Below are 112,766 nucleotides of genomic sequence, written 5' to 3'. Positions count from 1 at the left end.
AAAGTGAAGGTACTGCTCTCTGGTGTGGACAAAGCGTAACTGCACTTGAAGAATTAAGTCCTTAGGTCAGCTGTATACAAATACTTGAGCTGTTTCAGCACTCTGCTGCAGGCATATGCTAAAACCAGGTGGTTTTAAGGCTGATGGAAGCTCCCTACCCCAGAGTCCATCCTGGAGCATTGAACGTTGCTGCTATGACGCGGGGCAGTGTAATGCACCCTGTGTTTACTGGTGTGACAAAATCTGTATTGGGAAGGCAGATTTCATCAACTGGTTATATGCTTAGCTAGATGGGGTATGCATACATGTAAAACTGAGCTGTTAAATACAGGTTTTTATTACCGAGTACTGCTGGGTGGCCTGCAAGAGGGACTTCCAGCCGAGAATTAAGATAACTACTTCTGGGGTGATCCCATTCAATTTCTTCTGCATGGTGATGGATGGTTTCCTTCTATGAGGGACGGGGATGTCTGCACCTTATTTATGGCTCCCATTATCCACTGATTACTGCAGTTGGTGGTCTTAGCAATTCGGAGAATCAAAATGAGCAGTTGCTGAGAAAAACCTGGGCAAAGTTAACCGTTGCTTGGGCCACTGTGATAACAGCAGTGTAAGCAAAGCTTTCATAGGGGTGATATTTCTGTTCATTGTATGTCGAAGATAAAAGCATGCAGTTAACTTTCCATCTTTTATTCTCTGTTGGATGTAGGAACAAAAAAACCTGTATGGCTTCAGCTATAAACTGTGTCTGGGAGACCACACTTGGAGCTGAAAATACTAATTTATAGAAACATCTCTCCTTTCAGATCGTGTTAGTATACGAAAGAGATGCAGCCGCCTCCCCCTCAAACTCCAACAATCCCAGATTCATGAGTTCACTAACTCTTTGAATAGTGTACTGACAGGCCTTGCAAGTCTTCCAGTGCTATAATGTGCCTGAAACATCTTTTGTGTTGATGACTTGTAGGCTAGAGATGTTAAAATGTATAGTGCTAATTTGCTCCTATAGAAAATGAAACTGCACTTGCTAAGCAATGAAGTTTTGTGATAGGCGTTATCTTTGCCTCACATTTCCCAGGCGTTAGCTAGGTGCTATGTGCAGATAGACGAGCAGAGAACTGCAGCCCTAGGGTAACAAAACATTAAACACTATCTGTCATTTTCAAGAAAAATACCCCACTGGGGTCATTAATAATGAAGAATTATGGAACTTCAGCGACTCAGAGGTGTACCTTGGGTATCTTTCATCTTTGCCAAGATGTAGGGTATTATTTTAATGGGTTACTTTTAAAAACAATGTCTGATTGTAATTTTAACTGTTTTACCATGCGTAGGCTCATTATGTGGCTGCTGCTTTGTGCAAAAGTCTGCAACTGCTAGCAATGAATATTCAACACATGCCGCCTCAATTTTTTAGTGTAGAAAAGGTGAAAAATTTGTCCATGTTTTTAATCTCCCTGAATCTGATGTATTACAGTCATGTCTGAAGGGAGGGAGTCTATGGCAGTCAGCTGTTTTGGGGGTTTGTGGTTTTGTTTGTTTTACAGAATTCCCTGTCTGTAAGGTCTGTACTTCCTTATGAGAAAAATCTCTGGACTGAGAAGCAAAGGGCTAGGACTCCCGAAATCCCATCTGACATAGGTGTTATATGTTAATTTGACTAAGAGCTGAACCTGTGGTTTAATTTCACCCATTTGTAAAATGGAAGTAATCATCCAAATTTTCTGCTGGTGGCAGTGTTGTAACTGCCACCAGCTTGGGTGGCTTTACTTAGCAGAACAGTCGACCCAATGAACCTTAAAACAAACATACGGTATTTTGTATGGTGAGTGTGCCTGGGCTCTCATACACCCCTTGGATGGAGTGTATTGATGATACACACATAAAAATTTAAATACATAAATTCAGACATTTCACATGGTTTAGTCTGTATTACTTATCTCTGTGTACCATAAGCCATGGACCGTTTCATGAAGATCAGTGAAACTTCTTAGTGACAGCATTTTTCTTGTGCTCTGCTTGTGCTCAGCAGGCCGTTACTTCTGGAGGACAGTCTGGATCTTAAGCAAGTGAAGTGGGAGATGCCTGTTTCACTGCTGAAAGGTTTTCAAAAAGTAGTCTCTGCCCGTCTTCTGTACACTTCTCATAAACAACCCGTAGAAATTAGTGAAGAAAACCAAGGCTCTTGTACAGCCTTGCCCCTCCGGTGAAACCTTTCTACAGATAGCTGAAAAAAATGAGGGACGCTGCTCAGAAAAGAGTTTTGGGTGGTGGTCCTAATTGGGCATTTTACCTGGGGTACCTAAAGTTAGATTAGATGAATCTTGGCCCAGCTGTATTCTTCTAAGAAGTGAAATTAAATATTCCACAACATTACTTTTCTGTTTAACTGCAGTACCAGCTCTACAGATGCTTGTGTGATACTATGCGGCTATAGTTATCCCGGTAGAGCTAGTAAGATGGCTTGTGGTAATAAGGATGGCTTCTGACACTCCCGACATTGACAGTTTCTGCTATCAAGACCAACATATAAAGATTGGGATAAAATTTTCCATGCTGGCTGGAACTGTCTACGGAAAGTTTTTGCAAAAATGCTTCCAAAACTACTTTCCAAAAAAATGAGGGCTTAAAAAAAAAGAAAAAGGTTTGCTATTTGGAAAAGAAAACTTTAAACAGTTAATACAGATATTTACTGCATTTATGTTTTGAATCGGAGACAATTTGGCCAGCATTGCTTTAGTGTCAGGTAAGGCTCTAAATGAAAGTCTTCTTCTTTGAGAGGCTGAAATTCAGTAGTTCGGGGCTTTTCTGTATGGGTACAGGCACTACAGTAACAGTATATGACCCCTACACATTTCTGTTTGGTCACTTGCAGTTGTGTGAGTGACTTTTCCAACTGTGGATGCTTGCAAGCCCTGGAGGGGCAGGGGTCTGTTGTTTACTCTGCAGTTTCCTCCTGTTCCATCTGTTGGAGTGAAAGAAAAGGGGGGAAAAAAAAAAAAAAAAAAAAAAAAAAAAGCGCGGAGACCTCTGTGCCTGGCGACGGGGCAGGTGAAGCGCGGGGAGCCCGGCGCTGAGCGCGCCTTCTGCTGCGCTGCCCAAGGGCCTTTGCCCCGAAGCCAAAGGGCTGGAGAAGGTGCCAGCAGCCCCGCCGGGCCTCTGCCCTTCGTACCGGTACCCCCGGCCCGGCGCAGCGGTGGCAGCGCTGTCCTGGCCGAGGGACCCAGGCAGGACCCCCCTTGAGCTCTTTCACCGGCGGTGCCCCTCTTTGACGGGGGGAGATCCCCGGAGCACAGCTGCCTGCAGCTGGAGGACTGCATCCCCCTAGCCCGCACCCCCGCCCCCCCCGGCTGCCCCGCACGCGGGGCTGCGGCCCGTGGGTGTCAGCCTGGACCACGGGTGACACCCTGTGGTCACCGCCCGGCAGCGCTCAGCTTCTGCCGGCGAGAGGAGGACACCGTCAAAACTCCGAAACAGGAGGGCGTGGGAGCTCCTGCGTCCGGAGAATGATGTCCTTCTGCCCCGGGGTTAGCAATCGGGTTAAGGTGCTCTTCAGTGAGGGGCAGGAACGGCCTCGCAGCTCCTATTCCTCCGCCACACAGCCCTCACCTCCAGGTGACGGGGGGTTTTCTTTCCTGACGCCGTGCGGCCCAGACAAACCCTTCCTTTTGGCAGGTAACGTCCCTCTCTGGATCCACCTGCCTTTGAGAGGTACCCAGCTGACACAAGAGTTTCCTCCACATTGGTTTTTTGGTGCGCAGATTGCTGACTGCTACAAAAAGCAATGTTTACCTGCTGTCTCCCTCCCTGCCCTCTAGCAGGTAGGGATAAGCAGCACATTGCGCCAAGTCCACGGGCTCCTTCGGTAGTTCCTGAGTCGGGGAGATTGAGCTGTTTAGGAAACGGTCCACAGCCTTGGCCTGCTTATTCGGTAAGGGTCCGTTCACTGAATCAGCTCTGCCCACCATGCGGGAGGATGTGAGGAACTTGGTATTCTGTGAATGGTCTCTCACACGCTGATGAAGGGAAGGTATCCCACAGTTCAGGCCATCTCTTATGAATGTAATAAATGAAGCACACAAATAAGTGGTTTATAGGATAAGGCCTAAGCCGCCTTAGACTTTATCCTTCGTTCTCGGTACTCGTAAACTTCCTTCCTTCTGCACTTCAGAATCTACACTTATGAGTGTTCTCTGGGGATTTGGTACCAAGATTTTCTGTACTGGTATAGCACATATCTGTATCTTTACTTTTGTAAAGATGTAATCTTCATTATAGTATACTGGAGAGTGGAGTACAGCTCTAGTACAGTCCTGTATGGCTTCAAAAACATATTGTAAGTCAGTTAGTTACCATTTTTGTTCCTCCTGGGTAAATCAAATCATTAGTTCAGGTAAACGCACACACTACTCTGAAGACAGCTGTGCAGCTAATGTGTCCCCAAGTACAAAGTATATGCCATACAGAGAAGATTCCTGCTGAGAACTGTGCTGTATCAATTCAGTCATATATGCTAAAAATAGCCTTTGTGTGGATTTGAACAGAAGTAATATATGCCGTACAACTGCAGTTAATGACTGACTGTGCTGAGGCACACTGAAATAAGAAATAGAGATGATATGTAGGTATACAGCTTTTCCAAAGGGACGAAATAACCCATTTGCTTGTTTTAAGTGATGACTATGCAATGAGCTATGGGGCATGCTTTATTGACTCATGGTAAAGAGGGTCTCATATGACCTGTTTCAAGATTTGGGCCTGAAGTTTCTCTGTGCTCCAGGATCACAGAGCTTCAGGATTGGGATCACATGCATAGCCCTGGCTAGAAACAGAGGTTGATGGTGTGGGTACAAGCAATTCCAGCCATCAGGTTGGTTGTAAGTTATAAGTTACTGATGTGTTTTGAATGACGAATTTGCAGACATGGACTAAACTTTGTAAGAACCGTTTCTGCTTAATCAGTGGTTGTCCAAGTACTATTTTATTCAATCCTGAATGTGGAATATCATCTCACTGAGATACATTGAGCCACACTGCAGTAAACAGTCTATGGCTAAGATAATTAAATCACATTGCTTTATAAGCACAGGTCAGACCTGAGCCAGCCACCTAGTCCCCCTTTACAGTGACTTTACAATTTACAGAGAGAAACAGGAACCCAGGGAGAGCAATTGATCTCGCTTGTCTTAGAGATGGTGGGCTCTCTGGAAGGGATGGTTTCATTCCATTGCCTATAAAGGGACTTTTCACTGACTAGTAAATGCAGTCAGTCAAAACAGATTCACCCCCCACCCAAGTGATCATTCAGCATGTGCATATTTTGCTCAACGTAGATGTGTATTTAGCAGATCACGTTATAGGCACATGGGATCGATATCAAAGGGATATAGAACTAACTGGAAATCACGCAGCTCACTGGGGAGTTGAAGTATTTTACCTTTGCAGATGCTGATAAACCCTGCAAGCAATTAAAAACATTTAGCAAAGAAAAACTGTATTTGTTTAAAAAAAACACTGCAAGCTTCTAGAAAGCTTATCAGATATGATGATTAACATACTTCCAAAGCATGGACTTTTAAATCATGGTTTACAGATGACTAGTGATATACTGCTGCTTATTTTGTGGTAACAAAAATATATTTCAGCAACTGAGAACAAGGAGAGAAGAAGAACAAGCAGCCTGTAAAATGAAAAGTGCTAGAGAACAAGAAATATGAAAAGAAAAAAAAAATTGTTTTATTATTTCTGAAGCACCTATCACTTTGGCTATCTGCCCTGACATAGACATGATATATTAACAATTATTAACATGACATTGCATCTCTTGGCATGATGCCATCATGCAAAACATTGTGACAGGTAATGGCAAAGAGCTGCAAATAGATAAGATGTTGGGACACTCCATTAGAAAATCATTTCCAGAAGAGTAGTACCTATGTGAAACAGTGCCAGAATCTACAGAGTTATACTAAATCACATAAACCTGTAAACCATTTTTTCATGCAACATGAGAGCATCATTAGTGGAGCCATTCAGCTAGCATGAATCAAACCAAACATTTGATGAAGGCCTGTTACCCTCTGGGTCAAAAATAATTCACCAACTGTTCATGCTAAAATACCGTGGTTAGTCTCTCTGAGCCAGATTATAGAGCCTTCCAACACAAAACACGCACAACATATTCACTCCAGTTCTCCCTTTGGCTTCAGTGGGACTATTTACATGAATAAAAGTTAACTCTGATGAGTACTGCTCTACCACTGCATGTACTATAGGTCTTGCTAGTGCATTCAGATGAGCATTTTTTAGTGTGATTTACCGTTTTCCTTCACTCCAACTATGCAACTTCTCTGGCAACAGAAAGGCCAGACGTACAATGACCATTGGTTTCCATGTCACCTTGATTGGAGCAGCCTGGTAAGAAAGACTGGTAAGAGAGCACGTGAGTTCCCATTGCCATTGCCCATCAGCTGAGGTGCCTTCTGTCCCTGCTGGAGGCTGCACAGTAAAGCTTACAGGGGCTAAGTTACCCAAGACCTGTTTTACTGCACAGCTGGGTTAGGCCACCAGTGCTGATGTCTTTTCACAGACCACTGAGCCAAAATAGCAGTTCATTTAACCAAACCAGGAGGGTCCCATAACCCCCCTCCTTTCTGTCCTACCCTGGGACTGGCACTCAATAAGGGTCCAGCACAGATGTGGAGATGGGAAGCTGTGAGGGGGAGCAGAAGCCCACCATTTTGGCAAAAGTGAGACTGTAATTTGGCTCAGCAGTTTCACGCACATATCAGAGCCACTGATGGTCACTCAGCTGGGCTATGGAAAATCGATCCCTTTGAGTCCTGTGATTGCAGCTGGAGGTTATAAGTGGTGACTCCAGGCTGCAGGTGGGTTGTTAGCTGTGGGCAACAGGACTTCGTTGTTGTTTTGCCTGTGTATAACCCCACGTATCAGGGCCCAGGGCTATGGACCACAACAGCGATGTTCCAGCATGCACTCTCCATGTTCATGAACTGTGCAACATTTTTAAAAGGTTCCTATGTTTCAACTATGGTGTTCACATGAAGGCTCTAAGAGAAGCAGTGTCATCTTCCAGATAAGCATAAACTGAACCCAGATAATCTTCCCTTAAGTATGTTCACGCACCTGGGTTTTTCTTCTTCCCATTACATAGTCAGGTGTGCAGTCACTTTGGAAATCCAGGAATGCTCAACTTAAGTGTCTGAACACAGTTGGTGCACTTTAACCTGATAAATTTGATAAACATAATTTTCTAAAATAATTTTGGAAAGATCACTGATTGTGAAGTAAGAAAAAAACGAGTGAGCTTGATTCTCACCTCTCTTTCTGTCAGTTTGATTCTGGCACAGCAAGGTTAACTCTACTGAAATTAGACTGAGCTTCTGCTGTGCAATTAAAAAAAAATAGTCCCACAACTGTTTTAAAATTACAAGCAGGTTCTTGTAGTGAGTGTAATTTTTGACAATATATCCTTACCTTTTTCTGCCGGGGACAGTTTTACATGACAGTTCTAAATGAGACAAATCCCAAATATCTACAAAGTGTGAGGAACTGCAAACAGGTTATTTGCATCTATCCTCTGGCATTTTATGGATGTGCATGAACCAAGCAGTGGATATTTTTCCCACGTGTAGCCAAGTATATGGTCTCTATTCAGTGCTTCCATTTCAGCTAAGCTTTTTCATCTGTTGCAGCAAATACACCTTTATATTATCATGTCATCTTGTAAGTCCTCTTCAAGTAAAAAAAATAAAAGCGCTGCATGGGTCCCAGAATTGCCTTTTTGAAGAGACCAATTAAAAGTAGAGATCAATACCCTTCCCTGGATGAGAATTCAAGAACTCAATTTTCAGTGCTCTTGTACTCCTGGCACAGTGCTCATCGCTGATGGATGGCACTTAGGTACACGGTATTAGTCATACAGGCACATGCAGTACCCAAACCCATTACACGTGGAGATAAAATAAACATTGCTTGTAGTTTAAAATCCAGCAGCTATCTATGTAACCACATATTAAAAATAGGATCTATTATACCTCTCTATTTATCCATCACTGAGTAGCAAATTGTAATTGCAATTTGATTTCACAAAGATGACAGCTGAAAACCCATCACCCCAGTTGCCCGTGACCCTCTCTATTTGTCTGCCTTTTGTCACACCCCTGTCTCTGTGTCAGACAAGAGTAGTTTCTCTGTGACCAGGAAATCTCACCTCTTCTCTTTTCCCACCATAGATGGTACCTTAGTTTCCTATATAAGGCACTGAAGTGCACCTTTGACAGCTTGCTTTCTGAGTCTTTTGATTCAGGTTCTGCCCTGATCATAGCATAGCAAACCCCAATAGTCCGTCCCATTTTTTTAAAAATTGTAGATATTTCTAACAATATGCTATCAGGTCTAAAAAGTAAGGCCTCATACTTCTCAGCTTTTCCTGCATCTATCGTCCACTTTTTATTTCCAGGAAAGCTTTTATCCTACCTGAGATTTTTAATTCATAGACTTAACAAGATACTTGTTGCGAAAGAATTAGGTTCCACATTAGTCCTGGAGGCTCTAAATCCAAAAAGGAATTTACTCCTATTTGAAAGACTGCAAACTTTGTTTCAGTCCTTTTTAAAATGGCCAGTTTTCAAAAAGGGTAAAATTTAAAATAATAATAAAAAAAATTGGGAAAAATCTTCTGTTATTCATGTCAACATAAATTACAGTAAGGCTAAAGAGTCATGTGCATTTTCATAGTTAAAACTGAAAGCAAAATCTGGCCAATCATGGTTATTACTACTAAAAAGGCGAGTCCTGCTAAAGAACTGAATAGCCTGACAGTAATCTGTTCCCATGATGCTATCCTTTTTCCTTTCTAGCTCTAAATACAACGCTTTCCATTACCCTTCCTAAATTTAGACTCTCTGGCTTTACAGGTTTAGATTCTCCTCTTATGTTTGCCATAAATCGGGAGTCTTTTGCAACAGCCCTAAATAAGGTGAGGTGCTAATGCCAAATTACTTGCTGGCTAAGGACAAAAATACACTGATTACACCATCAGGATATAAAAAGGATGTTAAGAAGCTTGTGAGTTCAAATGTGGTATTTCCAGGAAGCTTAGTTCTCTATAAATGGGCCTCTATTTATTTATTTATTTATTTATTTATTATTGAAATCTGCACTCTGAAAAGGCAGCTGGAAAAGCGCTGTCACTAAAATGAAGAGTCAATTCAGAAGCTAGCTGATTACATCAAATGCAAAACCTACTCCCCTTCCCTCCTTTGAATATAGTGTCAGCTTGCCAGTATATTCCAGAGCTAGGATTATAGATATTTCATTCTATAACTTCTTCATCAGAAAAGCATTTTAATTCCATTTGGTTTAAATATTCTGTCCTGATTTTCCCAAAATAAGCTAATTAATGACATCTCCTTAATGACTTGAATGACAAGTTAATTTACACTCTGAATATAACAAAAGAGAATTTGTAGACACACAAACCCAAACACTGATAGCAGGCACATCTTGAAATCAGCAGAAGCATACCCTGATATTTTCTTACTCTAAGTATACTACTTCTATCTTCAGCCTTTCTACCTCAACAGCATTGAGAGCACGATGGGATAGGTTTTCTGCCCTCCAGGTAAGTGATACAAGAAGCTTTTCCCATCTGGATTAATCCAAAACCACATGACAAAAGTACCAGTTTGCCATGTTTACCAATTTAAGAGGAGGCATGGTATTGCAGCTCAGAAGTAAGAAATCCTGTTTCCTAAACGGTAGCTCGAACCTGGCCCTGGGAGGATGTACACCCTGCAACCAGAGTGTGCCTGCATGAATGCACAGGCATCCTTGAACGAGATTTAAGGTACCTGTAGACTGCTCTCCCAAAGGACCCCATGTGAACATCCCCAGCCCTTTGTGGGGGGCTGCTAGCAGGGAGCTTGACTGGTCAAATACCTATTGTGCTTCTTAGCTGGTTTTGACAATCTGCACTCAATTCTGCTGCAGGAACATTGTTAGCTTGATCGATACTCATCGCAGTTAACTCTGACACCAACAGCAAGCAAGACACAACAGCTGGGCTTTCAGTCTAGGCTCAGCAGACCCACAGGGGACATAGAGTGCTCACTTCAGCAGTGAGCCTGTGCAGAAACCGCATGTGCAATGTTCTTCACTACCACTTGTATTCAAGCTCACCACATTAAGTTTCAACCAAGTGCATTTCCCTGTCCTGTCTTCACACCTTCTGGTGGCGACAGACTTCCCACCTTTCCTGATAGGCAAGAGAAAAGCGTCAGGTCGTGTGCCACAGGTCATGTCTTACCTGTCAGTTCCTGCGGTGGGAGGACAGCAGTGGCACTTGACTACGGCCACTGACTATCTCTTCTCCCAGACCTCTCTTCTTCCTCTCTTCTCCTTGGTGACCTAGAATTATTGTATTAAGAGGATGGTGAACGATCAGTCCCTGTTCCCCCCCTCCATGCCACGTGTGATTTATAAGATGGTGAACTAGAGGAGGGCAAAAGCAAATACCAAGGGGGTGAGCATCCACAATTTAGTGAAAGGCCGATTTTATTCTATCCCAGAGTCTTACTTAAGCTATGCACACTGGGTTTTGACCCTGAACAAGAAAGGGCAAAAGCGATGTTGGCAAGGACCAAGAGGAGAACTGGAGGAGCATCATCGTCTTCCTAAACTACACCGACTTCATTGCAGTGATAATGCTGCTGAGAGGCACTAGCTGCCATGGATTAAAGGCAACTGGTGCTTGTCAAGTGCCGTGAGGAGTAAAATTGCTCACATATACAGTGGTTTAGCTGTTCCTGCTAAATTCGTGGTGCATGGTGGGGCACTGGAAAGAGTCTGCTTCAGTTCCTGCTCCGGCCATCCCAAATGTGAGTGGCCCAGCTAAGCAGGTGGGGGTTTTGCAGTCTCTGATACCTCTAAACCACCACTTGCTGCCAAAAACTTTTGGAAGTTTTGCAGCCACCTTCTCTAGCTCTCTGCCATGCTCCCCTCACAGCTGGAGGGAGCTGCAAGGAGTGACATTTGTTGCATTTTGGCACTCAGATTGCCCAGTGACAATATAGCCAACACTTTTGGTGTCCTATCATGAATCGCTCACTGCCTGACACCTCCTGCACTCTCGCAGGCCAAAGTTGAACTGCTCCATAGCTGACAGGGACTGCAGTGGCTGCAAGTTTCATGCAAGTGAATGGCCCCTTGTCTCCTGACTTCCTTTGGTGGAGCACAGCCAAGGTGATGCCCATAAATAGGGTGAGGTTAGGAAGGTGGTTAGACCCTAAAGTGGGCAGAAGAACAAGGAGATAACTGGGTTAAGGCTTTGCAAAGAGTTGGGGGCAGAACATGGGAGAGGAAAACATCTGCAAATGTGCATATGAACTCATCAAATAGTTTACGTAAGCCATCACTCGTGGAGCTGCACAATGTTTGGCATCTGCATTTGCCATTTCTATCAGGTGATTCATGAGCAATGCAGGACTTTCTGGGAAGAGACTCTTTTTGTTTCCCGTTGCCTGGCCCCTGACCCAGTCTGTCAGCAAAGGTGAAGCTCCTGGTGGTGTGCTAGGCGCTGTGCACCATGGCTCCGGGCTATTGTGTGCCCTTATCTCCTGGAGCAGCAGGATGTGTGATGGTCCTACTCCCCTCTGGAAAGGCACACTGAGGCCTGCAATTGCATTATTCATGGAAAAATACAACCTTCCCGCAACTGAACCAATACACATAGCCCATGGCTCTGCTATACAACCTGATCCTTTTATAGGATGAGGTGTCAAGGGGATACCATGTTAAGACCTTGGGATAACGGGTTAAGTAAGGCTTCAACCTGACACAGAGAGAGATAACAGCATGGTGCAGCTCTCGGGGAAGAAAAGTGGGCTGCAACATTGCCAGGGGGAAACAAGAGGGGAGCTGTGGGAGGCCTCAGATTGCTGCAGGGGAAAAGCAGTTTCGGTGCTCTGTTTGGGATACTCCTGTCTCTAGATGTGTGACACATATGGGGCCGATCTAACAACTGCTGCTGCCACCCCTGGCTCTGATTATTTATATGTTGCATAGCATATCACAACAAATCTGCTATTAGCCAGCTGCAATAGCACTCGCAATCGAGATGTGACAACCACTTGCTGAGCACAGGCTCCAAGCCCCATGGAAGAGGCAGCGTAACTGACGGCATGGCACAGCAGCAACATGCCTGACTGAGCGTGTCCCTAACGAGTTAAGTTGTTGCTGCGATCACAGACCAGATCCACACATGGCTGCAGTGAGGAGGCAGCAGAAGTGCCACAGGCAGCGGTACCTGCCAGCATACTGCAAAGCATTACGGACTTCAGAGTAGCCACAGGGCTAGTCCAAAATCTAGGTTAATGTTATCTTGCCTCAAAACATCCTTTCAGGTCTTCATTTACTGATCTGGCCACAGGAAAGAAGGAGCACAAAATCTAATTTCAAATCCTTATTTTAATTTGCTCTCCTATTAGTGAATATTCCACTTTTTATTTGTAGCCTAACCACTTCAAAATAACTGCTCAGTGTACTTATTTTGGTATGATCTAACTTTTCTAAGGTATCCTTTACAGTGTGAACACTCTAGTCCAGAATTAAAGTGATTCCCCCCCCCCCCCCCCCCCCCCCGAAGAATGCTTAGGCCCCAAAGCAGAAATCTGTGTAAGAAGTTTCCCCAAACCAGTTTGGTACAAACAGTTATTCCAGAATGATTATCTGTCCAGATTCATCACATAGTTAAGTCCCAAGCAAACTTCTTGAACTGAAATTATCCTGCTCTTTCCTGTAGTGTTCTCTGTAAAAATATTGTGCTGGTGACCTCTAGTGGAATAAGGATAGACATATTTTACTCTTTTAAGATCTCTCAAAAAAATCCCTATTAAAAGCAGTGGATTTCCTCCCCCCCCCAAACTGTATTATGCAAACCCCATAAAACAGGAGCCTATTTTGCTTGTCTATGCTCAGGAAACCCAGATCAACAATATGAAACCTGCTTCTGTGAGCTCATAGTTCCCATGGATTTATGTTACGGCGAAGATTATGATAACATTATTAACATAAAGGTGGTGAGTGACATCAGTGCAGTGCATTTAACTGTGGAGTCTGAGCGAAGGGGAAGAGCCCATCATGGGTAAATTCCCTCCACACCTCTGCTGAATCCCACCATGGGTCTCCTGTTCACCCCTGTCACCAGAGGGTGGAGAACCTGAGGGCAGTTGGTCTCAAGGGTAGACCCTCAATGGACACCCAGTAAGCAGCCCCAGGTATTCATAAAGTTGCCCCCTGCTTTGTGCTAGGTACCTTGTTTTGGGGTGCCTGTTGTCTTACTCACTTTAACAGCTTTGGTTGAAGTTAAGGGGAAAAAAGTAAAAGAAAGGCTGTCCTAAGGTGAATGTCAATAGCTGCTGCAAGTTCCCACGCTATACCTGGCCACAGGCAGGGCTGCTGACGACTAAATACATACCAACCCAGTTAATATACTATACTGAAGAGTTAGGGACTGCTTTTTTCCTTCCATTCGTAAATGTATGAGGCAATGTCAGTAGTTGCCCATGGCTATAAAAAATGCTACATTTCTAACTGTACAGATGTGCGTTACTTTTTTGAGGCACTTTGAGCACTGACTAATTCCTGCCATCTTTTCTTCTAGCTGAGCATCCTGTCCTGGGCTCTCTGGTTGCCTGCTCAGGTCCTTTTCATGTTTCTTGGACAGAACGGCAGCCTGGTACAACGTCCGACTTTTCCAGTCCCTGACCTCGCTTTGCCCTGGCTTTGAAAACCTCGCTCCATCCACAGCCATTGTGATCAGCAGGTCCGCTGCATTTAAGATCCTCTTGCAGAAAAACTCAGTGCAAACAATGCTAGGAGAAAAATCTGCTTTTGCCAGAGCTCAAAAATATTACTGTTGTAATTACTCCCCCATTTTGCCTCATACCAATCACTTGAAATTTAACAAGGGTAACCTTTTGACAAGAATGTATTCTTTCCTCTTCCTGCAAAAACCTGTCTAGGTTTGGTTAAATCAGGAGTTAGGACATGTACAGACCTGCTAGAGCTTAAACGCTGAAGTATCTAAAGGTGCTATCCTCAATGACCCTGACCTTCCTTCCCAGCTCCTGGTGCCCAAGAGGCTGCATCTTGCTCTTCTTTCTCCTTAGGAGAGAGCAGCCCCTGGCCAGCCACCCCAGGCAGCTCTGGACTGAACGGGGGCCCAAGAAGTGCCCCGTCCTGGAGGCAGATGAAAGTTGAGCTCCAACCCCAGCCTGTGACACAGAGTTGTTACCTGATGCTGGGGAAGTCACTTACACCAGACTTTCCACAGTGGTTTGTTCATTTGCAGATGCCTTGTTTCTTAAATGCTTGGAAAATAATTATGGTGGGAACTCTACTTAAATAATTACTTACAAATCACTGTCAAAATGGAAGAAAATCCACTGTTGTTTCCAAAGTGGTCTGCCCTGCGTCTGCTTCTCTTTTGTGCTTTCTGCTCCATCACTGTCATGGTTTAACCCCAGCTGGCAATTAAGCACCACACAGCTGCTCACTCACTCTCCCCCCTGCACTGGGATGGGGGAGAGAATCAGGGAAAAAAAAGTAAAACCCATGGGTTGAGATAAAGACAGAATAGGACAGAAAAGGAAGGGAAAATAGTAATAGTAATAATAACAACAACAAGAAGAATAGAATAGAATAGAATAGAATAGAATAGAATAGAATAGAATAGAATAGAATAGAATAGAATAGAATAGAACAGAATAGCATAGAATAGAATAGAATAGAATAGACTAGAATAGAAAAGTGATGCACAATACAATTGCTCACCACCTGCTGACTGATGCCCAGCTAATCCCTGAGCCACAGTGCCCCACGGCCAGCTCCCCCCAGTTTATATACTGGGCATGAGATGTTATGGCATGGAATATCCCTCTGGCTCGTGCGGGTCAGCTGTCCTGCCTGTGTTCCCTCCCAGCTTCTTGTGCACTCCCAGCCCCCACTAGCAGGGCAGTAGGAGAAGCTGAAAAGTCCTTGATTAAGTATAAACGCAGCTTAGCAACAGCTACAACATCAGTGTGTTATCAACATTATTCTGATCCTAAATCCAAAACCTAGCACCATACCAGATACTAAGAAGAAAATTAACTTTATGCCAACTGAAACCAGGACAATCACTCATGTCATTAGTGGCCATGAGTATTATTAAATATTTGTGGGAGACCACAAACAATGCCCATCTGGAAGGGCAGCTACAGGCACACAGAAGGGCAGAAGGCTAATAAATTAGTGCAGTGAGTTGAAAAAATGTGGGAAATAACTCAGTAAGGAAGACCGCAAAGGTCTACATTTAAATAAGAGTAATTGATTACAAAATTACAAAATTGGACCTAGCAGGATGAATAATAGTTCTGCAGAAAAGGAACGGGAGTTGCAGCATACCCCAAGTTATCCACGAGCAATAAACATTGACACTGTTGTGAAGAAATGCGAGGAACACGTTGGGGACATAGAAGCAGAAAAGTAACACATAAGAGGCACAGAGAAATTTTTCTGCCTTACTTAGCACCCCTGAGGCCTCCACTGGTGTTCCGTGTCCCATTATGGGTAGCGTTCCCCAAAGAGAGGTGTGAGGCAGTGAGGACTCCAAGGACCAGCAGCAGACACTCAACATTTTCAAAGAGCAGAGGAATATACAATTCTTCATGTCCCCTGTGGACACAGCAAGGAAAGATGGACTAGTTGTAGTACAGAGGGTTTAGTCTAAACACTGATGTAACAATGAGCATAATTAGGCACTGGAAGAGAGCTGCCTCAGAAGACAGTGAAATCTCTGGGTTTAGGAGTTTTTTAGGAACATGTTTGTCAGGAACAAGTCAGCAATAGGGATACCCAGGGAACACTGATACAGCTGACCTTTTCCTAGGGCACGAAGATGGACTAGGCAGCCTACAGAGGATGCTTTCAGATTTATCTTTTCTCTTTGTATGATCTGAGATCCTGAAGCTTTATTTTCAGCTGTGTTCAAGACTCCCAAGTGCGAACAAAGTCAATGGCAACTGCCTTTATATGTATTAAGACTTGTTTAATACTAAGTGACAAGGACAGATCCTAGGTTTCGCAGGCTGGGAATCTGAATTTAAGGGATATTTTCAGAGTTAAAATGATACATCCCAGTTTCTCAGTCCTAACGCAGAGATAATGCTATCCCCTCGTCTTATTGGCATGTTGTGAAGGTAGATTAACTCAGGCTTATGAAATTTTTATATATTACAGTACCATCTAGCATTTTATAGGGAAACTGTTAACCATATCTCCATGATGGATTATCTCCATTTCCAAGTTTCGGACCATAGGCTGGAATGAACCAAACAAAATCAAAATACTGACTAGCACTATAGGTTAGTAGCAATGTAGCAATGGCTGTGGTTTTGCAGTCTGAGCTCTGATGTAACACAGACTTCCAAATGATTATTAACTAAACATTATCTGCTCTGTGTACTGAACCAGGTGAGGGTGTGCAAAAGAAACTGTATGCAATAAAGATATTAAACCATGTATTGTGCATATGCACAAAAGAGCTGAGTTACAGAGGCACGACTACTCTATTTCTGGGATTTCCTAACTTCTGCATAACTGCCTTTTGTAATAGTGTTCCTAGGTGCCCTTGTGCATGAAATAAACGTATGCGGTACTCAGACATGAAGAACACATATATGTAAGAGTCATCAAGACAAACCTGTCTTGTCATCGGGAGACTCAGCTTAAACAGAAGCTCTTTGCTTCCTTTCCCTGTTCAGTTTAGGAGGCCGAAGTGGGGAGGTACAACACAAGCTGTTGCTGAGACAGCCGTGAGTTGTTCCCCACCCTCCTCTTTCCCAGAGCGGTGCAGCCCAGCCAGCAACGATGTCCACGGGGACTCAGGGTGGCCCCTGGCCCAGTGGGCTGCCCTGAGGTCTCTCTTCTCTGAACTCACAGCAACCCACAGCAATCAAACCTCAATTTGCTCCACCAGTCGCTTGGTAACGAAGCTGGAGGGATGGAATGACGCAGGAGGTCTCTGAAAGCAGCCTTGCCAAATCTGAGAGTAAACCACTGCTGTACTGCTGCAATTGCAGCCTGTGTGGCTCCCGCAGGCTGCAGAGCCCATGCGTTGGGTGCAAGCCCTTGCATTGCACCCAGCCAGCTGCAGTTGTGCTGGCCAGCTACACGCAGTGCAGTGTAGCTCCTCTACTTTTTTCTCCAAGAAGCTCCCTCCATATCCCACTTGCTCCATGCCACCCGTTATCTGGGAGGATGCAGGATCTGACAAAGAAGAGGTTGAGACTTTGATGAGGAAGGCGACTCTGCTCTTGCCCTGAGCTCCCCATGTCTCCAAACAGACACAGGCAGGAGATCAGCTTAGGGGAATACCGTTGCAGCTGTGTCCCCCAGCTCTCACTGCTCTACCTTGCCACTGGCACCGGTGTCACTTGGCAGAGAGGATTTCAGGTGAATGAAGTGGTTTCAGGCTGTACTCAGGCCCTCTCTTCTCACTGGCAAATTGAAAACCTGACTTTCAGGGGTGTGTTGCAAAGGCGCTGCACATCTGAGCACTGTCCCTGGGGTATGTGCCCACCCCTGCCCCATCCGTGTCAGTGGTGCAAGGGCTGGACTGTTCCAACTATCCTGCAGTCATAATCCTGCAGGATTACATCTCTTCCATCCATAAAATTGCTTCTCCTCCTCAATTTTAATGTTTTGTATGTTCAAGCTGAAGGTGAAATGTGAAACGCTTCATATGCCTTTCAGAAAATCAAAATCAAAAGAGTGGCTTAGAAAACATGGCTTTTAAAAATAAAAAATGCTGAGTTATCTACATTCATATTCTCATTCCTGAGTTTCTATGAAGCTCAACTAACTCAGGCTTTCAAGTTTTTACAGCTAAGAGGGTGGATTGTGCAGACTTGATAATCATAATACTCCAGGAATTAGGTGCTTTAATGTGTTGCCTCTGATGTCAGTGGCACATGTCCAATAGTGTGAGAGCTGGCCCAAGTGTATTTGCTTTTAGAACTGACAAGGGAGCCAAACCCTACAATGATAAATACAGATATGTATGTCTAAACATGTTGTTAGTCACAAAAATCTCTAAATCAGAGGCAGAGCCATTTCAAAGTCAGATGTCTTGCAGCAAACTAGGACTTTTTTCAGAAACGAACAGAAGGGCTGAGTTTCCCTCATTGCTGCTGTAAGTGCTGTGTCCCCTTAGGTGGGCTGAGGGAGAGGAGAAGACACAGTCAGAGAGCCAGGAGTGAGAAAGCATGAGTGTGCCTGTGGTGGGGGGTGTGAAGGCACATTCACTGAGTACAACTGAAATTTCAGAGCTGTCTATCAGGAGAGTACAGACACCCGCTTCAGAAAGCCAAGGTGCAATTCAGGGGAGTCACAGACAGGGAAGAAGGAGACATTTCCTTGGGTGGTGGAGTGCGTATTGGTCACTACATAGGAAAAGGTAAGATTTGGAGAAAAAGGTGGATCATGAGGGAAACGTTTGCCAGTTCCCTGTCTGGAGGGGCAGACGTTGAAGGTAGTGCCAAAACTCCTCACCAGCTTCCCTGAAAGTCAGTGAGATTGGTGTGATCTCTCTGTGATGAGGTTAGAGAAGAAAATGGGACCTTCACTTTCCCAGAGAAGCCAGGAAGAGACTAGCAAGTTCCCTTGCTCTCATAAAAGTAGCTGCAACAAAGCAGCTGCCCTAGTGCGGCTCTGGAGTTTCTGATTACTTTTTGCGGTATGAAAATAGCCTTCAGCTGAGTCAGTAACTCCTGCCTATTGATCCCACATGCGCAAAAAGCTTTCTTGTACACTATGTCCATGGTAGAAAAGTCCTTACCAAGTTCTAAACTTTATGACAGCTAACTACAAAACTGTGCTTTGTCCATGCTTCTTTGTCAAGACTTGCTGAAGTTAGAAGCTGTATTGGAAGGCTAAAACATTTTGTGCACCCTGTTTGCTGTGAACCCAATCTCAGACATCCCTTCCTCAGGGACATTCCTGCTCAGAGACAGTGTGGTGGCTCTTCAGGGCATCATGCATTTCCCACACAGCGTATGCTGTACCACTGACAGCCCCTTGGCCTTTGCCAATGCTTATTTCATCAGTGTGAATTTAAATAACTAATGCTTCAGTGATTAGTCTGAAACAGAGAGATTTAAGCCAAACTGAGCAGCACAGAGTCTGAATCTGAATGAGAGGGGAGGGAGGAGGGTGTCTGCTGGATGGAGTTGCTCATAGGCTGGCAGCCCACGCCGTGGAGAAGCCGAATGAGTGCACCAGGACTTCTGTAATCTTCAGAGAGGCCCAAGTCCTGATGCTAAGGTCTCTGGTTTCACAGGAGTAACTCAGCCAAGCAGCCACACTGGAGTGGCAGGGATCTTGGGGACAGGCAGCAGCTGCCCTCTTCGCAAGGCTGTGCCCGCCTGTGCCAGCGGCGGGGAGGGAGGTGGCATCAGCCCCCAGGCTGCAGTCCTCAGTGGCTCGGGGAGGTCCTTTGTAAAAATCACGCTGGTAAACTAAACAGAAAATTACAGGAGAGGGTTTGCTTCTACCCTGGAGATCACTAAACCACCTTTGCCAGAGGTGATATATACCTTGGGCTTTCAGAAAAGCAAATAAAAATGCAAACGACTGAAGAGCAAATGCCAGCTCCTGAACTGCAGCAGGCTGTAACCAGCACCAAGTGCTTTCAAGGGTGTATGGCGGGGATCCGCTCTGATGCAGCAGCCCCACAAGCGTTTCCTCCTGAGGAGGTCCCTGGGGTCCCATGGGCACACACCCAAGCGATCCGTGTGGGATAACAAAGTGGCGACTACCCCCACAGGCACAACCTGCCTTCGGGAGCTACATCAGACGGTGCGAGGAACCGGAGAGCTGGTAGCCAAATGCCCTTCGCTCCCACTTCATAGTGATCAGGAGAAACCATCTTTTTTTTTTTTTTTTTTTTTTTCTGAAAGTGGGAAGTAAACAGTTTCCTCCCCAGCCTCTCTGCCAGCAAAGTGCATACCTGGCCCGTGGGGCTGACACAGTGGGGGAAGTCACTGGCACGTCCCCATCAAAGCACTGCCAGCGTAGTATTTCCCCCACCTGTACTCCAAAAGATGGGATTTTGGTGAGTACAGAGGCAGCAGGGAAGGATTCTGGGGCCCTCTGTTTTTTCCAAACAGCCTCTCCTATGTTGTCCTGGGTGATATCAGACTTGTCACTCCACCTGCTGAACTTCCAGTGTCTCCTGCTGTGAAGGGGAATGATGGTCTCAAACCAAATTTCCCCATGACATCTCTGGATGTATACTGTCCATTGAAGGTGGTCTTTGCTACTTATTAATGAAATCATTGACTGAACGGATGAGTTAAAGCTTCCATCACATCGCAGGATTGTATGCTGCTTATATCTTTGCGCCTACCGGGTGAACGTGAAATGAGCTGTGCATTTGAGGCTGGTTTTGTTACCTGCTTGCCTGCAACGACTTGAAAATTTTGATGGACTTTGGAAAGCTTTAACCAGACATTTGGTATTGATGAATGCATGTAAAACTCCTTTCAGGTTGCCAACTGTGGTCAAAAAACAGCAAGAAGTCAAAGCACAGCATTAATGACATTTAGCTGTTTATTTTTGCAACAACAAGATTTTCAGGAGAAAACAAAACACTTTCTCAGTGGAAATAATTAAAACCATGAAAATGACTGCATTTCCTGTGTGACTGACATATTCCATGCAGGAGAAAATGTTTCCCAGCAACAAAAAAAAATACACTTTAGCAGCTCACATTTTTCTTAGCACTGTACATCCCTTTCCTTAATTGGAACAGGCAAGGGGAATTTCAGCATACACATTTTCAACAATTCCTCACATGAGGAAACAGCAAACCCCTTTTTCCACTGCACAGTGATCTAAAGGGCTTCCAATTTTTGGCACCTTGTTTGGAAATTCCTAAAAAATGCCTGATTTCAGGCAGTGGGTAACATTACGAACTGGCTGCTCCCAGCCCAGCCCTTGCCACGGGACGGCGCACCGGCAGGCGCTGCACCACGTAGGTGACAGCTTGGTTATGGTGGAAGCAAAGCAAGTAATCAGGGCCATGTGCTCGCGGTTCCCCCCTCTCCATCTCTCTGAGATCCTTCCTCCAAGTTCAGGCTTGAGTTCAGCCCCTGCCAGTGAAGTAGGTGGTTGAAATTACTCCAATCACACAAAGCAGTGTACTGGAAACTAATAAAGACATTTGAAATGTAGCTCTGGTACACCTCTTATTGTTTCATACTGGATTTTCTCCACTGATTCCAGAAAGTTATATCTAAAGCAGGTAAGAAAGAAATCAAGCCCATAAAAATTTCAGCCTGAGTAGAAAAACTGGTTTGCCACTTCCCACAAGATAATTAAATGGATAAAAACCTAAACTTTCCGACATTCACTTTTTGCTCCCTCCCAATTTTATTTCAGATGGACCACTTTCTTTCAAATGTATGGGGCCGCTGTTTCTATGGTTTGTTAAAAAAAGGTATGTGTGAAATATTTGAAGCAAACAGGAAAGAACAGTGTGCGATGGCAAACCACAGACATGTTATTCAGTAACTGTCACAAGTGGCCCTTCAGGTTACCCAGAAGCTAGACCTTTCCTTTCATTGGATGGAAAGGTGACACTACCATGAAAGCAAAAATCTGAAGTAAAATTCAGTTTTTATTGTGTTTTCTGAGCTCAATTCCTTTTGTCTTGTGCTTCCCAACCCCCCATTCTTAACTTCAGTTTGATTTTAAGTTTTTGCCAAAACATAACTCTTAAAGTTGCTGACCCTGGCCACATTGTGTTTTTAAAGAGTACTTTTAAAGAAGATGCTAACAGAAAAGCAGCAGGAATAAATAGTTGTGCAGTGAGTCAGCAGGTGTTTTTCAGACCCTGGAGGGAGTTGTGAAGTGTGATGAGCTCTGGACTGTATCTATGATTTGTTCTATCAAAAGAGGTCAAGAACTTTTAGAAAAGACTTTAAAGAAGTCAGATAGAAATACATTGGTATAAAACATTGCCTCTCAAAGAGTAAGAACAAAACACAAACAGAATGACTTAGTAAGAAGCCACAGGACTCAGAATGAAGAAACTTGTGTTCTCAGTTCTGTCATGAATTTGCTATATGATAGCAGACTATATTATTTATTTACTTACTTAGTATTATCCATTTATAGATGTATTTAGAGTTTACTCATTTGCAAAGTGACACAAGTGGCATAACCTAAATATGGCATTTATGAAATTTATCTTACATTTATAAAAAGCATCTTTGCAAAGCTGACTCCTATATTACAATTCATTTGCTGCACAACAGTAATAACAATTATCTTCTCTATATTCTCAGTTCCTCAAGGATGGATCATTTAATTTTCTTGAGATGGTTCTCTCTGTCTTTTTCATCTAGTTTTCATTGCTCTGTGACTGGAATTTTGGCACATTTTCCCCCTTGTGTGTGGGTGTCAATGCGTCAACACTAATGGGAAAGGCTACTCGTACTTTTTTAGATTGGTGCTTTTTTCCTGGAATATATGGTACATTTTTCTTGGGGTTTTTGCTCAGTTTCTTTCTTTTCTCTCCATCTCTCTTTCCTTCTCTCATCCTCCCAGCTTCCCTCAAGTCCCATGCTGGCTATCTTATGAACCTCTTCTGCAAATGGTGAACTAGTTCTGAGAGCAAAGCTCAGCGATCACAGATACAGGCAACATAACTTCGGCTGATACATCAAGAAAATCCTCTCCATAGTTTTGCTGAAAAGCTTTATTTCCATATTTTAGAATAAATTAATCAGAAGAGTTCCACTATCTCTTTTCTGAGAGTCGTAAAATCTACAGGGAAATAAGATGAGCTTCTTTACTCCAACTCTGATAAAAATGGCCTACAAAAAAATGATTCAGAAAGTCCTTCACCTCTTGATTCATTCTCATTGGCTTAACACCAATTTTCCTGTCTCTCCACACTCCCAAATTTGAGTTATTAGATCACTGGAAACGCAGTCAAATACAAATCATGACCAGAGATTTTAGAAGAAATGCCTACCTCAGCCTCGCAGATTTTCCAGGCAGATTATTCAGCAATTTAATGTGAATATCTTATCTTTTTTTTTTTCCTAGCCTAATCTAGCCGCTACGTATAAACTGTTTGGTCAGTTTTGAAAGGAGGGAATTGAGAAAATATCAGAAAAGATGATTTCTTGCCAACTGCACGTCGACAAAACCAACAGGGGAACCTCACGACAGCATTACACTCATACCCCTGCCTTGTCTCCCGACCCTCTCCTGCTTTTGGCTTTTTTTTTTTTTTTCACTCTTCTTTCTCCTGAAGCGCGTGACCTTCTGCCCAGCCTCAAGTGACACAGTCTTGGAGCTGGGGCTTGCACCTGTCAGAGCATCATTAAGTTGTCTGCCTATGCTGGCGTTTGGCATTTTTTTGCCTTCTGGAAACTTCCTTGCCACCCCCCCGCGTTCAGCAGGACTCCCTTCCCAGGCAGCAGTAAGAGGGGCAGAGCGGGTGCAATCCTTTCCTACCTTGCAAACCCTCTGGCAGCCCCCCCGCTCCTGCTCTGACTGACACCTCTCGCTCTGGGGCACACAGCACGAGCCAAGCCGAGTTGTTTTAACCGCATACGCAGGCAAGGCAGTAACGGGAAAAGAACAGAGAATTGAAAAGTAGCGAAGCACACTCCCTTTTCTTCTTCCTTATCCCGTTTGTGCCTCTTCTACTTCTCTGGAGTTTTGCTTGTTTGCTTCCCTGTTTATTTCTCCTGGGAATCGGCGGGGGTACAGGGCTGCGGGACCAGGACTCTGGGCACCAGCAAGGGTTTTGGAGTCGCTGTGTCTCATGAGATCCCTTTACAATCACCTTGGCTGTGGAACCAGCACAGGCTGTTTGCTTTCCCTCCCTCTGTTTGCTTTCATTGGCTGGAACCGGCTTTTTTCCAGTTCCTTCCTTTTCTGGGATGCCAGTTAACACCAGTTAACACCAATAACATTGATGCCTCAGCTTTTTGGCCACAATTGTGAAAACAGATTCTCACACCTGCTGAGCTGTGGCTTTTCACTATCAGCTGGCTGCTGCTGCTGCTGCCGCAAAACATCCCTCATACCAATGCCATGCCAAGCAGCAGATCTCAGGATGAAGTATTTCACATTTACACTTACTGGGAACATTTTTCCCTAAGATGTTGTCACCCTGATACAGTGGTTTTGGCATGGAGTTTAACTTAGGGAGCAGGTTGAAGCCTAGGAAGCTCCCTGGTACCTCTGCAGCACTGGCAGCTCGGCATGGCAAGGGTGCGCTGCCCTCTGGGCTGCCCAAACACAAGTCCCCCAAATAACGATGTCTTCTTTCATTTTTTGTCTGGCTGTTATGGTTTGTGCTGTGTACTGGCTGCTTTACCATCCATGAAAGCTAGGTACCTCCTAAGGTTACCACAGGGGGCAAAGTTAAGCCATTGCTGTGTTGCAGCTGGCATAGATACCGTGAAATAAAGGCAGAACTATGGGAGGAAAAATGGGTTATTTGGCCTTTATTTTCAGAAGAAGATTAGTCTGCTGGATTTCTGAATAAACAAGTAGGTAAACATTTAAAAATCAGTCTAGACTCTGGCTTCTGAGGGGAATGTAGGTAGCACTGAACTCCAGGTTTAAACACAGTTAAAAAAATCCCACTGTGTAAGATATCTTTTTTTTTCTCCTATTAAAAAAAAAAAGAATGAAATTCACTGTTGTATTTGCTTAACATTCATCACTTAAAATCTGTTCATCACAAGATTTGGGAACTCGATGAAAAGCAGCCTTTTCTTTGTATTACTTACTCCTGGGGGTAGTATGCCTCTTGTTGAGGGGAAGGTACAGTTCCTGATGAGCTTTTAAGGTCTTCCAAAGTATATGGGTGCCAGCAGCCATACATAATCAGTATATTTAGTTGGAGGACTACATTTAGTGTAGAGGGTTTTTGAACAGAAAGGGCTGCAGTAGAGGGTTTTTGAACAGAAAGGGCTGCAGTTGCATTACATCTCTTACTTCCACCAAAATTAGTAATACCCTATAGCTGATGAGTCCGATTCAGCTCACAGCTGAAGAAGGACGCTCTACATGTGTGACGGGAGTGGAGATGCCTGCCCAGGGTGCCTTCATAGACATCTGCAGATTCAGTTTTGGATGAAACTGGGGGAATGAGGGGACAAAGAAAGGCTGCAAAAGTTCTTCACAAATGCAAGAAGGAGAGATGGATATTTCCAGTCTTACCAATGCTGTGCTGCAAGCTTGTGTCAATAATTTCACTCAGCAGTCCTTATTTCAGAAAAGCAGCCTCCTGTCACCTGGATGGCAAAAGCTAATAGTAAAATTAAGTGGTCAGTTCTTGCATATCTGGTTACCTAAGGATGGAACAGATTTTCTACGTGGAACCTTCTGTAACTCCACATGTACAAACTTAACGGTTGAGAATATCTGAATAACCCCAGTGAAAAGAGAGCATGGGATGGGGGAAGTCCATCATCAGTTCAGGCTGTTAAGGATGCCTCACTTCCCACCAGGCATCCCCCCTTAAAAACATCCACCCTTTCTGCCAGACCTTGCCAAGAACCCGGAGAGCCTCTCACCAATTCTGTGTGAAGCTGAACCTGCCAGTCAGCTGAAGCCTGAACTGAACTCTCTTTTTCTCTCAGCTCCTCAGCAGGCAGTGGGGTCACTGCCTCGGGGTCAGCCATCCCCAGGCAGCAGCTCTGGGCAGGAGGAGTGAAGCTCGGAGCATCCTCCAGGGCCACACGTCTGGGAGCACGGCTTTGCTCCCCGGTGAGCTGCCACAGGTGTCTTGGCAGCTCTCTGACTTCTCCAGGACCATTACATACAAAGGCATTTGGGAGGTGGGAACAGCTGTATAGCTGTACTAGTTTTGGCTGGGATAGAGTTAATTTTCTTCCTAGTAGCTGGTATAGTGCTATGTTTTGGGTTCAGTATGAGAAGAATGTTGATAACACACCGATGTTTTCAGTTGTTGCTAAGTAGTGGTTAGACTAAGTCAAGGATTTTTCAGCTTCTCATGCCCAGCCAGCAAGAAGGCTGGAGGGGCACAAGAAGTTGGGAGGGGACACAGCCAGGACAGCTGACCCAAACTGGCCAAAGGGGTATTCCACACTATGTGACGTCATGTCCAGTATATAAACTGGGGGGAGTTGGGCGGGGAGGGATCACTGCTTGGAACTAACTGGGCATCGGTCGGCAAGTGGTAAGCAATTGCATTGTGCATCGCTTGTTCTGTATATTCCAATTCTTTTGTTATTATTATTGTTATTATTATTATTATTATTTTCTTCCTTGTTCTATTAAGCTGTTCTTATCTCAACCCATGAGTTTTACTTTTTTTTCCCCCAATAGTCTCCCCCATCCCACCGGGTGGGGAAGAAGTGAGCGAGCAGCTGTGTGGTGCTTAGTTGCTGGCTGGGGTTAAACCATGACAGTAGCTATGGAGTTAGCTGAGTTTCCAGAGAGCAGGTGCTTGAGCAGAGCTGTGGGTTATACAAGGTGTGGGCTGTTAGAGGAGGTCAGTTACACACCACATTATAACAGAGGAATCTTGTCACAGCTAAGTTTAATCTTTGAAAAGATTCCTCTCCTTCCCCAGCCTGAACAGCCTCTCATTTTTTTCCAAAACATGAGAATAATTTCTTTAAAAGTTGGCATTACTTTTTGCACATACCCCATGAGGAAAAAACACCTCTCTGGATGTGGCAAGAAATTGTTAACAGCCCTGATAGCATCCTGTACCACCTGACAGGTGGACATTATACATGGAAAATATGTTACACATGAAAGCAGAGCTAGACTGACTCATTTAACTCCCCGGCAAAGGCACTGCCAAAAACAAACTCCCCACTGGAACTGGTGCCCCTGTGGCGTCCCTGGCGCTCCAGCTTCTGAAGCTGACAGTGAGACGGCTGTCAGACAGGGCAGTTACAATGTCTTTTGTCAAATATTCTTGTTAAGAAAACACCTATAAAGGGTTTATCATGCCTGCTCTACTTTAGGAAAAAAATGTTTAGGAATTCTCCTTCCTGGAAACTTTGCAAAAGCTACCAACTTTCCACCTCTGCCTTCTCTCCCACGCTATCTGCAGGCATTAGTGTATTAAAACAAAAACAACCAAGACAAAACAGCAAGTAATGAAAGAGAAAAAGAGCACAAACAAGAAGCCTGCAGCACTGCCAAATTATACAACAGCGATTCCCACTGGGGGTAGCTTGGACAACTTGCCTCACTGAGGCCAGCGGGTCTGCTGACAGCACTTGGAGGGTCCTGCAACCAGGGCCAGCACCAGGACCAGCACCAGGACCAGGACCAGCACCAGGACCAGGACCAAGACCAGGACTGGGCAGGCAGCCCCTGTAGGCAGCTCACCTGCACCCGCTGTAGCTTTCTCCGCCACCATGCTCCAGCATCTGGCCACTGCTTCCACTGAAGCTAGTAGGGATGGAGCGATTCCTAGCAGGTCTCAAAATCAAGCCTTTGACTCAATATAGCAGAGACAGCTTCAGTTTTCCCACAAATAATTGTCATGGGAGAGAGGGTAGCTTGCCTTTCATTTGCTTGTAAAATAGCACCTGCACCTATACCCTGAAAAATCCTGATTCCTACCGTCGCAGACTGCAAAGGGCTGCCATGGGTTTTTTTCCTCTCCGCTATTTCTCACCACAGCTTGCTCACGATTTCCAAGAACGGAGCGATGCTGCGTGTGCATGCTCCGTGCCCTAACTTTGGCTGACATAGCAAACACTTGAAATCACCCCCTTTGGCGCGCCTTCTCTGTTAAAAACCCGTGCCTGTGAACATGGGAGAGAGAAGGAAAAGAGACACGGGGAGGAGAGAGACCCTTTAAGCTAACGGTAAGGAATGTGCATCGAGCTGCGTGTGGACGTCTGATGTCTCCAACTATTTGTTAAAAGGCAAAAGCAATACTTCCGACAGACGGCCCTCCCCTCGCCTGCAATAGGCTCCCAAGAATAGCAACAGCCTGTGTCACTGCAAAGGGCAAAGCCTTCTGAAATAGCAACAAAGTTGTTCACAAACCACTTTGTGGTTTGCATTTGGTTTCAGGCAGCTTCAGCAACTTGTTGCCATGAGGAAAATAACCCGCGCTCTCCTCGCGGGCTGGGGAAGGACCGCTGCCCCGTGAAGTGCTCCTGCCCCAAGGTGCAAAAGGGGGTGGCAATGGTACCTGGGCAGAGCACGGAGGACCTCGGCCAGCAGAACCCGACGATGAGAGCCGGGGAGGAGGAGGAGAGCAGCCGGGGCAGCCGCCGCCGCCGCCACCTCCGCAAGCTCCCGGCTGCAGCAGGTAAAGCGGCAGGAGCCGAATGCCAGCTGTTGGCCAGCAGCAGCTTGCCCGCGGAGCTAATGCTCGGGGCTGGGGAAAAAAGCCCCGCAAAGCCAAGGGACTCTCCGGGCACACTCTCTCAATTGCTAAAAGTGCGAGAGGGGGAAAACGTGAGTAAGGAAGGGGGATGCTGGCTTCAGTTTCGAATGAAGTTTACGTGATACTTTTCCCGAAAGGCCTCGGTCCTGCTGTTCGTGCATGTGCTGTCTGTTGCGTAAATCCCTTTCCTTTACGAAGATCAGTCGCCTGAAAAATCGGAGAACCCGCTGCCGTCTAAGACAACAACGGTGCTCCGGTCCTTGCGTGCTCGGGGCAATTCAGCCCTTTTCACTCAAGTGGAGGGAGGCCAGGCAAGCGCTGCACCTGCTCCTGCAGGGGAACAGTCCGGGGGGGACGGGGACTTCCCCCTGCCTTTTGTCCCCTAGCATTTCAGGAAGAAACAGGGTTTCTGTGCTGACGCCCTGAAAAATCAACTGTAGATTTTCTTCTACAAAAGATTTTTGAGTGCTGAAGCTGAATTCCCTGGCTCTTCACCCTTGCTGTCCATCCCAGCCAGTTTTTCTAAGTTACAGCATGGTTTTGCGTCTCTTTCATTGATGATAAGATCAAGGGGAAAATGACCCACAATCATGACATTTCTCACCCACAAGTCAGCTGTACCCAAACAGGAAAGCAGGGTAGTAAGCCAGAAATGACTGTGTCCCAAGCAGGTTTTGTTTACTTAAAAATGAATGAACTGACTAACCCGTGAATGTTCAGATACCACAGGCACAAATGCTTTGTTGGAGTGTAATAGTGATCAGTCCAGCAACATCTACTGATACCTGGAAGCAGAGGTTAATCAAGAACAGAAAGTCAATCGGTGTGCAGACATATTTAACATTACCTCAGGGTATGGGGGGACCAATGCAGATGGTTATAAGATAGCATTATCAAAGGGAAGCACAGCAGTTATAATAAACAGACAGCAAAGTTACTGCAGCACAAGAGCTACGGTTAGAACAGCCTGTGCAAATTACATGCTTGGCCTTACCCTACGAAATTAAAGCAGCAACCTGAGGAATTTATAATTACCTAGCTAGGAATTAAAGGAACTTTTTGATTCTTACTAGAAAATAACAAAACAAAACCCAAATCCCATTTAATGTAATGAAGGGCCAGGCTGCCTGTTGACATAATGAAAATACATGGCAGAGCACTAAGAGATGGAGAGATGGCCAGGGTGGGTCTGCCCAAGATCTGTGTTCCCTGGCTTTCCATCAGTGCCAGTGGGTTTTTGTTCATGAAATTTTAATATTGCTCACACAATACTTTCATCGGGCTTATGCTGTACAAAGTGTACAATGCCTCCCATCATTGCAGGAATTTAGATGCATGAAGATGAGCAATACATTAGCTTCCTTCTGCCTTTGTTTTTAATTCAATTTACAAAATATTTGTTTTGGGTTTGCCTTTCACACTTGGGTCGGAGGAGCCATATTTGTCAAATGATCATGATCCCACATGGCCCTGACACTTTTGGGGTAAACTTGGTATTTTCTGAGGTTTTCCAGCTCTGCTTGCAACGTAACTTTGTCCCAAAGCCACCATTTGTTTCATCCCATAGGGTCTTGTTGGGTAACTGTATTAGATCCCATGCCAGTCTTCTAGATGGGCAGTTAGATCAGATGTATCCTAGCTAATAGGAGAAATGCACCTATTGAGCAGCTACTGGATCTAAAGAAACCTCAGGTGTTAAAATAGATCAACAGGGTAACATAGAACTTTTTATACCAGACAACTGGATGAGACAGAGAAAGTGACTGTGACAGTGCAGCAAAGATCATGATGGCATGAAAATGGGATAATCACCTTTTACGGGAAGACAAACCATGATTTAATTATGCAGCAATTCCCAACACATGGCATTAAATATCTATTCTACAAAACCATGTGATCCACACTCTATACACTTTAGCAAAATGTTCCTTTAAAGTTAATTTGGGGAATTTAAAACACTATTTACCAGCAAAGGCAAACTTTTTGTATATCAGACAGCACTCAGATGGAGAAGAAATATGTTGTTAAAGATACCTTAAATTTTTCAGATACAGATGCTGTAGTTTTAAGATTTATCATGGATAAAAGTTGATACCTTGTTCTACTGAAAAAGGGAGGTTCCATGCTGTGGATTCATATCTATGCAATGCATTCGACTCATCGTGATTTTCTGACCTATGCTTATTAACCAAGGGTTGACAGAGCTTGATTTCACCTTCCAAATATCTAAATAGATCAAAGAATCCCCAGGGATTTAAAGAACATATATATGACCTTCCAGGAAAATACTTTCCTTCCCTCCCAAACTGAGACATTTCTCACCTCAGATTAAATCGAAGTCAACAGAAGAAAGCACCATATTAGTAGAGACAGTTGAGCCCCCTCCTAAAAACAGATGTATTTGCACAGGTTACATAAAGAAGTAATCTCTCCGCCCACTCCGTCCCACTAATTTTCTGTAGGCACACTGCATGTTCTCTTGGGAGAAAGAAAAACTATATCACAGAAATCTCAGTATCTGGACTCATGTGGAGCATGGTACTGACGAGATGAGCTGGAAAGGGCTCCCAGGCACCTTTCCCATAGCTCTCCTGCACGTGAAGTGGGCAAAGAGTGGTGTTTCCCAGCTCAGCCTGCTTGCAGATCTTCCCTGTCACGGATCATTTATCCATAATGCCCATAAATTATCCATAATGCCCACACAGAACAAATATTTTGCCTTTGGAAGGACTGTATTTTCCCAAATATGTGCTTGAAAATAAGTAAAGGGGCACAAGCCTACTACTTGGCCCCATCCGATCTCATCAACAGTACACTGCTATTCTACAACTACGCTTGGTCTCCTTCTCAGGAACCAAGCATAAACATTTCCAGCAAATGTTCTTAAAGATAAGTTTGTTTGCCAAGTAGTTCTGCTTTTGACCTGAGTAACAGTTGTGAGAAATCATTTTGTTTACGTGGGGAAACTAGAGAACAGACTTTCCAATCACTTGTCACACACCAGCCACACACTCATTAGCCATGGTGTTTGTTGCAGACAGAAGGAGAAATTTCTCTGGAAGCCATCATTAAAATATTTTATTCCCCTGGGCTGCACACTGCCATGTATTTTGCAGACATCTCATAAAAATAAGAGGAATATACATTTTAAGAAGCTTTTTTTTGAAAAAAAGAATGCCTAAGAACTGCCAACAACATCATTAGAGGTGACACTTAAAAGGATTGTGAGTACAACTACTGCAACATGCTTTATCTGGAAATGTTAAAGCAAAACATATGCTGAAGTCAGAGGGAATTTTGTCTGGAGGAAGACCATGAAGGAAAACCAAGAAGAGATTTCAGGGTTTAACTCAGCAGGCAGTTCTGAGCAGGCAAGTCTTAGGTACAGCAGTTACAACAAAACCCCGTAGTGATATAAGGATGTTTCTGAGCAGAATAGTGCCTGTGAGGCACAAGAGATACGGAGTTAACTGCCGAGTTTGCTGCTGCTAATGCAGAAAGGCAATGTGTCTCCCTTTGCATTGCATCAGAATCTGCTTTTCATTCAGGGGTCTTCTTTAGTTACAGCCCTCTGCTATTTCCATACGACTGTGGGCGTTTGTCATTGGATGTATGAGCAAGGATACCAGTTGACCCAGTAAAAACAAACCAAAGAAACATTAGACATTGTTCAAGCTGCTGTACTTGGAGAAGCAAGAAATATATGGGCTTGAGTGCTTCCCTAGCAACTTCCCAGGTGTCCAAGCTCCACACCCAGCTTGTACAGCCTCTCGGATTATAAGTAAATAACCACTTTGGTTGCTGTGATCTGAGGACCACAGGCTGAGGAGAGCACAGCCTGGATTGTAAAGAACAGTGCTGATGGTGGACTCCATCAAGATATTTGACTTGGCACTGTCATTTTGAATCAGAAACTGGAACCACGCAAAACTGACGGTTGCACATTTAAAGAATTAAAGCTGTGCAGGACACAGACCTCAAATTATTATAATAGGAGACACTGCCCACACTGCTGTGTTTCTGCTGGAGAGCCTTAAACTCAGTTTTTTGTCCCTCTGTTACTTAATGTTTTTTCTCAGTTGCCTGCAAGAAGATAATAATGGATTATTTGTGGGTGATAAAGGTGACAGTTGATTAATAAATGGGATATGTCACTGGCTGAATGCAATTCGGATGGCTTGGCCTGCTGACTGCGAGTGAATGTGCTGTCTGGGGTTCCTCTATGCTAACTTTAGACATCTGCATCTGAGCAAGCCACACAGATTCCTTTTATAGGCAGTGGAGAGAAATAGGCATCTGACCTACTTCAGACATCTAGAAGTACCTATTTTTCGCAAGTGGTTACAGAAGAAATCTAGAGATGCTGTAGGTCTTTCACAGTTAGGTAAGTTGAACCCATCCTAGGTGTTTTAATACAGACAAACATAAAGTGATTTGCATTCCTAGCTAGGATGCAAGAAGGCAGGCCATATTTAAAGGAGAGGCAATGCCTTGGAAAGAACCCAGTCAGAAAAGAAGTTGGTTGTCCTGGAGGATAACCAGCAGAAGATGAGCTCCTGTACACAGCTGTGACAATCCTTAGATGAGTAGAGGGGGAAATGTCTACCAGGAGCGGGACAATTATATCAAGTTCCTATCTGGCACTGTGCAACCACTGCAGGAGCACCAGGTCCAGCTCTCAATTTGTTGAAGAAGTTGATAATCTGGATAGAGTTCAGAAAACAGGGCTTTGAATACTTAAGGGACTGGTAAACTTGTAAAGCCTCACAGGCTAAGTAGCTTATCAAGGAGACGTCTACGGGATGACTCGATGAGAGGCAATAATTTTGTACTTAGTGAACATAACTAAGTGCAGGCAAATGGAGAATGGGATTTGATGGCTGGAAACCGAAGTTGCAGAAATTAAGTCTAGAAATAACTTCCAGATAATTTACAGTGAAAACAATTAACCATCGGGACAACTTATGACTTAAAGTAATTGGCTTTCAACCACTAGCAATTTTTAAATCAAAGCTGAATATTTTAAATGGCCCAGTTCAAATAAAATGTCATTTAAATGTGTCTGAAGGATTATGCTGTGCTGTTCGTGTCAGACTGGATGACCACAACAGTCTCTTTTGGGATCATAATATATAAATTAAAGCAAAATCTTAGGTTCGGTCTACATGGCTTAATGACATAAAACCCAAAGATATCCAAGGAAGCAGAAATATCAGCACTGAGCAGTAGTTTGGGCAGAGCAATGTGATCAAATTAGCAGTGTATCTTCTGATACCCAAGCTCATTCATTAAGCACAACACTGTGTTGTTACCAGCCCTGATTTCCAGCCAGGAATCATTCCTAGATTTTCCAGATCTAGTAAAATACAGCAATCAGGCTAGTAAAACATATAAAGGGGAGGGAGAAATTAGGTTTTGCAATGATAAAATGTATATTACATGCATGCATTGGAGGATGGAGCACATGTAGCACCAGGCAGCTTAACCAGAGTCAGTAGTCCTTCCACTGAAGCGCTGTTCAGTGTGTTAAAGAAGTACAGCAGGACCTTGCCCTAACCCATGCCCTAACCTCTGTTTAAAATAAGTGCAACGATCTCAGATACTGCAGACATAAAGGAAGAAAAATCATTAGACATAATACAGACATGGACAACAACAATATAAAAAAAAAAGTTACATCACCAGAGCATTTTGCAAATTTGTATCTGACATTTTCTTCAAGCTGCCCCACCTCCATCACAATATATCTACCATCTACCCCTACGTTCTGGAAGACTTCTCCGAGTACTCCTATTTCCCCCGTGCCCTTACGGCCCATCGTAACAAGCCCGTGTGTTTTTCACCAGCCTCTCCCCTCTCTCTGGTTTGCCAGCCACCGGGCTGAGGTGCGCGGAGTGCGCCCAATAGCTCGGGGCTGCTGCTGCTTGGCCTTGGCTTGGCTTTAAGGGAGTGAACCAAGAGCCAGGTAGGAGAGCTAACAGGCGATACTTATCTATACTTATCTTAATAGACTTAACGGGCTTACACGTCCCCCCTGGCCCTGGAGGCACAGTTTATATTCGCACCGTTGTACTCTGCTACCCTCCAGAATAACCCGGCCACCGGTGGCGTGTGGCCGCAGGGTGTAGTGGTGGGAATTGTTTGGAGAGGAGAGGTGGCCTGGGGCACAACCGTGCCAGCCACCGTGCCAGCAATTTAGTGGGATACGTGGCCACATGCCAGGGTCCGGGCCTGCACTCTGGCACTGTTTATTTTAGTAGTGCAGAAGTACTGCTAGGGCTGCCCTCCTCCTCTCTTTTCACAATCTTAAGAAATGTAATATCCTCTGTCAAATGGGACTGATCCTTGCCAATGTGCCCCAAAGTTATTGGCAAGGAACTCCAAGCAGTCAGTATGATCAAAGAGCCTTAATGCCTTAGAAAAATAAGCTAAAAATAAACAAAGTCTATGTATCATTTTCAATTAGACCATATACTACTTTCCAGCTGGAAAGTACTTGTTCCAGGAGAATTAACTGAAATACGGACTCTGTTATGCTGCAAAAGCTACCTCTCCTCAGACACGTCCTATCTCTCCAACTAACTGGAAAATCAGAAGTCAATTTACTCTTTCCCTAGTTGTGTGGCAGCCAACATCATGATGAGAGGAAAATCATGCTGGGAGAAAGAACACAACCAAAAATAACAAACTGATATATTCCTCAAGGTTTAGGGTGCAAAAGGCTTCACAGTTAGTAGAATGCGATCAGTCGACTCTATCTTGTAACAATAAACAATGAATTGCAGTTGTATAAAATGAGTTTGTTTTAAAGTGGACATTCAAAGACATATAATCTCCATTTGGTTTATGTTTTCACCAGCTGGTTTTTATTCCTGACATGGTGGCTGTCATAAACTATGTGAAATATTTGATCCCGATATTCTGAAGAATCTGAGATTAGTGATGAGCAAAGCCCAGAAAGTTCATGAATTTGTACCTTGAAGACTGTTTTCTCTAGAATATCCCAGCTATGTGGATCAGCCTGGTCTTCAGTGGATAAGTTTCCATTTGGCAAAAAAACCCCTCACATGTAACCAGCAGCCTTCATGGCATCCTCAGGTGAAGCAAAGGAATTAGTAAGCAGCAAGGGAAAGCTTAACTTGTTACTTATTCACGTCAAGGTTGAAGCAATTTGGTTGGGAAATTACTGCTTTCCTTGCCCGTGGTACACTAGTTAGGTGGTCAAGACTTCAGTACGGGAAAAACATTGAGAACATCTCAAGGCAAAAATTGCTTTCTTAACAAAAGGTTGTATTGTCAGTGTTGCCTTTTGCAATGATATTCTGAGGCAGAAGGTTTAATTATTTAGGGCCTGATCAAAACTTTTTTGATTTCTGTTCAGGAAGATAAGGAACCCAAAAGCATTAAAATTAAATAGTTTTTTATATGAATTAAAACTTTTTTTTTCTTTTCAAAAATAGCCTTTTATGTCACCACTGCTGCTGAGTTTGTATGCACCTAACTGCTTTTCCTAAAAGTTACAAAAAGATTTTTTGGACTGGTATATCAAAGTTATTATTAGTTGTCAGAATGTTGCAGAAATCACACTTTCAAGTTTTTGTGTTTTTTTCTCTTATTTCAGGCTGTGGAACATTTACTTTTTTATCTTCTGCCGTTGCTGCCATAAGTGGACTTCTGATGGGTTATGAGTTGGGCCTTATCTCTGGAGCTCTTCTTCAGATGAGCAGCATATTAGCACTCTCTTGCAAAGAGCAGGAAATCATTGTAAGTTCCCTGCTTTTTGGGGCCTTATTCGCATCCCTTATTGGTGGATTCCTGATAGACCAATTTGGAAGGAGACTTGCAATTATTATTGCATCTTCTTTACTTGTGTTGGGGAGTCTGATTTTACTGCCTTATGAATCGTATGGGATATTTATTGTGGGACGGATTGCCATAGGTATTTCCATATCATTATCATCAATTGCAACATGTGTGTATATTGCTGAGATCGCCCCACAGCACAGAAGAGGCCTCCTTGTATCATTAAATGAACTCATGATTGTGATAGGCATTCTTTTTGCCTATATTTCAAATTATGCCTTTGCCCGCGTATCTCATGGCTGGAAGTATATGTTTGGCCTTGTGATTCCATTAGGTGCTTTGCAGGCTATTGCCATGTACTTCCTTCCTCCAAGTCCTCGGTTTCTTGTCATGAAAAATAACGATGAAGCTGCAAGAAAAGTACTGGAGAGGCTACGGGAAACATCAGATGCTACTAAAGAACTTACTGTGATAAAGTCTTCCCTGAAAGATGAACATCAGTATAGTTTCTTGGACCTGTTTCGTTCAAGAAACAATATGAGGGCCCGAATGTTGGTAGGACTCACTTTAGTCTTTTTTGTGCAAACAACTGGGCAACCCAACATTTTATTTTATGCATCAACTGTTTTGAAGTCAGTTGGGTTCCAGAGCAATGAAGCTGCCAGCTTGGCTTCTACTGGAGTTGGAGTGGTTAAAGTGGTCAGCACAGTCCCAGCCACAGTTTTTGTGGATCAAGTTGGAAGTAAAACTTTTCTGTGTATTGGCTCTTCTGTTATGGCAGTATCGTTGGTCACTATGGGCTTAGTGAACCGTAACATATATGTGAATTTCACCAATGTTTGTAGAAGCCAATCTCCAGAGGATTTCTTTCTCCAGAGACCAGGAAATCTCACTGGTGTCACCAATGGGAGTCTCAAGGACCTCTTTGCTAGCATGGCTTCACCAGAAAGATTGTCATTTGATGCGCAGAGAAGCCCAGATGTTGCCAGGATGGGACAACTGAACAGGACTGCCCTGGCAGGAGGCAAAAGCACAACAGGGTCGCACGTGGAAAGTGGGGAGGTTCCCGTTGTCCTGAAATGGCTCTCACTGGCCAGCCTGCTTGTTTATGTTGCTGCATTTTCCATAGGTCTTGGACCAAGTAAGTGTTTAATTTTTCTAACTCTTTATAATGGTTTACTTACAAGTAGATTAAGTGCTGGGATGACATGCCCAGCTTGGCATCAGGCAGTTCCCAAGGTGGGCAAAGCAGTGTTTTCTGCTAATATGCACTGGTATTGTCACATACCCTCCTGGTGGGCCTGGGGTGTGCTTTTTAGGAAGAGGTCCTGCCCATTAAGGTCAATGGCCTAATCTCTCTTCAGTTCAGTGGAACTGACTGCTCCTCTTCAGTGGAGTTAAGAACTGCTGTGAGCTTTTGTACAGCAAAATTATGGGACCCCTGACTATCTTTCCTCTTCCTAGTGTATTGTGTCCTTACATTGGGAAGTTAAGATGTAGGCATTTGGTGCTGCTGACTCATAAACCCAAGATAATCATAAGCCCGAGCCCTCTGTATGGTATGACACCATCAAATCCATGAAATGCCACATGCCTGAGTCCTGCAGAGGGTGTGGCCCCCTGACTATATAATAGTCTTCAGATATCGGAAAGACATTCAAGGTATTATATTTCATGAGCAAACTGTAGTATCATCACCACCACCTGTGCTGAACAGCACCAGTGGAAGAACACAGGCGTGTCACTGTACAACCGAGGTCCTGCTGCAGCTGCCATCACACTTGCATGGTTCCTGCTCTCTCCAGAGGAGAACGTGTTTGCCATTCCCACGGACTAGCAATTAAATCTCTCCATTTTGTTTTCTTTTGTTTTGTTTCAATAGCACTTGAGTATTATTGTACTTTGAAGGGATTGATTTTTTTAGCCACACTGCAAAACCCACATGCACAGAGTCCATTATTTATTAACAGACTTTATGTGCTTTTGTGCCCTGGCTCAAACTTGCCTTGCAAACACACTGTACTACTGCTGCACTATTATGATAAAAAGCTTGCCACAAGAGTACAACCCAACAATTGCACTAACAGCAACTCCCCTGCAGTATTTATTTAATTTAAACATTACTCACTGGTTGAGCAGCGTGAGATAAGCATTCATTGCCAGGGCAGCAAGCTTGACTGTGTTATTGCAGCATTATTCCCTCCCTTGCAGATCATCTTGGGGCTGGATTCTGCTGTCGATGAGATAGGTTCAAAACCAGGGGTGCAGCCCTGAAAAGAAAATGTAACTTGAGCTTTACTTGGGTGTTTCAAACCTACATTTAATGACCCTCAAGGCAGGGGCACGTGTTCAGGCTTGGCCTCTTGTTGAAAGCTTCTTTCCTCTTGACCTGGTTGTAAATGGGTTCCTGGTCATCTAATTTGGTCTAATGTGAAGTTAACGATAACGACATCTACTTCCTTGAGGGCTGCAGAAACTGAGGTGTGTTTGCCAGGCTAATCTGAGAAGTCTTTGAGGCCTGTGCTTGTTTTCTGACCTCTTTTTTGGCAAGAGGACAAATGCTCTCAAACAGCAAATGGGAAAGAACAGGTACCGTCTCAGCTCCAACATGTTGAAATCATGCATGATAAAGACACGGTAAGGCAATTTAAACTGGCAGGTGTGTTTGTGTAGCAAGTGAAGGCCAGGTCTAGGAGAGATACAGGTATTTCAAACTGCAGGTAATACTTTCAAGACATTTCCATGCCTTTAAAAGTACACTATTCAGTTAAAATTAACAATGTATAGAAAATGCAAGAGTCAGAGAGAATCAAGAAGTTGTTGGAATCTGCAAAAGATCTATTGTGGTTAAATAGTCTGGGTTGGGACATGAGGCTATGATTTGTGTCTTATATGCAGCCTTCAAAGTCTGCTGCTTAGAGTCCTAATTCTTGAATGTGTTTTAAAATCCTACCTTTCATATCCTCAATATGCCTTTCTGAGTAAAGAAAAAACCTGAGCCCCTCTGCTTACATAAAGTAAGCAGTTTTTACATGTTTATGTTATTCATCACTAAATCTGGTCTGTGGTCTGGACCAGACCATTAGTCATTGTCAACTCTGCAACGGGAGGGAGGCATCGAGGCTGGACTCGCTGGCTGCTGTGGCCAAGCGATGCCTGGGCTCCTGGGGACAGAAGCACTGTAATCCCCGCACCATTATATTTTCAATGCAAAAATCTCGTACTCCGCACAACGTCTGCCTGTCCTGCTGGCTAAGGCGAAGGCGGTGCTGGGGATGTGTCTGTTTGCAACCTACAGATCAAATCAGCCTCTTTTGGACAAAGAGCAGAGAGGATCTTGCTCTCTTCCCTCCACCCCACAAGGCCACTTCTGGAACAAACTCACCCACTTTATTTTGAGTCCATGCTGCATTATGTTCTGTGGGGGTAAAGGAGACTCTATGTAGTGCCATTAGGAAAATGTCACACTCTTCATAGGACAGATCATGCAACCTGAGCTCTATCATCTTTTTTTATATTACTTTGGCCTTTTTTTTTTTCTCTTCCTTTTTTTGAATTCTGGTCAAAGAGCTAGTTACAGTCCAGATTTTCATATAAATGTTGTATTTTCCCAGGATCTCTCTTTTGTCTCCAAATTACATGAAGTAGATGGATTTTTTAATGAACTAAACATATGCTAAATATATTTATTGCCATTTATCAAAGCACCCAGGCAGCACAGTGATGAGCCCTCAAAAATAGACATTGAGAGATAAAAGCCATTTTTGCATTATAAAAGAATTCACAGAGTAGCAAGCATCTGCTTAGTCACTTTTTTGATTCTGGGGTGCTCTGTATTTACATCATCAACCCTTAGGCAAGATAAAAGGAGTATTTCTGCTTCTTTGTTTTGGATTAATTATGTTTGATGAACTGCGATTCAACTGCTTGTTCACACTCAATTTCACACAATTATGAGGATGTTTGGTAGGTGCAACAAATCAGTGTTGCATCACATCGCAGAACAGCATGTGCCGTCTCTTCAGGAGTGTTTGCAGAGGTGTTTCAAGGCAGTTCTTAGCTAAGGGGACTTGACACCCAGCTTTGTCTTGAGTTACCTTTGTCTGTGTATCAGAAAGGTCAAATGAGGATCAACTGTTCTCACCAGGGAAAGATGCCTGCAGAGCCCAAGAGAAACCTCTCTCTGTCTGCCACATGAAGGGTGAGGAGTGCGAGAGGGGCTCTTCATTGTTTGCAAGGAGAGGCATTCGAACCTCCTGTATGTGGAGGGGGGACAGGAGACATGTGAGCCTTGCAGAAGTGCTGCTATGCCTTGCACAGGGAGCAGTGAGTGCAGGCTAATGTGTGGAGGTAGGTTACCAATTCGTCACCCAAGCTAAAAGCTCACTGTGACCCTGGAAATTAATTTCACAGAAAGGACACATAGAGGAATTCTAGTCAGGGCCATGACCATGCATGACCACTTACTAAATGACACAGTGTTAACTGAAATAGTTGCAGATCCTCTGTTCAAACCACTTGAAGGGCAAAAAATTGTGGTCCTTTCTTATAAAGAGGTGTCAGCTCTTTCACTCATCACTGTTGTGCGGTACAACATGTTGAGATGCAGGAACCAGGAGAGCCAAACTCCTGCAGTATCAGACTTATTTTCCAAAATAAGGCTGTAAATGTGAGACTCTTGGGGTTGGATGGAGCATGTACAAGAGAGTTCTCTTGGTTAACAACTGTAGGGCAGCTCTAGCCTTTCTGAAACAGAGTAGGTGCCCGCAGACCTGCTTCTTTCCTCACAGACCTGATGAAAAAATTCAGATTCAGGTGTCAGATGGCACCCATTACCAAAGATCTGCTTCTCTGCCCTGATACCTCCTTTTGCACCACTTAGGATCAAAGACTAAATAGGGACAACTTCCCTCCATATTTTCCTATATATGCCCTGAGGTAGGAGGTCTCACTGGGTGATCTCACCAATAAGTAGCCGAAAGAGAGGCAGTAGCACCATACTCATTAATACAGGGATGCAGTGTGGTCTAGAGGCAATCCTCTTTACTGAATAAAAATCAGAGGGGCTCCAACAAGTCCTGGGCTGAGAAGCAAGTAACGCAAACTCAGTCTGGAGCCAACAGAGCATCCGTTTTCCTAGTCTAAATTTGTTCTAGCAAATAAAAAGCAAGTGAGCAAAGCAGGACTGGGGCAGTACCTCTTTACACATTCTGTGGGAATGCAGTTCAAGGGGATCCACGCACATCTCAGGGATTTTTTGCTGTGGAGTGGGAACACTTCTTGAGAGGGGCATGTCAAATGTGTGCCTTTGGACTGCATGTGTGGCATGGGTGCCTCGCACAAAAGAGCTCTTCCTCCTCTATCAGTCCTTTAAACACATTTCTGTAAAACTGCAAAGGTGGTTAGGCAGTTGGCCAATGAACTTTGGGATAATCTGCTGGTGCAAATCACATCAGCTCCGCTGGTGTCACATGGCAGTTCATGCTGAGCATGCGGATGCAAATCAACAAAAGCACCTGTAAGTGGGACTGAGGCGCAGTTTCCTGACTTGAATCATTCTCAAAACCATTTAAAATGCATAAAGTCCAAAGGTATTTATGTCTCTGCCAACCTGGGACTGAAGATGTTCTATTACTACATGTCCTAGAGCAGCTGCCAGCTTTGTGCGGCTCTCCAAAGCCAAAGGCCAAACTCTCAGAGCTTTCTTCTTGGAGGCCATCAGGGGCTCCTCTTCCAGGGGAATTCTCAGAGCTGCAGGGATGCCCTGGCCCCAAGCACTCAGAGCCTGCTCTGCACACACTGTGGCCACAACACACCAGAGGCAGATCAGTGTCTGCAGCTGGAGAAATGTCTTCTGGGTTTCAGGGCTTGGCACGAAACATACTACATATACCCATCCACATAGATATAAAATCTAAAAAATATTTTTAACATATTTGTGGTAGACAAATAAGTGCATAACAAGGTCTTGGAGGAGGGATTTAGAACTTACTGCAAACCCTGCTTTTCCACATAGCTGTTACAGTCCCATTGAAGCACAGCTCCTGTGAGTGCGTGCTTGTAGGACTGGCAGTACTTTGGTATTGATTAAAAATTGTTAAATAGTGAAATTAAATACCCATGAGAAGCCTTCTCAGAGTGGGATATTATGCCCTCTGTTGCCATCTGCTAGCCTCAGCCATCAGGTGAATATTTCTGATTGGAAAAACTGGAAAAAATTTACATGCTCATCACTCCATCCACAGCAGTATTTCCTTTTAACTTCTGAAGTGAGCAGGTTAGCCACAAACCAAGGGACTGGCTGGCTGTGGGACCACCTTGCCAGTGCCCAGGGCTGTGAAGTCCAGACAGGCAGTGGATGCGAAGCATGTCTGAGGACCGTGTACTACTAGGGGAGGGCGAGCACAGGACTCACAAAATGAGGGACAGTTTTGGGGACAGTGGTTCCCCCCAGGGTGACTCCCTGATGGACTCTCAGCCACTGACTCACAGCCACCTCGGCCTGAAGCTTCTCCTGCATTTGGGGACCCCCAACATCTCCTTGCTCTCTGTATGCAGGTGCAGAGGCACATACAACTGCCTGGCTGAGGTCAGCAGGCGGATTCAAAGCTGCTGGGCAGGCTCAGGAGAGGGATGGACAAATCCCCACCTGCATCCACTCACGTTAACAAACCAGCAGATTGTGGTCACTACAGTCACTTTCTTCATCAGGAAACCTGGTCTCACAGCCAAGGCTCAGAAGGAAAAATGGCTTCCCTTCTCAGTTACCTGTTGCTAAAGACTTTTTTGTCTCTGCATTCCAGTCAGCTTTAACCTAGATGCTTGGGCCCCAGGTTTGAGCACCCATATGACCCTAGCACAGGGAAGGGTGGCAGGCCACCAATCTGCCCTTGGATTACTAGTTTCACACTAGATGAAATTCCTCCCACATGAGGGACCTGGGATTGCAGCATTGTGTCCCCTAGCCTGGGTCCCCCCAGGAAGGGGCAGTGACTGTCCTCTCCACCAAGCCCTGCTGCAATGCACCATCTCGCTGCTGTGGGACATCTCTGTGTGGGTTGTCGGGCCTGTGAGAAACAAAACCCATTGCAGGGGAGTCAGTGAAGGCAAGCCCCTAGTGAGGGCAAATCTTAGGAGCAAATTTTTACTGATGAAAGACCAGTTTGTGATGAGAGACATTCGTTTCTAGTGTAAACGTGGGCAGATTTGTCATATTGAGTATATCAGAGTTAAATTTATATCAGCTTGAATGGATGCTTTAAAACTGAGCTAATTTATACCTAAAATGGAACAGATGTTTCAACATGTTTGGAAATTTAACTGATATGGGAGCCAGATTCCTCAGATAATCTACAAAGGGAAATATTCTCCCCACCTAAGGGTGGGGTTCAGACCCCTGTTCTCTGACCTCTCCTTTGGTGCAGCCTTCCTTTCCTCACTGGCTATTGAGGGAGTTTAGGGTGATCTCCTAGGAAGCTAAATTAGGCTGTGTGATAGCAGTCCGCATATAACATGCTTTAACTTTTGGTCAGCCCTGAAGTGGTCAGGCAGTTGACTAGATGATTATTGTAGGTCTCTTCCAACTGAACTATTCCATTCTGTTCTGTTCTGTTCTATTCTATTCCCATGTAAAAACCCACTTGGTTTGTCTACATCTTACTGCGAGTTGTTGAAGTCATTTAAATGCTGTTTTAAACCCATGTTGGGGCAGTGGGCAAGACGGAAGAAGGATCAGGCAAGAAGGATCAAGGAGGATGGAAGAAAGCTCAAGGGTTCACAAGAAAAGTGAAATCCATGGAGGTGAGGAAGGAAATAAATCCCTCTTTCAATCCATCACTGTCCTTCCTATGCAATCTTATGTGGGCTGTGGCAGTCTTTCTTTTTATGTGTTTTATTGGATTAAGCAAGCCAAAACCCAGAGCTGAAACACTCCCCTTGAGTTTGCTCCTTTGATTCTTAGATTAAGTGGCTACCTGAGTTAAAGCGTGATTCTTTAGCATGGTTAAATGCAGAACCTTTTCTGTGTCTTTCACCTCAGTCACTAAATGCATCTGTAACAAAACCCGAACAGCTGGTTTCGCATATGACACTGAACAGCCCAGGGACTCAATTACAGAAGTCATATCTTTTGCCACCCTTATAATCCCGATTGCATAGGACTGCTTTTTCTCTGCCCCCAAATGTTCTTGGACTTAATCTTGACCACCAAATGCTCTACCTGAAACTGGAAAATCTTGTAGGAAAGAGAACTGTTAGTATGGAAATTCTGACCCTCCATGTATTTAGTTGGTTGTTCCTGTGTTTTGAAATACTGTGAGCTGGATGGTCTTGCGCTCGCTTGGAAAACACTGGTAAAAGATAGGGATGTCTAGAATTCCATCAATATCTTTGACATTAGAGCAATATTTCAGGCTTTTACAAAATGTGGTTATTGTATTAATTTATAGGGCACATGAATTTGATGTTAACAGGCATTCATGCTCAACATTGCCTTGCATGACAAATGTTTGCAATCTTTTATTTTTGAGCTTCTAGATTTTGCAGAGCAGCTGTGTCCTGGCCTTAAATTTCACATAAATGAGCAGCATCAATTTTATGTTGTTTTGTGGTTTGCTCTGAAAATGAGATAGTGGTGGGGATTAAATCAAGTGCTCAAAAATAAGCAAGTACTTCAATCCTTTGTTGGATCTGAACCAGGATAATAAACCTTGGAAATGTGCATGTTTCACTGAGGATCAGTATAGGAGGTCCTATTTTAGTTAATTAAAAAATGATCTTGGATTCCTTATTTTATGACAAGATTCCTAGTACTGTTCATTTGTACCAAATCATCTTTTAATGCATGCATCCACATGGTTTGAATATGACACTCCTAGTATTTATGTAGTTCATTATTCCTGTGCTATTCAAATGGTGCCTCATGTGACCTTTATTTCACACTGTGTCTGTACTACCAAATGCAGTAGAAAGTCAAGGCATGCCAAAATGAAAAATAAAGCAAGGATTGTGAATTGCCCGTTTCTCCCTATTTCCTTCCCCCAGACAAGGTTTACCTGAAGCCCCTTGTTAACAGGTCAGCTAACCCAGGAATTGGTTTGCCTTTTTACAGGCTTATTGGTAGTAGTGAAGTGCAAGCCAATTTAAGATATTTTGGATAGTTGGATGCTAAATTACAGGATTTCAAATTGCAGGAGTTGTTCTGTAAAACATGAGCCAAATTGGTTAATCTTATCTAACTTGATAGAACTACCAGTTTGGGAGGCATTTTTGGGTGTGAAAAAGGTCATAATAAGGAAAAAAAATGCTTTTTGCAGTAATGAGACATGGCAATGTCAGTGGGAGCTTCTCCTTAATTATTTCAGGACTCCATTTTGCAAAGAGCACAATAGCTTTGTTCAACCCCGAAACTGAATTTAAACTATATACTGAGGTGCACACCTGAAATCGGGGATGTCATTTTCACTCACATCTATATTCCTGTTCATAACTTTACTTCTAAGTGTGTGAATAAGGGAAAGTCTTGGCAGATCAGGCCAAGGGCTTTGCCTTCTGAAAGACAGAGCCCTTGGTACTGTGAAAAGAGGGAGTGACAACACCATGCCCCAGCCAACATTCCTGTGTCCCTGCAATGACGAGAGTTCAGTCTGCTGTTGCTGAGCACAAAATTTGGCCCTCCAAGAACTACCTAGAAAAGGTGGGGACTACCGGTGTTTTGGTGTACTATGCTCCACTTAAACAGTGATTTGAGTCAATATTCTGATCTTGGTGCTCTGGATTATATAGATACCTCTCTACTAATAGTTGTATGTTAATAAACCTATTGACACAAAGGCACTGCATGGATTGGCTCCTGTGCTTAAAATTAGGCATAGTTTTAAAGTTTGACTCAGGTTAGTTAGTAGCTGCTGGTCAAAATGAAGCATTTTACCTCCAGACTCACTTTATAAAAAAATCTGGAGAATGAATATCACTGTGATTCTAACTAGTAATTGGGCCTAACAATCCTCTTTTTTTCCACAGGGACAATATCTTCTGTAAAGCCAGTGCACTGTCAAGTGAGTCTAGCATACCATCTCGTACAAGCTTTCATATGAATATCAAGGCTGCCTATCATTAGCCAAATTTGCCCGTCTTACTTTGTAGGTCAAGTGTTGCATTTAAGCATTCAGTAAATAATAGTGGCCTTTGATAATCACATCAAAGACAATGAAAGACTTTACGTTTGTTTTCTTGACCATGTTCTGGGAGAGAAGATCATTGTGACACTGAAATCTATAAAAAAGTTTATAGGGCGCATGCCAAGCTTTATAAAATCCAGTTTCCTTTGGGAGAGAGAGCTGGGAAGAATTGTTTAGAGGCAAGCTGATCTTGGGCCAGCTTTGTGCAAACACTAGAACTGTCAGTAGGACTTCAAGTGCAAAGACAGTATTTTATTTCACTCATAAAGATCATCAAACTAGAACATTTATTATAAAGAATGAGAAAATAATTATGCCAGAAAGGTCAAAATGTGCAGTCACATAACTTACTGGCTCTGCTGAGGAAGGTGTAGACTGGCAGCCAAAGTGCAGAGAGCATGGCCCGACGGTAAGGCAGTGCATGAAGTCAGGCGACTGTTTCTCCCCATGGCATCTGAGTTTCTGTGTCACATTGAGGTCTGGGAGGAAAGCCAGGAAGATTTTCTCAAAGGGAAAGGGGATTCAGGAGGTCACCCAGCTTCTGTTGCTTTTGAAAATCAACCCTAAGTGCAGAAAACTCCTATGAAAGAAGGAGAACTAAAAGAGACTTTGTGGCGGACAGACCCAGGGCCTTCACACATTCCTCCTGGCTGCCTCCCTCCAGCATGAGCCGCAGTGACCAGTGAGGGACTTAAAAAAATGGATCACTGCAGGCTTCCCACTAAATAAGTCACTGTTGTAAAAGGTTGCTTATCCCTTCCACTGGGAGTTTTGTAAAGCATACGAACAAGTCTCTATTTTGCAAGAGCAAAGTCTTAAATTGCCCCCAACTGCTGTGTCCCAACAGCTCTTTTCTGTTGTGCACCCCCTCAAGGACCAACATTAGCCCTTGGATACTGGAAAAACAGGTTCATTTACCCCACCCAGCTGGGTAATTTCTCCTCACCATACTTTTTAGAAGTGAAATATGTGATAATCTGAACGAATTCACACACAACTTCCTCGTGAATTAGAGCCTCTGGCTTCTGCAGTCATTCCTCTGCAAATGCCTCAGAGGATTATCCTGGATTCAATATTCTGAACAAATAAACACCTACAAACAGGAATACACATTTCAAGTTTTAATTAAAAGGCCTTTTTTTTGGATGGCTGTATGTGATTTATTATAATAAGCACATTCTCCCTTGAAAGCTTGTTTTAATTTTTTTCTTTCTCTCTCTCTTTTTTCCTTTCCACTTGCCCTGCAAGCTGTTCTGTCTTGATGGAACAGTTTGAGTGTCAACATAATAAAGGATGAGAGAGAGAGAGAGAGAGACAGTGGCTGTGAAATCCAGTTGCAAACAGAATTGTCATCGCATACATCAGCTCAAATCAACCTCTATTAGGGGACCTGAAAAGAAATACAGACTATTACATACCTGCCTACAGTAAAGCTATGATGCATCCTACTGATATATTTGCTGCTGAGTACTGTTACTGGGCAAGATGGGCCACAAATCACATTAACTAAGACAATTCTACCATTTCTAGATCCTTATACATCTATCACTTTTTGCCCAGTAATCCTTCAGAAAGGAATCATTGTCTATAAGAAAGTTCTTCTTGTTTGTGACTATTCTTTCAAGCTGAAAATGGATAGTAATTGAAGATCATTGAAAACAGATTTAAGAATATATTGAACAGCTTGCATGAAACAGGAAAACCCATACCAGGCATTGCATTTTTTTTCAAGTTCATGGAGATGAAAATTCCAATAGTAAAAAACCCCATGCATTAAAATGTAGGCTCACGGTGGTGAGAAGGTTAGGGGAGGAAGGACACCTGGGGAAAATCAGAGGTGAAGTACATCTCACTGCCCTCCTTCTCAAATGACCCAGAATACAGGGGAAGGAGGTAATGCATTGGTCTCACAGTCTGTTCCCCCAAAACCCTCCTGCTGCTCTAATGTAAACTGGAGGAGGTGCGAGTGAAGGGTGATTTCTGTGGTCCACTACAATGTTCCTTAAAAAAGCACATGTGAGTGTTCATCTTGTCTATTAGATAGTGGTACAAATGGTACAACACAGGGCAACAATTTTTATGTACTCTGATACAGCTTCAGAGATAAAAGGATTAAATCCCACTTGTCCTAACATATGTTACTTCAAGGAGTCAGCCTAAAGGATTAACTATTAGGAACAGAAATGTAGTTTACAGAAGAAAAGAAAATAATTTAACATTTGCCACACCACATCAGCTCCTTTTGGATCATCAATGGTATCAGGTATCTTGCAACCAGTAGTCATAAAGCTGCTCGGAGAGAAGCGTCTTGGAAGCTGTAGAATGAGGTACATATTGCCTTCACCAGCAGAGATCAGGATGCAGCCAGAGGCATGAGATTAGCTGAGGCTTCTCCCGACTCCCCTATCTCTCAGCAGTAGAGCAATTCCGCTCCTTTTAATGTGCACACACAGGGTTTGACTCGACCCTTGGCAGGTTGGCATTCTGCTGGCAGCTTACATGCTCTCCAAAGCTATAGCCTCTCATTTGCTCCATATTTGGCAGTTATTAATTTTGAGCAGCCACTTCAGTCTCATATTATGGGGCAGAGCCAGAGAGACAAATGGCTCTCATTAAGCAAAGTCATTGATTTTTAATGCCAGTCATGATCATCTGCTTTGTCCTCCTGCACAAAACCATGGGCAGAATTACAGTCCACTTTTTGCGCATCATATCTCTTTTACCTGCTTTGGAAAAGGACAAGCTCCCTCTCACCCTCTCTTCTTTCCAGTCTAAGCGTCCCTCACTTTTGCCAGCCCCCCAAATCTCCTTCACCAGAGCTGCTGCAAAAGCCTTTGCGTTGTGTGGATGCTGGGAGCGGTGCCAGGAGTGTCAGTGCGTTACAGCAGCAGGTCCTCCCCCCGCCCCAAATCCCAGCTCTGCTCCAGTGCTGCTTGCCCTCACAGGTACACACCTCATCACCACGCGCACCATGAGGGCTTGTGCCATCCCCTGCAACGTGCCCTTTGAAATCAAGGCAAACCGGCGCTGAAGCTGGCCTTTTGTGAGAAGTAGTTGGCCATCTGGCTACTTGTGTTAATACCCAGCAGAGCCTGTAACCAGGTAAATGAAAAACCTGTGGGGTTTCATAAGGCTGGAAAAAAATCTGGCTTTGGCAAAGCCAGTCATTTGCCATGTCCTTTGACTTCCTTCCTCTCATAGCAGCTTTGCAGTGGCTTGCTTGCATCCTTCCCCAACACTGATCATTTGTTAACGCGTTCTTAGATGGTCTGCCTGCTTTACAGGTGGCATAACCCCTTCCTTATCTTCCCTTAGCCCTCATGTTGCTAACAACCCAGTCCTCCCTTTCAAAGTCTTACATACTTCTGCCTACTTCCCTCCTAAGCTGTAAGTCCACTTAATCTCTTTCCAGAGTTTAGACCTCAAAAACTTGAATTCTTTCAAGTATTGCAATGGCTGCTTTCTAAATCTCACCATAAAGAACTTGATCTCACACAATACAGGTATAGGAAAGGAAAAAATGCTAAACAGCAAATGAATACCAAGGGAACCTAATATTTCATTAATGAGAGCTGCTGAGTAGCTTCAAATTTGCTTCTGCCTCCTGGCAGGAATAAGGTCAAAACAAGGACATTTTTCATTCATGTACCTCACTTGACTGTTGAGTAACCTCAAGCTTGCAGTATTTCTCCGATATTCTCAGATTTTTCTGCTTCTCTGATGTAAGTCTGTTAATTTTTGGTATATTATTCTTTATTTGCTGCATAGCTGTAAAGCAAGGAAGGAAGAAATCACACAAGGGTTTGAGACATCTCTTTGCTTATGACCCAAATACAAAGCTCATTAAGTTGGCCATTTTGGCTCAAACAAAAGGGCCACTTAATCAATCTGTTACCCTGCCTCCAACAACAGCCAGTAGCAGACGCTGAGGGAAAATACATAAGAAAAGGCCCATGCAGCATGCACAGCATGTCCTTCTGCCTATCCGTAGTTTAGGAAACTTCAAGAAAAATGTTGGGGATTTATTTTTACTATTGTGAACAATAGTTCTCAATGGATCTTTTTCCACACATACAGAGAAGTAATGTTTTAACACCCATTTAATCATTTAACCCAGCATTTAATAATTTTAACCCACTAATATTTTTCACATCTGAAGTATCTTGTGAAACTGAATTCCATAGTCAAAATACACATTGTCTGAAAAAGCATGTGGTCCTGCCTCACCTAACTGCTGACTCTGGTAACTTCACTTGGATTCTCCTGGTTTGTGCCTTTAAAAATGTAATGAAAACCTCTCCTTTGTTCATCTCCACTTCAGCTCTGTTTCCCTCTGCTGTACGTTATCTAAGCTGAAGAGTCCTCAACTGTTTAATTGCTCTTTGCAGAGCCCATTACACACCTTTCTCCGAGGCTCATCTAGTTCTGAGTTGACCAAATCTGCATGCAACGTGACAAATACAGAGGCACAACAGGCATGCTCAGTGGCATATTCAGTGTTCCCTTCCTAATAATTGCCAAGCCTCCGTTTGCATCCACGACCTCTGCCTTGCGGGAGCTGATGCTGTCCCTGAACTACCCACAGCAGCTCCAGCACTTCTGTCCTGAGCAGTGCTGGCAGGCCGGTGTGGGTACTGGTGGCTGGTTTTCTCCCTACGCGTTACTTTGCATGTGTGGCTAAGGAATTTTATGGGTCATCTTTTCAAAGTACTCAATACTTTGAGATCCTTTTGCAATTCTTTATGACACTTCATTTTTATTACCCTGAATAATTTCGTACCATCAGTAAGTCTTGCACCTGCATTCACCTCCCTTTCCTGAGAGATCTGGAAATATACTGAGCAGATCTAGTACTCTCCTTCCACTGTGAAAACTGGCCTTGTCCTTTGTTTCCTATTATAAACAGTTATTGATCTATATCCCAGGACAGTTCACCAAAGCTCTCTGAAGCTGAAAAGCACAGTGGCTCATTCATTTCCATCCCCATGTTCCTTAACTCTTTCAGAGATGCAGCTTTCCGCAGCAACAACTAGACAACTCTTCCTCAAGACACTATACATATCCTCTTTTCCTTCTTCCAGCTGAGATTACTTAGCTTTATCCTAGCTCCAGCCAGCAGCTCAGTACAGAAGTCTACTAAGGTGACACCTTCCTCCATCCTCATGGAATGTTTTCTTCAATGCTGGCACGTGTCACCTCCTCCGTTCCTGGCCTCTCATCCTCTCAGCCAGCAGACTCTCGAAATACTTGGCCGCCTGATGATGGTATTGCAAGTAACTTTTCAGCAATTATACTGTGTTTTCTTTGTTCGGACACAGCATATGCCTTTATGGAAGGCATATTTCTGTATCTAACAGCTTTCTACATTCAGTTGTTTATCTGTGCTGAGCTATTTCTTTTTCTTATATTTGTTTGTTTGTGTATTTTAAGCCTCTAATCAAGCAATTTAAACATTTTCCATAACACCACTGAAGCATTTACCCTGACTGTCCTTCTAATGTCTTTATAGAAAGAAGGCTTATTCTAATACTGCTCTCCTTTTGAAACAAAATGTGCTAGGCTCTTGGTTCTTCCATTTCTACAAGAATATTGAATTTGAAATGTTATAACCAATGTAACAGAGCATCTTTATAGCAGTTACATCTTGAACTACCCCTGCTCAGCACTGAAGCAAGATTGGCTTTTACTCTCATTAAGTATCAGGCAAAGTGCTAAAAGAAACCATCATCTATGGTATCTAAAATGTACTCCCAGCACTGTGCTCCATTATGCAATTTATTAAGCCTTAATTGGAGCAGCTGAAATCTTCCATTATTATTCTGTTTTCTGCCTTTACAGCCCCTGTGACTTTGTTCAGAGGTGAAAGTCACCATCCTGGCCAAGGGGTTGTTTGTATACCTGAATCCTCTGCTCTTCCTACTTGGACAAGGAATGTCAGGGCACCGAGTTTCTGCGATATTTAATGAAACAGTTAAGCTTTCTGATCCAATGCAATATTTTCTTCTGCATTTGCAGTGGGTGTTCTTTTCTCTAGACTGTACCATAATAAAAGACCATTCAACTGTACAATTTTTCTTAACTGCTGTCATCATACAACGCACTGCAGGTGAGCAAAGGCAAGTTATTACCTGCAGCCACTGCATGAACAAATCCCACAGCTGATGAATCTAGCACAGAGACTCATGCTGAGCCCTTAGCCTCATCTCTTACCCACCTCTGACCTGGAGAGCACCAGCTCTTCTCCCATCCATTCCACAAACACCAGCCAAGCGTGGCTGGAGCAGACACTGAAAACTATTGAGTGTGTGCAATGTGGTTACTATCACAGCATCCTTTTGAAATAACGTTACACAGCAAATGGGGGGGGGGGGGGGGGGGGCGGAATGGGACAGTATTTGGACCCTCTGTTCAAGGATAGGCTGATTTCCCCTGTAAAATGCCACTGCCTAGGCTGGTGAAGGCAGAGCACATAGTTGACCTTGCAGAGACTTTGGGAGCGTGCAGGTTAAATTTCTGCAGCACTGTGTGCACACAGCATACAAGGTAGCAGCAGTCATTATGAATGGGAGCCTGAACCTAGTTACTGGCTCCCCAAGAAAAAGCCACATCCCCACCATACCTACAGCAGCTGCTGCTTTTTGGCAAATGTTCAAATAGTAAAAACAATCCCAGCGAGGTGCTAAAAGCAAAGAATCGATCGTTATCGCTGCCTCAGCTTGGGGAAAGGAATAAACAGACTGTAATAAGTGTCAGATTTCTACAACTGCTCTTTCTCCATGTGGAATAAGACTATCCACTCCTCGCCAGCTAAGCAGAGGTCAGGGCCATGCCAGAGGAAGTAGCTACCATTAGCAGACATGAAGAACAGACGTGGTGTGTTGGTGGGGTCTGTCTGAACTAAATAACTGGTTGATATAAGAGCAGCTAACCACTATTGCAGCTGATGCAGATCCTTAAGTATTTTGGTTTCTTAACAGGAAAACAGTATGTTTCAAACCTCCAGACAAATTGTAGTTAGCCTGAAAGGGCCAGTCCGTCCTTGGAAAATGCATGATATTGGAGCTGCCCCAGTGCCACACATTTCAGCTGTGGTGTGAGCCAGCCCCCAGTTCCCGTAACGCTGCTGAAGCTCATCTAGCTCAGGGCTCGCCCAGCCTTGTGGGGATGCCGTGTCAGTGCATGGGACTTGATCCTCCTCGCTTGGTGCCCCTCTGAGCTGCTACTGCAACTTGCTTGAACACAAGAAGATTCTAGAAGAAGCAAATACAGATCAAGCTACCCACAGAAAAAGTTTATTCCTGGAGGTTGGCTTATGCCTGGCAGAGAGTGGGTTTGAATTCTTTCAAACTTTATTTTAATCCTGTCTAATGTGACTATGAATATTCCCTTTGCCAGTCTCAGTGTATAATCATTTTTCCAGCCGAGCTCAGGGCTGGCTGCCAGGCCATCTTATGGAGATGAACTCCACAGCCTGTGCATGCAGCACCCGGACGGGCTCCTTTGCATCTCGCTTACTTGCTGCTTTGCATTTCAGCTAGCACTCCCTGTCGTGACATGTTGTATCATCTGTGACTAACGATACCGGTTTCAACAGCCCTGATGCTGAGGAGGGGCAAAACACAATCATGAGATCCCCATCATTGCCAGGGCCTGGCTGTGCTCAGACACGGGGCTAGCTGGCCGGGCAGGGAATAACACCTGCTCGAGAAGCCAGTTCTCTTCTTCTTTGCTCCCCCCAGACACCCCACAGAACATTCCCAGGGCATTTCTTTAGAGCAATGTTTGTCTTGTCAGCAGCGAGTGTGTTAAACTTTGTTGTGATCCGAGTCAGAAAAAAAGAAAAAAAGCCTCTCTATGGCTGCTGTTAGGCACGGCGGCTGTGTTACGACTGTGTGCGCCACTTGACTATGCATAACAGTGTTAGGCTGCTCTGCTATGCGGTCTTGATTCTCTGGAATAAAATCACCACTCTGCCAGGTCACTCCCACTGTGGGAGTGAAGCTGTTTATATTTTTCCTTAAAAATTAAAAACAAAAAAACCAACCAAACAAACAAAAAAACAAACAAAAAAACAAACCAAACCAAAAACCAAAAAAAAACCAAACCAGAAAACTGGGCCTGTTCCAGAAAACATTATTGAATTCAAATCTGTGGTACAAAGAAATCTAGAGTTTGCTCGAATCTGCTCTGTCGACTCAAGGCTCAGGGCTTTTTTTTCCCCTTTCAGTTGGTCCTTTCTAGTCTCCTTCCACAGCACTTTTCTTTTTTCTACCTTTAGCAGTACAGAAATCCTACAAGCATTCAAAGGGATATTGCAGCATGCTACAAACTCACACGTACAGGAGCCTATTTTTAAAATGTAACTTTAAGACTGCCCAGTGTGAGTGTCTTGAGGAAACTCCCATTTGTCATTTTGCAGAAACAACATCACAGAGGAGCAATTTATAATGGCCACGTTCAAGGGTCTGAAGACACAGTTATCCACGTGTACCTCTCTGCTCTTGTGCTGGTTGTCTGCTAACCCACAACCTCCCCACGCAGCAACCTCTTGCTAATGCATTGTGCTTATGAACAAAAGGAGGGTGGAGGGTTTTGTTTTCTGTTTTCTAATAACCAGGAATGGTACAGAAATGTAGAGTCTTATTTTTTTTCTTTTTTTTTTTTTCTCTCTTACTATAAAGGTGGTTACACAGCTAGCTCTTCATGTCTGAATTTGTTTTTGTGGGCTAGCAACACCAGCATTTAGATCACCTGTGGTGTGGTGTGATATGAAAGAGCAAAAAATCAGGCCCTCTCCATTTATACGTCAGCAATCTCATTTATATGGAGTGGAGAGCTGGGATAGAAAACCTGCTTCAGTGTGGCAGGTTGATTTATAAGGTGGTATAAACGCACCTGAGGCTGAAGATTACTTTGGTTTGCTGCCCCACTTCCATTAGTGTTATGTCACTTGAGAGTTACTTAGAGCTCCCTTTCATACAGAGAGGCACAGTCAGAGCTGACTTCCCCGTTTCCATGCATGCTGGTGCTGCCTGTCCTCAGTGCTACTCACTCCTCACCTGGGCAGGGATGGTGCCCCAGGGTGATGCTGACTGCTGCACACACTGCTGGCAGAGCATGGGTGGTCCTCCAGGGCTTGGGCCCCGCCAAACCTAACGTCCCTGGATATCACCTTATTCTTTCAGGTGGCCTCACCTGAATTCATGAACTACCTAAATATACAGCAAGGAAAGCCACCCTTTCGAAGACAACATCCTTTTTTTTTTTTTTTTTTTTTTTCCCCTTCTATTTCAGTGTCCTGGCTGGTTCTGAGTGAAATTTTCCCTGGTGGGATCAGAGGACGGGCCATGGCTTTGACATCTAGCATGAACTGGGGTATAAATCTCCTCATCTCCTTGACATTTTTGACTGTAACTGGTAAGATTTCTCTGTGTCCTTCCAAGCTTATATTCTCCTAGTGGGCAAAATGAATCTTTCCTATACAAACAACATTGCTAAAATTGCAGCCGTGATGCCCCAGGAGCCAAATTCAGATCTCCATTTAGGTGCTGTTTGTTAGTGTAACTTCACCGTTTCCACCACATCTTTCTAAGTTTGCGCTAGTAATTACAGCCTCACAGTGCTGGCTATCAGAGCGCCTTGTACATAAACGCCATAGGCTGTGAACCCCAGCTCTTAAAACCACCATTGCCTTAGTAGGTTGAAAACACATAATAGTTAGGATTTAGTCCTGCATCTTCTGAAGTCAATGGAAGTTCTGCTGTAGATCAGACCGCAGCTTGTCTGATCAAACATTTTTAAAGGCAATCCCATTGAAATCATTCCTTTTCACAGGAAAGTCCTGGCTTTGAGAAAATTTCCTTTAGAAAAAGGTACATCTGTAAGGTAAAAATGTTTCATGTTTTAATGCGAGAAAGCAGACTACCATATAGTAACTTATAATGTGATGATCAACAAGGGAAAAAGTTAAATGCTGATGTTGAAATTCATTGATTGGCAAATATTTTTTTCTAATTTTATTTCATAAGAAGTTTTGCAAATTTTAGTTTTCAGTCTTATTCTGAGGAAAATATGTGCTGAAAATAAAAATATATAAGGGAACAGAAAATCCAGGTTTTGTTCAACTCTACATTACTCTCCACTGGAGGCAAGCAATCAACCCACAAAAAGTCAAGGTGGTTTTCATACTGTTAGAAGCATTTTGAGACGGATTCAAAAATGACTGTGATCTGTGACTAAAATAGGTTTTACATTGGTGTTTTCTTTTCTTAAAAAAAAAAAAAAAGAGAGAGAGAAAGAAAAACCCCTGAGTACTATCCTGATTAAAACTAGGAAAAATATGCCAGGTCAAACTCATTTTGTCCACACTAGCACTTCACTGAGATCAAGGGTCCTCTTCAGAAGCAAATCATCCAGTTGTCCCCACTCCCTGCACTTTGGTTTGCATCATAGAACTGCCCTCTGGAACTACACAAGCTTTTGGACAAAACCAAACCAGAAAATTCAGTGAATGCACTCCAGCTGCCAACACTTGCTCAGTCCTTGGACCAGACTAAAGCTCTTCCTAAGGAAATGTTCCCCACACCAGATAGTGCAGACCTCAGGTCCCCAGCATCAGCTGTTTCACCTGAAGATCCCTTCTCATTACTTGTTAATGCACACGTAGCCATTAGTCTGGTCTCAGTTTCAATGAGTGTAAAGCTGCAGTAACTCTATTGGCTTAGCTGGGTCTAATCTGGATTTATGAAAGTGTAACTACAAGCAAGTATGCGTTCCTAGTCTACAGTAGAAAGGCAGAATCGGAAATTCTGTCTTCAGATGAATACAGGTGGAGGGCACGGTGGCCAGCAGCACCTACACTGAGGTGTCTGATGCAGAAGATACTGGCTGGATTAGCAGCTTCAGCTGCAATTTTTAGCTCACGACACAACTGACAAATGTCTCAACTGTCCAGCTCAGTTTTAGCAGGGAAAAGGGCTAAGGGGGCTGCAGCAGCCTGTTGGGTTTGTATATGCTTTACTTCCCAGGGGCTGTAGAGTGCATTCTTCAGCCTGAGGACCTGCCTGCCCCTGGACTGTAGGCTCAGAAAACCACTAGTTCTCAGCTGGCCCCATTAGGAGTTCGCTCTTGGATCCCTTTCTGGCACAGGACTTGCAGTGCAAGTGCTGGGAACTGACAGGCAGGGAAGATTAGCTGGAGACAACTGCAACAGTGTGAAAAACGCTTGGTTTTGCTCCATGAAAGAACGTGCAACAAAACCAGACACAGGTGGAAATTTGAGGTGCTTGTGACCCCCGGTGCCTTTGCACAAACCAGTAACAATGGCTACGTACTGTTTCATCTAGAGTGACCACAAGCAAAATAAATCAATAGGTTCATGCTAAATGGGTCAATATGTGCTCATCAGTTTTCTTTCATAAGGAGTATTAGAAAAAGCAAAACCACTCTTCTTTTTCAAATTATGGCCAGGCACAAATAAGTGAGCCAAGAATAACAGCCTAGCTTCTTTCTAACTTTCCTGTGCATTAGGGGCTGTATTCTATAAAAATAAGGGCAACAGAAAAAAAATATAATATTTGAAAATTTAAAAACCACCATGTTTTCTTCCTTTGTAGAGCTCATTGGCTTGTCCTGGGTGTGCTTCATTTACACAATAATGAGCCTAGCATCCCTGGCTTTTGTTATTGTGTTTATACCAGAGACAAAAGGATGCTCTTTGGAGCAAATATCCATGGAACTAGCTAAACAGTAAGTACCGAGCCTGTGACCGCATCCCCCAGGTGCCAGAGGGACAAAGCGTTTCAGTGCCATACGCTAAAAGAAAGGAAACTACGCTGGTTTTTTTTCTGGAAAAATCAGATTCTCTCAAGGCTTGAGCTTTGTACATGTTCATCTGAGTGGCCAAGCAAACATGTTGTTGGTGCTGAAAGACTGGCCCTAAAGGGATGGTGGTTTCCAGCACCACTGTGAGAAACACCTGCAGCCAGACCTGGCTCCTCTGCACTTTTGCTGACTGGCATTCCTGGAGAGGAGGGTAACTGTGTTCTCATATTTAGGGCTGTGTATCTTGGTTTGCATGCAGAAAAAGGGAAGGAGAGAGGCTCTATCGCAAATACTTCAAGGCTCTATGTGAGTTTTGATAGCTCTTCTAGATGGGCATTTTTTGGTGCATTTACTGAGTCCTGTGGCTGTGTAGGCTCTACGAGCTGATACCCAAAAAAGGTTCTTCTAGCATGAGTTTCGTGTCCTCACCTCACCAGATAAAAAGAGTAGAAGAGGAATGAGAGGGAGAGAGTGTTGGTGATGTGAATGCCATGTGCCGGCTCCTTTAATACGACCCATTCTGTCTGGTTTTGTGTCTTTGGAGTCTACTTGTCTTTTCTCAACCCTCAGAAGTAGGGTGGCCCTTGGAATTACATACGTTCAACAAAAGTAGCACAGCAATTTGGAGAACAGAATGAAACGGTCTGCTGATAAAAATGCTCTTTACTTACAATATCTCCAAATGCAGGTGTCATTGACCATAAATTAACTGGCAATTTCTTCTGTCAATTTGCTACTGGACCCAGTCTTTTCAGTTGGTTCTGGCCATGAAAAAAAAAAAACAAACCAAAACCAAAACCCGAACAAAAAAGCCCCAACACCCTAAGCAGCCCTGGTATTTAAAATGCAGCACCCTCCTGGTCTGTGCAAAGAGCTGCTCTACAGCAGCTACTTGCTTTTTTTGGACTCATTTCAGAAGTTATCGGCATAATGAATAAAAGGATAAAGAAATGATGGGAAAAACGATTCGGTAGACCAAATTTTTGCAGGGCTGATGGCTTGGGGTGAGAGTCAGGCCTCACCACAGCCGGTGGCACGCTGCTACAGGCGAGGCAGCATCCCCGGTTCCTCCGCACACCCAGGCTTGACGGGGAAACGGGGGCTCCTTCCCTCCCTGCCCGCCCAGAGCCTGCCAGCAGGCCGCTGCCTGTCGGCAAGACGAGTGACACCCAGAGAAAAAGGCTTGAAGGCACGGGTAGAAATATTCAAACTGAAAATAAGACACATACTGTTCGACAGCGGAGGTAACTAACGTGGGAACAGCCTAGTGCGATGGGTCATCCTGTATTTGGGGTTTTTAGACTACCAGAGAATATTTTTATTTTTTTTTCCTAAAGGGTACGCTGCACCTCAGCCAGGCTTGGAGGAGGTTGTTTACGGGCTAATTAAGAGCAATTATGCCAGTGCAGAGAGCCCGGAGCTAATGGCGCTGCCGGAGCCCCCGGGCTCTCCGTCGCAGCGGTCACGGCTTCCCGGACTGAGAAATTGGCGTTTCTGGTCGTCCCCCCGCGGCCCCCCCCCCCGCCCTCCTCTCCCTCCTCTTTAAAGAAAGACGTAAATCCCGCCGGGGCCGGGGCCGGGGCCGGGGCCGGCCGCCCGGGAGCAGCGTGCGGCGGGGCCGCCCCCGCGCGGGCAGGCGGGGAAGCGCGGCGGGCCGGCGGAGCGTTCCCGGGGCCGGCCGGCCGGCCGGGTGGCTGTTGTTGGGCCGGCCGGGTGGCTGTTGGGCCGGCCGGGTGGGTGGCTGGTGTTGGGCCGGCCGTGCTCCGCCTGCAGAGCTGGCCTGCCGGCCACCCCTGCCCTCGGTGGCGGGCGCATGCAGCGGGGCGAGCGCTCTGCCAGCTGTGCTCAATGGCAAACCTCTGGGGGATTTTTTGCTTCTCCAGGAAATACGTGAAGACCCCCTTGTGCTGGACGAGCCAGCGCAGAGAGACACTGGTGCCGGTGGAACTTGCCAAGAGAGAGAAAGAGCAGCTCTACTAGACCCGGGGCAATCCAAGCAGCCTTCACCAAAAGACTGATTAAAAAAAAAAAAAGTTCAGCGATGCTCACACTCTGATGGGACATTTGGTATCTATTATACGCAAGATAGTCTCTCTTTCATTTCTTAGTAGAGCTTCTTTCAGTGGCAGCTTACAGCCAACATTAAAGATCGCTGTAGTTTATAACTTACTGGAAGTCTAGGCTCCCTCTGTTTCCAACCACCAGCCCTCACCTCCCCTGAGGTTATTCACCTCTTACATGCAGGAGGTGAATGGACATTGGAATATTGTGCACGATTCTAGTTAGCCCTATTCAACAAGAGTTCAAAGAACGATTGGGGTGCCAAGGAGAAGGAAGAGTCTCACAGGAGGAGCCCACCAAAGACAGGTCTGTTTAGCCTAGCAAAAAAGGGGCTGAAAAGGGTTAACAACACTCTGTCAGTATATTAGGGAAGACAACACTATAGAGCAAAAATGGACAACTGTGGAGTGTAAAGGATGATGTTAGTGCAAAGCAACCGGGTATGAACTGTTTATGAATTAATATAGGCTTCAGCTTAACATGACTTGGAAAAAAGGATCTTGTTCATCAGAACTTAATTATTTATAACACAGAGCATGCTCAGCTTCTAAGAGGAACTTTACATACAGTTTCCTGGGAGGGCCAGGATTCAGTGACCTAGGAAATACTCCTCAAAAAAACCACAGTCAAATTGTTTAATGGGGGGACATTTGCATAATCAATTACTTGAGACTGAGGATGGCCTTACAGAAGAGGAGATAGGATTTCTTTGGCTTCCCAGTCCCAGGAAAGTTAGAAGCTGGCAGTACGAGAGTTGATGCCAAAATCATTCTATTTCTCAACACAGGGCACACTGGACTTTGACTTTTGGATTCAGAAAGAGAGAATTGTGTGGTACAGGGCAGCACAAAGGGAGTTCAGAAACTGTAATCACTGCAAATCATAAATTACATCCAATTCTTGGTTATTGCTTAGCAAGTGTATCCTGAATTACTCAACAAGCCTCTACAAAGGGTTATCTGTATGGCTCCCATCAAAGAATGTAGGTCTTTTTTTCTTAGAAGGTTAATAGATCTTTTTAGAATGATCAGTAGATAAATATTTATTAGCAGATAAATAAATGGCTCTTTGTTTAAAGAAAAAAGCATGCTTTAAAAGCATGCCGGCTGTCTCAGCAGCCACACAGTGGCATTTCTTCCAGCATTTAATTGAGGAAGCAAGACTGACACTGTCAGCTGGAGTGCAGATACTACTTCAAACTAAGCACATGATCCCACTTTATTTGCTGTCTCATAGCATAAAAATCACATGACTGTGTCCTGCACTGAAGGAACAGTAACTTGCTGATCTAGGTAAAGTTTTACTTCTGAGCAGAGCGGATCAGTTCTGATCAGATTCTTACATGGTCACACTTCTAGGTTCTGACACTGTAAATTTATAGGAACACATCTATTCGGGCTGTGAGGATGTGTTCAAAACCTGAAAAGAAACTGTTGAAGCCACGGACATAATTTGCCAGAAGTCACTGGACATTTAGCTACCTCAGGCTGGGAACTTATTGGCCAAGTCTGTCCCACAACCTTCTTGTATCGTAAGCTTTAAGGGAACCAATATCAAAACCTGTTGGACTTTTGGTACAAAGGTCAGGTAAATAGTTATCACAATGCAGGATTCTTAACTATGCAGATCACATGCCATCTAAAACAAGCAAAACACTTACTTGCTAGGCCACTGGCTAGCAGGTCAGCTAATGGCTGCCTTATTTTCTCTGTCCTGATCTCAGAGCCAGCAGTCCTCACAATAACCTCGTGGGCACTATGAGACCGGGCTGCATTCAGGGATTCTTATCATAGTATGCATAAGGCTCAGCAAGGTCCAGTTTTTGGCATACACAACGCACCAAAGATTAAGTAAAATCTTCTCATAAGGGTCCATGTGAGCCCTTTTGACATAGTCTATAAGCAACGAAAGACCAAGCAAACCCCAGGACACACGGACAGACAGTGGGGCTGTACACCTGAGACGTAGGTGACTCAGACTGAAGGCCCCATCAGAAGCAGTAAGCTTGGAAGCCTTTTGCTCTCATTCCCTGTGGGGAATTGGCAGGTTCCCATCCCAAGCTAAAATTCCACCCTGGATCTCAGGTGCTTCCACCTATTCCAACAGACATGGAAAACTTTGGATTCTATTACTCTGAATTTTGCAATAAAAATTGAAGGCCTGCTTAGAATTTTGTTTGAGGTCTACAGTTCCAATACCGACCACAACAGGCTAGGAGAAGAGGTCCCTGCATGGGAGACAGCCCATAGCAAAGAGCCTCATTGCACTTCCCTGACTGCAGCAGGAACAGATCACTCCACGCTGCAGCAGCAGGAATTGGCAAAGGTAAGAGTATTCCTGTAACTTCTACAAATAGTTAGGAAAAGGATGCCAAATGTGTTAGAGCTCAGCCACGTAAAAGTTTCATAGCAGTCTGAAACAGGAAGAGCTAGAGAGCTGGGTTTGGAGCAGTGGAAGAGAAGAACCAGGACGTGGCCAAAACCTACGAGATTTGGTGGGGTTTTTTACTTGGGTTTTTTTTTTTTGGGGGTGGGGGGTGGGGGGGTGTATTTGGAATGCTCAGTTCACCATCCTGATTTTTGCGCTTTTGGGATCAGCTCACATTCTGATACACAGCCTGAATTTAATTTTTTTTTAACCATAGTACGCTCAAGCAAAGAATAGTTTTGAAAAATACCAATGCCTTCTTGCTAGAGAAAACACCACATTCTATTAATGAAATGGAAAGAATAATAAAACATGGGATACATGGTCAGTGCCATGTGTTGCATAATGAGTATATGTCAAGCCCGGAAGCCTGGCAAGCATTTGTTGAAGAAACTAGAACTTCTCAAGTGCCAGCAAAGGACTGCAGGTGGACCCGCTAATACTGTAAAGCTTTTTTCTTAGATCAACAGTGGTATTTTCTTTTTACAAAACCTATACATTCCACTGTCAGTTCTGAACACTTGTAAAATGATCTTGTCAAAAAACAGAGTCCGAACCCACCATTTTCTGGGTTTCTGCACGTTAGTACCTTTCTCAGTTTTTTAGCATTGATGTCTACTGGAATCTCCCCACCCGCTTCATGTTTAAGCTGGAGGACAGTTATCAGTATCATGCGTTCTACTAAATCAGCTTCAGAACAAGAAATATTAAGGTGACTCTGGGTAGTCTTCGAAGTATGCCGTTAGATTACCAACATCATTCTTATACCAACAAGTGCCTGAGTTTAAATCAAGTAATATAATGTATTTTTAGTATGACTATATTACAGGAAATTCATCCATTTCCTGATCTGTGACTTTACCAGGTAGTGCATTACCCCCATTTCCAATATCATCCCCATTTGGTCTGGCTGGTACTGTTTTCTGATAATTGCCTCTAGATAGCAGACCTTTTGCACATGTAGTCCAGGCCCATACCAGCTTACAATTTCTATTATATCACATTTAGTGAAAGAAGCTTCTGCAAAATCTTTGTCAGCATTGCAGCTTTCCAAACAAACCTCTGCTGTAATAAATTTTGTGAGTGTTCTTGCAAAAATAAATTTAACGCAGAGAATACCACAGAAATTGTCTCCCCACCTTACAGGTTTTGGGTTCATTGCGAGCTCTTCTAAACTTTCCCTATGTGCAGCTATTTAGTGCATACACAAGTAAGTAAAAATACCATCTTTCTGAATAAGGCATAGCTCCAACGCTGGTTTAACTGCAGAGACCATAATAGCTTCAGATATCTCCAAAAGGTGATGATGCTGCAGTCAGGGGCATTTTAAATCATTATCAGCTATAGCCTTAATTGTAGTCCTACAGACTTAGCCCTATTTAGCCCTATAAACGTAGCCCTGATTGTACTGGTCTTTTATAACAAAGCCTGCACATCTGATGACATAGAGCTGGCAATCACAACCTCATCAACTATGAGAATACAAGGGAAAAAAGGGACACGTCTTACAAATCACATTCCTGCGTCTCTGAAGCACTCCACAAAAAAATTTGTCCCAGATCTAAAATTATTCAGCAATGGATTGGATTACAGAATATGCTTATTAAATTTGCAGGCAATACTAAACTGGGAGAGACTGGGTTGGAATTCAGAGCTTCACAAATCCATGAGAAGGGTCTGAAAAAAGCACGACACAATTCTGAAAGCTCACACGCAAATTTCTCTGGCAATGCTAATTGCAAGTCAGAGAATGATAAAATGGAGCTAGAAACTGCAGGAAAAGATCTAGTGGCTATGACAACTCACAAGCCAGCAATGAGTCAGAGTTATCATTCTACTGCAAAAAGGAGCCCTTAGTAGGTTGTATAAATAGAACCTTAGTAGGTTCTATAAATAGAACCAACCCTTCTCTTTAAGGAATGTGAAATAAACTTTTTATGGCACTGCTAGTGCCACAGCTGAGCACTGTGCAGAGTTTTACATGGGATCTACCCGGAGAATCCAAGGACAGATGAACAGTGCTCTAGAAAACACAGCCATTGAGGAAGAGCTGATTGACTGATTGATTGACAGGTAAGTTTAATCAAAGCACCGCTCCTCATGCTGGAGGTGAGAGCTAGCATGCTGAGGCATGCTGTCTGGCCTCAGGTCCACATCGTGACTGCAGGAGTCCATAGCGAGAGCCTAGGTGGAGACAGCGTAACACGGCAAAGGAAACAAAGACAAACTCTTGAAGATGGGGAAGGGGGGGGTGTGTGTATATGCATGCATGCATAAGCAGCAGCAGCAAGTCTTATTCCAGACTGAGATGGGGACCTACTGATTGAGAGCAGTGATGGGAAATGGTGACATCCCTGAGCATAAACATACACTGCCAAATGCCCTTCATCATCAGAGGTTTTAAAGAGTATTTGTTTGAGGGTCCCTTGGAGCTAGGATAGGTGAGCACGCATTTCAAGGAATCTTTATTTGCTATTATTATTTCTCAATACTACCCTGGAAGTTTAGTAGTGTGCTTTTTGTCCCCCTTACAGATTGTTACAAAGGCCCCAAACTGCAAGCGTGGATCTAAGCAGCACTTGAAAAGAAACAGTTCCCATTTTAATACACTGCAGCTCATTATTATGTTCCATTTTTGTTCTAACAGGCAGACTTCATACTATGTGACAGTGCTAAGAAAAAAGTGAAACGTTCCTCTTTCTCCATAGGTAAATTTAGGAGACACATATGCTTCACAAAAGCTCCAGAATTTCACTGGTAGGACTCAAGCGCTTTGTAATTTGATCCAAAAGAAAAAGAGTCAAGCCTAATTTAAGACAGCTATTGTAGTTATAAAGGCCAAATCCTCATTCATCAGTTTAGGACTACACTTTGTTCCTGGAAAACCCATTACAATTTTGTTCATTGTTCAATACCTTCTGCTTTTTCTTTTTTTAAATTGTAACAATAATACACTAATGTTCCCTAATGATGGTTCGTCCATTGCTCTCTCTGACTTTTCACAAAATCCTCATTAGTGTCAGGAGTGCCGAGGTCCACATTATCTTCTATAGGAATTGGAAAGCTTGCATGTAGCAAGCATCCCTTTCCCTGCTCTTTATCATGAATTCCGTGACTGTTGAACTCAGCTTAACAATTTCATGCTTATAAATCCTCTCTTTCTTACCTATACTGAGATTAAAAGGGCTTTTATTAATACATTGCTTAAAGCTTGTGACAAATTGTTGCTTCTTTTTGTTCACAAGGGGCTTAGTTGAGCATTTCCCATACTATTCCTTCCTTTCCATAATTTCTGCATAAAGTCACTATGAACAGCCCCAACTTCTATACCATCCCCTCAGCCAGATTAAATACAATACGCTAGGCAGTTGCTTCTTCAGGATGTTTTTCCACCTTTCTTTCACAGCTGTGACTTCTGGTACAGTAACAGCTCATGGTTTACTATTTTTAGCACCCACTAAGACTGTGTATTACCTGCAGCACACAATAGTAGTGTTACATTTCTCTTCAGTGAGATAGGGAAAAAAAGACATACATACATTTATACATATTTATTGTATCTTTTTAAAAGTAGCATTTGCAGTTACTTTTAAGCATTCACCTCTCTTCTGTTTCAAATGTGCACTTACTGAGAGAAACATCTACTGGCTTCCAAGTCCAAGATTAATACCAATAATACATGCCAGAATCAAGCTTCATTGCTTGTTGGCAGTTCCTGTCATGAAAATATTATACAGTAAGAAGAGTGTAGAAAAGGTCTGTGTTAATCCTTCAGCAATAGGCTGGGGCTGGATTAGCGTGACCATACCATCTTCTCAAGTTGAAGCACAACACCACTTTCCTGAAAACCGAAGCTCACATGGTAACTTTTTTCCTTTTGCATCCAGTAGGTGGACAAGGCAGTTGGTTTTTTCTACAGTAGCTTCTTTAGTTGATAAGATTTCCTCATCATCTATAGGAAAACACTCGCTGTAGACCTTTATATTTAGAAACGTCTTCTCTTCATGTAACAGCAAGAAAATACTTGAAGTCTGGCATGTAGTTAAGAGAACTGGGAACAAACCAAATTTCATCCTCGGATAAACATACGTAACTACTATAGATTTCAATCTAACCCACGCACAAAGTTTTACACGTACTACAATTAAATTAGAAACAGAAGGTATCAGCAAAAGACTATTCTTACATTGTTTCAAATTAATTTGCAGCTATACAATTTTAACTGTAATAGAAAAAGGGAAAGGAATATAACAGAACAGGTATGAAGAGAAATATTTTCCAAACTTTTATTTGTGCACATTCATCAGGTGAAAAAGATAACTTTTACAGCTTCTTTGGTGCCCAATATTCAGCATACAAAAATGTAAAAGACTATTCACAAATAAAACACAAGCTCAAACTAAGAAAAAAAAATAATGTTTTAAAGGTAGTGCACATCGTGACAGCTTTGCTTATGAATACACAGAAATTACTGCAAAAATAAATAGAATGTCTTTTTAAAAGCAGCAATTTCATATCTTGTAAACTTCTGTTTTTACAATACAGCACTGTTAAGAGTAAAATCCAAAAGAACTGGAGTTTATACTGTAGCCATGAGCAAGTAAAAGAGTCTGTATTCCTCTGCTATGGTTGGTCCAGTTTTCCTTTTTGCGTTTAGTCCAATGTGCAGCAGTCTTTAAAGGTGCTTGGTTAGGGAACCTAACCATCAAGTGGTGAATTATAAAATTTATTTCCTGCTTTCAAACACGAACGGGTAAATCTGTTCCACAGCACTGGCAACAGCCTTTACATTTGGCCCTGAGATATATTTAAAAAAAAAAAAAAAAAAAAAAAAAGGCAGTAGGAAGAGAAAAATCAGGGAAATGGAAATTAAAACAATAGTATCTTTAAAATAACCTTAATATTTTTAGCTACTACAACTTTATACTGTAGTCAAAAATAATTTCTCCCCCATTCCTCCCAACTTAAGAAGGTGTTCCTCTGATCACTTTTACTTACAAGAAAAGACTCTTGCATGAAATCTGCACAATGTTCTACACTGGTGAATGGCTAGACTACAAATAAATAATACTGTCATTTAATTTCATAACAACTTGGGTGCTTTTTGATTTACTTGCTTAAAAAGTCAGTCCAGAGAAGACGGCAGAGCCTGAGTGGCAGAAGTAAAAGAAATACTTTTACTTATGCTAATCTTCTAGGAATTTGTATTAGTCAAAGCCTAGCCACTTTTAGCTCTTCTTTTAAAAACCTACCAACAAAAACTACTGCTAAATAATGCTGCATTTAACCTGAGTATGTTTCAAGCAGTGTTATTTTATGTTTGAAAATTATAGACTATTACTTTCTAGTCTGGATTTTGCAAATAGCATCACCATTCATCTCAGGACAAAACCTGCAAGCCAGAGAATGGTTATTGTCTCAGGATGAAGCATATGAAGGTTACCTAACACAATCTATGAACATTTGGGGAAAGAAAAGGAAGAATGAACTAGTGACGCTTTCTAACTGTACTAAACCATTTTATGCAATGAACAATTAAGATTCCAAATAAGCGAGCAGCAACATGGCAGAAGTTTGGTGATGCAGATAAATGAAAAAGCAATTTCTCATGTGCTTTGATGACTATGAACTCATTGGTTTTTTAGCTTGCTTTAGACTTCAAAAATTTCTTCCAAATATAGAGAACTATTCAAAATGGTTCCCCCAAATCAAAAGTTAAATAAGTTATAAAGTTACTTATTTAAGTAATTATGGAAATACTGTTTTAATTTGCACGCTCAGTCAGAAAAAAAATGGAATGGAATAGGATTCTTCCTGTATTTTCAAACTTTGTGAATTAAGCACTCCCCTAAAACAAGCCTGGTGAAGGATACTTGCTTTCTGGGCAGATATTGCACCTTCCTTAAATTTGTCTGCTATTACAAAAAAAGCAACTTCTAGAGAAAGCCTTCAGAAAGTGAGAGTATGAGTAGGGAAATCATTCTTATAAAAAAAAAAAAAAAGTCACTCCCTGTAGGGCTGAAGAAGTGTAAAAACTGGATCATCTTTGCAGAGAGTGTAAGAGAAGAAAACAAATCAACACACACACACACCCCCCATCGCTCATTTTGGAGGAAGAAAAATTAATACTTCTTCCGATTACATATCAGTTCTTTTTCTTCTCTCAATGTAACTCTAAATCTTTTTATACTTGTCCCATTAAAAAAAAACAAAACACTTTCCTATTTTTTTATAACATTTCTAATTATGTATCTCAAATAAAATTCTTTGAGTTAGTGGCATGACAAGTACTAGTACTACAGAAATATGAATGGTGAAACAGAACCTCATCTGAATGCACTTTAGAGGGAGTAAGGTTGAAAAGTAATTTTAAAAATTTTTAGAACAAAAAGCATAAGACTGTGGACTCTTTTTTTCCCCTAGAAGAAAGGCCTAGGCAAAAGAGAAGGCTTCAAAACCAAAAGGGATCTCAAATATTTCAAACTGACTTTAACAAGTAAACCAGAAGGAAGTAAAACTTTGCTATTTACCATATTTGCCTTCATATTTCAAAGAACAATTCTGGAAATATGAAAGTGATTTTGTCTTATATAAGGAGTAGTAAGAATCTTACAGAAAGACTAAAACTCCTTAGGAGGCTGACAAGATACTCTGACAGCCTTTTACTACTGCAGTGATACTCAAGCTTCTTATTTATTTTAAATTTAGTTTCTAGTTTTGGCTAGACCAGTTGCTCTGTTCAGAACATATACTGCTATCTTGAAATACTTTTTAGCCCTATATTTTCAGATTACCAAATCTGATGGAGTCTTCTTTAAAAAATACTTCTCCCGATATCTTGTGAGAAGTGTTCCCTTTAAAGCCTAGGTATTTGTTAAGGAGTTAAGATGTGAAAATAAAAATCCCAACTTCGGAACTGGTAGCTGAGGTCTAACAACCACAAGACAGAATTCCCACTAAAGTGATATAAAGTGATATTTTTTGGTTCTGTACCATTTTAAGGGGAATTCTCTAAAAAAACCTGGCTTCTCGTATCTGGAAGCCTATGGTGGACACCTCACAAGCAAACATAACAAAGAATGGAAAATTAAAATTAGGATGAGAGAGGAAAAAAACCACGGCATGGCATCTTCAAGACCCAGGACAATCATACGTCTGATTACATGGGGAAAAATCACTAATGCCTGTGATTCAGGTGATGGTTCTCTCTCAGCTGAGCTTTAAGAGAAAGAGCACAAGTCTGAAGAACTGCAAGTATTGGTCAAGTTCAGTTATGACAAAATGCTATGCTATCCTATACACTTCCATAAATCTCCAGTTTGGAAACGTATTTATGAAAGGGATGTTAACGCTACATGCAGTGTAATTTACAGCACTATAAAGGCAAAAAAAAAAAAAGAAGAAAATTCAAGTAAACAATAAATACCTGCATTCTCAAGTCTTATCTCACTTTTGTTTCTATAAAACCCAGTAATTTTTGAGCCTACTAATAATAACACTTTCTCTACAACTCTTTCGGCACTTTCACTCAAAAACAAACTAGGTGCTAGTCCTGGGAAACAAAATCCCTTCACCATATCTTTTGACTACTTCAAACATCTTACTTTCCTAAACCTACTGGCCCTAAAGTTAAATATTCCCAACAAGTTAAATATTTATTTTTGACATCAAAATACCTGTAACTGTGATACTGCCTGTGGAAAAAATCTGTAAGGTAGCTCTGAGAGTTTTTATTCTGTAACACACGGCAGGATGAAGTTCTGGTTCATAACTAGAAAACAAAATAAAAGGTAAGAATTATAGATCTAGAATTGAAAAAGAAAAGCTTAAGAAGTATGCCAAGATTATAATTCTTTAAAATTCTACTGTACCTCGCATGAGGTCTGTTATTCTTCGTAAATTCTGGCAATCTGATCTCAAAGGGCATGTTGCACACTGCTAAAACATTCACAACTTTAAAATCTGTGAAAATTACCTTTTCAAAAGAGAGGAAAAAAAGACATTAGAAATTCAGTTTACAGTGAGGCAGATGTATGGGTTGCAAAAAAAAAGTTAGAATACTAATTAGAATATTTTGATGAGATTTCAAAATTAAAACCTTGTGATTGATGCATTTCTAATAGGAATCTAAACAGTACTTAATGGACTCAAATCGCTTTATCCTTCTGTGGCACAGTAACTGTTGAACTAGACACTTCACAGTTATATTATATGGTTACAGCACAGTTTAAGAATGAGACACAGAAACAACTCATATTGCTGTACTAAACACCACCAAATTGAAAAGAAACTAAATTAAATAGCTCATCCAACATCAAAATAAGCAGAGAAAAAGCTTAGATTTCATTGTTACAAGAATCTTACACAATTTGAAAACTTCTTTAATGCCTTGTTGCTATACACCATTTTTATTAAAGCTAAGAATAAGAAAAAAGGTGAAATTTTTTTTTGTTTCAAATCTCCAGTGGCCAGTACAGCAAGCTGGTTTTCTACTCCATTACTTTCTGAAACCCAGCTCAAACTACTGGCTTTCAGTTATTCTTTACCACAGCTATTTTAGATGACAATAAAATAGTCAATGGACAATTCCTAAACAAACAACTGCACTGCTGAGAAGTCAGTGTTGGAAATATCACTGAATAAACTTTTGTTAATTTTCTGAGATTTCCTAAACTTAAAATGATCTTTACTTAGTCAAAAGTTTTTAGAAGAATACTACCAGTAGAAGCAACTTATCTTTATAAAAGGTCAACTATCAATTTAATCTTCAAAATATATTCCATTTAAACCACTCACTTTATTATAAAACTTGGTGTGTCCACCCTGGAAGCACTGTTCACCTCAGTGATTTCATGTTCCATTCCAACTTTAAGAGGCTGGGTCTAATGTATGCATTCATAACAGTAAGAGTGTCTAAATTCTGCTTGGGTCTGATGCAGCACTACCACAACAGCCCATCACCGCTGCCTTTATGTACTACAATCAAAGGTAGCCTGTCCCTCCCAAAGGACAGCCACTGTGTCTATGTAATTGTCTGTCTGTAAACTGAAACTGTGGGTAAACAGCATAACTGACTACCAGGAAGTTTTAGAGTACTAAAATGTGTAATTTTAAGTCATTCATATTGCTGTTTTTCAACATTTACTATGAAATGCAAGTGGTGTTTTTGACTGGTAATGTTAACCCAAGCCCAGAAAAAAAGAGGGGTTTCACGTTCTAAGTATTTTATTTGGCTTATTTCTTGCTGTGCATCCTGACAGTGCAGAAGCACTTTTTGTCTCCTCTTTAATTAGAGGCTCAAACTTGCCCTTAACAAGATGGACACATATCTGCTATTCCATCAGAAACGAGGGAAAACTATGTTCAAATGACAGTTAGGTTTATACTCTACAGCACTCCTTCCAAATAAATCTTTCAAGATACTCTAAATTCTATCCAAGAAACATCTGTGGGTGGTTCATTTATTAAACAAATTTTGTTGTTCATTAGCCAGTGAAGAAGCACTTCTCTGAGCTGCCAAATGAAACTCAAATCCACAAAATAAAACAGCTTCTCTTTAGCCAGCATCTGGAAAACGTATGCCAACACAAAAGGGACATCTGAATGAAAACATGCTCACTGCTAAATTGTTATGCTCCCTCATATTTGTTTCTTTCTTAAAAAATGGACTACCAGCATTCCTTGAGTCATACAAGTCCTTTTTCATTAGAATTACCTGAAAACCTAATTTCTGTAGACTACGAGCTAATCGTCTGGCACCAAATTTAGCTTCTTCTTCACTATAAAGAGAAAGAAAAGAATCTAGCATTAACAGAAATAAATGTATTTGTGTGCACACATACCACAATAGCTACTCAGACTACAAGGTGAACTGTTATATCATGTAGCACATGAACCATGATCACATGGACAGCCTTCATTATATCCTACTGTACGTATTACGTTTTAACTATCTAGATAGTCAAATGGAGTCCTTTACGCCCTGTTTGAAGAATATCCTGGCACTCAGCTCCAGCTGAAGTGGGAGACATACTCTTACGAAACAGATACGATTATGGGTAGTCTGGAGTTAACGTCCTAAACAATCACCTTCCTTTTTGAGACAGAGAACATATGCAGAAAGTATGCAAATTTACTATTGTACCTTATCCTTACTCCATAATGCAGACATATCTTAAAGGAATTCAGCTGTTATGAGTTTAGCAAGTCTTAGATCTATCTGAACTGAGACCCTGCTTTTGCTTCTTTCCAGTCCCTCAATACTGTACAACTTGATTAAATTCAGGTGGGTTTTCATGAAAGAGTAGGAGATATCCCTCAGAAAAGGTCATTCCTTCCCAAATTTCAAGTTCTGACTAAAAACATAGAATTCTTAAAGAGTTCTCAAATTAAATCTCTAGGATGTTCTCATAAAGTAGTCTTCCCTGCTGCTCTCCCAGAAGGCTGAACTGATGTTATTTATGATTTCACCTTAGTCTGAGCGTTGTGGTTTAACCCCAGTCAGCAATTAAGCACCACACAGCTGCTCACTCACTTCTTCCCCACCCAGTGGGATGGGGGAGAGAATAGGAAGTAAAAAGGTAAAACTTGTGGGTTGAGATAATAACAGATTAATAGAACAGAAAGGAAGAAACTAATCGTGATTATAATAACAATAATAAAATTACAATAATAATAAAAGGATTGGAATATACAAAACAAGTGATGTACAATGCAATTGCTCACCACTTGCCAAACAATGCCCAGTTAGTTCTGAGCAGCGATCCCCTCCCAGGCCAACTCCCCCCAGTTTATATACTGGGCATGACGTCACATGGTATGGAATACCCCTTTGGCCAGTTTGGGTCAGATGTCCTGGCTGTGTCCCCTCCCAACTTCTTGTGCCCCTCCAGCCTTCTCGCTGGCTGGGCATTAGAAGCTAAAAAAATCCTTGACTTAGTCTAAACAGTACTTAGCAACAACTGAAAACATTGGTGTGTTATCAATATTCTTCTCATACTGAATCCAAAACATAACACTATACCAGCTACTAGAAAGAAAATTAACTCTACCCCACCTGAAACCAGGACACTGAGGCAGACACTTCATATAGAAAACTTGCTCCTAAATATGTAGCTTGGCAAAGATCTATGTGTGATCCTGTATAAGTGAATCTTAACAGTGGCAAATACTGCCTCTTGCCATTTTCTTCATTTATAACATTTATTTTAAAATACACAAGAATTTACAGCTAGAGAAAGAATCTTCATGAACTCACCTTGTGGCTCCTGTGCAAATAACTTTTCCTGAGGACCAAATTGTGGCGGTAATCCTAGGCTTCCTAAGCTTCATTAATACTTTCTAAAAAGAAAAAAAATAAAAGTGGAAGAATTGGGAATTAGTGGTAGTTCAATTTCATACTAGGGGGAAAAAAAAAAAAAATCAACTATTAGACAAATCAACTGTTACACTAATACTTCCTTTATTTTTTATAGCCTTGAACTGTTCCTTAATCTCTTTCAGTAATTAAAAAAACAAACAAACAAACAGCTCTTGAGAAGAGCAAAGTAAGCGTGGAATATCTCAGCCAGTGATTCAGTGTTCACAAAACAGATTAAATGAAGGTATTTTCCTCTGAATAAAAAGCTGAAAGCTACAAGCATTGTGCTAATTTTTTTCTATTTACAGTGACTCCCACATTGCTGACTCCTTATCAGGATATACTTTCTTGACAAAACTGTCAAATTTTGGGAGGCAAAAACAGACCCTGAGGTGTAAGATGTCTCATCACATGTCTTATACACACTAGTAACCTCAATAGTTGCAGTCTTCTGAGACAATATTTACCCACTCCCCTTACTGTACGTTTAGTGTATGACAGACTAAATGCCTATCAAGACAGAAATACAGAAATAAAACTATGTTCTTCTCTATCCATCATACACAGATGTCAGACACAAGAATGTTTAGCTTAAGGAACATTTGTAAAAATAGATAATTGAGGCACGTTGAATCTCTTACCCCAACATCACGCTTGTATATCACATTTGCTCCCTCTAATGCGATCTTCCTCAAGTTTAAATGACATCTTGTTCTAAAAACACACACTACATTTGTGATTAAAATGTCCAATGCAACATCACTGTCCGCATCCATTGGGGTGATTTACAACTCAGTTTTCCCACCAGCTCACCATGAAGACCACATCCTGTGAAACAAAAGTGATAAAATTAAACACAGCAGTAGAAAATTGCCTACTAATGCCATTGTATGTATTCGTCCCTTAAATGAGACAAGAAGGAGAAGTGACTACCCTCTGACTCATTTAACTGTGTGTGGGGAAGGGGGGGTGTCTGCATCCTGTATGCTAGAAAATAGGTTACTTGTTTGAAGCCATGTTGCCAGACTTAACAGAAATAAAGTGTGTATACATATATATATATATGTATAAAATATCTAAACAACTCTTAAATATGTTACAACTCTTACCAACTATATTGGGATACAGTAAAGATTACTGAAACTTTTTCCATAGCTCCAGTGGATAATCTTTCCTCAGCTCATTTGAGGATGTCATTAGACACCTCAGGAAAATGCACTTCTCTGCTGAAGTTGATAATTCAGAACAGCTTGATGTTTGTGTTGGAATGGATGAGCCTGCTGAATAACTTTGAACTAACATGGGTTACACAAACTGCAGCCTGTAGACAGACTGCTACCACAGCTTTCCCATCTCCATCCAGCACTCTTGGCCCATCTCTCCCAATACAATAGCATAATGCGAACTATACAGAATGTCCTGGTGGCAGCAACAGCCTGGGCTGAGCCACAGTAGCCTCTCACCCCCTTCCAACACTGCTCACAGGAACTGCATAGAGGAACGTATTGTACGTGCAGAGTAAAATCCGGTGTTTCTGAGGAAAAGCATGAGTACCTGTGAAGGCACAGGATGACCGCACAGTGCACGCACAGCAAACCTAAGGCAGCCAGGAAGCGTCCAGTCTGCCTGTGCACGTTGAAGGTGACACTCCTAACACACACCTCAACTAGGGGAGGAGGATCACAAGACAGGCTGTTGGGCTACCGCTCAGCCCAGCCCAAGACTGCCCGGCATCTTCTGTAAGCATACCAAACCTAAGACAGCAGACATCTCAAATAAATCTCAGGTGAAGTATTTGGGGAAAGGAGAGGCAAAAAAAATAAGCACATTGGTATATAATGAAAAGGACTTATATCAAAATACTGTAGTTCATTCAGGAATTTTTTTTGTAGAAGAATGTAAAAAACTTAGGTTTACTCCAAGTGAAGTAGACTAAGTAGAGCACAGCCTAAGAGATAGGGGCAATATTATCTTGATCCATTCATCTAAATTTTAGTAGTATTTAATCCAAAATGAACACAATAGAAAGCAAAGAGCAAAATCAAATTAAAAATCCAGATATATGAAATGCTCTACATGGTCATTGCCATGGAAGAAGCAGGAGACTATGCATCAAGAACAATAATATACATAACAGACTGTAATGCATTTATATCACTTTAAATGTTTTGGCCTTATGTTCTATATCAGAAATCTTCAAGATACAAAATTACATTATTATCAGTATTTTCATCTGACTACGACCTTCTATACATCATGCCACAGTCTCTAATTGAGAACTCACCCAAGGTGCACCTTTGACTAGAACTCACTGACAATACAGAAGTAATAAACTACAAGGCAGATGCGCATAATGTACTGGGTCAACTGCTGTGATGGTTGCTGCTTCTACCGCACAGCTTGTTCCCGGCTGAAAGAATTATTCTGTAATTGTTGGCTTGTCTAATATAAGAAAAGGTAAGACAAGTAATAACACAGAAAAGAGATGAAAAAACAGCAGGAACAGTGAGAGAAAACCAGAGAAACCAAAGGCTACGTGTGGGGGTGAGGGGGAAAGCAGGCAAAGAGAACAAACAGTAACTAATTAGTATTCCCAGATCCCTTTTTTTTTTTTTTTTTTTAAACAAGAAATTATATGAATCCTCAAAGTTAGAAATTACTTATTCCATCTGGTTTTGATGGACTACTACAGATTGGGTTAGCAATTTATGGCACCAGATCCAAAGATAGCACATGTGCAGATTTTGAATGGCATGCATGCAGGGCCAGCACAGAGCAAGGAGCTGGAACCCATGGCATCTTCAGAGAGGCATTTGTTTTCCACCCTGGCTCCAAGTCCTGGCTCTTGCTGAGTTCACTTACTGGAACCCAGGAACAATTGCCATGTAAGAAAACAAGATACCTCCTATCAGCAGCGTCTCCCAATTATCAGCAAGTTTCTACTGGTACCCTCAATCTCTACATTCTGAAAGAGTAACATCGTTATGCATAACACCCTTAAAAGGTTACTAACCTCTAAGCAAACCATAATACTGTACGAAAATGTCCCCATAAAACTCTGATGGCTTGTCTTAAACAGATCCGGGGAGAAAAGTCACGTGCTCATTAAGAACAAAGGAAAAAGGGGTTGAAAGCAAGGAAAATCACTATTTAAAAGGAAAAGTTCTATCATTAAAGGGGGATCTACAGGAAAAAAAGAACATTAATATGGTGTGGAGCTGTCAGTAATGATGTTTTCAGCAATTATGGTGTATCTTGATTAGAAGTACAACCTACTTGCATAGATTTTAATGGGAGAAGAATTACACAACATTACAGTAAGCGTGCCCCTGTTTTCATTAGCCATGTTGTGAAAGTTCAAGACAACAGATATTTAGGGAGGAGCTTTTTAATCTGAAATTTAATTTCAGCTGTAGCTAATATTCTAGACTATGTTTTGTGACGTTCAGTTAAAAAGGGGCATAATTTGTTAGAGCAGCAGTATATGAATACAGTGTAAAAATACTGAAAACTGCCTTTATTCTACTTTAATGTTACTTGATCTAACAGAAGCATTTCATTGTTAAAATTTTCACTCAAATATTGAACGTTGCAAATATTAATTACCAAGTTTTTCTCATTTGTATTGAGAAAAATCTTTATTTGCTGCTGCTAAATACTACCCGTGTTCTTTGAAAACCTGAATCTAAGCGTCAACAATTTTGAATACACCCATTCCCATTTAGGATACAAATACAATGTTAACCTCTCCCAAGGCATGGTTTAGAAATACTGGGTAAGCCAAAATGTTTCTAGACTTGGATATTCCTGTCCAAGCAGTGAGTGAACATAACCTATTGCAATCTCTGCCTTAAGTGTTAATTTTAATGTCTCACACTGTACTGACAACAAAGAAAAAAAAAATCTAGAGAAAAGACATCCCGCTACCTTTCTTTGGGAAGTCTCAAGGAAATCCAAATTCATAGGAATCATGTGAGCAGAAGCTCTGATTTATATGTTATCTCCAGTAGCATGACTAGCTGGAACACAGGAGTCCTGAACAACATTCTGATCCTCCTCTTTCCCAGTTTTCTCTTGTCTTCTATGCTATTGATACACACTACTGTATCCCTGCTGTGTAGCCCTGGCCCATTACATTACTTCCCAAAACCTGAATTTCTGCATTTCTGTCTCCTATCTGCAAAATGGGGAAAATAATGCTCCCATGCTTTTACAAATACATTTTGAGATCAAGCAACAGCCTTACATACAAGTCAGTTACTATTCCATATTTATGCAGCTACACTTGCAGAACAGAGGGACCGAGTAGAAACCAAACATCTGGTTCTTTCCAGTTCTGAATCTGCAAATGCCCAAGTTGATTTTACTGAGCTCACCTTAGGTTTTGTTGATTAATTTTGCCCAAAGGTTCTCTCATCTGAATCTTTGAATTGTGGCAGCTTAAATGTCATTTCTAAAATTTTATTGTTCCAGTTAATGTTAATTTAATAACAGGCTAAAATTGAAAATAAAATCATTTACCTGTCTATATGTGCAGCGTTTCTTTTAGATTATGGCTTTCTCCAGCACAAGAAACTAGACAACTTTGATTTCAAGTTCTCTTGCACCAGCGTAACACAATCTAACCCAATAGAGAAAAAAAGCTTAAATACATCTCTGCAAAGTTTGTATTATTTTATTTTATTTTAACAAGGAAATTTTAAAAGTTTGTTCTTTCTTTTCAACACAGATTTCAGGTATACATCTGGAATATTACCCTAGGAATTAAAAAAGAGGAAGGGGAGAAAAAAAGTAGATGCGTAAAGCATAATAAAGAACATGAAAATGAAACCAACAAAAAAAACCCTCAAGGATATTTGACACTGTAAAGTAATGTATTCTACACTGAAACTAGAGAAACTGCCCAGAATAAGAAATTCTTCAGAGGAAGGAATGAACACTCAAGTTGTTAACAAAGCATTACCCATACCCATACCCCAGTTAGGACCACGGCCATACTATTTTAGATACTGTATAAACACACATGAAGACAAACACCCTGCACTGAAATCTTACAATCTAAAAAAAGCCAGTGCTTTCCGTCTTCAAAAAGTTCCAAACCAAACCAACCACACCGCCATCATCAAAGAGAGAGGAAAGGCACTTAGGATGGGGTATATAAACAAAGTCTTATTTTAAGCTTTTGGCTACCTTTGATCCTAGAAACTCTGAGCTGTAAAGGTAGATGGGGGTATCTAACAATGGTTATGTTAATGTCAGAACAGTTTAATAAACACCTTTTTCACCAGCAGCCTAAGTATAAGCAACTTCTACTGGTTATTTTTAACCTTGCTCCAAAGCAGCTAACCAACTGACCAACCCCACAAACAGTTCCAACAGCCCAGCTGAAGGGCTATCTGTCACTACTGTGCCAGTAGGCATTCATCAAACTAATGCTTCAAAAGCATTTTTTAAGAAGTTAACAGTAACCTCCTCCATATGAGGTTTCCACATGAAAACAGAGAACGCACAAAATTATGGGCTCATCAGGAACAAGGAAAAGTCGCTTACATCCTTCCACTGAAGGTGCATTTTTTAAGATTTGCGTTCGGCCCCTCAGAAAACAGGTCTATATGAAGCGCTGGAGGTGACAGACCCCCAAAATCTGCTTGAATTCTTGGATAGAATATACAGTCATGGTGGCAGGTGAATGACTCCCCAGAACTGAGAGCAACATAGCTACTACTGTCTGTATAGAAAATCCTCTGGTCTGAACAACTCTCTTTAGGTACAGCCAATGAGCTAGCAGGGCATGCTTTTACTTTTTGTTGTCTCTAGTGGCAAGTTAAATTGCCCCTAAAGCAAAAGGTCATCTTGAAGCTAATATTCTCACCTTTCAAGATTTGCACAGTCATGACTATCTCCCACAGAATGAAACAAATGTATTTTGGAGAAGGAGAAAATTTCCAAATACGCATAAAACCATTGTCAAAGTAGGGATTTGTCCAATTAAGACCAATGCATAGAATGATGAAACCAGTTATGCCATAAGCAAGCAGGACACAAATGCCCAATCTCGCTGTCAAGTCTCTCAGATAAGCCTACTGCATCCCCGCGGACCTGCGGTCTGCCAACACAAAGCCAGTTGCAGGAATAAAGCCAAACAGTTTACAGAACAAGCCCAGAAAGCGTATTTTTAAATAATTAACAACAGGCCCTTTTCCTCAAATCTTTCTCATCAAAAAGAAGTCCATTCATATTCAAAGCAAGAGTCGCTCGCATCCCATTCTGTGCCATCTTTCCCTTATAATACCCAGTAATAGTCGAATGCCAAGCATTAAGAACGATCCTTTAGGTCTTTTACGATACGTCGGCGTAAGTGTGACAAAAGTCTGGGCTGACAGGCTAGGTGGCCGTTCCGACTTGATAAAATATTGCAAGAAAAATAAAAAATCGGTTTTGCCGTTACGAAATCTTTTAACACAACAGGTAAGCCTCTCGTGCCCCCCTCCCGGTCACACATTTCCCGTTTGCACGGCCGGACCGAGGGAACAGAAGCGGCTCTTCCTATACACGCTGCCGGGAATCTCACTCAAAGCCCCGCGCGTACCGCCGTCACGACACTCAGGTTAACAAATAATCACTTGCTTTCCCCTCCAACCCCGGCCGAAAACTTCTCCGCCGAGCCCGGCAGAAACAAAGCGCAGGCAGGAGGCGGCCTAGCCACGCCGGTCTCCGCCGCTCGGCAGCGCCGGCTCACGCCCGCCCTTCCTTACCTGCAGCGCGGGGCAGGGGCTGTTACAGAGCCCCCCGGGGCCCGGCACGCTATTTCGGGGGCTCGGGCGCGGGGCACCCGGTGCCCCTCGGGGCAGCCTCGCCGGTTGCCGGGGAACGGGCCGTTTCCCCTGGAGGATGCTCTGTCCCCTTCCTCTCCCGGATACGGCGGCCCGCCCGCCCCGAGGGGGGAACGGCACCGCGGCGGGAGGAGCCGGCAAGGGCCGCGGCAGGGCGGGGGCGCGGGGGGAGGCCGCCCGCCGCCTCCCTCACCTCAGCCGGGAAGGGACGGCGGTAGCGGGAGGTGGGGGGGGGGGGTGGGGGGGCGGGGGGGGCGCGGGTGCCCAACGGCCCCCCCCGGCGCGCGCGGGCGGCGGAGCCGCGTCCCCGTCCCCCCCCCCCCCCCCGCCCCAGACGCCCCGGGCAGGGGCTGCGGGTCCCGCCGGGCCGCGGCCCCCCGAGGCGGCGGCGAGGAGGAGGAGGAGGAGGAGGAGGAGAAGGAGCGCGGCCCGTCGGCGGGCGGCAGCCGTTACCGTGCGGGCGGGCGGCTGGGCGGGCGGCGGCGCTCGGGGCGGAGCGGGGCGGGGCGGAGCGGGATGCCGGTCGCTAGGCGCCCCGCCGCTGGCGCCCGGCGGCGTTCCGGGTCCTGGGCCGACTCCCCGCGACAATAAACATCCCCCAGCGCCGCGGGCATAGACGCGGCGCCGGCTAGAGCGGCCGCCGGAAGTCACGGCGGCGGGAGGGGAGGAAAGGGGGGGGCGGCGGCCGCCGCCGCGCTAGCAGCGCACTTCCGCTTTCGTCTGCCGCCCCCTCAGGCACGGCGGGCCGAGGGTGGCGGCAGCGCCCGGGGCGGGCCGGAGGCTCTGGGCTGCCCCGCCGCGGCCTAACCGGGCAGTTACGGCGCTGGGGCCCGTTGGCGCTGCCTCGGCGCCCCAGGCCGGGCGCAGGGAGGCTTCTACCCTCAGCTGCGCCGCGGCGCCCCAGGCCGGGCGCAGGGAGGCTTCTACCCTCAGCTGCGCCGGGGCGCCCGTCGTGAAAGGGCCCCGAGGCGCCGCGTTGCCCTGGAGCTCCCGGGGGAGCCGCGCGTTTGTCAGGTGAAATTTTTGTCAGGTGAAAAATTTTTCCGGCTGCTAAGCAGGAGGGCTGGCTGTGGGCCACCCTGGAAGCCCCTGCCTGCACGCCCGCTGCCGGTGGGCCCGCGGTCCGTGGCTTTTGGCCAGCTGATGCAGGGTTGATCCCAACCGCACCGTCTGAGGCAGCACCTTTGCCAGCCGCCCGGCAGGAGATCTGATCCAGTTTGCAGACCAGATGGCGCGAACGCTTGTGGCACGTCCCTGGCGTTTCTGTGAGGCTGCTTGTCCTCAGGCTTCTGTAGTTTGCTACACGCAACTTGACCGCTGGCTTGGCTGCTCCATGCGCGCTCCCTGACCGAACCCAGTGGTCGGTGCTGGTCTTGGCACAATCCGGCAATCATTAGGACTCAGAGCAGCAACATGCTGCCACTCCTGCCGCTGCACACATGCGTGTTGCACTGCAGCAGGATTCTGGTCACTGCCTCTTGTTTTACAAATGCTTTAAAGATTTCTTTTAAATTTAAAGCAACGTTGTTTGGTACCGAAGGGATAGTCCATAGCAGTAAACTGTGGTACCTTGGCGTGTGAGCAGACTACTGACCCCATGTGAAACAAAGATATGAGCAGGTGACCGGGAAGCCTCAAATAGTCCCAAGCACTGTGTGGTCCTCAGCATTATTTTTTTTTTTTTTTTGTCGTTTTAATGTTAAAATGACTAAAGTAAGACTGCTGCTTTAGGCTCCTCCAATTTGCAGTTTGTTTAATCTTTGTAAAGTGGGCACGTGCTGCAGGCTTTGAGGAGAGAAGGAAGGGGACATGAGGACACTGGGGGTGGCTGGGATGGCACTGCTTCTCTCTGTCCAGGACAGTCCTCCAAATTTGGCACCTGTGTGTCTGTAGGGACTACAGCCTGTGATGAACTGCCTTTCAGCTAGACTTAAATTTTCTCTTGGAAGAGCTGTTTGTTGTACTTCACTTGGGAACCCAGGAACAAAAGAGTGTGTTTGCAGTGTGGCCAATTAAGGACCCACCACCCAGACTGAAGAATGAAAGTTGTCAGGTCGACTTTAGGTTTATAAAGACACATCAGTCTTTATATGAAAAGTATATATATGTATATTTATATGCGTGTAGTGCAGAGTATTCACTGTATTGACAGTTTTCTGAAATTGAGGTTCTGTAATGATGCACTTTTCTGTGTGTGAAGTGATAGCAGAATAGCTTTAATGAGGGTAGTGGGAACAGTGTGAAATTTATAAGTCTCAGAGTTAAGATGTTTTCCTCTGCTAGATTCAATTTAATCCTTGAGATGCATTACTAGGTTCACTTGTCAAGAATAATTATTTCAGATTCTCACTTCAAATCGTCTGCGAGTACATTAGTGGCAGTATTGCTTGTTAATGCCGGTTTTGCGTCCCTGGTAGCCGCCTGGCTTCACAGCAGCGTGCGGCAGCGCTGCCACCCTGCGGCTTCTCACCGAAAAGGATCCACGGCAGCTAGGTGAAGATGGTCGAGCGAGGCGAGCTTTTGGAAACAGGATTCTGAATTTAGAGCAACTGTTGCCACAGTTCAGTAACTCTGTACGGGATCTCCAGCATTTTTATGGAGTGCCTTAAGGCTGTTTTAATTCTTTATGGGCTTCAGCCGAAAGGCTCCGAGTCATTATAATTAACACTGCTAATATGGGGTGGATTGTTATGATGTCTTCTCCCTGACAGTTCTTTCAAGGTTCTACATAGCTGTATCACAACAGATGCTGATTTTTTTTTTTTTTTCTGAATAGCTGATCGCATAGGCAAGTTATGAAGAAAAGCTTTATAAACCCTGATTTTGCGTGAATTCTGACTGAGCTTCTGGGTTTTTTAGCATACTCTACATAAACTCAACACAAAATGTCTTCTAGCAAATACACATCCATTGTCTATCTCCACATGCTTGCTCTTTTCAGGATATAACTTTTTCTAGCAGGTATTCCACAGAAATATGCAGTCATCACTGGACATTAAGAATTTTTTTTTTTTACTGATGAAGAGATGTACCCTTACCATTTCAAAGGTTTGGCTGCTTTGTCAGCCTGAGCTCTTCCCATTTAGACTGGGACACATTCTGAAAATTGCATCTTTAAATATGTATTCGGCAAATGTATGCAAGTAGTTGTGGTCACATTAACATGGAATGCAAATAAGGTGACTGGGCACCTACCTAATTTGACATGTAAGTTTATCAGTTGTGCCTGCAATTTTATTCCATGCCTATATAGTTAACCAGACAGGTTATCCTGTCCTTATGTTCTCCCCCTCTGGTCTCCATTCCTCTGTGCAACTCTAATTTGGCTCTGTGGCTTCCTCCACTAGTATGACTGAGATGCTAAGGATTTACCACCTGCAGGACCTGTGTCCTCATCTGCCTCTTGCTAGTCCTTGTTCTACCTTACCAGATGCTGTACTGACATCAAACAGGGAAGGCACAGAGGCCATTTCTGACACTGTCGCTTCCTTACTGGCTGATTTAATTTTCCTATGCCTTTGTTTCTCAATCCATTGTTTGGGAAGTAAAGAGGAGATGGAGGTGTGGGGAGGCTGTTTCCTGTGCTTGGACATCCCGCAGAGTGGAATTGTGGGCTGCTTGGGACCATCGGTACTAGTGCAGTAAAAATAAGGACAACTGAACTTTAGAACACTGCACATATTTTTGTTCTGTAATTACAGCAGTGAGAGTGAACAGAGATTTAATTTCATTATGTTATTCTGCTCTTAACTGCAGGTTTCTGTCAAAAAACCCACATGAAACTGAAGCAAATGCTTGCTTATCTGGATTTTTGCATTTTTACAGGATTCATTTTCAGTTGGATAAGATCCAGTGCAAGGTAGACTGTGGGGAAGTGTAGGGGGAGAGAGAAGAAAGCTGGATGGCCCCTTGAAGCAGCCCACGGTGAAGGCTAGATGAAGAGTTTTATACAGCTGCGTCTTAAGTACTGTGGGCTCTGTGCAGAAGACTGTATTGAAGTACTTGTGTTCGAAGCGCAGGTACCTAGGAGCAACCCCTATCTTGCACATTTCATAGAAATGACATTTTGTGTAATGGCTGTCAGCTACATGCATGTGATACTGCAGGTTAATTATGAAACATCTCCTAAGCTGGCAGCCAGCAGGGAGCGAGCTTAAACCTGTGGCAGGAGATCAGTCAGGGAGTGAATCCTTCCCTTCAGGGCTTAGTTTATCAGGTGAGACTGTACACTCAAATGTGCCTTCTCACTCTTTGATGATGATGTACAGTATGATGTACCATGCCAGCACTGTTAGACTGTTACCTCCCTGCCATAAGTGGTACTTCAACCAGTTCCACAATATTCAAACATTCTGCTTAATTTTATAATGTATATTATTTTATATATTTGTATTTATATAAAAAATAAATATTGATACTATTAACATGGAGCTGCTTGGCAATGGCAAAAAAGAGATACTCTAAGGGCATATGTCAAGTTTTGGCATCAGGGAACTCGCAACTCAGGTAGAGAAGGTACTGCAGAGCTTTGTAGAGTTGGGCAACAAATGAACAGGGGGTTTCAATGTCGTAATTTAGGATATAAGGTTGTTTAAATCTTGTGTTATGTTTGTTCTTGAACTTGGCCTCTTGCTTGTAGTGACCTATAGTCTTAGTATATTAGTTATGAGATACAAATAGTAAAGAGGGTCCCCACTAAGAATTTTTGGCCCATAAAAGAAGGTAGCAGGTTGATCTAGAAAACAAGTGAGAAGAGCACAAGGCTGGCCTGAGACAAAGGCATCAAGTACCTTTACAGCTCTAGCTTCTAAGGCTGCAGTGACACTGATAAATAAGCCTTGGCCCTGTTTTATTTTTCATAGTGCTTGGTTGTTGGCAGGGTGCTTGGCATGCCTTTGGCCTGTCTGACTAACTTTCTCCCAGGAAGTGCCCAAGCGTAGTTTGGGAATAGTGTGTGCCAGGGACTGTTCTTACCCTTTGGTGAGAGTGGAATAAAACTCAGGTATGTGTGGATGTGACTCCGGCCACAGCCTTCTTATTCCTGTCTTTATACTGAATTCAAAGAGCAAAGATCCCTGGTGATTTCAGCATGCCTAGGACAACAGGTCATAAGTTTGTGCACCAGAAGGCCTGGTACCCTAGGCCTATACCAAGCTTACTTGTGAACCCTTCAGCAAGACAGTTGTAAGCTCTGCGCCTCTTTTTCTTCCCATCTGTATAATGATAGCGACTTCCTATAGAAAAACGTTTGGTCATGAAGTGACAGCAAATGCTCCGAGGTAACTGCCATCCTCTGCTTAATTTCTGCATTGAGGTGGCAGTGGTATGAAAGTCCCTACGTAAGAACAAAACAACATGTTATTGAGGAAGAACTGTTCCCATTCTGGTCAGCTCGGCCATCAAAAAGCATCACAAGAAACAGGATGCTGAAGGAAGAGGCCACGCTGACACGTGGATTGCTTGTCGCACACGATGGTCTTTGCCTCATCCCTGATGGGGGAGGGAATTGCCGCTGCAGCAGCCTGGGAAGCCATCCAGTGGGACAGTTATCTGTGTGAGCACATCCCTGGGAACGATCGCTGCCTGTGCCCACTCCTCCTCCCCTGCTGCTGCTGCGCAGGATTTCACAGATGTTCCTCCCTGAGAAGGCAGCTGCGGCTCTCAACCTCCCAGTTTCCATCTCCCCGGTGGTCTGGCTCCACCCGGCTGTGATGGAGCTGCTCATAGTTCCTTCCTTCCCCAGCCCCTTTTTTCACAAGGACTGAGCAGTGGTAGTCAGAGGAAGTGGAATTATTCTATGCCTTTTCCCCGCTTTCCTCTTGTCTCCTGGCTGTGTAGCTGTACCCTTCCCTTTTTTTCCCTAGTGTTTCTGATCCCTGTTCCTTAAACAGCACGTAAACAATGAGAGAAAACTCGAGTGTGTAGATAATCCGTATTTACAGTCAGATACGGTCTTATAATTTACACAGCAGCCTGAGATGTAAATAAGGGTTGGGGCTTTTTTCCTTGCTTAAGGAGAATTAAGAATTTAAAGTGAAGGAAGGATTTGCATTAGTTTTTATTCTCCTGCTTTTGTTATGATCTTTTTTTTAACTTGCAAGGAGGTTTGGATCTCTCCACTCCCCATGCAAGGACGGTGCACGCACGCGCATCAGCTTGAAAACGCATTTCATCTGTTTACAAGTTTCAGTTTAAGGGCAAAACCCTAAGGCAAGAAAATGCGTCATCTCAGGACTGTTGTGACCCTAGGGTATGTCCACGCCACATTCGGGAAATGCAATGACTGCATGCCTAGGCCTACTCAAAGTTGTTTTTGTGCAGCTAGCCCAGGTACAACAGTGTCTGAAGTGAACTGAAGAAAAATCAGTTACTTGCAGACCTTTGCTGGGTTTGGAGTCTGCCGACAACAGTCCTTACAAAGGTAACACATGGGTTTTTTCCACCCCTACCGGAGCACAAATTTTAGGTCAGACCTATAACGTCTTCTCAGATGCAGAAATTCCGTAACACACCAGTAACTTTGCAGCGCTAGAGACAAAAAAAGCCATTATTGCTGGTTGTGCCACTTCCCATCCATAAACCATGCTGGGCTGAAGAGCATGAAGCAATCGCAGCCTAATAGTGAGCACAAAGTTGTATTTAGCCTGTGAGCTGCCTTGACAGCACAGCCTTAATACAGGAATAGTCAGTACTACATGGGCCTCCAATGAACACAGACAATTTGAATCACTGTTGGTAGAAAGTCTGTATGGAGGTTTTTCTAGGTGTGTATATACATGGAAATGACAGAATGCTCTGTTCGAATTTCCTTTCAATGTCATTGAAATTTCTTTTGAAAACCAGTCCCTTTTGGGAGACTATGAGTGATAATCTACATTCAGATATCCAGACAGAAATTAGAAATACCCTGCAGTTTTATCAGATTATACCTTCCACTTGTACACCAGATATATGTGAGTTTTGTCCTCTTTTAGACAGCTTATTAATAATGAATGGCAATGACACTGGGGTTTTGGGAAAGATTACCTTTTGAAAAATATATGCGATTCATTTACAGGGAAGCATGTTTTTCCAGGCAGACACAACTGTGGGTTTATCAATACAAATGCTTCAAACAAACCTGTGCTTGTGATCCTGTCATTATATCCTGGATTCAAAGCAGCCTCACTACAGAAGAAGCCACACAGACTTTCTGTGTCTTTTAATTTCTGAGGTGAGCTGGGAATTTCGACATTGGAGGCACTTTAAAGAATAAGCTATCTAGCATATGTTCTCCTTGTGCACCTTGCAGCTTGGGGGCACGACCATCACCATGGCCTTGCTTCCCCAGTCAGCGCCCAGGACAGCAAGGCATTGTGCAGGTGTCTGCAAAGTGGCTTTCTTGCTATGCTGATGTTTCAGGCTGGCAGATTTCCATCCCAGCCAGAGGATAAGATAAGCCTAAAATGTATTTTCTGTAACAGATGGAATAATGCTTGCTCCTAAAGACCTTTCAGACTGTGAAAACTGCTGCTAAGCAGTACAACATGAGCACCAAACCCAGGAGTCAGAGCACTGAATGCAGCTCTGCAAATAAAGAATTTTTCCAGTCTCTAGCTGAACTGAAAAATGGTCCTGAAGTAGTTGGGTGGAACTGGGTTTCCTCCCCCTCCAAAAAAAAAAAAAAAAAAGAAAAGTATTAAAATCAGTTGGGACTAAAATATTTTTAGACAGTTCTTATCTTAAAACACATAGGTCCACAAGTAGGTTTTCTATGAACTTGTATCCTGTGATTGAAGAAGCGTTTGAAGCTTCATCTACGGCTGGCAGTCTGCTCTGTACGCTCTGGTATCTGATAAGGGCTGAGTTCATGTTGAAACCTTTTCTTTAGTTGCAGAATTAAAGATCTTTTCTCAGCTGCCTGTTTTCACACACACAGAGACACACACACACACAAATTATAGCAATTTAGTTATCTTTGAGACCTCTGTCAAACTCACTTGAAATCAGGCAATGAGTTCAAACATTATTAGGAGGGAATGTATACAGACACTCACACAGCTGCACCTACATCCATGTAGATACAGAAAGATCTATCAAGTCAGCTTTGTTTCCACATGGAGAAGGGGTATATTTCGGTAAATATTAAAATGCATCACTTCGTACAGAAATGCAAGAAAGCAAACAAAATATTTTCTTTAAAATCATTGACATAAATATTTAAACTGGTTCCCTGTTTTCCCTTAACGTATTTCCGAGTTCCTTTCAAAATCATCAATTCCTTCAGTCAGACTAAACACACATTTTCTGTTTGCAAATATTTTTCTGTAAAATTGTAAAAAAAGCAGCAGGGAAGAATGATTTCACTCATTGTCCTACTGAGATACGTGGTAGGACTCTTAATTCATCTAAGAAACTTGGGCCGTTGAAGCCAACTGCCGATACTGTCAAGGCTGTGCCCTTACACAAGAAGCCAGTGGACCAAGGGTTTCCAGCCACATAAATCCCTCTGGAAAATGTATTTGTTGTCTTCAAAATGGAGATGAAGCCAGTAATTTTTTTACAGTCAGAGTAAAGTCGTTATTTACTTTCTGTGTAGCGCTGGTTGCTTTTGTTTATTGCTTGTTGCTTTTTGCCTTTTTGTTTGTTGCTGAACTGTTGCTCAGAGGCAAGGTGTGAGGAAGGTGGAGGATGCTTGAGGAATAGTTTGGTCCCCAAGAGGCTTGCAATCTAGACTGCTAGATAAAGTGAATAGCAGCACGAGAAATAACAGTGTCTACAGCCTCCTCTTACCGTTACGCTTACATTGCAGCTTTCAGCACGTGGTTATGGCTGTGTTCCTCACATTTCACAGGGGACTGTTGCATTTTCTCCATGCTGTGTTTCAGGTGGCAAATGAACACTGAACATGGCTAACTCAAAAGGGTTGGGAAGGATGCTGAGTGCAGTTAGTAAGCATTGCAAAGCAGGGTGGCAAAGAAGCACGTGTGACAATATTCAGAATTTAACTCTTTTATGCTTATCTCGCATGACAAATTGATGCCTATCACCTTCTGTTTTCTTGAAGGAAAACAGCGCCTTGCTGTGAGTCTTGAGCAGTGTGGATTTAAGTCGAGATTTTGAGTGGTTAAATCCAATGGTTAATTTCAATTCACTGGGTAAATTCAGTGGTTAAGATGGTATTTGTGCATTTGCTGTATCAGTCATTTGCACTTAGCTTAAGGTCGGAGGGCTCTATTCTGCCCCCCTTAATAGATACCAATTCCCACTGAATTTCCCAGTGCCTGGGGTGAAGAGATCAGCCCTTTCGACCGTGCTTACCGGAGCTGCTCATCTCTTCAGCAAGAGCTGTGGCTGGTCAAGGTGATGTGTTTGGCAGTAAAGTCAGTCAAGCCCGTGTGTGTAACAGCGTGTCTCAACCGGCGCAGCCCCACTCACGGTAGTGAAGTTGCACGTGGTTCGGCCAGGCGAGGAGGTCTGCTTTTAATTGTGCGGGGTGGAGATAAAGCTGTGAAAAAGTGAAATTAAACAGCTCTCCCCTTCAAAACCATTAGGACGATACAGCAGGCCCTGGCCCCTTCCCTAACGAGGCCCGAGATGTTTGCACAGCTCGCAGCGAGCTGCTTTAATTAAACCTAGCCCACGCATGAACCCGACTGGTGAATTTGGGTCGCCTGGAGGACGCGCTACCTCACCCAGTTATCTCGGGGGGAAGGGGGGCATGAGAAGGAACATCATCCAGCCTGCCCGGCTGCCCGGGGCGGCTCCGCGCCCGCCTGCGGGGGGTGCCCGGGGGGAGGCGGCTCCCGGGAAGGGTCCGTGGCCCCCGCGCCCCGGCCCCCGCCCCGCAAGGCAGCCGGGCCGCAGAGGCTCGGTCCGGGGGGTGGCCGCGATGCCTCCCCGGCCCCGGGGCGGCCCGGCAGCCCCCGCTGCCCCGAAAGCAGGGCGCTGCCCCTCTCCGGCGGTGCCTGCGTTCGGCCAGAGGGTACCCAGGTACCAAACGGAACGGAGGGCCGGTATTGAAAGAGCAAGTGAAGCGGAAATTTAAAGCCCCTCTGCTAATAATAACAGTATAAATAACCGAAGACGTCTTGTAAACAGTGCGGTCATAACCCTGAAACATTAAACAGCGCGGTGGGATCTGGCGCATCAGCTGCCGGTGCAGGGGGAGCGCCCCGCACTCCTGTTTATCTCAGCCTCCTCTCCCACGGGCGCGCTGATCGATAGAGGGGAGATGTTTAAGTTAAAAATTCCCGGCACCGAGGAGCGGGGCCGGAGGGGGATCCTCCGGCCCGCTGTACTTCACCAACAGCTAACTGCTCCCGGCCCCGCGGCGCGGAGCGGCGCGGAGCGGCGGGAGCGGCTCCCGCAGCGCCCGGGCTGCGGGGCCGGGCCGGGCTCCCGCGGCGAGGACAGGTCCCGGCCCAGCCACCCCCTCCCCCAGGGCTTTGCTCCGAATCTTGAGCTCCGGGGAAACTTGCCCTCCCTCCCGTGGGCCGGGGCGGAGCGGCGGGCTCCCCGCAGCGCGCCGGGCGAGGGCGGCCGGCGGCCGGCGGAGGCGCGGTCCTTCCTTCCCCCGCCGAAGCCGAGAGTCGGAAACGAACATTACACCGCTCTGTGTTCAGTGGAAAGGAAGGTTTATTCACAGAAATAGAGCAAAACCTGCTTGGAGAAAATATATCTATATATCTTTAGGGCGAATTACTTCATAGAGATGACTGTCAAAGTCAGTTTTTCTAGGCATCTACATATTTCACAGGTCTCAGACAAAAGATACGCGCGTGGTAGGTTTTGTGTGATCTCTGTCTTTTCTCTAGTAGCGCTTGAACCAGCAAGGCTCTTGTTGCAGGACACTCGACTGTACACGCATTTAATAAAGTTAAATAGAGTCGGGGTCTCTCGGGGCGGAGTCTTTGCTAGGGCACGTTTGGTCGTCTCCGCGCCGGGAGAGCGGCTCTCCCCGTCGCTCTTGCCCGGGGCCCGGGGCCCGGGGCCCGGGGCCCGGGGCAGCGGCGGGGCCGCGGCGTGTCCCTGCCCGCCCCGCCGCCCGCTCCCCGCCCGCGCCGGGACGCTGCTGGCCCGGCCGCCGGGGCTCAGGATGCCGTCGGGCCGCACAAGCGGTTTGTGTTCACCACTTCTTTCAGGTCACTCTCGGGTTTGCCGGCTACCATAAAAGGCCAAGTCTGTAGCCAGGAAAAGACACGGGTGGGAAGGGGGTTACATACGGAAAAAGGCACATTGCAACGCTTATTTCGCCAGCGGGTCCAGCTCGGGAGCGCCCCGGGGCATCGAGCCCGCCATCCAGCGCCGCCTGAGCCCGCTTCTGGCAGCGCTCAGCGGGGCGCGGGCCGGGGCGGTCGCCGGGGTTCCGGCGAGCACCGCTTCGTCTTTCGCCGGCGGCTGATGCCGCTTCCCCTGCCGGCCGCGGCGGCCCCCCCCCCCCCCCCCCGCGCCTCCGCGGGCCGGCGGAGCCCGTCCGAGCCGCGGCGGGAGGGAGGGCGGAGGAGAGGAGGGACCCGCGCCGACTCCGGCGCAGCCGCGTCCCCGCGGCACAGCCGCCGCGGGCACCCGCCGCCTTTGGCCGTGACCGGCGTGGGGGCTCTTCCCCGCGGGAGCCGCCTCGCGCCCCGCCGCCGCCGCCGCCGCCGCCGCCGCCGCCGCGCTGCCCGGGCGCTGGAGCCGCCCGGAGCCCCCGTCATCCCCCCCCGGCTGCTCTCCCTGGCCTCCCGCGGCTCAGGGGGCAAGTTTTGGTGTGCCTCAGTGCGGGGGGTAATAGCTGGGCTTGGGTTCGCTTTACTGGTTTTGGGGTTTTTTTTCCCCTGTGTTGCCGTGCTGAGGATTTTGGGTTTAGCCAAAAAAAAATACCTCCCAGGCCCTTATCAGCTGACACAGCGGGTAATGTGCTTTCCCCCAGAGTCCAGAGCTCAAAAGGCAGAGCCGGGCCCCAGTGAAACGTCCCCACAGATCCTCTCTGCCATCCCTTTATCTGACAGGGTCCACACGTGCGGGCAATGTAAAGGCTGGATGTTGAAAAAGAGCCCAGGCGGATCTCGCGCGCCCCCGGTTTACATCAGTCGCATGTATTTTTAGAGCTGGAAACTGGGTGTTTCTGGTGGCCAGGGACGGCAGGGAGACCCTGGGCTGCTGGGGAAAACTTTCTGTGCGTGGCGGGAGCAGCAAGAGGGACGCTGTGCAGCCCAGGGAGGCTTTGCGGAGTGTGCCTGGGGCAGACGCCCGCCCTGGGGAGCCCACACTGGTATTTATTTCTCCTTTCGCAGTTTACACGGATAGGAGAAACGTCCTGGACCCAGCAAATCTGAGCGGCTGAGTGCAGAGCCCCAAGAGCTCTGTCTTTAAAAAGCTAGGGCTGGAGCGGACTGTTATGGCAGGAAGCGTTAGGGCAGAGAGGAGGGATAAGAGTACATCCTGGGTCCTTGGCTTGGGTCCTTCCTAAAACATGCCTTTCTCAACCCAAATTCCTATACCCGCCTGCTTGCAGGTAGAAAGCTGCCATCAACTTGCTGAGGTTTCTCAGGCATTTCTGGGGCAGTAAAGCCTGTCCCTGCCTATGTGTGGCCAGCGTGGCCCCTGCCTGTCCCCTGGAGGGGCTCGCCGGGAGCAGGGGACAGGGCCCAGGAGGCTCAGCTCTTGGGGCACAGGGCGGGAGGGCAGCTGGGAGCCTGTCCCCTCGCACAGTACCCCTTGCCACCCCACTGGCACCAGCCTCTCTGTGAGAAGCACAGCGAAGGTTTCTCCCCGCACATACCCCATCCCAGCTCCTCGCCCGCCTCTCCCCGTGCGCATACACGCGGAGTGCCTGGCCGCGGCGGGCTGTGACTTACCAGGTTGACTGGGTGGATGTAGCCGTTTTCGTACTTGTCATTGGCCAGGATCTGCCTCAGGTGAGCAATGTAGCTGGAGGCCAACCTCAAGGTGTCCAGTTTGGAAAGCTTGGTGTCTGGGGGCACCCAGGGCAGGGTGGTCTTAAGCCTGGAGAAGGCTTTGCTAAGGACCCTCATTCTCGCCCTCTCCCTGGCGTTGGCAGCGTTTCTCTGGACCTGCTTTCCCTCCTGGCTCACTCCATTTAAAGGGCTCTTCTTGGGGGGAGCTTTCTTCCTCTTGCCCGAGGCCCCTCTCCCCTTCTGAGGGGAGCCATTCTCGCCATTGGATCCCTCCTCGTTGCTCTCGGTGGACGCCCCAAACTCTTTGTTAGTATCCATTTTCAGGCCATCGCACTCCAGCATCTCCACCTCCTGCAGATCTTCCACATCACTGAGGGACCCAGTGGACATGGTCTGGAAGATGCCAAAGGACCAGCGGGAAGGGGGAGGAGGGGGAGGAAGGGCAGCTCCTCAAATCTACTTCAAGGTGGCGGAGGAGAGAAGGGGCACCAGTATTTTCCTCCCCTTCCCCGCCCCCCCCCCCAGCACTAAGGCGCGATACCAGTCCAGAGAGGACCCCTGCCCTCCCGCCCCCCAACCCTGCTTTGCCAGTGTTTGAGGGAGGGAGTGAGCGTGTGTGAGAGAGGGAGAGGGAGAGAGAGAGAGAAAGCCGAGGAATTTAGTGAGGACACTAGTAATTTATCTGGGGGATAAGAGAGGCGGATCCAGCCCAGGGGAGGGGCCCTGCCCACTGAGCACACCACATCCCCAATCACAGACCTTTGCACAGGACAGGGAATGAGGTATCCCGGCAAGCCTTTGCCGAGAGCTCGGAACTGGGATTCAAATCTTCACAACTGGAGCAAAGCAACTCGCTTTCTCTCTCTCCCCCCGCTCCGTCTTTCTATCCTCCCCCTTCCTCCTCCTCCTTCTCCTTCTCCTTCCCCACTTCCCTTTCCAGCCCAGGGTTGCTCTCCCCCTCCCTGCCTCCTAGATGACCCAGGCAGCTGGTGTCATGATTCTTGATGAAAGCCAAAATGGGTCATGAGCAGAGAGAGCAGCAGATCCACCAGCCAAGCCTTCCAGGGAGCTTTGTAATGCGTGCCGTCAAAACGCTGCCTTGTAACCTAATCTGGGGGAGATTTGTGGATGATTATATTTGTGAACGCATCCTGTCCAGCTACGAGTGTATTCCAGGAAGGGAGCGCTCCGCCGCCCGGCCGGCAGCGTGGACCTCGCCATCACAGCCCAGGGGCTGGAGGCAGGAGGATCTGACTTCTTCCAGCTTTCCTGGGTGACCTCCGACAAGTCCCACTCCCTTCTCACTCCTTGAGTCCCCCCAGCTGTAGGCATCCCGGAGGCTGCCCAGTCCACAGATGTGCCAGGCGGCCGAGATCCCGGTGGTCCGTGGAGCCCGCCAAGCCGAGGGACAGCACCGCGCCACCGGGGAGGGTCGGTGTGGCTGTGGATGGGGTGGCAAGGGTGTGCGCTGAAATGAAGGAAAAGGGGAGGGGGGTTGTTGGATGGTAGAGATGGCACAGAAGAAAACGCTTTTCTCGGAGTATTGTTGCAGAGCAGATGTTGGTGGTTCGTTCTGCTGTACCCATGGAGCATTTTGTCTGCCGATTCATGCATGCTCAAAAGTCAGGGAGTTTTGTCTTAATAAAGATGCAAGATAAGACCACTTCTGTGGGAGCGATGGGAGCGAGGGCATTAGGCCATACTCTGCAACCACTGAAGCCAAACGTTCCCAATCGTTTTACCACTAGTGTGAATGAGTGGGTTGACCTGTAGTTTGAATGAGCAGATGTACGCTGCAGTGACGATCTTTATGCATATGTGTATTCAGTCTCTGCAGAGCAGGCTTTTACAAGCAGTTAACCTTGGCCTAGCTCTTCTTGCTCTCCATGTAAAATCATCTTCTGAACCCACACGTGGAGCCCAAAAGAGGCCAGCGAAGCATGAACTTGCTCCTGTAGCTCCTTCCCTCCTCACACACTTCCTGAAATCTCACAGGTCCCCCAGCAGCCAGGGTTTTGAACACAGGGGACTAAAGAACTGGGCACGGTCTGAACATGGGACCTTTCTGAACACAGTGATTGATCTGAGTGAAAAAGCAACTGCACTTACTCAGCTGCTTACCTGAGGATTCACATAGCTCTGGACAAAAATGTACAGCCTAAGATGTCACCATGGTATGCAGTGGCTTTGGAATTAATCCAAGGTCACTGGAGCCAAAGGAAAGTCTCTTACTGATCTCTGTGACCATCACATTGGGTTTTCTGTATGCACTAAACAAAAACCAGCCAAACAAACAAAAATCGTGGTGGGCCAAACTGGTACGTCTGCCAAGTGCTATGTACTGTCTGCAGATTAAAGTTTCAGTAGGAGGCAGAGTGTCATGTTTGGTAACTAGCAAGGAAGTCTTTCCTATCTCTTGATCCATCTTGGTTCCTTGGCTCATGTAAGCCAGAAGAAAAAGGGCAAACCTAAACTTTAAACCAGCTCTTTACCATTTGACTGGAAGATAACACCTTCCCACTCACAATAGGATAAGTACATTAAGATACCATATCTCCAAGCCCTCGGCTCTTGGGAATTCACTAACTTCTAACATCATGTTATGTTAACTGTGCCCTGTTTGTGTTTTCTCTGTGTATAAACTAAACAGATTGTCAGCATATCAGTCCTAATTAATAAATTAGCTTTGCTTTTTTTTTCCCCCCCCCTCCTTTTTTCTTTATAACATGCTTGTTGCAGATCCAAAATATTACTAATCACCAGCATGGAGATTTATGAGCCTCCTTATTTTCTAGGCCTGATTGTTGTTTGTGCAGGTGGAGATTTAAATGGCCATATCCATTGCAGAGATTTATAGTCCAAGTGATTGATGTTAGAAATGAGCTACAAGACTCTTACTGGAGCAAGGATGATGGAAAACTAAGTTGCTTGTGTCTCTAAGCACGAATGACCAGGGAGCACAAAATCTGATCAAAATTTCAGCATCAGAAGTTCCCAGAAGAACAAAACAACAAACAAAGTATATACTCACATCCTTTCTGTCACTTATTTTTAGCTTTACTTCAGTAATTTCTAAAAACTTGTAAAAAGCAGAAGGAATAATCCGGCTTCTTGAAAGTGTCTTTAATATGTTGCTACATGTGCATTCTAAAAATCAAGGTATGCCTACATGTGTGCTATGAGCCTTTAGAATTGCCACACATTTGTAGCTTTTACTGACTTACATACTTTTTTGAGTCCTCAGAGCCAGTAAAATTGATCTAATACAGACCACACACTTTTGTGGAGATCCAGGACACATTTTTGTATTCATTTGGTGACGATTACTCTGTGTGTGTGAGATATACACTTACATACATGTAGCATAATGTACTTTTGAGTCCTTTATGCATCCATTCTGTGACACACTTTTTCAACAACATAATCGTCCCTTTTTCCCTCTCCAAAGGGGCCAGCATGGGCAGACCTAAAAAACTGTATCCTCTCATCCCTGGGTGACTCCTGGTTCCTTATTTGTTTGCTACATGAGTTGAACCTCTCTTTTTCCAACCTTCCTGCTCCTTATGTCCTTCCTGGCAAGCCGAGGGCTTGTACCCCTGATCTGGCTCCTGGTTTCAATCCCTCTCCCCTCACCTGAATTGCCTAGCCCAGTCCTCCTGACTCGTTCTGAATTGCAATCCCAGTTTGGGGTAGGGACCGATGGGGTGGAGACTAACCCGGTCCTGTGGGAAGGGGAGAGCTGAGATGGCTGCAGCCACCGTGGCAATGGTGTGGCCTCTTACTTCTCCAGTTAAATAACTGGGACCACAGGCCAGACACTGGGTTAATAACTGGCTGGGAAAGACAGATGGAGCTAAAGTCCTTTTGGCCTTTCCAGTACATTCACTTCTTCATTCATATTTTAAAAAGGAAGTTGAAATACTGGCATGGGGAACATCAGTACAAATCTGTGGATTTGCCCTGTAGATAACTTTCTCCTCTGCATTGCTCTGGCTACACAGGAAAGTGCATCTCTCTTTTACTTCTAATAGAGGCCCACTAAACCATAAGGTCATTTGGGACATGCGAGGAATGCTGGGGGCAGAGATTCAGGATGCCTGGTCTGAGGGGTGTTAGGTATGGGGGACATGTCACACATAGGCTTATGCTGGTCTATGGTTACAGATTTCCCCCTGGAAAAAAAGCCCCACTTTTTATGCCTCCAACCTTCCCTCCCCTGGGCTGGAATAACACGGTAATTTGAGAACAGCTTTGGAACTTCAGGCCAAGATTTCTGCAAGTGTTGCATGATTTTGCATGGCATGGCTTGGGGTTTGGGGGGTTTTATTTGATGTTCTGTGTCACTTATCAAGGCACTGTATTTCCACTGTGCATTGAACAGTCACCCAAGGAAAACCTCAGATCACCCACAGCTGAGGAAAACATAATCAGCAGCTGGTTTTAAAACTCTTTGCCCAAGTATAATACAGGTGTTTTCCTGTATTTGGAGAATAACCAAGGAAGTCACCCACAGGCAGCCAGCTGATCATGAATCATGTTCAGTCAGGTTTGAGAATAATCAGGCATAAAAGTACAACTGGATTAACGTTTTCAAGTTGCAATTTTAAAAAAAAATCTCGTTGTGCTGAGATTTCTCCTCCTCGCTCTTGGTCTCACCTGGAGATGAAGTAAAATGGTGGAGGGACCTCAGAAGCATACTTTGACATACCTTAAGTGAAATAATACTAATAATATATGATTATATATGAATAATACTACTAATATAATACTAATACTAGTAATAATATAATAATACTGTGACATTTTTGCGATAGGATTTTGTCTTGTCCATTTTAGAGGATGGACAGTGCTGGGGAAATGGATCAAAGTTGTTTGTAACAGCAGGGTAGCTTTTCGGAAGGGCCAGGGCGCTGAAACCCTCCCACAGCTCCTTTCCAGTGCTGTGTATCTGTTTCTGGTCACAGTTTTGGTTTGAAAGGTAAAAGACATTGTGATAAATAACATAAAGCAATACACAAAGAGAAAAAATAATGTAATTGCCAAGACCGTTAGAAGGCTCTCCTGGGGGACTGGCCCAAAAGGCACATAATTTGTATGTGATACCAGCATCACTACACCTCCCCAAGAAATCCCAATGTCTTGATTCAAAGCCCCGAGAAATCAGAGCTTTTTGAGAAACTCTTTTCTAGAATAATTTATTGTGGGGAAAAAATCCAACAATATTTCCTTCTATTCTCATTTAGAAATATCCAAAAGTTTTGCTGACACCTAGAATGGAAAAGTTTCAGTCTTACTGATTAGAGGAAATAAACTGCAGTTTTAAGAAAATTTATGTAGAAAGTTATGTAGCAGCCATAATTGCATTTCATGTGACTTTTTAAACCTTGAAATGTCACAACCCCCCCAAAATGGAAACTCTGGGAAATGGAGTTCCAAAAAAATCTTGTTAGTGGCTATTGAAAAAATATTTTATGAAACTCAAAATATTTAATTCCAGATTTTATAATTTAATCCTTTTTGTCACATTGATGACAAAAGCTATGACACATATAAGTAGTGCTCTTGTCTACGGCAGCGACCTGTACATATAACATCGGAATGATTTCTACCAGCCTGACTTATGCCATCTGGTACCTTTTCCTTTGAGTAGCTTCACAAAAATCAGCAGGGCTGCTCACGGAGTAAAACAGACTGTATGAACAAGAATGGCAAAAGCCGCCTCTTTAGAAACAAAGCCATGATTAAATATCCTAATGCCTAAGAGAGATGCTGACAACAAGGTCAGTGTCCTAATCATGAAGGATGCATCAAATCCTGGTGTCACTCACTTCCCCCTCCTATGCCAGGTCTCTGGTGAGGGCTTCTGGTACTGCTGGTGTGTTAAGCAATGTCTTGCAAAGGATCTGTCAGCTAGAAGCTGAGTACACCAGAAACAAGCAGTGTGTAAGCTGTAGAAGTTATCGAAGCAGAAACGAGACAGCTAATCCTCGACATGAGCACTGAGCCCAAACTTTCAATTAACTTTTCACGGACATGCAAGTGAATCTCCTTTTGCTGGATCCTTGTAGGAAGCAAACCTAAGTGGCTGAGTCATTTTTGTTTCATAATGCACATTTATTCCAATCCAAAAGGAGACTCACAGACAGTGAGAAGAGGTATCCTCTTCCATCTCTACTACAGGGACTATTACTATCCACTGCTTCCAGGATGCATCTCTGGAATATTACTTGGTAGTTGACATTGTAAACTGCAGACTCTTTTATGAAGTGGTCAAAAGAGAAACATGCAAAAAAGCCAATATATCTTATGCAAAATTATCACTGAAGGATTAAAGTACAGACATAACTGTTTTATTTTGAATATCTATTTCCATGATGTTTCTTTGTTGGTTAATCCTTTGCATTTTTGTGGCTTTAAGACATGATGAAATTTGTCTATAAGAAATAAGTTCTCTTTTGCCTTCCAATAATTAGCACATTGGATAAAGTTTTGGAAAATAAAAGATTTTTGCTTCAGAGGGAAATTTGGAAAAGAAGAACATTTTGTCAGGGAGTGGCAGGAAGAATGTCAACTATTCTGGTGAGCTTTTATTACTTGTATGGTTTATGGCATGATATGTGTGCATGTAGACACAGATTTTCTGAAATTCCTATTCACTTAAAGTGCTCACAGCTTCTGAAAGTCGAGTTCTCACAGCATCCATCATTACATGCAGTAGGTTGGCCCATGTCCTCTGTTCCCATCCAAATGAAACATCACATGCTGGGACCCAGACTTTTTGTGGGCTGCTTAACGCTATTACAGATCGAGTTGGCCACAGTTTGTGCTGTTGGACTCCCTGCACTCCATTTGTCATGGGGGCTTTGCATTTTACCAGCTCTGATAGGTGGCCACATTAAACCTTTAAATACCCATGCCTAACTGCAGTGACATCAAAAGGAGTGGGTGTACATAGCTGGAAAAAATATGTGGGCCAAAAATACTGATATAATAAACCAGAAAACTGGTAATATTCAGCTATCCACGTGTGCGATTGCACATAGGGATTCACCCAACACAGTAGTTAGCTGAAGATAGTATGTGTTGTGGATGAGTCTTAAATGGGAACGTTAGCTGGCAAGGCAAGGGAGAAAGATTACACATCCTACTCAAGTGACATAGAAAGACCACAGTCACTGTGCATTTCTTTTGACTCTGGCAGGCCTTATACATGCCTCACAAACTGTGACTCTCAGAGCTCCTGGAACATCCCCAAAGTGGGGTCATGGCACTTTGCCACAGTGCAGTCCTCTGGTTTTATGGTGCATATCGTAGTTCATAATACATATAGAAAATGGTGTTGTTTTAGAAAGTGGTATTGCAAAAGCACATAATAAAAGTCTATTTAAGTAATTTGGAGGAAATAAATGGCTTTAAAAATGAACTAGGGGATAGCAAGAAAGACAACTATAAACGTGGGTTGCAGTGGAGTCCCTTGAGGCTGAGAAAGGACCGAAGAACTGAAACTACAGAAGTGAGGGGAGAAAAAGCCCCAAGCATGGACTGTGAAGGCAGTCTTGCTCTCTTTCCCCTCCCTGCTCCTCTCTTTTCGTTTGTGTGTAAAGGTCCAGGGTGATGCTCAGGCTGTGGTCTGCCAGCCATCAGTATTCGGTTCTTAACCGGGGGTGTGGCTAACCCAGAAGGAAAGCTGATTAAAGGAGGAAAAGAGAGACGAGCCATCAGACCTTCTGCTAGCCACAACTAGCAGGCCCTGGGTGCTTGTGCAGTTTAGTGAGGGGAAATAGAAAACAACGCCTAATAGCTGCTCTGAGTCCATCCAAAGCAGAAAGGCCAAATTTTTAAAAACTGCTGGCAAGATAAGGCCTCTGTTCCAAGACACCAACCACTAAAGCAGCCTTTTCTTCGGAAGAAAGGTATGGGACTCAGATATGTATCTGCTTATGTTTTAAGATCAGATGGGGTGATGGCTGAGGGTGATGTGAAGAGAAATACATTATCCGGAAGCTCCTGATTTGAAACAGTAAGGAAGGATTTTGTGGCTAGCTAAAGGGTTTTCATTTTGATGCTTTATTTCAATCTCCACATCATTTCAGCTTGTTCTACCCTAAACAATAGATTTCTATTAGCCAAATTTTGCGCCAAAGTAAGGCAGGTCTGTCTTTGTCACGCAGGCAAATATAGCAAATATACCAGACATCATATACCGTGCCATTCACCATATACCAAAATTTGGTGGCAGAAATATCTTGATATGTACTCTGTAAGGACTGAAGAAAGATGTACATGTGATCACAATGAGCTGTACTGACTGAAATTCCACAGAGTGGAAAAGATGACATATATGCGTGACATAGTATCCACAAGTTTTCTCTCAACACTGCGGATGAATTCCTCAGAAAAGTTTTCCACACAACAGCCTCACCAAGGAGCTGCTCAGCCAATCTGTTTGAGCACAGGGGCTTTAAGGGGAGTCACAACGCAAACTTCCACCGGGTGTCAATGCACACTGGATGTCTGGGGCCAGCTTGGGCTTCCCAGGACGAGAGCCATATTCTGTCCTGAAGAGCAAGCAATTCCAGGGAAAGCCTCTGGGAATTGCCCGGTGCAGCACCCGTAGCAGTACACCACGTCATCTTTCTTTTTCTCCTCCCGCCATGGCCTGGCTCACTGTAATCTTTCACTTCTCCTTGGCAGCATGTAGCCAAAGCCCTTTTTGGGAGGCAAGCCCTGGGTTGTTCCTGTGTTTCTAAGTGGAATGGTGGAATTAGTCTTACAGCTAATGGCTCAGTGATATGTGTAACACAGCCTTGCTTCTACAATTTATGGTGCAAATTAATGAAGTGCAAACTGGGCCAATTTAAAAGAGACAGACTCTTCTTTGATTAAGGTGCTAGCTGGAGACCTGGGGTATGTAGGTTGATTTTCTGCTATGTTACTGGCTTTCTAGGTGGCCACAAAAGGGGGATCCTTTCTGGTCCAGTTCCTCAGTGATAAAAGAGGGATGAGGACACTTCCCTGCCCTACAGAACATTATGAGGGGCTTAGGCACTATGGTAATGGATACCAAGGGTAGCTAAGATAAATAACCTGATAGTTAGTTGCAAGAAAATGATTGATGTTAGAATACTGCAAATATGTTGAAAGCCTAAAATATCTTTGTAATGTCTCCCCATTTCTTGAAATGCCAATTAACATTTTTCATTCAGATACCTGATGTTTACATTGGCGCATTTTTATGCTTACGTGTCTTACAAAATGGATACTTGCCTGACTTTGATTTTAGATGAAAGCACTCATCCCTCAACCTCATACTAATTCTGAAAGATAGAAAAGTTGCTTTTATAAGAAGAAAAACAATGAGTTTTGATCCTGTTAGTGATGAGTGACAAGTGAAAAGTTTAATAAACAGACCACAAGTACCATCATTGGTAACACTATAGCACAAGTAGCAAATCACCATTGACTAAATTTCTTCAAACTCCCCAAGCTCTCTGTGAAGAAAAATAAAGTGTTACTTTGGTTTCCTGTAATCCTTCCTCAGTAAAAACACAGGATTCCCTTAGGAGAGTTAAAATCCATTACTAGGCTTCTTTATGCCTTTTTGTAACTAATTGTCTCTACTATGAAGGGTCTTACTTCCTCAAATCATGAGCTAATGCAGACTCTCAGGGTGCAAAGGGGCTGCAAGAGAAGTTAGCTTTTAGGCCCATCTTCTTTCAATGTCCTTTTTTTGAGTTCCCCCGCTCCACCTCACTGGTTTCTAAGACTCCCTTGGTACTTAGCTGTGTGGTAGCCATGTGCAGGATAATGTGCTCTGAAGCATCTCTCTGTACAGGCGTGGGAAGCAGCCAGGCAGGCTCAGCACCCAAAGCAGAGTACTTTGTACCACAAGCAGCACAAAGATGGATTTTTTAGAAGGAGGAGTACAGCTTCATTTGCTTCCCTGAGAGCAGAGCATACATTCAGATCACCAGAGCAAGCCTAGCTGTTTCTTCTCACCCGAGGTACTGCTTTTTCCTACGGCCATATATCCCAACTACTTTTGTTTCCCATCTTTGTATGCCACCTTTCCCCTTTTCAGTCTGCTTGTCTCACAGCAGTTTTGTAATTTTTGCAGTTTGTTCTGTGTGGGGTTGTTTATCAGTGATTTAAATAGCTGATTTAACTCAAACTGTTCAAGGAACTTCTCAAACAATATTCTCTGCTTTCCACAACTGAATGGTAAAAGCACACATTGTAAGTCCATAAGCTGCATCTGAGATGACTTTGAGGGTGTCGGTACACAAAGATGAACGAATTTTTTTTAATGAATAAGTAAATGTATTTATGACCACGATTGCAGAAGCAGGGCTAAAAAAGGAGGTCCTTTGATATTGAACTTACATTAACGTAAGTGGCATGTGATGATACATGTGTTGAATATGGCAATTGTAACAACAGACATGTAATTTCTTTATTGATCAGTCACTTCCAATTCTGAACTATCTTTATTACAGGAAAGTTGTAAAATACATATCTTGCTACTTGAAATTCTTTGTTTTCCTTTTAAAAAATGGATGAGGAAAGCTAAATAGCTCCAGGATATACGACCCTATACAAGGTGTTGGAGAGGGGGAAGGGTGGCTTAGTGATGAATGACCAGTCGTTCAATTGTTTTCTTTCTTGCAGAAATCAGAGACAGAGTACAGTTTATCTTACCCTGACTTTTAGCAAGACAGATTGCCAAGCAAAACCCCCATGTTGAAGTCATCCAACCACCAAGTAGAGTAAAGAGACCATTGCTGTTACCTTTCCAGGACACACTCCCACCCCCGGTGCCTTTTAATAGTCTACAGTGTTTCTTTCTGAGGTTGTAACATGAACTTTAGCTACTTTCACACTGTTTTTATGCTGAACGCAATCTGTATTGATTCATTCTGGGCCTGAATCCTCCGCTGTAAGACAAGCTAAGACCAGCTCATTCCTGTGTGCATCCCTTGCAAACAACAGTCACTGCCGCAGAATTTCCCCTCACACTGTGCTTAATCCCCCCCCATACTTGCTTTCAGCTGCCACTGAACTTGGTTTCCTCCAGTTTGAACATTTCAGGCCTATGCTACTAATCTGGCATCAGCCAAAGCTCTCTTGCGCCACACGGGTATGAATGGGAAGGAGAACTGTGTGCCAAGACGATAAAATCCCTGAGTAACAGCAAGCTAACTTCAAGGTGGGCTGTCATTCTCCCAGGTTTTTCCTGCACTTCCCTTTAGTTTTATTTTTCTTATCACCTCCATTCCAGTCATTTGGAACAATACTTCTGGACATGACATCCTGAATTTATTCCATTTGCATCTGAGAGGCAACGTAGATCTTAAGTGGCCTTAATCATGCCCGAAGGTGCTTATTTCCCTGTGACAACCATAAATGGATCAGTAGCTTAAGTCAGCTCTGAAGAAACTGGACCAAAGTGCACATTATTGAACTGTTTGATAAAATTCAGAGGAACACAAAAGGCAAGACAGACAGAAAGAGTTAAAAGGGAAAGATGGATGCAGTTGCAGTATCTATTACTTGCAAGTGACCGTAATGTGTTTATACAGCTCTCAGCCAGGCTAGCAGATAATTAAAGGGAAGAACTGACACTAGACACTACACCACCTTATACACTATGGCACGGGGAAAGTCACACAAGTGGGATCGTAAGAAAACAGCAGCAGATTCCCTCCTCCTCTTTTTGCCATGCTCAATCTCTTCCCTTTTGCAGTTAGAAGGATGCCTTGCTGGGAGGGAGTTAAAATATACTGCTAAAGTCAGGGTCCAAATTGATCCTACTGCATTACAGTCAAGTATTTTAGAAATTCTGTCCTCAACCAGACAAACACCTTTGCTAGGCTCCAGTTCAGCAGGACGTACCCTTATCATCATAAATCCATCCCATGAGCTCTTTGTTACCTGGCTATTCCTATAGCTATAGACTATTGTTTCAGCTCAGACTTACCTTCGGGTGAGATCAAGCAGAGATTTGAGCCATGGATGACCAGCTTCTGGGTGGGTGGAGAAATCTTGGCAATGATGTGATTTCTGTGTGTGTTTGTGATTGGGGAAATGATTACCTGTTCTCTGGCCATGTGAGGGGTCAGAGAAGACCATCCTCCCTCTGGACTGCCCAGACCACTTGGCCAATTTGTCAAGAATCCCATAGGATAAATAGCTGTCTCCAGAGACCTTTATAGTGACAAATCCAAATAAATCAGAGTCACTTTTACTGAGCACTTCAGCAGACAGATCAGATTTAATGAATCAGCCTTCAGACCCCCAAGGAAGATTTTCTTTCCCAAGCCCAAGGGGAACAATAAGTGCCAAAATTTGCTTCCAGGGTAAAACTGTATCAATCCAGCCTGTGATATTTTGTGATTGCAGTTACTAAGACCTCTAATGGTGTTTTAAAAAGCACTGGGAATGCAGCAAAGAGCTCTCAGGATAAGTGTGCCCAGTGTAGAGAAAAAGGAGGCTGCTATGGATCAGATGATTTTCCTCATCAGTGATCAGGGACGGACTTTGCATTCCTTTATTAGTGCCCTTCTGCACTTTTGGCTAGAACTCCCCACCAACATAAAAAAAAAAAAAAAAGAAAAAAAAAAGAAATCAACACTAACCCCCCCCCCCCCCCCCCAAGTCATTACACAGAAAAAACCTTGCAGGTTAGTCATTGTGGGTCATTCAAACAGTTTTAAGGCTTAACATCTTGATCCCCTTTAAAAACTTCCATCTCCATTTCCTTCTCCCCTTTGGGATCCATCCAGATGCCTACTCAAATACCTGCTGGCGCCAGAGGAAATTCTCCTGTAACGGATACCCTGCGATGTAAAACCAATATTTTGTTTCCAGGGTCATCCCTTTCACACCCCCACAGAATCTCTTGCTTCACCAACCTGCCTCTTGGTCAAGCCAAAACATGAGATATTGTGAATCTGAAGGGTGGGATTTTGGACCAGTTTAATAGGCTTGCTGATTGCTAACCCACACATTTCCTCAGCTTCCTCCTCCTGTTGTGGTAGCCTCATCCGATAATTTATGTCAGGTTAACAGGCTGCTGGGCAGATACCTCTGCTCACAGTTCAGCAATGAGAGAGAAAGAGAGTAATTTAACCCGACCCAAAGTGTTCATGACGATCAGACTGGTGACATCTTTTCAGATAGGCTAATACCTAATACAAAGGCCTAATAAAATTAAGATGCATCATTCAGTGGTAGGGTGTATGTGAGTGCATCAGGATCCATTTCCAGGTAAAATGGTTAATTAAAAAGCAGGTTTTGGTATCATTCATGTGCAAACAAAAGGCAGAAACATTTCATTTGTGATGGTTCCTCATCACTTGTATGGGGAATTGTGTTGGCAATAAAAAGTGGATCAGTGTTTGGAATTTGGTCAGAAACTTCTTGGTTTAACACTTTATCCTGTCCTACTTTTGGTTTTTATTTGTGCTCTCTGGCCATTCATACACTTTATGTGATAATCAGCAAATTGCTTTATATTAATGTATTGCAATATAATGAGCTTTGTTAATTGTCATATGGGATACACGAGAAGCAGTTCTTCAGAAAGGACTGAAAATAAGCACTCTTTTAAAGTGTCATTTTAGGTGCTCATTTCCTCATTTAGCCTTATAATACATAATATGGGCAATACCTCCAGGATGATAATTGAAGAAAACAGTTAAGATTATTTACTTATGTAAAACAGATAATCCTACCTTTTATGTAAGTTTAATGAAGCTAACTGCAAGGATTAAATAACAAGAGCTCTTTTCAGGTCCCTTTAATTGGATTGCAACTGAATTTTATTTAAGAAACTTTGTCTTTTTTAATTTTCCTCATGAAGGAAACAGAATAGCTGACTTTTCTCCTTTCAATCATTGAAATAAAAAATAATATACTGAGAATGTCAGGAAACAAATATTCTTTTGTCCATGACTGTAAAAAAGAACACATAAAATGAATTTTTACAAAATGGTTGGATATAAGACTTTTCTATGGAGTGGGCAATTTATTGCACTAGGAATTTGTCATCCAAAATCCTGCAGAATATGCCAGAATGCTTGTTCACTTCTTTAAAAAGTCTCTTCCATTCCAACGTAATATATTGCATAAAGTGCAGGAGAACATGAGTAAAAATGTGTTTTTTTAATGATTAAGGACTGATCTTGTTCCAATTGAGTCAATGGCAAAACTCCATGGAACTGAGCTGAATATATGGGTACAGATAAGATGTTGTTTACTGTGCTCTCGCTTTTTCTGAGAGCAAAATGTAAATGAAATATATTCCTTGCACAAATTAGATTATTCCAAGTCATCCACTGACTCCTACTTACAACAGAGCACAGGGATCTCTCCATGTTCCCCGGGAGCTGCAAGCCCTTATATCCATGCAGCCTTAAGGACACTCTTGCCACTGTGTGAATTGGCTGTTGCACCGAAGAAGGAATTAACAGCCATGGAACAAGAGTTCATGAGATTTTGCTTGTATATATAAATGAATGTAACATTAGTAAGTTCTCCCAACCCTCTTTCAGCTGTAGTTATGGTTTTTTTAAAAACAACACATATCTTTGTGCAGATTCTTGCCTGGTTTTAGCACAACCACGTGCAGAGGGAGAGCAAGTTTTTCCTCCATGTGCCACATTTGAACTGGGAAATAAGCGGAGGGAGCATGAGCTGCCTCATTTGTGCTGCAGCTCACCTCTCAACAACTGAGTGGGCACTGGCTGAAAAAAAAAGAAAAAAAAAAGAAGTAAGCAGCCTTGAGTTAGGTTCTGCCAGCATCAGCCAGGTAACACATGTGGTAGAGGTGGATGGAGATTGTGCCATTAGTGGAAATTATTCCTTCAAAGGAAAAAAACAGGAGCAGAGGAAGCACCGTGCCTCTGCAAGTCCTTGATTTTCCCGAAAATACCTCTTTGGGAGGTAAAACTTCCAGTTTGCATGTCTTAGAGTAGCAACTCAACCAGTCCCTTGTAAGATGAACAAGGAGAATTTGCCAAGAGGGCTCTCATTTTTGTTAACAAAACTTTTGGAAGACAAACAAACAATCTGACAAACTCCACCTAATTGCTTCAGTGGCACAAAACATTAGTCAGCTTGTATAATGCCTTACCGGCAAAGATGGAGCTGCATGAAAAAAATAATTACCTCTGAAACAGGAGGTAGGGAACCATGCTGCAACTGCTATAGAGCAATGTTATTAGGAAGTGTGAAGGAGTAGAAGGGAGTTGTTTATGATAAACTGACCAAATGATTCCTAAGTTGTTGGCTGTACAATTCATCAGCCCATCAAGTGAGAAGTGCAAGGCAAAGTGAATCAACACGGTTGCCCCCTTCCCTCTCTGGCCCATCCTGGTGGGTGATAGAGCATAACAGTGTTGGTTTTGACATTATTAGGTTATCCTGAAAATAAATCACTTTTGAAAAGATGAATAATTGGACAGAGCTTAGTGCTGACAAGCAAAAGGTTGGAGGCGGGGGGGATGGCGGTGAGGGGGAGAAGGAAGGGGGGCTGTGGTGTCAGAGATGCAAACCCATTCCAGGAGGCCACCAGCATGTGAGGAGCTGTAAGTCTCATTCTGGTTTGTACTTTGGCAAATGAGTGCAGGTTTTGGTCTGATAAGTATCAAACTGCATTTATGGTTTCTGAAACTATTTTTGACCCAGCAGAGAAATCAGACATACCTTTTCATGTAATCTAAACTGTGAGAGGTATACCCCTGCCTAATAAAATTAAAAGGTAGTAAATTTTGTCCCTATAAAAGGAAATCCCCACTTTTCCCAACATGTAGCTAATCTGTGGAGTTCACTGCCATAAGTGGTCATCAAGATAATATATTGTGGCTGGACTCTTAAAAGAGCTAGATAATTTTATGACCGTCAGCAACATCTGTAACTATGCAAACAAAGATCATCATAATGGTAATCCAACCTCATATTTTACAGCATAGAATAAACCCCCTTTGGGACAGAGGAAAAACTGGATAATTGACTAGTTATCTGATAGGGGGTTTTAATCATTCTTCTGACACCTAAGAGACAGGGCACCATTAAACACAGGGTACTAGACAATTTGCTCGTGTCTACTCCCACCAAAGATCATGGCAATATTTCAAGTGTTTGATGTGAACTCAGACTTCATGTAGACATGTCTGAAGGTTTGCTGCCAATAGTGGGTTGTAATTTGTCATTTTTGTGATGAAAATGTAATGACGTCCATCTACCATTCCTGGAAAGTTTCGTGAATGTGAGTGCTGTGGTTCTGGCACTACATTGTCATTTAAGGAATATAGATTCACATCCTAATGCCCAGACATTTGCACTGTGAGCATGGGTAAATCATGCATAGGTGCATTACACATTAGCTTGCCCTCTCAAAATGAGTGTAAGAGTAGGTTTTCTTTCATCCATTATCTTTCTGTCCCATCCATTCCATCTTAGCTTGTCTAGATGAGGACTCATAGTAATTTTATACAATATCTGACACAAAGACACAGGTTGCATCCTGAATTTCTTTGGGGTTTACTCATGCAAAACTCTCTGTTGCAATCAATGGATTTAATTTTGATCTTTACAAGATGTTCAGACATACTTCTAGCCTGTTTGTGGCATTAATCAACTAAACATCTTCACTGCTCAAGGAATACACCATGTTTGGGGATTGAAATAGTGAAAAGGATCCTGAAAATGCAGTTCCAAGTAGTGTAAAATTCCATCTCATTCTTTCTTCTTCTTATCTTCTAGCAGGTACTTAGGAGACATTCAGAAATCTGTCTTCCAAGAGCTCCCCTGCCAAACACCCCCATAAATGTCACAGTTCCTTGCTGTGCCTGCTGGCGGTGTGGCGATGGGAACACAAGGCACAGAATAACAGGGGTTATCAGGGAGATGGGTGAAACATCCACGTCTTCTCCCGGCCTTTTTAGCATTTGCGAGCAAGTCCTTCTCATTCAGAAAATGCATGTTGGGAAATTTCTGGCAGGAAAACACCAACGAATTAAATGGGCCATGAGCCATCAGCTTTTAAGGCTCCACAACAGTCCGAAATGAGCCCTCCTCTGAGGGAACCCTTATAAAGCAGTGCAGTTTGCAATCCCGGACTTGGTTTTTCCACATGCCAAACGCTGTGCTGGTGGACCCACTCAAAGAGATCCTTACCACCCTCTTCGCCTTTAGCTCTCCTTCCTACTGTCCTCCCTGCAGTGCTGGAGTTCACGATCTGCTCCACTGTGATAAGTCAACTGTTTGGGTGGCTGTGCTCCCAACCAGATTTGTCATAGTGCCTGCTTTCAAAACAACGGAGACAGATGTCTCTTTTCTTGCTTTTTTAAAAAATGAGACTATTCCCCAGGTCTGGTTTGGAGTCCAGCCATCGAACTGGCATGACTGAGGGGAGGTAACCCCTATCAAGCAAGGAAAGAATCTCTTAACACTCCTCTGCTTTTAAAGAATTTGTGCCCTGGAAAACCACCCTCTTGTTAGATAAGGGACAACCCAGAAAAGCCACCATCCATGAAAAGGGGAGGGATATTTCAGGCCACACTGCTCTTCTAATAGAGCTATTCAAATTCATTATCACTGCAGGATACGATCAGTCCTATATAGTTATCAGATTTGGGGCTGTTTTCTTTTTCTGCCACTGACAAATAGGCCAAAGTAAACCAGATCACTGATAAGACAGACCCCTGGGAAGATGTTCTGCCACCCTTGATGCATGGATAGGGCTTTTTGTTCATCACTCAGAGGATTTTGTCTTGCAGCATCTGTTTATTTTCCCTTTTCTTTCATTGCCCAAGTTTGAAAGCAGACTGAAATAGAATAGGATTTATGCTACGATCTGCAAACCCTGAACTTTTTATTTAGGACACTCAAAGACTGTGAGGCCGAGAGAGGCCTTTGGTATCCTCTTGTCTGACCTCTGTTACAACCCAGGCCATTAGCTTTCTCTGACTTAATTCTTGTTTGGTCTATCTACTGGAAAAACATCCAGTCCTGATTTAAGAATTGCAAGTGGTGGAGAGAATTCATCACAACTCTCCATGAACTGTTCTTATGGTCAGTTACCCCATCTGTTAGAAAATTTCCATCATACTTCAGTTTAGATTTGCTGAGCTTCGATTCCCGGGCATTGGCTCTTGTCCTTGGTGCACCTCTGTAACCCTAGATTTCCACCAAGAGTCAGATTAGAGAATGGGGTGGTAATTAGGCACGTGTATATCACTTAGAGATATTTTCACTCAGCTTGCCTCCTGAGCAGAAATGGGGTCTGAACAGAGTCATGTAAAGGTTTTCTGAGAAATAGATTATAATTTGTTATGATTCCAAACACAACTGTTTACATTTGCTGCCATTTGAATTACAGGCATATGATTTTCCAATACCTGTGGAAATGTAATTCCCACTAGATGCTTTTATGGATCACTGGGTAATTTTTTAAATGAGAAATGGCCTGTTACCCAGAACTGCAGAGGGCCCACATTTGCCATTGTTGTCAGCTGAATTAAACTAAAATATTTTATTTGCAAAGAGAATTCAGCAAGTATGAGAGGCCAAAGTGAATTCAGATATCATACTTTTGGTGTTACGAACTTATGAATTACAGTTAATAAATGGACTTGGGATGTGTTTCTGAAAGGTGCTTTCATGATATTTCTCTGACATGATGTCCACTTTCCTGAGGATGCTCTGTCAAACACTGTCCAGACCCAGGGAAGTGTGAAAAGATGGCAGAGTTAGATTGGGATGATACAGCCAAGTACCCACAACTTGCCTTTTTAATTGTTCTCTCTGACAGTATTATGTAACTTTACCCTTTCTAAGGCAACATCCACCAGCACGGAACCATATTTACTTCAGATGATGCTTTCTGATCTGATTACATATAATATTTTCATTTTCTGG

General features: G+C 43.8%; 3 protein-coding genes across 9 annotated transcripts; 1 reads left to right on the top strand and 2 right to left on the bottom strand.

Moving 5' to 3' along the window:
* The first annotated feature begins 28,106 nt into the window (after nt 1-28,106).
* Nucleotides 28,107-61,374, top strand: SLC2A12 (solute carrier family 2 member 12). Of its 5 annotated transcripts, XM_049800993.1 has the most exons (6): nt 28,107-28,402; nt 36,102-36,244; nt 37,160-37,424; nt 55,756-55,878; nt 58,077-58,209; nt 60,168-61,374. In XM_049800993.1, exons 1-6 carry the CDS (start codon nt 28,276-28,278, stop codon nt 60,262-60,264), a joined length of 888 nt encoding a protein of 295 aa, XP_049656950.1. In that variant the 5' UTR covers nt 28,107-28,275; the 3' UTR covers nt 60,265-61,374. The 5 variants fall into 5 exon arrangements, with proteins under 5 accessions (XP_049656950.1, XP_049656945.1, XP_049656946.1 ...); XM_049800988.1 differs by having other exon boundaries at nt 36,102-37,424; XM_049800989.1 differs by lacking the exon at nt 60,168-61,374 and adding an exon at nt 58,321-59,609 and having other exon boundaries at nt 36,102-37,424.
* A 5,660-nt stretch (nt 61,375-67,034) lies between these two features.
* On the bottom strand, nt 67,035-81,612 carry TBPL1 (TATA-box binding protein like 1). 3 transcript variants are annotated; one of them, XM_049800196.1, is made up of 7 exons: nt 81,418-81,612; nt 74,773-74,959; nt 74,030-74,112; nt 72,488-72,551; nt 70,644-70,747; nt 70,449-70,543; nt 67,035-67,569 (listed from the first exon to the last, which is right to left on the bottom strand). In XM_049800196.1, exons 2-7 carry the CDS (start codon nt 74,905-74,907, stop codon nt 67,499-67,501), a joined length of 552 nt encoding a protein of 183 aa, XP_049656153.1. In that variant the 5' UTR covers nt 74,908-74,959; nt 81,418-81,612; the 3' UTR covers nt 67,035-67,498. The 3 variants fall into 3 exon arrangements, with proteins under 3 accessions (XP_049656153.1, XP_049656154.1, XP_049656155.1); XM_049800197.1 differs by lacking the exon at nt 81,418-81,612 and adding an exon at nt 80,887-81,110; XM_049800198.1 differs by lacking the exon at nt 81,418-81,612 and adding an exon at nt 78,653-80,855.
* A 10,424-nt stretch (nt 81,613-92,036) lies between these two features.
* TCF21 (transcription factor 21) lies at nt 92,037-94,339 on the bottom strand. The gene is made up of 2 exons (XM_049800309.1): nt 93,786-94,339; nt 92,037-92,126 (listed from the first exon to the last, which is right to left on the bottom strand). Exons 1-2 carry the CDS (start codon nt 94,233-94,235, stop codon nt 92,037-92,039), a joined length of 540 nt encoding a protein of 179 aa, XP_049656266.1. The 5' UTR covers nt 94,236-94,339.
* Nucleotides 94,340-112,766: the final 18,427 nt, after the last annotated feature.

Source organism: Accipiter gentilis, chromosome 5, assembly GCF_929443795.1.
Source record: "Accipiter gentilis chromosome 5, bAccGen1.1, whole genome shotgun sequence".
In the NCBI taxonomy this organism is placed as follows: Eukaryota; Metazoa; Chordata; class Aves; order Accipitriformes; family Accipitridae; genus Astur; species Astur gentilis.
This window is presented reverse-complemented; position numbering and strand designations above follow the sequence as displayed.

What these genes read in the sequence shown, in the direction of transcription:
- SLC2A12 (XM_049800988.1), top strand. Translation starts at nt 28,276, where the DNA reads ATGGTACCTGGGCAGAGCACGGAGGACCTCGGCCAGCAGAACCCGACG. An exon ending in GACATTTTTGACTGTAACTG is followed by an intron (nt 55,879 to 58,076) that starts GTAAGATTTCTC and finishes CTTCCTTTGTAG; the next exon opens with AGCTCATTGGCTTGTCCTGG. An exon ending in TCCATGGAACTAGCTAAACA is followed by an intron (nt 58,210 to 60,167) that starts GTAAGTACCGAG and finishes TTGCTTCTCCAG; the next exon opens with GAAATACGTGAAGACCCCCT.
- TBPL1 (XM_049800196.1), bottom strand. Translation starts at nt 74,907, where the DNA reads ATGGATGCGGACAGTGATGTTGCATTGGACATTTTAATCACAAATGTA. An exon ending in AATAACAGACCTCATGCGAG is followed by an intron (nt 70,544 to 70,643) that starts GTACAGTAGAAT and finishes TTTGTTTTCTAG; the next exon opens with TTATGAACCAGAACTTCATC. An exon ending in AGGCAGTATCACAGTTACAG is followed by an intron (nt 67,570 to 70,448) that starts GTATTTTGATGT and finishes AATATATCTCAG; the next exon opens with GGCCAAATGTAAAGGCTGTT.
- TCF21 (XM_049800309.1), bottom strand. Translation starts at nt 94,235, where the DNA reads ATGTCCACTGGGTCCCTCAGTGATGTGGAAGATCTGCAGGAGGTGGAG. An exon ending in ACATCCACCCAGTCAACCTG is followed by an intron (nt 92,127 to 93,785) that starts GTAAGTCACAGC and finishes TCCTGGCTACAG; the next exon opens with ACTTGGCCTTTTATGGTAGC.